The 140091-nt window shown below is 47.6% G+C and overlaps 1 protein-coding gene across 1 annotated transcript; it reads left to right on the forward strand.

Moving 5' to 3' along the window:
• Window positions 1-680: 680 nt before the first annotated feature.
• On the forward strand, window positions 681-101234 carry LOC121268977 (parathyroid hormone/parathyroid hormone-related peptide receptor-like). Its single transcript, XM_041173279.1, has 16 exons — window positions 681-793; window positions 7818-7917; window positions 8760-8785; window positions 9941-9986; window positions 14711-14816; window positions 20499-20609; window positions 25912-26033; window positions 29475-29569; window positions 30563-30746; window positions 33421-33574; window positions 46500-46560; window positions 48252-48318; window positions 50870-50964; window positions 78353-78494; window positions 97956-97997; window positions 100866-101234. Exons 1-16 carry the CDS (start codon window positions 681-683, stop codon window positions 101232-101234), a joined length of 1833 nt encoding a protein of 610 aa, XP_041029213.1.
• Window positions 101235-140091: the final 38857 nt, after the last annotated feature.

Consider the following 140091-nt stretch of genomic DNA (forward strand, 5'->3'; position numbering starts at 1 on the left):
ATTGCTAAATTTTCTGATGATGCAATGATCAGGAGGAAAGTAACTTGTGAAGAGGACGTAAAGGCAGAATTTTACACTCCCCGCCTCCCCCCTCCCACACCCCGGTCCTGGCCGCTTTGTTTACAGGGTGTGAGCGTAACAATTGCCGGATAGCCGTCCCGACTGGTTCCTGCCTGCCCCAACCTCTCCACAATTTTATGTTGGACTGGGCGAGGCCTGCCCACTCTTGCCCCAATTGAGGCTCTTAAGTGTTTTCCACCCAGCCTCAATTTCCAGGTTGGCAGGAGGAGTTTAGCAGCAAGGCAGGAGCCTGAAAATTAACCTGGTTCAGACCTCGGCCAGGAAGGTGGGTGGATGCGCCTCCATCAGCAGCCTCTGCTTAACATCGGCCCCCCCACCGATAGGTCTGACGCCTAAATGGGCTCCTCCCACACCCCAGTCCCCCTCTGTCCACCTCCCCCGACCTTGCCTCCCCTCCTCGCCCTGAAAACGCCAAAATTGACCTGATGCTGGACTCCCCGGACTTTGGCTTGCAGTCCCAGTCCTGTCCATTGCAGCTTCTGGCACCAGAGAGCATGCTGGCCAATCTGATTGGCCGGCAACTTTCTTAGGTGGGACTTCCTCCTGAGTGAGGGGCAGAATTCCCGCCTGAAGCCAATTAAAGCTTGCTGGAGTGTTAAATGGCTGCAGGTCGCAGTATCAACGGAGATGTGTTCACTGAAACTTCAGATGGTGGGAAGGGAAACCCTGCCGTCCAAAAAATCCTGGCCAAAGAGTCTGCAACAGGATGTCGGTAGGTTCAGTGAGTGGGGAAAAATTTGATGGATGGAATAATGTGGGAGAATGTGAACTTGTCCACTTTGGCAGGAAGAATGGGTTAGGGAATAGAGATAGTTTAAGTAAGTTATCTTGTATTTGTTGGCATTAGGAATGAGTTTTAGCTTTAATGTTTGTATTTCTGTATCTGTGTGTTAAGAAAAGGTTAAGTTGAGTTTTAGTTACACCTTAAAAGGTGTCTGCATTTCTAATGAGAGTTTACGACTGTAAGAGAAGTTAAACAAACACAAGAGTAAAAAACCTGGGCTGTCAGGGCTCCAGAGAGGCAGGTCCATCCCACAGACACACACAAAAGAAACTAGAAACAGCCGTTTTTGAGTTCAGTTTTGAAGACAGCTGCCGGGCAGAAACAGCCTAGAAGGGGCATTTAGCCAGTCCCAAGCTAAAGAGGAAAGTCCCCAATTCCAGGGGAGTGGAACAGGAGCAAGTCCCAAGAAGACCTTCTAGTCAAAGGAAGGACAGGAACCTGGAAAAGGTCCTGTTAAGTGGAGCTAAAAGTGCGGGGCAGAGAAAGGCTCCAAGCTTCAAGCTGAAAGAGATAAAGGCTTGTGAGAGGCCAGAAGGTCCAAAGAGACAATTGAAGGCCTGTAACTCTTTGCTATGGGCATGTGAAGCAGTGATGTACTGTTGGCAACTGAGTCTGTGAGAGAGCGTGCATGGAAGAAAGCTTGAATGCACATGGTGACCCATGGGAGAGGAACATCAGAAGGAGAGTTCAAAACCCTGGGGGTGAACCCTTGTGGAAGGCATCTGAGAGAAAGCATCAGTTTGGGAGAAGAGTCCAAGACAAGTTCCTGGGAGTAGAGATTGGAAGCACTCATGTGAAAGACAGTTCAGGGAGATTGGTTGACTCAGGGTGTGACAAGCATCTATGAAGAGTTGTGGAGAGATCCATAGAATCTGGCTGAGGTGGCATCTGTCACTTGTTTTCAGAGTGTGGTGTGCCTGACCACAGATTGCCAGTTAGTTTACATGGACTGTACTTACTGTCAACATTAGAGTATAACATAGTTTTTGTAACTTGTGCTATCCTTACAGATCTGTATATATCTGTAAAGGTGTAGTTGTGGGTGAAGGATTATTGTAATATAGTTCATCTTTTCTTGTTTAATAATTGTTTTATGCTTTTGTTAAAAGGTTATTAGCTGACTCTGGTGACTCTGTTCAGTAGCCACTCTCCACATATCTAACCAAACAAATAAAAGTTTGGATCTATCAAGCTGGGTTCCACTCTGGGGTTAGGCTTGCCCAGTAGTAACCTCAGCCGGGATCATATCACAATATACTATTTAAATGGAGAAAGATTTCAGAATTCAGTGGTACCGAGGGATCTGGGTGCCCTGGTACATGAATCACAGAAAGTTAGTATGCAGATACAGCAAGTGATTAGGCAAATAGAATGTTGGCCTTTATTGCAAGGGGAATGGGAAGGGAAAGGGAAGTGTTGCTATGGATGGCATCTGGAGTACTGTATACAGTATTAGTCTCCTTACTTAAGAAAGGTTATAATTGCAACAAAAGTAATTTAGAGAAGGTTCACTCACCTGATTCCTGGCACAAAGGGGGTGTCTTATGAGGGAAGGTTGAGAAGGTTGGGCCTGTACCATTGAAATTTAGAAGAATGAGAGGTGATGTTATTGAGATATCTAAAATCCCGAGGGAACTTGACGGGGTGGATACTGAGAGGATGTTTCCCCTTGTGGGAGAGACTGGAACTAGGGAACACAGTTTCAACATAAGAGTCTACCATTTAAGACTGAGATGAGGAGGAAATTTCTTCTCTCAGGCTGTTGTTAGTCTGTGGAATTCTCTTCACAGAGAGCAGTGGAGAAAGGATCATTGAATATATTGAAGGCCGAGTTAGACAGATTTTTGATCAACAAGGGTGTAAGGGTTATGGGAGGGCGCAGGCTGGCAAGTGGGGTTGAGCCGCAGTCAGATCAGCCATGATCTTATTGAATGACGGAGCAGGCTCGAGGTCAAATGGCCTGCTCCTGCCCTAATTCATGTGTTCTTGTGTACAGAGTGACACTGGGTAACACAGACTGACACTGGTTAATCCAGAGTGACACTGGATAATCCATAGTGACACTGGGTAACAGAGTGACACTGGATAATCTGGAGTGACACTGGGTGATACAGAGTGACACTGGGTAATCCAGAGTGACACTGGGTGATACAGAGTGACACTGTGTGATACAGAGTGATGCTGGGTAATCCAGAGTGACACTGGGTGATACAGAGTGACACTGGGTAATCTAGAGTGACACTGGGTAACACAAGAAAAAGTAAATCACAGCATTGTAATAATGGAGCCCGAACAACAACAATTTCCACGAATGTCACCTTTTTATGTGGCAGATGCTCCAAGATGGTTTCATAGGTGCATTATCAGACAAAATTTGACATTGAAGCATACAGAGATGTACAATGACAGGTGGCTAATAATTTGGTCAAAGAGGAAAGTTTGAACAAATATCTGAAAGGAAAGGAGAGGTTGAGAGTTGAAAATGTTTTGGGAGGGATTCCCAAAGCCTTGGACTCTGTTGGGACAAGGGCTTTGAGGGCGCACAATAGGTTAGAATTGTAGAAATTCAGATATCTCAGAGGGTGTAGGACTGGAGGAAGTTAGAGGTAGGAAGAGGCACGACCAAGGACTGGTTTGAACACAAGGGTGAAAAATTGAAATTTGAGGGCATGTTGGATGAGGAGCTGATGGAGGTCAGCGAGCACGGGTTTCGGGAGAATGTGACCTGCTACAAGCTATGAAATGAGCAGCAGAGCTTTGAATTAGTTTAAGTTTACAGAGGTTGGAAGTCTAAAGGCAGCAAAGGGCTGGATGAAGTTTTCAGCAATTGGTGAGCTGTGTTGAGTGTGAAGAGAGGAGATGTTACAGAGATGGAAGTAGGGAGTCTGACCGATGCAGAGGAAATGGGGTCAGAAGCTTATTCCAGGGTCAAATAGGACACTGAGTTGTGAACAATCTGGTTCAGCCTTAGTGGCTAAAGAGGGGAATGGAATCATTGACTGGGGAAAGATTTTATGGCAGCAACTGGAGACATTGGGTTTGGTATTGCCAAAATTGGAAAAAAATCTGCTTATCTAACACTGGATGTCAGACAAGGAGAGAGACACATTATAGGCAATGGATGGATTAAGAGGGGTGGTTGTAAGGTAGAGCTGGATGTTGACAGTGTGCATGTGGAATTTTAACTATACCCAGTTCCCATTGTATATCTCCTTCACTCCTCGCTGCTATTCTGTCTCCGCTTGATACCTGGACTGCATTGTGGATTTCCCTCATACCAGGTAAAGCATTGTGGATAATGCAGCATGAGGCTGGATCAGGCAAATACATCTTTATACCCAGGTCCCAGTGTATACTTGATATAGACCCACATGTGTACCTTCTGTGTACCTTATGGGCAGAATTTTGCCCTTTCCTGGCAGGCTTAGCCGGGGCAGGTGGGAAGCTGCAATCGGGGCCGGAAGGGGATTTCACGCTGGCGGGTCAATTAACACCAGCGTCAGTGCTCAGTGCTGCCTGTGGGGGTGGGGAAGGAGGGCAAACAGGGTGAGCGTGAACTTTGTGCATGTGCATGAGTGCACACTGGATAATCTCCCTGAGGCAAGGAGATAAAGAGTTATTTAAAAAAAATGGAGAAAATAAAAATGTAATAAAACAGGCCCCATCATGTGCCTCTGTCACATGAGTAGGGACATGTTATTAATTAAGTTTTACATTTTTTGTTTTGCTTTTATTTGCTTTAGGAAACCTCATTCTGCCCGTGGATGAGGTTTCCTAAAAAATGCAAAGGCTGCTTGACCTTTTCGTCTGGCCACCAGCCATCAGGTTGGACAAGCAGTGAAAAATTGAACTGAATTGATAATTTAATGGCCTTAACAAGCCTTTTAATTGTTGGTGGGCGTGCTGCCGATTCCGATGTGCGCCCGCCGACCGAAATATCGCGCGACTGCATATTGATGTAGTGATGCTCGCCCAAGGTCAACGTGTGCCATTTCACGCTTCAGCACACGCCCACCCGCCAAGCTAAAAACTTTGCCCTATATAAACTCACATCCCGTTGTGTACCTGAGATACAACACACCACATTGGGCCCCTCTATATAGGCAAGTCCTTGCCTGGCTCAGTGTTGGTACTCTGGCCTCTGAGCTAAGAGCTAGAAATCCCACTCCTGAGACTTGAGCACTAAGTCTAAGTTCTCCCCTCAGTCAGTGCAGTACTGAGGAAGTGTTACATTGTCAGAGGTGCCATCTTTCAGATGAGGCATTAAACTAAGGCACCATCTGCCCTTTCAGGTGGATGTAAGGCATCCTGTGACATTATTTCGGAGAGGAACAGGGGAATTCTTCTTGGTGTCCTGGTCACCGTTAACCCCTCAACAATCATTGAAACAAATTGTCTGACCGTTACCTCATTACCTGCATGTGGGATCTTGCTCTGTGCAAATTGGCTGTTCTGTTTACTACATTACAACAGCGGTTATATCTCAAAAGTACTTTGCTGGATTTAAAGCGCTTTGGGACATCCTGTGAAGGTGCAGTGAAAATACAATGTTTCCCTTTGTTCTTCTAGTTTCTTTCAAAGTTTCAAAAACCAGACATTCATTCAGAAGAGATTATATGCATGAAGCAGAAACTTGACAGGGTACACTGGCTGCTGAAGGATTTTAAATGGGCAATAGGGTAGGGACCATGGATAAGGTAAAGTGCATAAAATATTCCATGATAGGGTAGGGTGTACATGGGCTTTGGGAGGAGGTGAAATGAGTGAATGCAGCAAAGTTGTCTTTGTTCTAACCCAAACCTTCATACTTTGCAGATGGGGAGTTTAAATATACTGTGAAATATTTGAAATGCCTTCACAGCTCACAATTAAGTCTTGTTTGGAGCTGGCTTTTTATATGGCCATAAAGTTACTGTTGCAGACTGGAATGTGGTTGTGAAGAGTTGCTTCAGCAGTGAGTGTTTTGCTGTTCTTGTGTTCTATATTATGATGGTTCTGCATTCTCCTGTCTGGGGTCTGTTCTGTTCGGTTTGTGGATTTCTCTCACTCCTGTTACTTTTCGAATTAACTATGCAGCTCAGTGTTGGAGATCTTGCGTGATGGTTCAGTGTCCCAATGTGAAATGTTGGATATTTTAACGGACCACACACTGGGTGAGGCAGCTGAAGCCTTTTCACCGGGGTCTGTAACCTGGGCTATCAGGGAAGGCAGGAATTCAGCAGGCTGTGAGTGTGCCGGTGTGACTGAGCACATGTGTACAACTGTGACAGGTGGCACTCCTGCAAGTGTGACCATGTGTTGTTCTGACCATATGACATGAAGCCCGATCACGTGTGAATATTAGTGTGTGTATCAGTGAATGTGTATGAGTGACTGTGGAATTGTGTGTATCGGTGTGTGTGTATCAGTATCTTAGGCCTGAATTTTGTTGATTGGACAGATGGTCCAATATCAGGAGAAAACGCACCCCTCCACGCATGGACGGGCAGTGGGATCTCCCCCTATTCAGGCAGGCAGCTCGCTACCAGCGGCTGGCTAAACAGCAGCATCAGCAGTGCAGTAGGACCAGCCCAGGGACCCTGCGGCTCACAGAAGGGAAGCTTTGAAAAAAATACAGGGCAGAGTGCTGGAGGTGAAACTCTGCCAGGGAAATCGCTCAGACCATGGGGGCTGCCTTCACTGTCCATAACCCAGTCAATGCTTTACAAAACCTTCCTCCCTCCCAGGCTGCCTTGGGAGGCTGCCTCTCATTAGCTGCCACACTCCTTACACGGTGGGGGATTGCCCGATGGCGATGGAGCTGTAAAATGGGCCTAAACTAGGCCTTTAATTGTTGCAGCTCCCCTCCCTGGGGAGGGCAGCCTGTCTGACTCAGTCCTGCGTCAGTAAAGTGCTCAGGTTCAGGGATCCAACCTGACGTAACTCCCCCAATTTCACCCAGCCCATGCCTCCCTCCCCAACCCCTAGGGGCCAGTGTGTGTGTGTGTGTGTGTGTGTATCAATGTGAGTGTGTGTATCAATGTGAGTGTGTGGGTCAATGTGAGTGTGTGTATCAATGTGAGTGTGTGGGTCAATGTGAGTGTGTGTATCAATGTGAGTGTGTGGGTCAATGTGAGTGTGTGTATCAATGTGAGTGTCTGTGTGTGTACCAGTGTGTATGTATATATCAATGTGTATTTGTGTTGTGTGTGGGTGTTGTGTGTGTGCACGCACATATATCAATGTGTGTGTGTATATGTTGCGTGCGTGTGTGTTGTATGTGCATGTGCGTCTGTGTATCAATGTGTGTGTGTTATATGTATGAGGGTGTGTGTGTCAATGTGTGGATGCATATCAGTGTGTGTGTGTGTGTGTGTGAGTCTGTGTGTGTATATATATCACTGTGTGTGTTTCACTGTGTGTGTGCGTATATCAATGTGTGTGTCTGTGTGTGTATATATCACTGTGTGTGTGTATCAATGTGTGTGTGTGTGTGTTGTATGTATGAGTGTGTGTGTGTCAATGTGTGGATGCATATCAGTGTGTTTGTGTGTATATATATATCATTGTGTGTGTATATTAATGTGAGTGTGTCTGCTGTGTGTGTATCAATAAGTGTGTGTGTATCACTATGTGTGTGTATATATATATATATCAATGTGCATATGTGTTATGTGTGCATGCGTGTCTGTATATCAATCTGTGCCTGTGTATGTGTGTGTGTCAATTTGTATATGCATATCAATGTGCGTGTGAGTGTTGTGTGTGTGTATATCAATGTGTGTATGTATATTTCAGTGTGTGTGCATGTGTGTGTGTGTGTGTGTGTGTGTGTGTGTGTCAATGTGTGTGTGTGTGTGTGTGTGTGTGTGTGTATAGATATCAAGGTCGGAGAGCGAATTATCGGCGGCACCCACCACGATTCTGTCTCAGATGAATTCTGATTTCAAATCTCCATATTCACATCCTTCAGTCATACAGCAGACATTGTTGATAAAGGAATCGAGAGGTTCCCCAGTCTGCTGAGCTCTCCTGTTAAATTTGGCACATTCCAACATCATGTTGGATCTCAGGTTGGAGAAAAGGTCGAAAGATTTTAAAACATTGTCATATTTAGCAGATGATTCATCTATGGCTTGCCTGGTGATGATATTGTCTGCAATCAGATCAATGGAATAAAGTAATGAGCCTACAGGTCCTGCCTCTCACTTACTATTTAATCTTGCAGCAGTGTCATGCCTCAGGAAGCTCTTCCTCCAATAGCTGCAACTGAGAGGTTGGTCAGGGTCATAGGTAAGGCACATTGGTGATGGTAATGAAGAATTGTGTTCCATCTTTAAAATATTTTAGTGTGTGGCTGTCCAATTAAAAGTGAAGAGGATTTCAAGATGGCATGGCCGGGATTGATAAAGAGGGATTTTCATGCACTTTGCTGTTTCAGCGTGAATTCAAAATAGTGGTAGTGGTCCGCTGAGGAAGACAAAGCCTCAAAATGGTTACAGATTGGGTTGCTGATGAGGGTCGCCTTAGTCATGACGGCGTGCTGTGGGTGGAGGACTGGACTCTCATTGGCCACGTGGCCAAAGAATTGCAAGGCACCTGAATTGTTTTTCTTCTAAACTCCTCCATGTTCGATCCCTTTGTTTTCATTTCAGGACATTCCGGACTCGGAGTGCCACATAAGCAGGGCGCCAAATTGGAATTCGGGCTCGCAACAAAATGCACAACAGAGTTCCTACTTGATTGACTTTTTAAAAAATGGGTCACAGGACTGGTTTGCCTGGAAATTTAAAAGGATTTTGTCTTTCCCTGCAGGCTGTTAGCTACTGGCTCTGCTTTGTTGAAGCTGATCTTCCATAAGGGTTCAGTGGAAACTTTTGCTTGAGCTTAACTTCTGCCTTTTTAATGCTGCCAGGCTCTTGTGTCTCTGGAGCTTCTCAGGTGAGTTTTCTCAGCATCTTGCTTCTTGAGTGAGATTGTTTCAGGGCAGAATTGTTGCTAGTGCCCTTGACTGCTTGGACACCATGAAACAGTCTTGATGAAGTTACAAAGCAGTTTTCATTAACAGTACTGAACTATGAACATATTTACAGTCGAGGGTAAAGGTATGGAGAGGGCCTCATACTTGGTCCTTACATGTTGCTACCTATCTCTAGACTGGCCTTAGCTCTAGGTCATGTGCCTTCTTACACATTGAATGGCCAGTACTATACTCTGTCCCATGTTAATCCCTTAGGTACCAAATCCTTCTACTACACTCGGAATCTTATATCTTTCACTGGGATCACCTCTCATTCTTCTAAACTCCAATCAGAGTAGGCCCAACCTTCTTCATCTTTCCTAAGACAACTCCTTCATCCCAGGAATCAACCGAATGAACCTTCTCTGAACTTCTTCCAAAGCAAGTATATCACTCTTTAAATAAAGAGACAAAAACTTTACACAGTATTCTAGGTGTGGTCTCACTAAGACCCTGTACAGTTGTAGCAAGGCTTCCCTACTTTTATACTCCATCTCCCTGCAATAAAGACCAACATCATATTGGCCTCCCTTTGCTGTACCTGCAAGCTAGCTTTTTCTGATGCACGTACAAGGACACCTGGAGCCCCCTGTACTGCAGCATTCTGCATTCTGCAGTCTCTTTCCATTTAAGTAATGTGTGTGGAATATCACAGCCCCACGCCTTCCAATTCTTTTATAGGAACCACATTCTCTGGAACCACATTAACATCAGGTACCTCATTAGGCACAGGCAGTTCAGTGTTGTCCACTCCAACAGATACATTGGGCATGTCTGTCCTTGGTTGAGCAACTTCCACAGGTTCAGCAATGGTTACAAGTGGAACATCATTTTGTTGGGGTATCTCCCTTCTTCTTAAATGATCCACATGCTCACAGGTGATCTGGCCCTCCACTTCCATGTGGTATGACAATAGTCTGGTCACAGAGCTGACTTTACCAGGTAACTACTCCGGTTCTCCACCTAAATTCTTTACATATACTGCTTCTCCAACAGTAAATTATCACTCTATACAAACTATACAAATCATGAGTTGCATTTTGGTTCCCTTGACTTTTCTCCAACTTCCCCTTCAGTTGGGAAGTACCAGGCTTAGTCTTGTCCAAAGATGATGCCTCATCAGTAACTCTGCATCCTCTTTCTATGAGCCTTCTTTCTACCACAGAGTTTAGTCTCCGCCTTCTTTTTGACTTCACTGCCGGCCAGACTTCTCTCAGGTGAAATCTCAACTTGTCTTAGTTCAGTAACTGAGCTACCCATGACTTCATTATCTACTCACATCTTGGAAAGTTCTACGACTTTTGCTTTCAAAGCCTCTTTAGTTTCATTTAGTTGATCCTTCAGCTCTTCTGTCTCCTCATTGTGTCTTTGGCTTCCTCCTGGAACCTTGAACATTGCTGCATCTTCTCTGCCAACTGGTTCTTCAGTTTGCTCAGAGAGGTGTTCTTGTGTGCAGGTGCCTCTCTTATTGCTTTAACTTTCCCTTCAACTGGGTGTAACCCTTGGGCACCTACCCGGTGGCTCCAATAAATAACTTAATTTGCTTGAAAATTGCATTTTTCCTTCTTCAGACGCACTCCTGCTTCTAAAAATCATTTCAGGACTTTCTCTAGGTTAGCCAAGAGTTTCTTTTCTGTGAATCCAGTTATCAGTACATCATCCAGGTAGACCACAACCTGAGCTAGTCCCTGTATTAAGCTCTCATCGTCCTCTGAAAAATGGCACAGGTTGTGTATATTGGTATAACCCTTTGTGGGCATTGATGGTTACAAATTCCTGGGAGGTGTCATCCAGCTCCACTTGCTGATATGTGTGACTCATGTCAAGCTTTGTATACATTGGCCAATCTTGGGAATAGGGTACCTGTCCAGTTTGGCAGCTCAGTTGACCGTTAGTTTATAGTCCCCACAGATCCAGACGGTCTGGTCTGGTTTAAGGACAGGGACTATGGGTGCTGCCCACTCTGAGAACTGAACCACTTTTATGCCACCCAGCCTCTCTAGCCGGTTCAGCTCAGCATCAACCTTCTCTCTCAGGGCGTATGGCACCAACTCGCTTTCAAGAAGTGAGGGGTTGCTTCTGGGCCCATGTAAATCTTGGCCTGTAGGCCTTGGATTTTTCCCAGTTCATCCTCTGGTCATCCACCCGTTCACAACTGGAAGATTTTGGGCCAGTTTAATTTAATCTCCTTCAGCCAATCATGACCTAGAAGGCTTGGCCCTTCACCTTTCACCACCATCACTGGTAGCTGTGCTAACTGGTGTCAATGATGAACTGTTACTCTGGTGATATATTTACATGTATTTCTTTGCCTGTGTGCGTTTTCAACCTTACAGATGTTTGTTCCAAATTTAATTGTTGATTACCTTTATTTAAATGCCTGAAAGAGTGTTTTCCCATTACAGTGGTAGAAGCTCCCATATCCACTTCTATTTTTATAGCTTACCATTCACTTGCACTGTGACTATAATTGGCTCTGTTCTCCCAACCTACATGCTGAATAATAGATAAATGTCAGAATTGGTTGTTTCCGGCTCTTCTGCACTACAGACTTCATTGGGCTTCGATTGTTGTTTGCAAGCCTGTTTAAATCTCACTTTGCACTGTCTCATTATGTATCCACTCCGGTGACAAAAATAACATTCTACTTTCGTAAATTGCCAATCGCTGGAAGATTGATTGTATCCATGTTGATGAAAGTTATTTTTCGATTTAGTTGCTAAGCCGTTCCCTCTCATTTTCCAGTTAGTGGGGGCTGTTTCCCGCTTGTGGCAGAGTCCCGGCTATTCAGGCCACTTTTGGCTGAATGTTCCCGCCCAACATAGGAGAACAGCGCTATTTTGCGCCCCTTGAATTGCTTGTGAATCCCTTACAAGACTTTCCATCGCCAGCGCTATTTGTAATGCTTTCTTAAAAGCAAGATTCACTTCAACCAGCAACCTTCGCTGAATAGTGTCTTCCTGCTCGCCACATACTAAACCATCCCTGAGCATGTCATTCAGGGTTTCACCAAAATCACAATGTTCCGTTAGTTGTTTTAATTTTGCCATGTAGGTAGCAATTGATTCTGCCGGGGCTCTATTTTTTTTTTATTCATCCACTGGATGTGGGCTTTGCTGGCTGGGCCAACATTCATTGCCCGTCCTTAGTTGCCCTTCAGAACGTGGTGATGAACTGCCTTCTTGAACCACTGCAGACCATGTGGTGTAGGTACACCCACAGTGCTATTAGTGAGGGAGTCCCAGGATTTTGATCCAGTGACACTGAAAGAACAGTGATATATTTTCAAGTCAGGATGGTGAGTGACTTGCAGGGGAACTTCCAGGTGTGTTCCCATCTTTCTGCTGCCCTTGTCCTTCTAGATGGTAGTGGTTGTGGGCTTGGAAGGTGCTGTCTGAGGAGCCTTGGTGAATACCTGCAGTGCATCTTGTAGATGGTACACACTGCTGCTACTGTGTGTCAGTGGTGGAGGGAGTGAATATTTGTGGATGGGGTGTCAATCAAGCGGGCTGCTTTGTCCTGGATGGTGTCAAGCTTCTTGAGTGTTGGGGGAGCTGCACTCATCCAGGCAAGTGGGGAGTATTCCATCACACTCCTGACTTGTGTCTTGTAGATGGTGGACAGTCTTTGGGGAGTCAGGAGGTGAGTCACTCATCGCAGGATTTCCTCTGACCTGCTCTTGTAGCCACAGTATTTATATGGCTAGTCCAGTTCAGTTTCTGGTCAATGGTAACTCTCAGGATGTTGATAATAGGGGATTCAGTGATGGTAATGCCATTGAACATCAAGGGGCGATGGTTGGATTCACTCTTGTTGGAGATGGTCATTGCTTAACACTTGTGTGGCGCAAATGTTACTTGCCACTTATCAGCCCAAGCTTGGATATTGTCCAGGTCTTGCTGCTTATGGACATGGATGTTTCAGTATCTGAGGAATCATGAATGGTGCTGAACATTGTGCAATCATCAGCGAACATCCCCACTTCTGACCTTATGATGGAAGGAAGGTCATTGATGAAGCAGCTGAAGATGGTTGGGCCGAGGACACTACCCTGAGGAACTCCTGCAGTGATGTCCTGGAGCTGAGATGACTGACCTCCAACAACCACAACCATCTTCCTTTGTGCTAGGTATGACTCCAACCAGCTGAGAGTAAATTGAACCTGAACCTCTGCATTGTGACTGAGGGCTTGGGTTGAAAATGTCCCTGAATGATGTCTACCAGTTCACTGAAAGACTTTGAACCTGAGGCACTGGGAGCCATCAAGCTTTGAATTAAACTGTAGATCTTGGTCCAACAAATACTCAGGAGAATCGCTTTCCTCTTTTCCTTCCCGTGATTTCATTTACTTGAAAAAAGAATGTAAGATGTTCTATAAATTGAGTCATCTGTGGCTGGCTCAAAGGGATCAATTCTGCCAAACTGTTACATTTGAATGAGTACATCTTTTTTTAATGAACTTAGATACTCACAATCGCTGTGCAAGGTACAGCACTGAATCTAATTTATCTTTGTTGCCAGTTTGTTATAGAATTGATCTTCAGACAACTTTTCATGGTGGAAACATTTAACTTTATTTACAAGGCAGCAGCATCAACTACACATCTGCATCTAACTCCATAACTAAAGAAGAACCCCCTGTAGAGGTTCCCTGCGCTGCTAGCACATTGGTTTACACAGATCATGTGATCTCACAACACACAATTATTCTTAAGGTACAATCCTACGTTTCCCAAAACTACAATTACTACAAGGTTAAAGGATCAAAGAGTGGCGTTGGAGATAAAATAATTGATTTATAATTCTGTTTGAACCTTCCCAAAGCATGCCACTTTGCAATAGAGATATTGATTCCAGGTGGAGCTTTAGCTGGAAGACTCCTTTGTTTAATTGATCTGTGTATGTTTGCTGACAGAAGCAAGCTGTTCTATTTGGGGAACAGTCAGAGGTACAGACTGTAGCTCACCAGATTGAGAGAGCCCACAGGTGTTGACGGTTAGTTAGGCCTATTCTTCAGGCAGAGAAAACACTAACGTCCCCACTTGCTGCATGGAATATGGGTGTGGCTCTATCTCAATTGGGATTTCATGAGGAAAAAGCAGCTGGAAGGGTTGCTCAAGTTTGCAGCTACTGGAGGAAATCAATGGTTCTCACAGAGCCTTGTGATGGAAAGCAATCAGCAGAGTTAGCTTGGAAAGCTGTGGGAAGCCAGCACCCCAAGCAAGGAGCTGAGTCATCTACAGCCAAATGGCCTGTGAAAAAAAGGTGGAAAAAAAGCAAATGGAAGGACCCACATAGCACCTTACCTCGGAGGATATCTGGAACAATGGGGAGAACTAAAGTGAATTCCGGAGGGCTGTGGCATACCTTTGGGTTCGGTCCCAGAAAAAGTGAATGAGCCTTCAAGATTTCACAAGATAAGGGAACTCTTGTGGGGGCAAGTAAAAGGTAGAAGTGAGTTCATAACATATGTAACTATAAACTATAGTGTAAAGTTAATAGTGTGTGCTTTCTTTAATTTCAATTTGTACAGACTAAAGTTTCTTTTTGTTTAAAAGTGCGAATCTTGTGGTGTAATTCTGTCAGTTAATTACTGGGTGTTTGGATTTCTTCAAACATTAATGGTCCTCAATAGGATGGTAACACAATATTGAGTGCAGGGGCCCTGTGTGCCCTCTCAGGTAGATGTAAAGGACTCCATAGCACCATTGTAAGAATAACAGGGGAGTTTTCCTAGTGTCCTGGCCAATATTTATCTCTCAGTCAACATTACTACAGCAAAAGGTCAGTGGAACTGTGTGAAATTTGCTTGATTGATGGAGTTTCTTGTTTCTTGTTACTGACAGGTTGATGCTGATGATGTCATCACGAAAGAGGAGCAGATTTATCTGTTGTTTGAAGCAAAGAGAAATTGTGAAAAGAATCTGAAAACAAGACCAACTCAGGTAGCAGGTAAAATACAGATAAAAACTAGTGTTCAAATCGGGGGAAAAACAGTCAAATAGGGTAAAAAGAGAACTAGACCAGATTAACCAGAAAGAAAAACTATCAAATAAAACCATGGACAAACTGTGGTAAATTTTCAGACAGTAGATGAAGGTGATGCAGACTAGATCCATTCCACAAGGGAGGAAGACAGTGAGTTAATTAAATAAGTTAGAGAAGTGAAAATCAGAGTCAAAGAGGAGGATTTTTACCAAGTCTCCTGTTAATAATAAAACAGAATAGCAGAATATGGAAAATACAGAATGGGAAAAGAAGCTGTTTAGAAAGGCTGAGGAAATATGATGAAAGATTGGCAGTGAGCAAAAGAGAGATAGGCCAGAATGTTTCCCTCGTTGGACAGGACAGTGAGCGGCCGCGGAACTGACCACCGACCATGATTTCACGCTGGCTGGCCATTGAACAGCGAGCCAGCATGAAACAAATGCTGCTGGAGTGGGGGCAGGAGGAGCAGGAGCGCTGAGGGTGTGCACCTGCGTGGGGGAGTGCGCACTGGCAGCTCCCTGAAGGTACAGGGCTGCCTCAGGGAGCTGACTGATTTTAAATACAAAAATAAACTTTTAACACACGAGATGAACATGTCCCCCACATGTGACTCAGTAACATGAAAAGGATATTAAAAAATATCTTTTTTTTTTAGTAAGCGCTGGAAGCCTTTTCCGGCCCATGGATGATGTTTTGTTAAAAATGCAAAGGCCGCCTGGCCTATTCACCCGCCCTTCAAGCAAGTAGTTGAGTGGGCAGCAATAATTAATTAATTACTTAAGGGCCTTAATAAGCCTTTTAATTATCGGCAGGCGCCTTGACAACCAAAAGCTGGTTAGAGTGCGCGATGATGTCGGGATGCTCGCCCGACCACATGGTGCAGTATTTCACTCCCACTCGGGATGGGTGTGTGCCCACCCACAGGATGATAAGTTCCGCCCATAGGGAAGAGATTTTGTAAACTCAAGACGTGAGGAGCGAGGAAAGGCAGAGTCGATTAGTGATGCTAAAGGAAATCAGCAGGAAGATGGACAATAATGGTAACATTGAGTGAGGAGGCTACCTCAGTTATCACAGTGAGAATAAAAATGTCTAATCTGTGATGGTGGAGCAGTCAAGAGAATTGGAAATAAGGGTTTTGTACTGAAGACATTGCAGCAATCAGAGAAAAGACCCTGGGTTTACTCACATCCGAAAATGCTGAGAAGTCCAAGGAGAAACTTTGATCGTAATCCTTTAACGATGTGGAAGTTGTATGAGTGTAGGATCTCTGTTCAAAAAAGATAAAGCAGGTAGCTGTAGACCAGTCAACCAGACTTGAATAGTGGCAAACCTTCAAGCAGCCTCAATAGAGAATAAAAGATTCCTGCAGAAAGATATGGATTGATAAAAGATGAGAAACGTAGATTTATGAATGGCAGGTCAGGTCTGACAAATTTAATACAGATGTTTCGAGGGAGATATGATGGATGTTTTGTATAAGCAGAAGACACATGATAAGGCACTGCACCAGAGGCTTGTTGTTATGGTTAAGAAATAGGGCATTAAAGGTAACATTGATTGAAGAGGGAAACCAACGAATTAGGAGTGATGGAGCCTGCTTTGTAACTTTTTTTGTACTTTTGGCCAGCATTTATTGCCCTTGAGAAGATGGTGGTGAGCTGCCTTCTCGAACCGCTGCAGTCCATGCGGTGTAGGTACACCCACAGTGCTGTTAGGGAGGGAGTTCCAGGATTTTGACCCAGCAACAGTGAAGGAACAGCGATACTTGGAGCTGAAGGTTCCAACTATCATCAGCTGCTGCCCTTGTCTTTCTAGATCAGGATTGTCCAACGTACAGCCCACAGGCCAAAGTTGCCCCCCAAAGCCCCTCTATGTGGCCCCTGGACCGAGTTTTCAAAGTGCCTGTTAAACAGGTAAGTTTGAATGGATGTTTCTGCATGGAGCTGCTCCTCCAATCACAGGCTGTTTCGTTCCTGCATTTGCTGCTGATAGGCTCACTAGTGAACCTATCAGCAGCAAATGTGAGAGAGAACGAATCAGTGATTGCAGGAGCAATGAACACCAGTGGCAGTGAGTTCAGGGCCCAGGGAACATGGCCCAGGGAACAGAGGTTTCAAGGAGTGTGGACTAGGGAGTGGAGGTGCTGGGGAGTGTGGACTAGGGAGTGGAGGTGCTGGGGAGTGTGGACTAGGGAGTGGAGGTGCTGGGGAGTGTGGACTAGGGAGTGGAGGTGCTGGGGAGTGTGGACTAGGGCGTGGAGGTGCTGGGGAGTGTGGACTAGGGAGTGGAGGTGCTGGGGATTGTGGACTAGGGAGTGGAGGTGCTGGGGAGTGTGGACTAGGGAGTGGAGGTGCTGGGGAGTGTGGACTAGGGAGTGGAGGTGCTGGGGAGTGTGGACTAGGGAGTGGAGGTGCTGGGGAGTGTGGACTAGGGAGTGGAGGTGCTGGGGAGTGTGGACTAGGGAGTGGAGGTGCTGGGGAGTGTGGACTAGGGAGTGGAGGTGCTGGGGAGTGTGGAATAGGGAGTGGAGGTGCTGGGGAGTGTGGACTAGGGAGTGGAGGTGCTGGGGAGTGTGGACTAGGGAGTGGAGGTGCTGGGGAGTGTGGACTAGGGAGTGGAGGTGCTGGGGAGTGTGGACTAGGGAGTGGAGGTGCTGGGGAGTGTGGACTAGGGAGTGGAGGTGCTGGGGAGTGTGGACTAGGGAGTGGAGGTGCTGGGGAGTGTGGACTAGGGAGTGGAGGTGCTGGGGAGTGTGGACTAGGGAGTGGAGGTGCTGGGGAGTGTGGACTAGGGAGTGGAGGTGCTGGGGAGTGTGGACTAGGGAGTGGAGGTGCTGGGGAGTGTGGACTAGGGAGTGGAGGTGCTGGGGAGTGTGGACTAGGGAGTGGAGGTGCTGGGGAGTGTGGACTAGGGAGTGGAGGTGCTGGGGAGTGTGGACTAGGGAGTGGAGGTGCTGGGGAGTGTGGACTAGGGAGTGGAGGTGCTGGGGAGTGTGGACTAGGGAGTGGAGGTGCTGGGGAGTGTGGACTAGGGAGTGGAGGTGCTGGGGAGTGTGGACTAGGGAGTGGAGGTGCTGGGGAGTGTGGACTAGGGAGTGGAGGTGCTGGGGAGTGTGGACTAGGGAGTGGAGGTGCTGGGGAGTGTGGACTAGGGAGTGGAGGTGCTGGGGAGTGTGGACTAGGGAGTGGAGGTGCTGGGGAGTGTGGACTAGGGAGTGGAGGTGCTGGGGAGTGTGGACTAGGGAGTGGAGGTGCTGGGGAGTGTGGACTAGGGAGTGGAGGTGCTGGGGAGTGTGGACTAGGGAGTGGAGGTGCTGGGGAGTGTGGACTAGGGAGTGGAGGTGCTGGGGAGTGTGGATTAGGGAGTGGAGGTGCTGGGGTGTGTGGACTAGGGAGTGGATGCACCGGAGAGCATGGGTAATGGAGCAGATGTTCCGAGAAGCAGGGCCAAGTGTCTGCTAGAGCGCGATTCAGGCATCCAGAGCGGGACCAGGCAGTGGAGGTGCTGGGGAGTGTGGCTCAGGGAGTAGAAGTGCCAGGGAGTGGGGCCAGGTAGCCTGGATGGGGGCTCAGGCAAGTTCGAAGGGAGCCCAGGTGGGCTGAAGCAGGAGTATTGGCCAATGGTGTCCGAGAAAGTGAGTGACTCAAGACTGTGTGAGGAAGAGAGTGTGAGAGGGGGTGAGAGGGAGTGTGGGGAGGAGTTGAGAGAGAGTGTAGGGATGTTGAGAGAGTGTGGGGGGTTGAGAGAGTGTGGGGGGGTTGAGAGAGTGTGGGGGGGTGTTGAGCGTGAGCTAGAGCAGGGCTGAGAGAGCGTGAGGGGGAGGGGTGTGCAAGAGTGTGGGGGGAGTTGAGAGATAGTGTGAGAGGATTGAGAGTGTGAGTGGGGAGGGTAAGCCATGTGGGGGTTGTGAGAGAGCGGGGGGGTGGTTGAGAGAGAAGTGTGGGAGGGGGCGTTGAGAATGTGAGGGGGAAGGTAAGCACTTGTAGGGGGTGGTGTGATAGAGTGTAGGGGGTGTGAGAGAGTTTGGGGGGGTGAGAGTGTGTGTTGGGTGGTGAGAGAGAGCGTGGGGGATGTGAGACAGGAGAGGGAGAGGGAGTGTGTGAGGGGAGGGTATGTGCAGGTACAGAGTGTCTGTGTAAGTCTATCTCCCTCCCAATATCAGAGTTCTCATTGATCCTCGCCTCTCCACACCAACATGCACTTGCATCCACCCTCACAGTGGGTGAGAGGGAGAAAGTGAGCACCCTGAGACTGGGAGTGAGCCAGATACACACAAACACACACACTCTGTCATTGCTCAGTCTTTTTTCTCAGCAAAGTGTTTCTTTTCATACCTCAGTTTTATTTTGAAATTTGAGTTTATTGTTGTGCCAAACTTTATGCCCAGAATTTTCTGCTGGTCAGGTGTGAGTGTGTCTAACCCAAATGAATGTAAAATGACGGGTGATATTTGGCCAATAGGCACACACGGGAATCGGCATCGCGCCTGCCGACAATTAACAGGCCTGTTAATGCCATTAAAGCTCAAACTGAATGAAACTTTTCGCTGTCCATCCAACTCTACAGTCGATGGGCAGGTGAAAGGGCCAAGCGGCCTTTGGATTTTTTAGGAAACCTCATCCACGGGCGGGTGGGGTTTCTAATAGGAATTAAAAATTAAATAAAAATGTTAGCATTTCATTAATAACATGTCCCTGCTCATGTGACAGAGTCACGTGAAGGTACATATTTTTTAACAATTTAATATTATTTATTTTTAATTCTTAAAATCTTCATCTCCCTGAAGCAGCTCCGAGCCTCAGGGAACTTTTCCTGCGCCCTGACATGCAATGCGCAAAGTCCTCTGCTCGCACTCCCCCCTGCCCCACCATTCCACCTCCCCCCACCCCCACCCCCCTCGCCCACCCCCCCACATCCCCCCGACCCCCCACCCAAACCCCCCAACGCCCAACCCCCCTCACCCACCCCCCACCCAAACCACCCCACTCCCAACATCCCACCCCCTCCACCCCCCTCCCCCACCCCCCCACACCACCCCCCCCCACATCCCCCCCACCCCCCATTCAAACCCCCCCACTCCCACCCCCTCCACCCCCCCCACCCCCCCCACATCCCCCCCACCCAAACCACCCCCACTCCCAACCCCCCACCCCCTCCACCCCCCTCCCCCACCCCCCTGCACCATCCCCCCCACATCCACCCCCTCCCCCACCCTCCCATCCAGGCTGGACAGCTGATCAGATGGACTGCTTTTTACAGAGTAATGTTGATATTGGGGAGGTGTTTCAGGAGGGAAAGTCCAGGGGAGGGAGGGCCTGTGAGTTGATGAGGTGGCTCACAAGGGAGAGTCTGTGAATTGGGGTGTTGGAAGTGCAGCTATTAAGACAGTGTACAGGAATATGGGCTGGTGCACGGAGCCTCGGGCTGTTGAGTGCTTGTGCTATAAGATTGGTCAATTTAGAGATGATCTCTTGAGAGGCAGCTCTAAGATTCCCAGCATTCGTCGCAGGCTCCAGTGCTCCCTCCACGACTGGCTGAGGCTTCCCCTACCCCTCTGGTTGATTTCACTTTGAGCTTGATCATTGATTAGTCTGTGACTAGCTGATATGTTATATATTGTTTGGTGCTTTTGTGTTTGTGCAGGTGTCAGTTGCAGACCGGAGTGGGATGGTATTGTGTGCTGGCCTGTGGGGAGCCCCAATAAAAGCATCTCAGTCCCCTGTCCGGAATACGTTTATGATTTTAACCACAGAGGTAACCGTTCACGTTTGAGTTGCTTACACTGACTGTAACCATGTTCTCTGTCACACTGACTGTGAGCAAAGGGATGGGGTCGCACAGGAGGGCAGAATTGGAGAAGTGTGTAGCTTGATGAGTTTTGCAGGGCTGGAGGAGATTACAGAGAGAGGGAGGGGCAAGTTCTTGAAATGATTTAAACATGATGAAAATTTTAAATTGAGGCATTAAGCTTTGGGAGCGAGGGTTGGGTAGCGAGTGCAGGGGTGATAGCTGAATGGGGCTTGGTTCAGGATAGGATTTGAAAACAATGTTTTGGATGAGCTGAAGTTTCTGGAGGGTGGAGGACTCTCTTGATGGACTCTCTAAGGGAAATGTGGAATGAGACAGTGATCATTGATGTTCCGGCAAACTCCATGGCAGCATTCATTGGCTCAGATGGCAAGACTACAAAGAGGGTGACGAATGAATTCCAGTGGGCGAGCGAGGAGAGGAAGATGAGGCAGTTAGAGTGCTGTCTGTGAGTGACAATGACAAGTACCTCAATGGACTCTTTGGAGAATACCAAAGAGACAGAGAGGGAGGCTGTGAACTTATTCAAGGACAAACCAAACCTAGAATAAGAACATAAGAACCAGGAGCAGGAGTAGGCCACTCGGCCCCTCGAGCCTGCTCCATCACTCAGTAAGATCCTGGATGATCTGATTGTGGCCTTAACTCCACTTTCCTGCCTCTCTCATAACCTTAACTCCCTCGTTAATCAAAAATCTATCTAACTCAGTCTTGAATAAATTCAATGACTCAGCTTCCACTGTTCTCGCTAGAAGAGAATTCCAAAGGCTACCAACCCACCAAGAGAAAAAAAGCTCTCCTCATCTAAGACTTAATTGGGGTATCACCTATTTTAAACTGTGTCCCCAGTTCTAGATTCCCCACAAGGGGAAGCATCCTCTCAGCCTTTACACTGCCCACTCCAAATCTTATATGTTTCAATAAGATCACCTCTCATCCTTCTAAACCCTAATGAATACAGGCCCAACCTGCTCAACCTTTCCTCATTAGACAACCCATTCACCCCAGGAATCAGCCTAGTGAACCTTCTCGCAACTGTTTCCAATGTAAGTATATCCCTCCTTAAGTCAGGAGACCAGAACTGCACACAAGACTAAAGGTGTGGTCTCATCAATGCCCTATTCAGTTGTACAATCCTGTTAAACATTAAACATTTAATAAGAAATCTGAGCACCTCATTTTAACCAATAGAAATTCACCACAAGATTTCACACTTTTTAAATGAAAACAGACTTTATAGTCCACAGAAGAATTAAACAAAACAAACAGTTTTAACGCTACAAGTTATAAATATGTTATGCAGTCAGATTTACTCATTATTTCCCCCGAGCCTTTTCCTTATAAGACACATCAATCTTAAAGTATTTACTTCAGTAGGGATGACTCTTAATTCTCTTCAGTTCCAACTTTTCTCAGAGATAAGACTTTTATTTATCAGTTCTTGACTGTAGATACTACAATCCTTTGTGCTGGTTGCCTTCTCAATACTCCCAAGCTAATCTGTTGCGATAAGACTCAGAACCACTAGATTTTTCCACTAGTTTCAAACAGTACAATCTTCTAGCTTCTGCTCTCTCACAAAGTTCAAACTGCAATTAAGCCTCACCCACATTCCATGTGGTGAATGATGAAGTTAGCTTTTTCTCTGCTTACAGTGCAGGTATAACTAATTGTCATTCACTTTGGCTATCTTCTCTCAGTGAGCTGCAAACTGCACACCCTATGTCCAGGTGCAACTAAACAACGCTCCCAGCAAACAGCCCAATAAATTGAAACCAGAGAATCTCCCTAAGCTCCACTGATTTCCATGACTACTTGACATGCTCTGGGATGTCCTCGAACAGACCTTTGGGTTAAGTACAAAAACAAAATACCTGGAAAAACTCAGCAGGCCTAACAGCATCTGCGGAGAGGGATACAGTTGACGTTTCAAGTCCGTATGACTCTTCATCAGAACTAAGACATATAGAAATGAGATGAAATATAAGCTGGTAGAAGGGGGTGGGACAGGTAGAGCTTGATAGGGGGCCAGTGATAGATAGAGGCCAGGAAGAGACTGCCAAAGATGTCATAGACGAAAGGACAAAGGGGTGTTGACGGTGGTGATATTATCTAAAGGATGTGCAAATGGGGATGTTAAGGGAAGCAAGCAGGACAAGCTAATGGCAGATGGCCCTAGTGGGAGTGGGGTGAGGGGAAGGGATCAAAATGGGTTAAAAGGTGGAGATGAAACAATAGATCGAAATAAATTTAAAAATAGGAGGGAAAAGAAAAAGAAAAAAAATAGCTGTAAAAAAATTATAAATTATTGGAAAAAGGGGGATCATAAAGGGGGTGGGGATAGAGGAGAGAGTTCATGATCTAAAATTGCTGAACTCAATATTCAGTCTGGAAGGCTGTAAAGTGCCTAGTCGGAAGATGAGGTGCTGTTCCTCCAGTTTGCGTTGAGCTTCACTGCCCACCTGTCCATCCTTGGCCTGCTGCAATGTTCCAGTGAAGCTCAACCCAAACTGGAGGAACAGCACCTCATCTTCCAACTAGGCATTTTACAGCCTTGTGGAGTTAACACTGAGTTCAACAACTTCAGATCATGAACTCTCTCCTCCATCCTTACCCCCTTTCCGATCCCCCTTTTTCCAATAATTTATAATTTTTTTACAACTATATTTTTTTCTTTTCCCTCCTATTTTTAAATTTATTTCGATCTATTGTTTCATCTCCACCTTTTAACCCATTTCGATCCCTTCCCTTCACCCCACTCCCACTAGGGCCATCTGCCACTAGCTTGTCCTGCTTGCTTCCCTTAACATCCCCATTTGCACATCCTTTAGATAATATCACCACCGTCAACACCCCTTTGTCCTTTTGTCTATGACACCTTCGGTAGTCTCTTCTTGGCCTCCACCTATCACTGGCCCCCTATCAAGGTCTCCTGTCCCACCCCCTCCTACTAGCTTATATTTCATCTCATTTCTATATGTCTTAGTTCTGATGAAGGGTCACACAGACTCGAAACGTCAACTGTGTCCCTCTCCGCAGATACTGTCAGGCCTGCTGAGTTTTTCCAGGTATTTTGTTTTTGTTCTAGATTCCCAACATCCGCAGTATTTTGCTTTTACCTTTAGGTTAAGTACCCTTATTTAAAATTTATTCTTTGATCTGAAGAAAGAAATAGATTTTACAACCTTTCAGAGTTTACTGAATGCTTCTAAAACTAATTTAACTCTAGCGCTCAAAACAAAAACATCTCCCTAGACAACCGTTATTGCAAGGATTGAAGATATCATGTCTCCAGTTCTTTAGCTAAGTAAGCCCGTCTGCTGTTTTATGATCTTAGCTTTCTATCTGTTAAACTCTTAAGTCAATGCAGCATCAATCTTTTAATTATAATAAACACCAAACTTGTTTAAATTGCATTCACCCCAGGGTTGCTTACCAGTTTCTTAGCTTGATGTGCCCATTTATCTATATTTAACCTTTTAACCTACAACCTAAAAGTTACATTCTAATACACATGAACCATGAACAAGATATTCACAACACAAGTCTTCCCTACTTTTATACTCCATCCCCCTTGCAATAAAGGCCAACCTTCCATTTGCCTTCCTAATTATTTGCTGTACCTCCATGCTAACTTCTTGTGATTCCTATATGGAGTACACCCAGATTCCTCTGTACTGCAGCATTCTGCAGTCTCTCTCTATTTAAATAATATTCTACTTTTCTATTCTTCCTGCCAAGATGGACAACCTCACATTTTCCCACATTATATTCCAACCGCCAGTTTTTTGCTCACTCACATAACCTGTCTATATCCTTTTGCGGACTCTTTGTGTCCTCTTCATAACTTGGTTTCCTACCTATCTTTGTATTATCAGCAAATTTGGTTACAATATAGTCAATCCCTTCATCCAAGTCATTAATATAAATTGTAAACAATTGAAGCCCCAGCTCTGACCCCTGTGGCAATCCACTGGTTATAGTTTGCTGTCGTGAAGATTTATCCTCATTCTCTGTTTCCTGTTAGTTAGCCAATCCTCTATTCATGCTAATACATCACCCCCAACACTATGAGCTCTTACCTTGTGCAGTAAACTTTTATGTGGAACTTACCAAATGCATTTTGGAAATCCAAATACACTACATCTGCTGGTTCCCCTTTATACACCCTACTTGTTACATCCTCAAAGAACTGCAATAAATTTGACAACCATGATTTCCCTTTCATAAAACCGTGCTGACTCTGCCTGATTGTATTATGATTCTCTAAATGTCCTGCTACAACTTCCTTAATAATGGATTCCAGCATTTTCCCAATGACAGATGTTAGACTAACTGGCCTATAGTTTCCTGCTTTCTGTCTTCCTCCTTCCTTGAATAGAAGTGTTACATTTAATGTTTTCCAATCCACTGTGAGCTTTCCAGAATCTAGGAAATTTTGGAAGATTATCACCATCTATCTCTGCAGCCACTTCTTTTAAGACCTTAGAAAGCAGGCCATCAGATCCAGGGGACGTGTCAGCCTTCAGTCCTATTAGTTTTCCTATTATTTTTTCTCTAGTGATAGTGATTGTTTCAAATTCCTCTCTCCCTTTTGCCTCTTGATTTTCTACCATTGTTGGGATACCTTTTGCCCCTTCTACTGTGAAGACAGATACAAATACTTGTTCAAAGTCTGCCATTTCCTTATTTCCCATTAATAATTCCCCAGTCTCAGCCTCTAAGGCAGCAGGAGATCAGGATGGCAGGGGAATAATGATGGGTTGAGATGGGGATTGGCAAGGCTAAGAGGAAGAATTAAAAGGAGGTATGACTGCATGGTAGAAAGGGAAGGAAAAAGGAGAGAAAGCTCCATGGAGTCAAGAGAGGAGGGTGAAAAAGGGAGAAAGAATTAATGGGCTTGGGCTCAGAATAACACCTACAAAGCACCCGAGGGCACACAAAGAGAATTTTGGTGCCACGGGCATGGCAGAGATTAGAAATGCAGTAAGCTGGTTGTAGATAGAGGTTGAGGAGGAGCATAATGGTCCAGAGGTAAAGCCTGATGCCCTGTGATGGGATGAAGTCAATGTGTGGACAGTGTGGAGTCAGCTTAGAGCATCCACGAGCCAGTGGCCAACACTGGAGCCAGTTGTGGGGAGGCAGTGGATCCACGAGCTGTTTGAGGAGTCAGTATCAATGGGTGCTGCTGCAAGTTCTCCAGTGGAATCCTGCTCAATAAATTTAAATGTTGCCTTCCTTCTGACAGGACACGCCTATCGGAAATGCAATGTACACGGGGACTGGGAGTTGGTCCCCAGCATTAACAAAACCTGGGCAAACTACACCGAATGCACCAAGTTCCTGATGCCTGACCACTGGCACCAAAAGGTAGACAGCAGATAAACAACCGAGTTACTAATTTAACCAAGAGTTACCAATTATTCAAGGGTTTACCAACTAACAAAGACTTATTATCTGAATTACAAACTCAAGAAATGGCCCTGGGTACAGCAAAGGCTATGGGCTCTGATAACATCCTAATCTGGACTCCAGAACTAGACATACCCTTAGTCAAGCAGTTCCAGTGCAGCTACAAAACTGACAAGATAGAAAATTGTCTATGTGCATCCTGTCTGCCAAAAGCAGGGCAAAATCAATCTAGCAATGTAACAAAATCAATTCTACTCGAATCATCAGCAAAGTGATGGAAGATGTCATTGACATCACTATCAAGCAGCACTTACACACCAATAACCTGCTCACTAATGCTCAGTTTGGGTTCCGCCAGGGCCACTCAGCTCCTGACCTCATTCCAGCCTTGGTCCAAAGATGGACAAAAGAGCTGAACTCCAGAAGTGAGTTGAGAGCGACTGTCCTTGAAATCAAGGCAGCATTTGATCAAGAGTGGCATTAAGGAGCCCCAGTAAGTTGAAGTCAATGGAAATCAGGGGGAAAACTCCCCATTGCTGAAGTTATATCCAGCACAAAGGATGATAGCTGTGGTTGTTAGAGGTCAATCATCTCTGTCCCAGGACATCACTGCAGGAGTTCCTCAGGGTAGTGTCATAGAATTAAACATCTTCAGCTGCTTCATCAATAAACTTCCCTCCAACACAAGGTCAGAAGTGGGTGTTCACTGGTGATTGCACAGTTGTCAATTCCATTTACAATTCTTCAAATAATGCTACAAGAGCAGGTCATGGGCTGGGAATTCCATGGCAGGTGACTTACCTCCTGACTCCCCACAGCCTATCCACCATCTACAAGGCACAAGTCAGGAGTGGGGTGGAATACTCTCCATCTATCTGGAAGAGTGCAGCTCCAATAACATTCAAGGAGCTTGATACCATCCAGGACAAAGCAGCCCCATCCACCACCTTAAATATTCACTCCCTCCACCACATACATACAGTGTGTACCATCTACAAGAGGCACTGCAACAACTCACCAAGGCTCCTTCAACAGCACCTTCCGAACCCATGACTTCTACCATCTAAAAGGACAAGGGAAGCAGAGTGGCAACACCACCACCTGGAATTTCCCCTCCAAGTCACTCACCATCCCGACTTGGAAATATATCACTGTTCCTCCACTGTCGCTGGGTCAAAATCTTGGAATTCCCTCCCTAACAGCTCTGTGGGTGTACCTACACCACATGGGCTGCAGTGGTTCAAGAAAGCAACTCACCACCACCTTCTCAAGGGCAATTAAAGATGGGCCAGTGGTACCAACATCCCATGAATGAATCATATAACTAAATTTACAAACTCAAAAAGCATTTACTAACATTACCAAGAGTTACTAGCTAAACTGGATTTATTAACTAATCCAGGAATAACTAACCAACCCAAGTTTTACTAACTTAATTATTCAAAAGTTATTTATGAAACCAATGTTTATAAACTAAACCAGGAATTGCTAACTAAGTGAACATATACTAATTAAGCCAATATTTACTCATTAGTTTTTCCCCTTTGATGAAGGGCCTGGTTTCTATTTTCTCTTCATGGTGTGGGTCCTCAAGTGCAGAGTCAGATCCCATTGCTCCTGTATTAGAGCCGGGACTGGATTTTCAATTGCCTGTTGATATGGTAATAATTGTAGGTGCAATTTGAAAATGGTGTTCCTGGAGGGTAGCACTGGATCCCGCTGCCTCTGGAATGCAATGTGCTTTTCAGAGGGAGTGCAGGAGGGGTGATTCTGAAAGCTGCATAACTTCAGTGAAGTGCTTGTTGAGCTCACTGATGGCTCATTAACAGGCCTCAGAGGGGCAGTTTTGAATTTTCAGTTGGGAAGCATGGGGGACACAGTGTGTGTGGGACATGTCAGGGCGCAGCTGGTGAACACGATGGGAAGCCAACACGGCTAATGGACAGACTGGTCAACTTATTTAGAAGAGAAAGAATAAAGCTTGGCCACACAACCAGAGGCACAGAGCTGCCATTGCTGGTACTGAGAGGCTTGTATTTGTCAACAGTGAGAGGTAGGAGTCCTGAGAGGGGCATTAGGCTGTTGGCATCACTTGGACAGGAGAGTTGGCAGAGGAAACCCTGGTGAACAGGTGAGTGACAGGTGAGGGAGTTAAATGGGAGGGGTTAGGAGGAGGCCAAAAGGGCACAGAGAGGGCCTGTAAGGAGAAGATAGCACTCCCCATGACATTGAGTATCCTACCCAAGAGTTAGCTACCTGCAAAGGACAGATTGCCAGTACCATAAGGGGCTGTGTCTCTCCAGGCAGATGGTCTCGGGCATTTGCACTCTGGTCCATGATGACCCTGCCCTTCATGGCTTCCAGTCTCACCATCACCAATGGTCTGCTGTGATTGCACCTGTGCAATACCAATCCTCACCTCTTCCACTGGTGTCAGGTCACGAAGGTCAGACACACCATCACCGATCTGAGCTATCTCGTGCCGGCTGCGTACTCACTATTCCTGCAGGGTGAGGAGAGAATGATGTAGGATTAGCCTGCCCTCCCTTGCCTATTCCAGCATGACATTGGCTCTATTGAACTCCTCAGTGATGCACCCTGGTTCAATTATGCTCCATATTTGAAGGTGGCTGATATCTCAGCAATGTGGCTAAACACTCACTCTGCCAATGTTACGGAGCACAACAGGCACTCAGTCTGCTCAGCTTGTGTGCCTGCTGCTGTGTACAGAGTTAGAGGCCCTGTCACTCGGATGTCACTTACCACTCATCTTCCCAGATCTTAATAGGTCAATGAACCTCTTCTGACACTGGACTCATTATCTGTGTGACACCTCTACTGCTGATCTCTGTGCTGATCCCCATCCAGTCCCTTCAGGTCTCTCAAGGTGTCTTTCTTCTGCCGGATGCCAGGAGTTGAAATTCTAGCCTCATGGTGGCTGCCTCCATCAACAACTCAAGCGAGACAGCTGGGAACTTTGGAGCTACCCATGAATGCCTGGAGGTGCCAACACCAACCCAATCAGCACCCTCCTGCAACACGTTCTCATTGAATGGCAAGACCAGCAATGGCTGTCGCTTGCCTTTTCAAAGGACCCATAGGCAAGCTGCTCCCAAACTCAGCAACCCCCCCACCCCTCTCCCCAGTCAATTAGGCCCTTTACATTTGAAAATCATGTTATGTCGCTGATGCTTACACAAAGCAGGGTTGGGACCTGGAAATTATCCGGCCAGCGGGTTCCCAATCACTGGTCCTTGAGCCTGACATTGTGTGGGAGTGTGGTCTTTGGCACAGAGTTAGTGGTTAATGCTGAGTTGGAATGTTGAAACTGCAGCACCTTCAGGAACACTCTCAGACGGAGAATGCTGATAGCCGGTTTGTCTGATTATTTCCCCACAGGAAGTGTTTGACCGTCTACACCTGATATACACTGTCGGGTACTCCATTTCGCTGATCTCTCTCTTAGGCGCTGTCTCTATACTCATCTACTTCAAGTAAGAAAATTGTCATTATCTAACACCAGTGACTGCACTTCAGAAGTAAGTCTTAGGTGGAGAAATTTAATGGGACTTTGTCCACTAAATGGAAAACTGAACCTCCAATTTGGGCCTGGTAGGGGGTGAGGACAAGCACCCTGCCTGCCATTTTAGCTGAAGTACAATAAAGCGACATCAATGTCCTCTAGCTGAAACTGGTGTTGGGCCATGTGCAGCGGTAAATAAGGTTTCTAATGACTGACTGATAGCGCCCCTGCAGAGTTGGGCTATTTGGAAGCCAACCAGGAGGCTGGCACCAAAAAGTGGAATCTAAAAACTATTTATCTGGCTGTCAAATCCTGCTCCTCGTGGCTTTGCATTAAAACCATTGGCCACTGCCAAACACCTCTCAGCCCCCGTCATGATCTCCACCTGAGATCCCCGCCCAATCACCACCTCATACCCCACCACATCCCACCCACCCAATGACCAACCACAGCATCCCAATCGCCACCCAATGATCCCAGTACAGGAGTTTCAGTGTATTTGCAGTTTCAGTGTATTTGCGGTTTCAGTGTATTTGCAGTTTCAGTGTATTTGGAGTTTCACTATAGCGCAAGTTCCTTGCACAGACACGATGGGCCAAATGGCCTCCTCCTGCACTGTAGCAATTCTGTGATTCTCAGTATATCAGAAGTACCTGGGATCTGACAACATCCGCCTGGTTTCCACCAGGTGGGGAAGTTAATATGGAGGCCCAAGAGATATTTGTTCTCAGGTAGTTATTATTGGATGTTGTAGTTATATTTTATTCCTTGAGATGAATTGTGTTTAATTGTACACAGGTGGCAGACATTTACCGGTGATTGTGCCCTTTAAATAGATAGACACTGAAACTGTGGTGTTGGGTTAGGAGATGCATGCTTGTATTGTGTAACTCTGCAACTAAATATTAAAATCTTTAAAGATTGGACTGAGTTTGATTATGTGGTGCTTCTGTCCTCCACACAGGCGCCTGCATTGTACCAGGAATTACATTCATATGCACCTCTTCACTTCCTTTGTGTGCCGAGCTATCAGTATCTTTGTCAAGGACGCTGTGGTCTATTCAGACACTGGGATGGATGGGCTGGAGTTCAGAGTTGACGATTTAATGGGTGATGTAACAGCTCTCCCTAAGGACAAGCACCAATTTGTAAGTGCAGCCACACACGCAGTCAGAAATTCTTCATGTTGAGTAATAAATAAATCTCTTACTTGTTGGAATTAGTGTGTCACCACGTAAAGTCTTGTTCCATCAAGGAGTCATAGCACTCTCAGTCGATTAGGTTACTCAGGATGATTGAGGGACTCAATTGTGGACCAATTAACACTGGGCCTCAATTCAGACTAACATCCTGAGTAAAATGGCATAGGATTAAGAGAATGAGTGAAGTGTCATTGACTGGCAGAGGTATGGACAGGTATCCCATGCTCCTATGTTGCTGGTGCAAAAATCCAACTCCAGTGACTTCATGTTGGCAACTTGGGCACACCGTCAGTAATTTTAATGATCAGAAGACCATGAGCAGCTGAGGCCTAAATCGCTGACATGAACTGTCCCCGTGTCCCCACGACTGTTGGCAACAGTCACATTAATATCCCCCACCCCCAGAGGATGGTTTGTGTAGTTGTGTTAGAGGCCTGGATGCTAATTCAGGGGACACTGACTATTTGCTAATGATGCAAAGGTATCGTGGAATGCAAGCTGTGAGGAGGATACAAAGTCAGCAAAGGGATATAGACAGGTTAACTGAGCGGACAAACATTTGGCAGATGGAGTATAATGTGGGAAAATATGAGGTTGTCACTTTGGCAGAAAAAATGAAAAACAGAATATTATTCAAATAGAGAGCGGCTGCAGAATGCTGCAGTACAAAGGAATCTGGATGCCCTTGTCGATGGATCAGAAAAACTCAGCATGCAGCTACAGCAAGTAAGGTAAATGGAATTTTGGCCTTTCTTGCAAGGGGGAAGTCTTGCTGCAACTGTATAGGATATTGTGGGACTACACCTACTGTGTTCAGTTTGGGCTGCCTTATTTAAAGAGGGATACACTTGCATTGGAAGCAGTTCAGAGAAGGTTCACTGGGCTGATTCCTGGGATGAAGAGTTTGTCTTATAAGGAAAAGTTAAACTCATTGGAGTTTAGGAGAATGAGAGATGACCTTATTGAAACAAATGAGATTTTGAGGGGGTTTGACATGTAGATGCTGAGAGGATATTTCCCCTCATAGAGGAATCAAGAACAAGAGGTCAGTGTCAAAATAAGGGATCTCCCATTTAGGACAGAGACGAGAAGGGATCTCTTCTCTCAGATAATTGTTCATTTATAGAAATCTTTCCCTCAGCAAGCAGTGCAGGCTAAATGATCAGATTTTGATCTACAAGAGAGTCAAGGGTTATGGGGAACAAGCAGGAAAGTGGAATAAGGCCACAATCAGATCAGCCTTGATCTTATTGAATGGCAGAGAGGGCCTGTGAGGTAACAGAAAGGCTTGATGAGGGTGATGCAGTGCCCATGACTTCCAAAAGGCACTTGTGGTGCCACAAACCAGGCTTGTCAGCAAAGCTGAAGCTTTTGGAATAAAAAGGACAGTGGCAGCATGGATTTGAGGATGGCTGAGTGACAGGAAACAAGAGGGATGGATTTTACGGGCCCTGTGGTTCCCCCCACTCCTACTAAAATGTTGGGGTGGGGGGTGGAGGGTGGCCCGCCAGTGAGCTGTACTGCTGCCCCACAGCACTTTAACACTGGGCGCAGTGCTAATTGCTTTAAGGTGAAACTCCCATCCCTTTCTTGGGAGGAAGTCCTGCCTTCGAAAACTGCTGGCCAATCAGATGAGCGGCAGCTTTGTAGTCCCAGCAGTGCCACCCAGACCAGTGGCCACTTCTGGGACTGCAAGCAGTCCCCAGTGCTGATTTGCTCAGACTGACAGTGAAGTTTAGAGTTGGGACCTTGGCGAGGGGGGTGAGGGGCCTGTACAGAAGGCCAGGAGGGAGGGCTAAAGGAGGGATGGCATTGGGTAGGGGTACCTCCAATTAGCCCAGGGGCTTGGAAAGGAACTTCCCCTCCCCTTGCCCAACATCATTCAACACAGCTAAAGATGCCAGGCTTATACCACCTGACATAGACCACCCCACCACGCCTAAAATGCCACTGGTGGTGGCTATTAAATGGCCAGTGATTTAGACACCGGTGTATAGAGTTCAGCATCTCCCCCACCATGGGGCGAATTGAGAGTTTTCTCAACTCTCAAACGGTCAGCCTTCTGGGGAGGGCAAAGAAAATATTTAAAAGACACTTTTGTGTCAAAATTGGTCCTCAGGTTTTATCACCATGTGCCAGGGTAGGGATGGGGGTGGTGGTAATGAATGAAGTTGGGCTGGTACAGTATGTCCCCTCCTCACAGCTCCACGTTCAGGTAAGAATATTTCAAGAGCTTGTTGGTGAAAGGTGGTCCCACGGTCTAGTTTTGGTGTTTGTAGTTGATGATGACTCACTCAGGGTAAAGTAATATTACAGCTGGAGGGAGCAAAAAGGTTTCAGGTCTCATTTCTCCATCCAAGGGATTAATTCTGTTTCAGACCTGGCACAAGACAACAAGTAGGTTTTTTTCTGTCCTTTTCTCGATACAGCAGGTGACGCAATTCTTGCTGAGAATGTGCACATACTTCCCACCTGCCATACTGGGGGCTTAGTTGGCCAGTTAGTGCCTGAAAAGTGTATACCGCGTGTAGCTGAGTTTCTCAGCCACTGACACACACATAGCACATCTGTATTGTACTCATTACCTTTTCAGTCTGGTAACCACATTGTACATTTGCAGGCCGGCTGTAAGGTGGCAGTGACAATATTCCTGTACTTTCTGGCTACTAATCACTACTGGATCCTAGTGGAGGGCCTTTACCTGCACAGTCTGATCTTCATGGCTTTCTTATCGGACAAGAAATATCTCTGGGCGTTAACTCTGATTGGCTGGGGTAAGAATGATGCACATCCTACCCTATGTACTTGTTACTTGGTTGTGTGTGTACCTCTGATTGGTTTCTCATCACTCAGCTCAATAATTCATCAAGTAGCTGCATAATCTCAGGGAGACCCCCACTGGCACAGTCCCCTGATGTGCTCCATCCCAAACCATATGATTCAAGCACATGAGAACATATAAAATATGAGCAGGAGTAGGCCCTTGATGGGGCCCCATTCAGCCCCTTGAGTGCGCTCCAACTTTCAACATCATGGCTGACCTGATTGTGGCCTTAACTCCAGACTCTCCTGTCTGCCCTCCATAACCCTCGGCTGCCTTATAGATGGAACCTCTGTCCAACTCACCCTTAAATATATTCACTGACCCATCCTCCACAGCTCTCTGGGATGGAGAGTTCCAAAGATTACCAGAAAGTGCTGGAAAAACTCAGCAGGTCTAACAGCATCTGTAGAGAGAGAACAGAGTTACCGTTTCGAGTCCGTATGACCCTTCTTCAGAGCTGAAGAGAGGTAGAAATGTGGTGGATTTTATACTGTTGAGTGGTGGGAGGCAGTGAAGCAGGTGGAGCAAGATAGAAGGTCAGGGATAGGTGGGAGCTCAGGAGAGATTGACAAAGATGTCATGGACACATTACAAAGGGAGTGTTAATGGTAGTGTTAAAGACTAAAGAAGGTGCTGATAGTGGCATAAAGGTAAGATAGCAGAATGTGTTAATAGCAGAACAAGGGTCAGCGCTCTGTGAAAGAACAACATAAGAACAAATTACAAAATGGCCGGGGGCGGGGGGCGGGGGGGGGATTGGGAATTTTTTTTTAAAGATCAAAATGGAGGAGGGGGTTCGTGGTCTGAAGTTGTTGAACTCAACGCTAAGTCTGGAAGGCTGTAAAGTGCCTAATCGGAAGATGTGCTATTCCTCCAGTTTGCGTTGAGCTTCACTGGAACAATGCAGCAGACCAAGGACAGACATGTGGGCATGAGAGCAGGGCGGAGTGTTGAAATGGCAAGCGACAGGGAGGTCTGGGTAATGTTTGCGGACAGACCGAAGGTGTTCTGCAGAGTGGTCACCCAGTCTGCGTTTGGTCTCTCCAATGTAGAGGAAACCGCATTGGGAGCAGTGAATGCAGTAGACTAAATTGAGGGAAGTGCAAGTGAAATGTTGCTTCACTTGAAAGGAGTGTTTGGATGGTGAAGAGGGATGAGGTAAAGGGGCAGGTGTTGCACCTTCTGCGATTGCCTGGGAAGGTGCTTTTGGAAGGGAATGAGGAGTTGGGGGTGATGGTGGAGTGGACCAGTGCATCCCGGGGGGAACAGTCCCTATGGAATGCTGAGAGGGGGGAGTGAGGGGAAGGTGTGTAAGATTAAGGTTGGAAGGGCAGCTCAGTTAATTAGTTTAATTTCTGTTTAAATGCCCTAAACAGGCCTTTGACAGTTTGGTGGGCGCGCAGCTGACTCCGGTGCATTCCCGCCGAATTCAAAATCTGAATGAGGCGCAGTGACATCAGGACACACACCCCACCTCACTGGGTGTCATTTTACACATCAGTGAATGGCACTCCCAGCCCCCACCCCCAACCGCTCGAAGATTCTGGCCATGAAATTTTTTGCCTAGAGCATCCATTACTATGATGTCATTAATTAATCCTGTCTCATTACACATTACCACGACTAAATCAGCCTGTTCCCTGGTTAGTTCCAGAACACACTGTTCAAAGCAATTGTCCCAAATACACTCAATGAACTCATCCTTAAGGCTGCCTTTGGCAATTTGATTTGTCCATTCTAAATAAAGATTAAAATCTCCCACGATTATTACCGTAGCTTCCTTGAAAGCCCCCGTTATTTCTTGGTTTACACTCTGGGCAGAGTCATCCCAGATTTGCACTAATTGTGGTAGTGGGCAGGGAAAACGTTTTACCCGTTGGCCACAATGGTGACTTCTCACACCCTATCCCCCCCGAACCTGCCGCATTAATTATGTATTCCCAGGAAACACACAGTTTCATTCACCCGCCAGGCTATCACCTCGCCGGGCACCACACCGGGCACCACATTTACCCACCACACCATCACCCCGCTGCTTCACCACACCGGGCACCACATTCACCCACCACGCCATCACCCCGCTGCTTCACCACACCGGGCACCACATTCACCCACCACGCCATCACCCCGCTGCTTCAGCACACCGGGCACCACATTCACCCAACACGCCATCACCCCGCTGCTTCACCACACCGGGCACCACATTCACCCACCACGCCATCACCCCGCTGCTTCACCACACCAGGCACCACATTCACCCACCACGCCATCACCCCGCTGCTTCAGCACACCGGGCACCACATTTACAGTGCAGACGCACGCACACCTCTCAGTGTTTCCAGCCCAGGACAGCTGCACAGACGACAGGATGGCCCCGAAAGGCAAAAAGACTGCAGCACCCCCCCCCACCCAGATTTAGTGACACGTGCCTTGAGCGCCTTTTGAATGCTGTGGAGGCCCTGCCATGATGTCCTCCACCCCCGCTCTAGCTGCAGCAGGGGCAGCTACATCACCAATCCAGCATGGGCGGCAGTGGCAGCAGTGGTCAGCGCCAACGCCCTGCAAAAGAGGACAGTCACCCAGTGCTGAAAGAGGATGAATGGTCTCATCCGTTCCACCAGGGTAACTCACTCTCAACTCCCACACTTACAAACCCATCACACACCCACAGGGATCTCACACCTCAAGGGACAACACCACTAACTCTCACACACACCCTCACATCTCCATCAGGCTCATATCCTCTGGAGATCGTGTCCTCATCCTGTCCATGGCTCCGCTCACCACACAAACATACCACCCAGTGCCATGTGTCCTGCTCACACTCTCTCCATCTGTTTCCACACAGGAGAAGCTGGCTCACATCAGCAGGGAGAGGTCTCAGACCGGGGGTGGAGCGGTCCACATTAGGCCCCTCACTCACTTTGAGGAGGTGCCATCACGCTGACTGTTGAGGACGTGGACTGTGCCTGCAGCAACAGTGAGGTTGGCGGAGAACACCCTCCTGAGGATCCTGCACCAGATCATCCCTCTCTCAACACAACTGTGAATGCTCTCTCTCCTGCTTTTGACTCTGCTGCCAGGCACTAATTATCTCTGGTTCACAGGGAGCTCTGCCAAGTGACCGACACCCTCAGCCAGCCAGTCCCTCAGCTCCATCCAGGTCCTCACCTCCAGCCAAGAGGACACCTCCTCCATTGAAGAGCTGGAAATAAGCAGCCTGGAAGACCCATCACAGCGCTTACCCACACCCTGCACCAGCGCAGAGACACACACCTCGGTGGGACCTAGATCTAGAGCAGGCTCGGGTTCACAATCTGGTGGTCACCACATGGACACGTGTCCGCAGCTGGAGGAGGCAGGTTCAGCCAAGCTCCCTGACACTCAGAGGACTGCTGGGGAAGAGGCATCTGTGAGGTCCCAGTCAGATGATGAACCTCTGCACTTGGCCTTCCAACTCAACGTGGAGAGTCAGCAGGAGGCAGGGGAACATCACACAGAGCTGTTGGAAACCCTCGGCAGAGTGTCATACAAGTCAGAGGAGTGTGTCTGCCTGCTCTCTGATGAAGTTGTGCCCACATGTGTGCATATGGAGGTCTCCATGGTGAAGGGGACAGAGGCCATGGAGACCCTGGTCCAATAGAATGCGGAGATGCATGCAGACCCGTACTCCATCGCAGGAGTCATGGGTGAGTTCCTGCAGTGGCAACAGGAGAGGGAAGTGAGGCACCTCGGTGTCCCTCCAAGTGTTCCTTCCCCACAAGGAGTCAGGCTGGGGCCCTCAGGCACCCATAGGGAGGAGGAGCATCAGCTGGACACCCCTAGGTCACCCACTCAGGAATCTCAGAGGCTGTCCTCTCTCTCCAAGTCCCCTTTGCCCATGAACCCCTCAACCTCGTCCTCTGTCACTGCAGAGGGAACAGCTGGCCAATGAGTGATTCTGGAGGGAGAAGCGTGCGTGTGACAAGGCCTTTCAGAGGTTCTTGCAAGCTCTCTCCCACACTCACAGACCCTTCCGTATCACACCCACCTCAATGTCCCCAGCATTTTCAATGCTGCCTGCTGGAGTATCTTTCAGTTGTCCATCTGAGCCAAACTGCATCTCCTCCCACCCACTGATCACACTCCCAGCAGCACCTGATCTCACCCACCACGACTGTCGTTTCTCTTTCAATTTAGACAACATGGTGGTGATTCAGTTATTCATTCACTCCCCCATCCTTTCCCCTCTCTCAGTCACCCATTTCCTTTCCCCCATCATTGTTGACCCCCCACTCTCCCTTCTCCCCCCACAGGCATCACCTTCCCCTCCCTTCATGACCTACCCTTTGGGAATGTCCAGGTGAATGTGCACGTTCCCTTCCTTCCCAAAGATCCCACCCCCATCCACACTCACTGCCCCGGCTTCCCATGTTTGCCATCATGTCCCCACCACCCACAACCACCATCCCTTCGCCCGCTACTGTCAACCCATCACCCTCCCACCCTACCGCCTCACTCTGCCCTCGGTCATTCTCACCATTCCCTCCTACCACCTGCACCCTCAGTTTGCTCCCCAGGAAACAGTCATGGACTCATCAGAGTCCTCCCTCGCACATTCACCTGGACAGCCCCACACCTCCGGACCCCTTCCTCCCTCAGAAACCTTTCCCCTCCAGGCTCACCCACCTTAGTCCTCCCCCCACAACCATCGGACTCCCCCACCCCCCTGGCTTAGTCCTTCCCCCTTCCTGACTCCTTCAGGCGCCCTTACTTCTTCTGACACCCTTATTCCTTCCCCCCCACCCCTGACTCCTTCCTCCACCCTTACTTTCAACCTTCTCCACACCCCTTCCTCCTCCCAGACTCCCTCCCCTCTCCACGCTCCTTCCTCCCTCTGGACTACCTCCCCTCTCTGCACTTCTTCCTCCCTCTGAACCCCTTCCCCGCTGCAAACTCCTTCCCCCCCCTCTTATACCTACCTCTCCAGTTGTGACCTTTGCCCCCATTACCCACTCCTCTCCCCTTACTCCTTTCCTTCTCCCAAACTCCCCCCGACACCTTTGTTCCTCCCTCCCAACCTCACCACCCCAACACCTCTTCATCCCCCAGTCGATCCTAGGCCTTCCTCTTCAACGATCCCCAGTGCATCTTCCTCTCCCAAACACAGCTGAACCTTCCCCTCCACACCACACCGCCCCCCCCACCATCACCCATTGTGAGCAGACCCTCAATGGTGACTTTCCAACTTCTGTGAGCTGCTTCCCAGCAGAGCCATGTCCATCAGAATCCACCCAGCAGAGCCATGTCCATCAGAATCCACCCAGCAGAGCCATGTCCATGAGAATCCACCCAGCAGAGCCATGTCCATCAGAATCCACCCAGCAGAGCCATGTCCATCAGAATCCACCCAGCAGAGCCATGTCCATGGGAATCCACCCAGCAGAGCCATGTCCATCAGAATCCACCCAGCAGACCATGGACATTCCTCCAGTGTGCTGTTGCTGGGCTCCAGCATCTTCTGCTCCTTTGATGTCCACGATGTGAGGAAGGCCCTGACAGTAAGTGGGTAAACCCCCTTTCCTGCACATCACAGTTGCCAAGGCATGTTCTGCAGCAGCGTGCAATCACACCAACAAGGGAGGAAGATCCAGCGGTGGGGGAAATGATTCAGACGGGCCGGCCTTATAACGATATGCAGATTTATTACAATGGCGTTCCCGGCATCCAACAGCGGGAAATGCAGCCCACCGTCAATGGGCCGAGTGGACCATCGCAAGCTGGTTTCACGATGTTGTGAAGCTGGTTCCTGGCCTTCTTGCCATATTGTCCACTCATGTCGCTGAGCGCATCTAACACCAACAGGCACAGAAAATTGCACCCTCTCTCCTACAATGTAGCTACTGTTAGGAGCCCTATAAATTACTCCCACCAGTGACTGCTTTCCTTTGCTATTTCTAATCTCCACCCAAACTGATTCTACATCTTGAACCTCTAAACCAAGATCATTTCTCATTACTGTACTGATCTCATATTTTATTAACAAATCTGCCCCACCTCCTTTTCCTTTACCTTTCTTCCTGTCCTTTTGAATTATTAAATATCCTGGAATATTCAGGTCCCAGCTTTGGTCACTTTGCAACCACATTTCTTTAACGGTTAATAAATCATACCCATTTGTGCTCCATTTGGTTACAAATGCTTCATGCATTCAGATAAAAAGCCTTTAATGCTGTCTTTCTTTTACCACTTTCTCTACCAGATTAAAATAAATGAAAATAAAAAAGCTTGCATAGGAAAAAGAGGAGCAGGAAAAGGAAAAGAAAAGATTGCAAAGACTGAAAAGTGAAAAATTAAATTTCAACTTCTGACAGAGAAATTAGCAATTGAGGAATGAGAGAAGGAAAGAGATAGAGAGCTTCAGGGAGAGAAAGAAGACTGACAGTATGAATTGTCTAAAGTGAAGCTTAGAATGAAGGAGGAAAGGGGAGATAGTGATTCAGATGATGACTTTGATTCCTTTGATATGTTTGATTTAATTAAAAATCTTCGGTCAGTGCCTAAATTTAAGGAGGCTGGAGTTGAAAGATATTTCACCTCATTGAAAATATAGCTATGAAATTAAATTGTCCAAGAGATGCTTGGGCTATTAAATTCCAGAGTGTTCTGTCAAGTACGTCAATGGATGTGTATGCTAGCTTATCACAGGAGCAATCTGCAGACTGTGAGGCTGTTAAAAGGGCAATACTAAATGTTTATGAGCTTGTCCCTGAAGCTTATCAGTTGACATTTAGGACTGTAATACACAGATCCAATTAAATGTTTGTAGAGTTTGCAAGAGAGAAAAGAAGGTTTAGGGCATTGAAATTGGACAAGATTTTTGAAAACATAAGAGAAATTATGATTATGAAAGAATTTAGAAATAGTATTTCAGTCACCATCAGAATGTATTTAGATGAAAGACAAAGTAAAGATCAGGGAAGCTCCTGTTTTAGTTGATATTTATGATACTCCACACAGACAGTGGAGTGTGGGGAAAGGGTCATATCGAAATCAGCAAGGAAATTGGAGGTATAGAGAACCTAGTGATAGTAAAAGTGATAGTAACAAGGAACAATAACAGCTGAAGGATCCCAGCCTGTTAAAGATGGAAAGATGGAAGGCAGAGATGAAGGGAGAAGGGGAGTATTTTAGCATTGTAACAAAGCTGGGCACACAAGGTCAAATTGTTGGATTAACTGGGAGAATGATTGCAGTGATAGGAACTCAGAACAGTTCTGTAAGTAAAAGTGCTATGGGCTCTGACACCCAAGTGCCAGCCAGAGCAGTAGCCTTTGTACAAGTGACAAAGGAAGAGTCAGTATTAGCTAGAGAGGTGGGAATGTGTTCACAACCCACTCAAGGAAGTTCTGAAGGGCAAGTTACAGATGAGTTTAAAGATTTTATATACAAAGGGAAAGTATATCCATGTTTTCCAGGAAGAGCAGGAAAAACTGTTAAGCTCTTAAGAGATACAGGGGCTAGACAGTCATTAATGTTATGGGATAGTGCCATCTGCTGTCCAAAAGGGGTGTTGCAGGAGAAGGTGTTAGTTAGTGGAACTCATGGAGGGTTTAGGTCTATTTCGTTATCTATAATATATTTAAAGAGTGATTTAAAAACAGGAGAGGTGATAGTTGGAGTGGTGGAGAAATTTCCTATTGTAGGGGGTAAATTTATTCTAGGGATCGCAAATATTGTCAACGCCTACTGTAGCTGAGGAACCTGTTGAGCTGCACTCAACAGAGGTTTTACAGAAAGAGCATCCTGGATTGTTTCCAGATTGTGTGGTCACAGGCACACAAACTCAAACAAGAAGAGGAATAATCCAAAAGACAGGGGAGGATGCAGAACCTTGGCTGGGCCAATCTTTGCAAAGATTACTCAGGAAAAAAATGTTAGAGAGCATGAGGTTGAGGTGTTTAGTGGAGTTAGAGCAGCAAGACCCAAACTAAAGCAGTTATACCTGACTGTTTATTCAGAAACAGAAGAAGAATACATTCCAGACTGTTTTTACCTTAAAGACAATGTGTTAATGAGGAGGTGGAGACCACCTCATGTCCCAGAAGATGAAAATGAGTGATAGTGCACCATGTAGTGATACAATCTGGGTACCGGAGTGACATTGTCAGAGTGGCTTTTGAAATTCCAATTGCTGGCTGTTTGGGAATTAGGAAAACTCAAGCTAAGTTACAAAAATATTCTATTGTCCTGGACTACGTAAAGATGTAGTTAAATCCTGTCAAAATTGCCATACATGTCAAGTGATAGGAAAACCTCAAGCAGTAATTAAACCTGCACCTTGAATTCCAATTCCAGCATTTGAGGAATCTTTTAACAGGGTCCTGATTGATGTCTAGGACCACTCCCTAAGATTAAAAATGCAAATCAGTACTTACTGACAATCACGGATTTCCAGAAGCAATACCTTAAAGGAAAATTTTAAGGAAAATTTAAGGAAAAAAGGTGATTGTAGAGGAGTTAACCAAATCCTTTATAAAGTATGGATTGCCAAAAGAAATACAGTCAGATCAGGGATCAAATTTCATGGCACAGCTGTTTAAAGGGACAATGAACAGACTAAAAATAAAGCAATTTAATTCATTAGCCTATCACCCTGAATCACAAGGTGTTGTAGGAAGGTAGCATCAAACTTTAAAGACTATGATTAGAGCATAAAGTCAAGACTACCCATATGATTGGGATCGAGAGGTTCCATTCTTGTTGTTTACCATTAGGGCATCCCTAATGAGTTAACATGGTTTAGTCTTTTCAAGTTAATTTATGGTCATGAAGTAAAGGGACCACTCAAACTGATTCAGGAGAAATTAATGAGCCAAAGCTCTGAAACAACTCTCCTGGATTAAGTGACATAATTCAGAGGAAGATTGAGTAAGACATGTGAGCTAGCTAGGGAACATTTAAAGATATCACAGCAAGTGATGAAGGCAAAAAGGCAAAGGCTTGTATTTTGTGGCTGGGGAAAAAGTGTTAGTATTGTTGCCAATGTCAGGCGAACTATTAAAGGTGAGTTTTAATGGACCTTACCAGATCAAAAAGAGACTGAATGAGCTAAACTATGTGGTAAATAGCCTAGATAGAATAAAGAGTCAGCGAGTCTGAAATGTAAACATGCTAAAAAGGTACTTTGACAGAGAGGATAAACAGAAGGAGATACTGGTAGTGGTAGGTAAGGAGAAGGAAACAGAAACTAAAGACTCTGAAATTGACCTTCCTCTGATTATGTTGGACAATGAGGAAGTACTTAAGAATCTAAATGTGACATTAAGTTACCTTCCAGGAAACTGTCAGTGATTTACAAGTTCTGTTGCAGTCACACGATTTGTAGAAATATACCAGGGAAAACAAAATTGGCTTTATATGATATTAATGTAGGGAATTCAGTTTCAATAAGGTGACACCCATATAGATTAAATCCAGTAAAATTGACTCAAGTGCAAAAAGAAATTGAATTTATACTTCAAAATGACATCATAGAGCCCCATCACAGTAACTGAAGTTCACCATTGCAATGGTGCTGAAACCGGTTGGATAACAAAGACTTTGTATTAACTACTGCAAAGTAAATGCAGTAACAATGGCGGATTCATATCCTATTCCACGATTGGAGTTTTGTATCAAGACTTACTGTGAGGATATTGGCATGTACCCTTATTGGAAAGGGCAAAAGAGATATCAGCTTTTGTGATGCCAGATGGTTTATATATCAATGCAAAGTAATGCCCTTTGGTATGAGAAATGTACCAGCAACATTTCAGAGATTAACAATGTGATTACAGGATTGAGCAATTTGTGTCTTTATATTGATGACTTAGTGGTATTCAGTCAAAATTGGGAGGAATATCTACGACATTTAAGGAACCGTTTGACCGACTACAGGAAGCCAATTTGGTTGGAAATTTAGCTAAAAGTGAAATTGCAAAAGCAGAAGTGACATATTTAGGCCACACTATTGGAAATGGCCAAGTGGCCCCACAAGATGCAAAACTAAAAGCTATCGTAGATTTCCCAGTGCCTACAACGAAACCGGAAGTTTTGAGATTTCTGGGCATGAGTGAGTCCTATCAGAAATTCGTGCCCAATTTCAGCAGGTGTAGTTACTCCACTGACTGGATTAATGAAAAAGAACAGGAGATTCCGATGGACACAGGAGTGTCAGACTGTGTTCGACAGCTTGAAAGCTGCACTAACCATTGCACCTGTTCTGGCAGCATCCGGTTATTCAAAGCAGTTTAAAATGGCTGTTGGTGCCAGTGATGTGGGTGCTGGTGCTATACTGCTACAGGAGGATGAACTGGGACTTGAGAAGCCAGTGGGGTATTTCTCACAGAAATTGAATGTGCATCGTGAGAAATATTCAACTATAGAAAAAGAGACAGTTGTGTATATTGACCAGATCCTTTGAAGTTTCTAGAAAAGTTTCAAGATAAAAACACCAGACTGTTCCAGTAGAGTTTATTATTGCAACCATTCAATTTAAAAATTATAGATGTGGCTGGATGAGAGAATTTAATTGCAGATGCATTGTCAAGAGCTTAAATTCAAAAGGACTTGGATGTTGGAAAATTGAGAATGGACTGGATGAACTCTATTTTCACGAAAGAGCTGTATATATTTTCATGGTTGGCACGTGTACACCATAGTGTAATAGTGTTTTTATATTGATAAGTATAGTAAGTGATACAAAATAGGTTGAGAAAATGAAAACATCTTTTTGAAATATGACGTTTCATTTTTTTCCATTGTGGGGGGTATAAGCTGGATGCGCTATTTTAAAATATTTTTGGGAATATGGTGGCATCCTCTAAAGAAGGCTGTGTGTATGTGTGTGTGTGTGTGTGCGTGTGTGTGTGCATCCATGATTAATTAATCTGTGGGAAGGTTAGTAAAGGGGAACTGAGAGATGAAAGGTAAAGGTGCTAAATGCATGTATTTGTAATGAGAGGCTATGGTGAAGTTGCAATTACAAGTAAATAGGTTGGGTTTTAAAATTTGCATTAGGTGAATTTGTTTGACCTGAAAATGGAGGCAAAAGGAAAACATGAAAGATTTTTATATTTGGAAAAATTGAGCTAAAAGAGGTGTTTGAGAACAATGGAATCCAAGATGAAAGGGAAAAAAAGATATTTAAGGAAAGATATGTAGTTGTATTGGGTGGCTATGTGGGGGAGATGTCCTGAGACCAGATTCGTGCTGGGAGAAGGTGTACAAGTTGTGAATTTGAAGCAGCGTCAAGTTTTCCCAGCCAGAGAAGTCTGTGTTTTCAGGAAGCAGTCTGTTTCTGAACCTTTTTAGGTTTCCACAGCAGAGTAGAAGAGAGTGAGAAGTCATGCAGTATACCTTTTACTAAAGCAACAGCAGCTTTGCCCTGGGTAATATTACTGGATTTTTATGGTTAAAAATCTATAAGGAGCTGTTGCCAAGTCGTTTACTTGTATGATCTGATCAAGTGGGTTTTTTGGGGGGATGTTTTGTAAAACTGTTTTAACTGTGTAACTTTAATCTTGTGTGCTTAAGTTTTTTTCTTGTTAATAAATCTTTTAATTTCACATGTTACTGTGATCAATAGTTCTTTCCCTCATTTTCAAAATACAAAACAAAAAAATTATGATCAGTAAGGCACGTTTCCCCCTGGGATTTGGCTTGTTCAGTGATATGGATCAGTTGCAGTGGTAACAGTCTCCATAGTTAAGGAAGGATATACTTGCACGGGAGACGGTACTGCGAAGGTTCACTCGATTGGTCCCTAGGATGAAGGGGTCGTCCTATGCTGAGAAACTGAGTAAATTGGGTCTATATTCTCTGGAGTTCAGGGGAAAGAGAAATGACCTTTTGAAACATACAAAGTTCTGAAGGGGCTTGGCAGGGTAAATGCTGAGAGGTTGTTTCCCCTGGTTGGGGAATCTAAAACATGGGAGGCACAGTCTCAGGACAAGGAGCCAATCATTTAGGACTGAGATGTGGAGAAATTACTTCACTCAAAGATTTGTGAATTTTTGGAATTCTGTGCCCCAGAGGGTTGTGGATGCTCCATTGTTGAACACACTTAAGACTGGGACAGACAGATCTTTGGCCTTTTGGAGAATTAAGGGATATGGGGAGCAGGTAGGAAAGTGGAGTTGAAGCCCAAGATCAGCTATGGTGGTATTGACTGATGGAGCAGGCTCGATGGGCTTAGTCGTCTAGTCCTACTCCTGTCTCTTATATCTCTTGTGCTCTTAATTGTGGTTTCACCTGAACACATATAAAGAGACACTCACAAACTATAGTGCGGTTGAGTTAGGAGGTGTATGCTTGCAACATTTCAGTCTGTAAATAAATGTTAGACTGAGTAAAGATAGGCTCCAGTATCATCCTTCACCATCTGGCTTTCTAGAATATAACAATAACAGTGCCTCGATTTTTAAAAAATCCCATCCTTGTTTTCAAATCCTTCCATGTCTTCGTCCCTTCAGATTTCTACAATCTCTTCCAGCTCTAAAATCCTCTAATACATCTGACCTCTTTCAATTCTGACCCCTTGAGCATCCTCAATTTTAATTGTTCCACTATTAATGGCCGTGCCTTTAGCTGATTGAGCCTCAAACTGTGGAATTCCCTCCCTAAACGTCCCTTTTCTTCTTTAAGACATTCATTAAAACATGCTCCAGTATCATTTCCTTATGTGCCAAGACTTGTTTGGTAACATTCCTTGTCATGTTTTACTACATCAAAGGTGCTATATAAATATATTATTATTGTTGTTGTTGTTGCTAGCTGCTGTGTGTACAGAGTGAGTAAGTATAAAACCCTGGTGTCTTTGAGATCTCAGATATCTGTTTCTGAATTTTCTCTAGGAGTTCCAGCTGTGGTGGTGTCTGTGTGGGGAAGTGCCAGAGCATCGCTAGCTGATACACAGTATGTACTCTCTTGTACTCTTTTCCAACAACAGTGGTGTTGTGTGAGCTCCCTGAATACCTGGGACTGCCTCAACACCCGAGGAACATAAAAACTTTAAAAGCTGGGTGGCCAACTTTGGTTCAGTCCAAAGCTGGATGGGACTGGGGCATTTGGAGACTTGAGCACATAATCCAGACTGACACTGAAGTATTTGGATGTGCATTTGCGAAGCCATGGCATACAAGGCTATGGGCTTGGAAAATGGGATTAGAATAGTTAGGTACTTGTTTGACCGGCGCAGACTTGATGGGCCGAAGGGCCTTTTTCTGTGCTGTAGACCTCCATGACTCTATGGGCGGGATCTTCCCCCTGTCGGGGGGGATGTGCAGGAGCGGGTGCAAGTGGGCAGGCTCCCATTGGCGCCCCCTGTCGGGGGTGCTCCACCATTTTACATGAGCAGGCCTTAATTAGCCCGCCCAGTGCTATGCGCTCCCTGTGTGGGCAAGGGGAGGATTCCCTGAGCTGGGACTGTGCTCTTTCACACACTCACACAGATCTCCCTGAGGCTGAGTCAGGGAAATTGGCTCAGGTTTGAAACATTAAATAAAGATGAGAAAAAGAAACACAGACATGTTCCCTCATGTGATACTGTCACATGAGCTGGGACATGTCAATTCCTTTTATTTAGAGATTTCATACAAATTTTAATAACCTCCTGAAACCTTATCCCGCCCGTGGATGAGGTTTCATGCTTTTCCAAAGCCCACCTGGGCTCTCAGCCTGCCCACCAACCTTAATCACTTTAATTACTGTTTTAATGGCCTTAATAGGCCTTTGACAGTTCAGTGGGAATGTGGCCGATTCGGCTGCGCACCCACCGAACTGCAAATCTAAATGACACGCGGTGACGTCGGGACACACGCCCAAGGTCACCCCGCATCAATTAACACGTCATCGAGCAGGCCCCACACCCCCCGCTCGCCAACTGGAAGACGCAGCCCTGTGACTTCAGGGCAGTACTAAGGGAGTGCTGCGTCGTTGGATGAGATGCCTGTCCTCTCAGGAGAAGGTAAAAGATTCTCTCGCACTATTCAAAGATGACCAGTGGATTTCTCCCTGGTGTCTTGGCCAATATTTATCCCATAGTCAGCTTCAATAAAATTATCTGGTCAGGTGTCACATTGCTGTTTGTGGGAGCTTGCTATGTGCAAATTGGCTGCCACATTTCCTGCATTACAACAGTGAAACACTTCAGAGGTATTTCATGGGCTGTACTTCATTTTGAAATATCCTGAGGTTTGGAAAGCTCAGTAAAAGTGCAAGTTTTTTATTCATCAGGTGAATAGAGAGGAGACACACGAACACATGGAAGGCTGTAATCTGTCCAGTCTTAATTACCCTCAAAATATATCACAACCAGAGATATGGTCACCGTAGCAAGAAACGCAATCATGTCCATACAGTAAGATGAGCTTTATATCTCAAGTCAGGTTAAATGAGCAATGATAAATTTCCCTTTTGGATTTAGTCTGGTTACTTTACCTGATTGGTCAGATTGCTACCAACTCAGAGAGATTAACAGATCAGAGTCACAGGCAGTCCTGGAACAATGAAACTGAGCCTGGTTTGAGACCTCACAGAGTCTGCTCAGCTGCCTGTGAAAACTCTGTGTCTAAATCAAAAACCTCTCTGTCTTTTCTCCCTTTCAGCTGTTGGGACCTAAGTGCTGGAAACTTGAAGTGGATTTACCAGGTTCCCATTCTCAGTGCCATTGTGGTAAGTGAGGGGCTGCCTCTGTTGCAATGGGATTCTGGTTAAGGAGGATAGGCAGCAAAGGTGAGCTGATACACAGTTCAGTAGCTGGCCTGGCAGAATGGACCAAAACCAATCATCAATCACCTTAAATCTGGCAGGAAAACAAAAAGACTCTTCTCTTTAGAAAGCTCCTGTAGACATCAAGACCCTGTTTTTATCAACGGTTTATCACCTGCCTCCCCTCCTACCCTGAAGGTGCTGAGCCCAACTGGGACAAGGATCCACAGGGGCTGATTCCTGGTGGGATAGGGATCCACAGGGGCTGATTCCTGGTGGGATAGGGATCCACAGAGGCTGATACCTGGTGGGATAGGGATCCACAGGTGCTGATTCCTGGTGGGATAGGGATCCAGAGATGCTGATTCCTAGAGGGATAGGGATCCACAGGGGCAGATTCCTGGTGGGATAGGGATCCACAGGTGCTGATTCCTGGTGGGATAGGGATTCACAGGTGCTGATTCCTGGTGGGATAGGGATTCACAGGTGCTGATTCCTGGTGGGATAGGGATCCACAGGTGCTGATTCCTGGTGGGATAGGGATCCAGAGATACTGATTCCTAGAGGGATAGGGATCCACAGGGGCAGATTCCTGGTGGGATAGGGATCCACAGGTGCTGATTCCTGGTGGGATAGGGATCCAGAGATGCTGATTCCTAGAGGGATAGCGATCCACAGGGGCAGATTCCTGGTGGGATAGGGATCCACAGGTGCTGATTCCTGGTGGGATAGGGATCCAGAGATGCAGATTCCTAGAGGGGTAGGGATCCACAGGGGCAGATTCCTGGTGGGATAGGGATCCACAGGGGCAGATTCCTGGTGTGATAGGGATCCACAGGGGCAGATTCCTGGTGGGATAGGGATCCACAGGTGCTGATTCCTGGTGGGATAAGGATCCACAGGGGCTGATACCTGGTGGGATAGGGATCCACAGGGGCTGATTCCTGGTGGGATAAGGATCCACAGGGGTTGATACCTGGTGGGATAGGGATCCACAGGGGCTGATTCCTGGTGGGATAGGGATCCACAGAGGCAGATTCCTGGTGGGATAGGGATCCAGAGATGCTGATTCCTAGAGGGATAGGGATCCACAGGGGCAGATTCCTGGTGGGATAGGGATCCACAGGTGCTGATTCCTGGTGGGATAGGGATCCAGAGATGCTGATTCCTAGAGGGATAGGGATCCAAAGGGGCAGATTCCTGGTGGGATAGGGATCCACAGGTGCTGATTCCTGGTGGGATAGGGATCCACAGGTGCTGATTCCTGGTGGGATAGGGATCCAGAGATGCAGATTCCTAGAGGGATAGGGATCCACAGGGGCAGATTCCTGGTGGGATAGGGATCCACAGGTGCTGATTCCTGGTGGGATAGGGATCCACAGGTGCTGATTCCTGGTGGGATAGGGATCCAGAGATGATGATTCTTAGAGGGATAGGGATCCACATGTGCTGATTCCTGGTGGGATAGGGATCCCCAGGTGCTGATACCTGGTGGGATAGGGATCCACAGAGGCAGATTCCTGGTGGGATAGGGATCCAGAGATGCTGATTCCTAGAGGGATAGGGATCCATAGGGGCAGATTCCTGGTGGGATAGGAATCCACAGGTGCTGATTCCTGGTGGGATAGGGATCCAGAGATGCTGATTCCTAGAGGGATAGGGATCCACAGGGGCAGATTCCTGGTGGGATAGGGATCCACAGGTGCTGATTCCTGGTGGGATAGGGATCCACAGGTGCTGATTCCTGGTGGGATAGGGATCCAGAGATGCAGATTCCTAGAGGGATAGGGATCCACAGGGGCAGATTCCTGGTGGGATAGAGATCCACAGGGGCAGAGTCCTGGTGGGGTAGGGATCCTCGGGTGCTGATACCTGGTGGGATAGGGATCCACAGGTTCTGATTCCTGGTGGGATAGGGATCCAGAGATGCTGATTCCTAGAGGGATAGGGATCCACAGGGGCAGATTCCTGGTGGGATAGGGATCCACAGGTGCTGATTCCTGGTGGGATAGGGATCCAGAAATGCTGATTCTTAGAGGGATAGGGATCCACATGTGCTGATTCCTGGTGGGATAGGGATCCACAGGTGCTGATACCTGGTGGGATAGGGATCCACAGGGACAGATTCCTGGTGGGATAGTGATCCACAGGGGCTGATTCCTGGTGGGATAGGGATCCAAAGGGGCTGATTCCTGGTGGGATAAGGATCCACAGGTGCTGATACCTGGTGGGCTAGGGATCCACAGGGGCTGATTCCTGGTGGGATAGGGATTTTCATGTTTTGATTCCTGGTGGGATAGAGATCCACAGTTGCTGATTCCTGGAGATATAGGGATCCACAAGCACTGGTTTCTGATGGGATAGGGATCCACTTATCAAAGACATGGCTCACATTTTGAAGAAACTGAATCACACCAGCCCATCGATAGGAGAAATGTTTCAGGACTGATCTCCAACCAGGGCAGGAAATGAAACTCAGAGATGTGACGTGGGTAATTTTGTTCTTTTTTTTCAGCTTAATTTCTTCCTTTTCATAAACATTGTCCGGGTTTTAGCATCAAAATTGTGGGAGACAAATGCAGGAAAACTGGACCCACGACAACAATACAGGTGAGACGTATCGACCAAGACCATCGACTGTGATCTGTACATCGCTGGGTTCAAAAAGAGATAGGTGTAGAAGTAGTGGATGTAACTGTTATGATTTTCCAAAATTCCTTAGATCCTAGAACTGTCCCAGTATGTTGGAAGTTAGCAAATGTAGCACCTCTATTCAGAAAAAGAGAGAGAGAGAGAGAGCAAACAGGGAACTCCAGGTCATTTAGCCTGAAGTCAATCATCAGGGAGATGCTGGAACCTATTGTTAAGGGAGACTTAACAATGCACCTAGAAACTAATAGTACAAACAGATAAATTCAGAATAATTTTACGAAAGAGAAATCATGTTTGACAAATTTATTAGAGTTTTTTGAGGAAGTAGCCAGCAACATGGACCAAGGGGAACATGTAGATGTGCTATATTTAGGTTTCCAGAAGGCATTTGACAAGGTGTCACATCAAAGGTTACTAAGCAAAATAAGAGCTCATGGTGTAGGGGGTAACATTTAGCATGGATAGAGGATTGGTTAGCCTTCAGTAAATAGAATAGGCATAAATACATCATTTTCAGGTTGGCAAGATGTGACTATTGGAGTGCCAGTGGGTTCACTGCTGAGGCCTCAAATAATCACAATTTATATCAATGACCATAAGACCATAAGACATTAGAGCAGAAGTAAGCCATGTGGCCCATCAAGTCTGCTCCACCAGTGAGATCATGGTTGATCTGATAATTCTCAACTCCACTTTCCTGCCTTTTCCCCATTGATTTCCCTTGATTTCCTTACTGATTAAAAACCTGTCTACCTCACCTTGAATATACTTAATGACCCAGCCTCTACAGCCCTCTGCGGTAAAGAATTCCACAGATTCACTACCCCCGAGAGAAGAAATTCCTCATCACGATCTTAAATGGGTGACCCCTTACTCTGAGATTATGTTTTCTGGCCTTTGACTCTCTCACAAGGGGAAACAAACTCTCAGCATCTACCCTGTCAAGCCCCCTAAAAATCTTATATGTATCAATAAGGTCGCCTCTCATTCTTCTAAACTCCACTGAGTACAGGCCCAACCTACTCAACCCCTCCTCATAAAAAAAATCCCTCCATACCCGGGATCAACCTAGTGAACCTTCTCTGGACTGCCTCCAATGCCAATATATCTTTCCTTAGATATGGGGACCAAAACTGTTCACAGTATTCTTGATGTGGTCTAATTGTATAGTTTCAGCAAGACTTCCCTATTTTTATACTCCATTCCCTTTGAAATAAAGGCCAACATTCCATTTTCTTTCCTATTATCTGCTGAACTTGTATATTAGCTTTTTGAGATTCATGTACAAGGACCCCCAAATCCCTCTGTGCTGCAGCTTTCTGCAGTCTTTCTCCATTTAAATAATATTCAGCTCCTCTATTCCTCCTGCCAAAGTGCATAACCTCACATTTTCCCACATTATATTCCATCTGCCAAGTTTTTGCCCACTCTCTTAGTAGACGCTTTGGGTCATTCTCACCTCTTGCCTTCCCATCTATTTTTGTGTCATCTGCAAACTTGGTGACAGTACATCCACTTCCCTCATCTAATCATGATTATATATTGTAAGTAATTGTGGCCCCAGCACTAATCCCTGTGGCACTCCACTAGTTACAGGTTGCCATCCTGAAAATATCCCCCTTATCCCAGCTCTCTGTCTTCTATTAGTTAGACAATCCTCTATCAGTGCTAACATACTACACCCAGCACCATGGGCTCTTATCTTATTAGGTAGCCTTATGTGTGATACCTTATCAAACACTTTTTGGAAATCCAAATCTATTACGTCTACTTGTTCCCCATTATCTATCCTGCTTGTTACCTCCTCAAAGAATTCCAATAAATTTGTCAGGCATGATTTCCTCTTCATGAAACCATGCTGACTGGGCTTGATTATATTTGCATTTCTAAATGCTCTGCTATTACATCCTGTCTTATAGACTCTAACATTTTCCTGATGTCAGATGTTAAGCTAATTGGCCGATAGTTACCTGCTTTTTGTCTCTCTCCCTTTTTGAATAAGGGTGATACGTTGGCAGTTTTCCAGTCTTCTGGGACTTTTCCAGAATCTAAGAATTCTTGGAAGATTACTACCAGTGCATCCACTATCTCTGTAGCTACTTTCTTTAATATCCTAGAATGCAACCCATCAGGTCCAGGGGACTTATCAGCCTTTAGCACCATTAGTTTCCCTAGTACTTTTTCTTTAGCCATAGCTATTACATTTATTTCCTTCCCCCTTCCTCCTTTTGCCCATTGATTATTTAGTATGTTATTAGTATCTTCTACCGTGAAGACTAATGCAAAGTATTTATTCAACTCCTCTGCCATTTCCTGGTTCCCCATTATTATTTCCCCAGCCTCCTTCTCTAAGGGGCCTATGCTCACTTTAATCTCTCTCTTCCTTTTTATATATTTAAAGAAGCTCTTACTGTCTGTTTTTATATTACTTGCTAGTTTACCCTCAAAGTTTATTTTCTCCCTTTTTATTTTCTTTGGTCATCTTTTGTTGGCTTTTAAAACTTTCCCAATCCTCTGGCTTACCATTAATTTTTGCCACATTGTATGTTTTTCTTTCAATTTAGTATTATCCTTAACTCCCTTGGTTAACCATGGTTAGTTTATCACTTTCCTAGAATCCTTCCTCACTTGGATATATCTTTGTTGTGAGTCATGAACTATTTTCTTAAATGTCTGTTATTGTTCATCAATCGTCTTTTCTGCTAAACTCCTTTCCCAGTCCACTCCAGCCAACTCTGCCCCTATTCCTTTGTAATTACCCTTATTTAAGTTTAGCACAGTTGTTTCTGACCCAAGTTCCTCACTCTCAAACTGAATGCTAAATTCTACCATGTTATGGTCACTGTTTCTGAGATCATTTATTAAACCTGCCTCATTACACATTGCCAGATCCAAAATAGCCTGGTCCCTGGTTGGATCCACAACATATTATGCTTGGAAACTGTTCCAAATACACGCTATGAATTCTTGCTAGTTGATACCTCTACTAATTTGATTTTCCCAATCTACATGAAGATTAAAGTCACCCATGATTAATGTACTGCCTTTTTAATATGCCTTCATTATCTCTTGATTTATTTTCTGTCCTATGGCATAGCTACTGTTCGGGGACCTATGGACTACTCCCACCAGTGTGTTCTTCCCCTTGTTATTTCTTGCCTCCACCCATATGGATTCTATATCTTCCTATCCAAGACTTATTCCATCTCATACTAACAAGACTACCCCATCACACTTTCCTCTATGCCTGAACTTTTGAAAAGTCAGATACCCCTGAATATTTAGTTCCCAGCTTTGATCTCCTTGTGACCATGTCTTCATAATGGCTATAAGATCATACCCATTAACCTCTATTTGTGCCATTAATTTTGCCTTTTTACCATTTTTTCTCCCTCTGATCCTATTTGCTGCTGTTTATTTATGTTTGTAAACTCTGTCCCTTCCTATCATTACCTAAATAGCTGCCCTGCAAGGCTGCCATACCCTTTTGCTTTGTAAGCCTATGTATCCCCTTTCCAGAACCTTCCCCCCCCATTTAGCTTAAATCCCTCTCTACAGCCCTAGTTATTTGATTCGCCAGGACACTGGTCCCAGCATGGTTCGAATGAAGCCCATCCCAGCAGAACAGCTCCCTTCTACCCCAGTATTGGTGCCAGTGCCCCATGAACTGAAAGCCATTCCTCCCACACCAATCTTGAGCCACACATTTAACTCCTTGACTTTATTTACCCTATGCCAATTTGCCTGTGGCTCAGGTAGTAATCCCAACATTATTACCTTGGAGGTTCTGCTTTTTAATTTAGCTGCTAACTGTTCAAATTCTTTCAGCAGAACCTCCTTTCTAGTCCTATCAATGTTGTTGGTACCAACGTGGACAACGACAACTGGATCTCTCCCCTCCCACTCCAAGTTCCTCTCCAGCCCTGAGGAGATGTCCTTAACCCTGGCACCGGGCAGACAACACAGCCTTCGGGGCTCATCTCACGGCTGCAGAGAACAGTATCTACTCCCCTAATTATACTGTCCCCTGCCACTACTACGCTCCCATTTCCTCCCCCCACTTGAATGGCTCCCTGTACCACGGTGCCATGGTTAGTTCATTAGTCCTCCTTGCAGTCCCCGCTTGTCCACACAGCTTGCAAGAACCTGATTACGGTTGTACAGTTGCAGGAGCTGAGGACCTTGACTTCGATGAAGGCTTCAAAGGTGTGGTAGTTAAATTTACTGATGACACAAAGATTGGTAGGAAAGTAAGTTATGAAAAAGTCACAAGAGCCTGCAAAGTAATATGGATAGGTTAAGGGAGTGGGCAAAAATTTGGCAGATGGAGTATAATGTGGGAAAATGTGAACCTGTTCACTGTGTCAGGAAGAATAGAAAAGCAGCTTGTTATTTAAATGGAGAGAGATTACAGAACTGAGGTACAGAGGGATCTGGGTGTCCTGGTGCATGAATCACAAAAAGTTTATATGCAGGTACAGCAAGTGGTTAGGAAAGCAAGTGGAATGTTGGCGTTTGTTGCAAGAGGAATGGAATATAAAAGCAGGAATATAAAAGCATTCTTTTATGTGCTTTAAAAATACTCAATGACCCTGCCTCTTCCGCTTTCTTGGGAAGAGAGTTCCAAAGACTCACGACTCTCTCAGAGAAAACGTTTCCCCTCATCTCTTATTTTAAACTGTGCCCCCCGAGTTCTAGTTTCTCCCACAAGGGGAAGCTACAGTTTTGCTACAGTTTTGTAGTGTTGGTGAGACCACACCTGGACTACTGTGTACAGTTTTGGTCTCCTTATTTACGAAAGGATATAAATGCATTAGAAGCAGTTCAAAGAAGGTTCACTGGACTGATAGCTAGGATGGTGGGGTGAGGTTTGGTGATGGTTTATCTTATGAGGAAAGGTTGGACAAGTTGGGCCTGTGTCCATTGGAATTTAAAAGAATGAGAGGTCACCTTATTGAAACACATAGGGCAGAATTTTCTGGTGTGTGGGGTTCAGGCCCCGCACTTCAGCATGTAAAATGACGCACGGTGAAGTCGGGTGAGCGTCCCTATGTCACCGCGTGGTGAAGTCGGGCGAGCGTCCCTGTGTCACCGCGCGGTGAAGTCGGGCGAGCGTCCCTATGTCACCGCGCCCCATCGTGATATTTCAGTGGGCAGATGCACCATGATGTCCGATGCACACCCGCCATTAATTAACGGGCCATTTAAGGCCCTTGACTCACCAATCGATGGTGATTTTTCGGGGCCTGTGCGATCTTCGGGTCAGCGCACGGGCGCATCGGGCAGGCAGGTAGGAGACATTTGTATAAACCTCATCCACGGGTGGGATAAGCGGGGTCACTGGGGTCGTGAGTGTGCACAGTCAAGTATTTATTTTTCAAAGTTATTGAAACTCGCCTGTGTGATCTGCAGTACTTTAAAACACATCCCAGCTGCTTTCTCTGGACTCAACCTTCAGGTCAGCACTCTGCAGTGAGGAATCTTTTCTGGGCCTGCAGGTTTCAGGAAGCCTCCCCTTAGCCTGGGAATGGGAGCTGAACTCTCCACTGGAGGCAGCTCCTCTGAGGAGGAAGGGAGGGATAAAATAAGGAGGAGGCCAGGAGTGGACAATCAGCCTCCAGGGGAGCCACCTTTGGGAGGCCAGGCGCAGGCACAAGGGGTGCAGGGCCAAGAGGTTGTCCAAGGTGGAAGGGGCTGCAGAAGATGCCACTATCCTGCTGCCAGGGTTTACAGGCGGCGAAGCAGCTACCTCAATATGTCTGAGGTGCAGTGCCGAAGGAGGCTCCAACTCTCAAGGGAGACAGTCACCTCTAAATGGCAGATGATTGGCCCTGAGATCTCCCCTAACTGTGTGGGTGGACACCCCATGCCAGCGGCTCTGAAGCTCACAGTTGCCCTCAACTTCTATGCCTCTGGCTCCTTCCAGGGCTCAGTGGGTGATCTTTGTGGTGTCTCCCAATCAACTGTCCACACTTGTGTCAAACAGGTTTCAGACGCTCTGTTCAGATGGGCATTGACCTTCATCCACTTCCGCTGGGACCAGGCAAACCAGACACAGTGAGCCAGAGACTTCACGGCCATTGCTGGCTACCCCCGTGTCCAAGGTGCTATAGACTGTACACATGTGGCCATCAAGGTGCCAGCAGGTGAGCCCGGTGCCTTCGTCAACAGGAAGGGCTTCCACTCCATGAATGTGCAGATAGTGTGTGATCACAGGATGCAGATTCTGCAAGTCTGTGCAAGATACCCAGGCAGCTCCCATGATGCCTACATCCTCAGACAGTCCCAGGTGCTGGGGCTCTTCAGTGCTCCAGCCCGGCTGGATGGTTGGCTGCTGGGTGACAAGGGCTATCCCCTCAGAAGGTGGCTCATGACTCCTCTCCACCATCCAAGAACAGAAGCTGAGCAGCGGTACAATAGGAGCCAGGGTACCACAAGGGCGGCGGTGGAGAGAACATTTGGTCTTCTCAAGATGCGCTTCCGATGCCTGGACCGCTTGGGGCACATTCCAGTACCCCCGAGATCGTGTCTCGGTGATAGTGGGAGCATGCTGCTTATGCTGGAAAGGGGGGACACAGTGGACGATGAAGATGTAGACACAGTGGCTGCGGCTGCACATGATGAATCTGAGGATGAGCACACAGAGGGAAATGCTGAGGGGGTAGACGCTGACCCAGGCATATTCCAGGGAGGCAGGGACACTCGAGAGGCTTTAATCCAATGACCTTCAGCTAGAACATCACAGATGGACCTCCAGGGCAAGCCTGGGCTGCAGGCTCCGCACTCAATACCTAAGTGCAAAATTTGCCTGGTTAGGAACAGTCACTAAGGACCTTGTTAATAAAGCTGAATGTCCAACAAAACACTCATTACAGTTTTGGAAACCATCCACATGCAAAAGAATCGAGGCACCCTCAGCCATGGTGACATGTCTGAATTTAATATGTCAAGCAAGGAAACTTAGGCAAAAAAAAAGACAAAAGTGTTAGAAATCAAAACAAATCATAATGACCTCATCTTGGGCCAACACAAAAGCCCCATGGTGTGCCTAAGGTGCCTCATGTTTACGTTTCCAGGTGCTATGTCTTGGTGCTGTCCCCTCGCTGGGAGTGGTATCTGAGACAGCCTGCTGACCCTGCTGTCCTGTTGGCCTCGATGACCTTGGCGATTGTCCTCTGGCCTGTGGAGCCTGTGCTGGCCCCGCCTGGGAGGGAGCAGCCAATTTCACAGCTGGCACCTCCCCAGTCGTCGCAGCCTCACTGGATGGTACGGTCACTGGGAGAGGGGCTGAGGAGCTGCTGCCCTCATCCGGAGCGCCCTGAGAGGTGCCCGCAGAGATGCCAGGCAGCTGCTGCACAGTGTGATGTCGCTTCGGACCTCCCTGCTCACCGTGGATAGATGGGCACCGAGCTGGGAATGTTAATGCCCAAACCATCTCCCACACTGGCACTGACCAGCTGAAGTCAATATCAATGTGAGGGCTTGCTGGTCCGAGCGCATCCCCAGGAGCCTCTCCATGAGAGTCGCCACTCTCTCCATGGAGGATGCCTGGCGCTCGGCTATGAGGCTCATTGCTTCAGCGATTGTCCGCGTAGACCCCTCCACCACGGACACCAAGCCAAGCATAGCCTGATGTGTCTCCCCCAGATGCTCCCACACACCTGGCCACATTTCCTGTAGCTGCTGCATCACAGATGACTCCAGAGGCACATCATCAGGCACCAACTGAGCATGTTCCTGGTCCCCTGCAGTCCTCCAGCTGCTGGCACCATGGGCACACTCTGTCCCTGCCAGCTCCTCCAGTGAGTGTGAAGTGCCCTCATCACTGTGCCCTGGGACACTAGCCAAAGTTTTTGTAATTCCCACTGAGGTGCTAGTATCTGTGCTGGTGCCTGCCTGGCAGAGATGGTGTGACGCTGGTGAGACTTCAGGGCCCTCAGGTGTGAGAGGGGACCTCTGCTGCTCCTCCTCCCGGCTCTGCTCTGATGATGCTGAAAGGAAGAACAAGGAGAGTGGATCAGTTAACGTGGAGACAATGTCAATGTGCATCCCAGTCCCCCGGATCATTATGTGCTCATCCTTCCATAACCAATGGTCAACCCATGTTGCAAACTTCAATCATTGAACGTTCAGCTGTACCATGGCTGTTGGGAGAACAATGGTGCCCTCACTGCTGGGCATAAATACCTGGCCATGGCATCCCAGCCTCACCGACACTGCTGGACCTGGACACATGGCACCTCTCCAGGGCTTCCTGCTCGAAGCGGCTAAGAGTGGCGATCTGCGCCTGGGCACCGCCAGTCCTCACCCACTCTGCCACGTTATGAGCATTCTTCTCCTGAAAATGAGAAATGAGCATTGATTAATGCTACCTGTGCCTGGACTCTCTTCACGCACGGCCCACCCCAATCAGAGTGGGACATTGCAGGGCTCCGGTACCTCCTCACCCTGCTGCTTCCGAACACTCACACAAAGATGCCAGGCATGTCCCCCAAACCTCCCCCCCCAACCTCTTGACCACATGCTGCCGACATCACATTAGGCACCGCACAGTCTAACCTTCCATAGTACGTGGAACGCAGAGGGCAGCAGATGGTTCATTGCCACGTCACCTTGAAGCTCCCCTCCCAGCATCTCAGCACCCTGACTTGGACATGTCCTGGAGTTCCAGCTCTGTGCCCATGTGCAGCTCCTCCAGGTTGCCCCTATACCAGTCATGTGGATCTCAGTGTACCACATGCTGCGCGGGCAGAACCCATCTCTTCACCACCCTCTCAGGGTGATCTCGGCATGGGCAATATCTGCTGGCCCACCCAGCGAAGGACACATGCTGTCAATGATTCGATGCAGTAACTGCACTCAGAGTGGGGGGTTAGTGTTTGCCAGGGGGGAAAGTCTACCCACTGGGTTCACTGACCAATGCCAACATGGTGCTCGCCCTTCCCGAGCACAAGGGGTTGTTGAAGCGCTTGTGACACTGGATCCAGTTGCTCTGCACCACATTGCTGCCACCCACCCACACCCGCCATGCACCGGAGACGTGAAGTACACTGGGTGGGCCTTAATTGGCCCACCCACATAAAATGGCGGTGCGGACCTGATCGCGAGCGGCTATCAGGTCCGCGTCCACCCACACCTGCTCCCACTCTGCCGCCCTCGCCAACCAGAATATTCTGCCCATAAGACCCTGAGCAGACTTGACAAGGTGGTGCTAAAAGGAGAAATTAGAACTAGGGGGGGTCACAGTTTAAAGTAAGACATGAGGAGAAGGGTTTTCTCTCAGAGACTCATGAGTCTTTGGAATTCTCTTCCCAAGAAAGGGCTGGAGGCGGGTCATTGAATATTTTAAAGGCAGAGATAGATAGAGATTTGACTGACAAGGGGGTCAAAAGATATGGGAGGTAGGTGGGAATGTGGAGGTGAAGCCACAATCAGATCTGCCATGATCTTATTGAATAGCGAATGTCGGAATGTCCTACGCCCGCTACTAATTCATATCTTGTATGTTTATACATACCTCCTAACCCAACAAACACGGTTTTAGTCTGCCTCCATTTATGGGGAGCTCATGTGAATACCCAGTTAATGCCCACTATCTACACAAAATTAAACACAATTAATATACAATTAACAGACTTCCTTGTCTTTCTTTAATTAAAATTAGAGTTAATATGCACAGCTAAAAGTTCAAAACAAATTAAATAAATAATCTCTGTATTCTGAACAAAACATTATAAGATTCCCCTTTTTCTAGGACCCCTAACAATTTCTTCCTATATAAAACAATTTTATAAAACAATCTGATAGTTTCTTCACAATTGCTCTGTCTCTTGTTTAGATACAACATCATCATGATTAACATCAGCATGTTTAACCTACATTGGAGCAACACTCACTAAACAAGACTCTTGTTTTAAACAAAACCAAAAATAGCTGGAAAAGCTCAGCAGGTCTGACAGCATCTGCGGAGAGGAACACTTTTAATGTTTCGAGTCCGTATGACCCTTCATCGGAACTGTTGTTTTAAAGTTAGTTCAGACTTACTCTGCTTAATATCTTAAAATCTCCATCAGGCTGACTCCCAATTTTAAATCCTACCCCAATCTTATTAATAACACGCTTCTCAAATCCTGCGGTACCACCCCATAATCCTGCGGTACCACCCCATAAGAAATCATCGACATGCATTGTGCAGATGCCGACAGTGTTTCTTTATGATACCAATAAAACATTGCAGGATCTGCTTTTAATCGAACACAATGTATTTTCAGCAAAACAGATGCCATGGATAATTACCACACCTTGGAAGCATCATTCAGGCCAGAGATGCATTTTGCTTAATTTCCATAATTGTCCTCCTGCACTTGCTGCTTCTTTGATTGGTTTTAGAAATGCAGCTTTTATGTCCAGAAATCCGTACTCCAATGAATATGTGGACAAAAGAGCTAAAAAGGTTTTCAAAATTACCTTTCCAGCTGTGGGAGCATCCACTCTAACATCTGGATCACCCAGTCACTCTTCAAAACTCCCAGCAATGTGCTTCACTTTAGGCTTATATATGCCTCATTTGCAAGGACTTTTTCAATACAAATCCACGTGAGTGGCAAAGCTGGTTGCCCCTTACCTGGTACCTCGGAATAAATTCCAAACCCTCTCCAGCTTTCTAAGCCCTTTTACCTTGCCTCTCTTTTTAGTTTATCCCCAAGTTATCCCCACAGAAACTTTACAATCATGAGAACTTCTGCTTCTAATTCTGTTCAGAGACTGTCCTGTAGATCTCCCTTCATTGTGCAATCTGTTTAAGCTTACTCCCCACTCCTTCAGTTCATTCTGCCCATCCATGGACATCACTTCCTGCTCATCATCCTGAACATTTATCAATATTTAAACTTGTCAGTAGCTTTTCCTCCCACCTCTGCCAATCCTCCAATCACTGGACTGCTCTGGAATACATGTCACCTGAGTACCCGCATTTGACCTTTGGGTGTGAATTCTCTGTTCTGTGTGTCAGGATCACTCACATTATCAATACCCAGCCCTTGAGCTACTGTATTCTGCTCCTCAGGATCTGCATCATAAAACACGTGGGCATCTGAGATACACAGCATCTTGTTTACTTCTATCAGCTGTTCAGAGTATGAGATTCTATCATTAATTCCAATTAATTATAATGGACTTTAACAGTTTGATTACCATGTTTGATAAGTACTGTCTTACCATCATGACCTGCCAAGGCCTTTCCATTCACTATGATCTCCTCTTTTATAATTCACCAAACTTCCTGAATTAAATTCTGTCTCAGATTGTCTCAGTGCTCTTGGCGTTTTCTCCGTGACCTCAGCCTGTCTCCATGCGTGTAAAACATTCAAATGTGCAGAAGAAATTGAACTAATTGTAGTAACTTCTAGAGCAGTAGGACTAACACACAGAATAGAAGGCAATTTGGGATTTCACCCACAGACTAATTGATAGGGACTATATTCTTCAACCATTTGGAGTGAACTCTTTGCATCAACCACCCATCCCAGGGCAGTTGTCAACTTGCAGTTTAGCTGATCGATTAAGATTTTACACAGCATTTTATCGATCACCACATGATTCCTTTCACAGAGTCTATTGCTGAAAGGCCTTTCATGGCCATGATATTCATGTTCCCTCACATATCTCTGCACATATCATTAGCATATTCCCTTCACTATCTGTCAGAAACTGGGAGCAGTTGAATGGGCAGCAAGCAGGTGTATCCACATAACAGGGACCAGTGAGGGGAGGCACAGTTGTTGAGGTCAATTTTGTGGAAATGTTTGAAAGGAAGAGAGGGAGCAGGGGTAGGAGTTTAGGGAGGAGAAGACCACAGTCAAATGGTGTAAAACTGGGAGCCGGGGGTTTGGGTTGGGGCTGAGGAAGCTACAGGGGACAGATGGGGTTGAGGGGTGGGGGGCTGTGGGTGGGGGTGTGTTGAGATGGGGGGAGGGCACATCCAGATGAGTAGAGGGTGCAAGCTATGATGTAGGAAGAGTTAGGGTTAGGGTTAGGTTATTGGTTACAGAAATGGAGCAGAGTGATAGCATTTGAAAACCAGGATGAAGATTTTAACATCAATACAGTAAGGCCATGATGAGGACCGTGGATTGTCCAATGACAGGCCAGGGCCGGAATCTTTGACAGCATTGCTGTTGCTGGCCACGGCTAAAGTGTGAGTGCAGAATTCAACCCATTCCACACACTGTGATCTGCAATATTTCCCATATGTACACACAGTCTCACACACATACTCCTGCACCCACACACACACCATGGTCACAATTTTCTGCTTGTCGGGCAGGCTGTGCAGCAGCGGGTGTAGGTGGGTGTAGGTGGGTGTAGGTGGGTGGAGGTGGGTGCGGGTGGATGCGGGTGGGTGTGGGTGGGTGTAGGTGGGTGGAGGTGGATGCGGGTGGGTGGAGGTGGATGCGGGTGGGTGGAGGTGGATGCGGGTGGGTGGAGGTGGGTGGAGGTGGGTGTGGGTGGGTGTGGGTGGATGCGGGTGGGTGCGGGTGGGTGTAGGTGGGTGGAGGTGGATGCGGGTGGGTGGAGGTGGATGCGGGTGGGTGGAGGTGGGTGGAGGTGGGTGTGGGTGGGTGGGGGTGGGTGTGGGTGGGTGGAGGTGGGTGTGGGTGCGTGTGGGTGGGTGTGGGTGGGTGGAGGTGGGTGTGGGTGCGTGTGGGTGGGTGTAGGTGGGTGCGGGTGGATGCGGGTGGGTGTAGGTGGGTGCGGGTGGGTGTAGGTGGGTGTAGGTGGGTGGAGGTGGATGCGGGTGGGTGGAGGTGGATGCGGGTGGGTGGAGGTGGGTGCGGGTGGGTGTGGGTGGGTGTAGGTGGGTGTAGGTGGGTGTAGGTGGGTGTAGGTGGGTGTGGGTGGATGCGGGTGGGTGCGGGTGGGTGTGGGTGGGTGCGGGTGGGTGTGGGTGGATGCGGGTGGGTGTAGGTGGGTGCGGGTGGGTGTGGGTGGGTGTGGGTGGGTGTGGGTGGGTGTGGGTGGATGCGGGTGGGTGTGGGTGGGTGTGGGTGGGTGCGGGTGGGTGTGGGTGGGTGCGGGTGGGTGTAGGTGGGTGCGGGTGGGTGTGGGTGGGTGTGGGTGGGTGCGGGTGGATGCGGGTGGGTGTAGGTGGGTGCGGGTGGGTGTGGGTGGGTGTAGGTGGGTGCGGGTGGATGCGGGTGGGTGTAGGTGGGTGCGGGTGGGTGTGGGTGGGTGTGGGTGGGTGCGGGTGGGTGCGGGTGGGTGGAAGTGGGTGCGGGTGGGTGTGGGTGGGTGCGGGTGGATGCAGGCAGGCGGGGGACCCCACTGTCACCCACGATCGGGTCCGCGCTGCCATTTGACGTGGGCGGCTCCTGAGGACAGTGGGAGTGGGCGGGGGGTGCGGAGCGACTGCTATAACTGCCGGGTCCAATGGTGAGCCAGCCGCCTGTTTTAAAAGGCTCGACCACGGCCAGCAGAAGGGTTCCCCAGAGCGCTGCTGGTGAGCAGGCCAGGCATGGGAGGTGGGGCAAGGGGGGGCCACTGTGCCCCTTGTTTCTCAGACGATTGCCTTGCTGCCCTCCTCGAGGAGGTGGCTGAACGGTGGGAGGTCCTCGTACCCCAGGATGGGAGGAGGAGGCCCCCCCACATGACCAAACGTGCCTGGGAGGAGGTGGTGGAGGTGGTGAGCTCCCACAACGTGGTGCAGAGCAACTGGATCCAGTGTCGCAAGCGCTTCAACAACCCCTTGTGCTCAGGAGTGGCGAGCACCATGTTGGCATTGGTCAGTGAACCTAGCAGGTAGGCTTTCCCCCACCCCCCACTGCTCCCCCCCCCCAACTCTGAGTGCAGTTACTGCATCAAATCATTGACGGCATGTGTCCTTCGCTGGGTGGGCCAGCAGATATTACCCATGCTGAGGTCATCCTGAGAGGGTGGTGAAGAGATGGGTTCTGCCCGCGCAGCATGTGGTACACTGAGACCCACATGACTGTTTTGGGGTCAACCTGGAGGAGCTGTACCTGGGCACAGAGCTGGAACTCCAGGACATGTCCAAGTCAGGGTGATGAGATGCTGGGAGGGGAGCTTCAAGGTGGTGTTGGCACCAGTCGACCTGCTGCCCTCTGCGCTCTACGTGCTTGCGCCTCCTTGCTATGGAAGGTTAAGGCAGCATTTGGCCAATGGGATTGGGGGCTGGGGGGGAGGAGTGGGGGACAGGCCTGGAATCTTTGTGTGAGTGTTCGGCAGCTGCAGAGTGAGGAGGGTCTGGAGCCCTGCAATGTCCCACTCTGGTTGGGGTGGGCCGTGAGTGAAGAGATTCCAGGTACAAGTAGCTTTTCAGGAGAAGAATATTCATAATGCCGCCGAGCGGGTGAGGACTGGCGGAGGGCCGGCCCAGTTGGCCATCATCACCAGGTTCGAGCAGGAGGCCCTCGATCTGGAGAGATGCCATGCGCCCAGGTCCCAGGTGTCGGTGAGGCTGGGGTGCCACGGGCAGGTGTGTTTGCCCAGCACTGAGGTCACCATTGTTCTCCCAGCAGCCATGACACTGCTGAATGTTCAGTGATTGAAGTTTGCAACATGGGTTGACCATTGCTTATGGAAAGATAAGCACATAATGATCCAGGGGACAGGGATACACATTGACATTGTCACCACTTTAACTAATCAAATATCCTTGTTATTTCTTTCAGCATCATCGGAGCAGGACCGGGAGGAGGAGGCACAGGGGCCCCCTCCCTCACCTGAGGGCCCTGAAGTCTTGGACCTGCCAGCGTCACACCATCTCTGCCTGGCAGGCACCAGCACAGATACTCAGATACTGGCACCTCGGTGGGAATTAGAATTAGTCCAGCAGGGTGTGTGGGAGGATCTGGGTGAGATACATGAGGCTCTGCTTGGCTTGGTCTCCATGGTGGAGGAGCCCATACGGACACTTGGATAGGTATATGAAATGATGAGGGGCATAGATAGGGTAGACAGGAAGGAACTTTTCCCCTTGGTGGAGGGATCAATAACCAGCGGGCATAGATTCAAGGTAAGGGGCAGGAGGTTTAGAGGGGATGTGAGGAAGAATTTTTTCACCCAGAGGGTGGTGGGAATCTGGAACTCACTGCCTGAAAGGGTGATAGAGACAGAAACCCTCATAACATTTAAGAAGTATTTGGATGTGATGCCATGACATACAAGACTGTAGGCCTAGTACTGGAAAATTGGATTAGATTAGTTAGGTACATGTTTGACTGGGACAGACTTGATGGGCCAAAGAGCCTTTTTCTGTGCTGTAGACCTCTATGACTCGCCAATGCAGTGAGCCTCATGGCCGAGCGCCATGCTTCCTCCATGGAGAGAGTGGTGACTCTCATGGAGAGGCTCCTCCAAGAGAACAATCAGGGCTTTCTGGGGATGTGCTTGGACCAGCAAACCCTCACATAGGCATTGACCTCAGCTGGTCAGTGCCAGGGTGGGAGATGATCTGGATACCAAGTTTCCCAGCTCAGTGCCCATCCATCTACGATGAACAGGGAGGTACGAAGCAACCTCACGTCGGCACAGCAGCTGCCTGTCGTCTCTGCGGGCTCCTCTCAGGGCGCTCCGGATGTGGGCAGCAGCTCCTCTGCCCCTCTCCCAGTGACCGTGGCATCCGATGAGGCTGCGGTGACTGGGGAGGTGCCAGCTGTGAAACTGGCTGCTCCCTCCCAGGCGGGGCCAGCACAGGGTCCATGGGCCAGAGGACGTCTGCCAAGGTCATCAAGGCCAACAGGTCAGCACAGTGAGCAGCTGGCTCAGGTGCCAGTGCCAGTGAGGGGGAGTGCCTAGATGTAACACCTGGAAACGTAAATTGAAAGCACCTTAGGCACACCACGGGCTTCTCGCTGGTGCTTTTGTGTTGCCTGTAATGAGGTCATGATTAGTTTAACACCTTTGTCGTTTTGTTTCCTTAAGATCATTTTGTTATATCATTAAATTTAGACATGTGACCGTGGCTGAGGGTGACTCTTTTCCTCTGCAGGTGGACGGTTACCCATGATGTTATGAGTTTGTTGTGTCACATTGAGCTTTATTGACTTGGCCCTTAGTTAATGTCCCAGTCCAGGCAGATGTAGCACTCGGGTATCGAATATGGAGCCTACAGCACAGGCTTTTGTTGGAGATCCATCTGAGGTGTTCTAGCTGAAGGTTCATTGGATTAAAGCCTCCAAGGTGTCCCTCCCTCCCTGGAGTATCCGCAGGTCAGCGTCTACCTCCTCAGCATTTCTCTGTGCGTGCTCATCCTCGGACTCATTGCTGGACTCATTGTGTGCAGCCGCAGACACTGCGTCTACATCTTCATCATCCACAGCATCGCCCCTTTCCAGTGCAAGATTGTGGAGAGCGCAGGATGCAACCACTATCACTGAGACACGATCTGGGGGGTACTGGAGTGCACCCCCTGAGTGGTCCAGGCATCAGAAGCGCATCTTGAGAAGACCGATGGTTCTCTCCACCACATCCCTTGTGGAGCCGTGGCTCCTATTATACAGATGCTCAGCTTCTGTTATTGGATGGTGGAGAGGTGTCATGAGCCTCCTTCTGAGGTGATAGTCCTTGTCATCCATCCATCCATCCGGGCTGGAGCACTGAAGAGCCCCGGCACCTGGGACTGTCTGAGGATGTAGGTGTTGTGGGAGCTGCCTGGGTACCTTGCACAGACTTGCAGAATCAGCATCCTGTGATCACACACTATCTGCATGTTCATGGAGTGGAAGCCCTTCCTGTTGACGAAGGCACCGGGCTCACCTGCTGGCGCCTTGATGGCCACATGTGCACCCTGGACACGGGGGAAGCCAGCAATGGCCACGAAGCCTCTGGCTCGCTGTGTCTGACTTGCCTGGTCCCAGTGGAAGTGGATGAAGGTCAATGTCTGTCTGAACAGAGTGTCTGTAACCTACTTGACACAAGTGTGGACAGCTGATTGGGAGACACCACAAAGATCACCCACCGAGCCCTGGAAGGAGCCAGATGGATAGAAGGAGGGCAACTGAGAGCTTCAGAGCCCCTGGCATGGAGTGTCCACCCACACAGGGGAGATCTCAGGGCCAATCGTCTGACAGATAAAGTTGACTGTCTCCCTTGACAGACAGAGCCTCCTTCGGCACTGCACCTCAGACATATTGAGGTAGCTGCTTCACCGCCTGTAAACCCTGGCAGCAGGATAGTGGCATCTTCTGCAGCCCCTTCCACCTTGGACAACCTCTTGGCCCTGCGCCCCTTGTGCCTGTGTCTCTCCTCCCAAAGGTGGCTGAATGTAGACTCCTGGCCTCCTCCCCCTTGTAGCCCTCCCTTCCTCCTCAGAGGTGATGCCTCCATTGGAGAGCTCAACTCCCATTCCCAGGCTAAGGGAAGGCTTCCTGAAATCTACAGGCCCCCAAAAGGGATCTTCCCTGCAGAGTGCTGACCTACTCCTGTCCAAGCAGCTGGTGTGAGTTTTGCAGTATTTCTGTTCACACAGGCAAGTCTCAGTAACTTTCAAAAATAAATATCTGACTGAGCACATTCGCAACCCCACTGACCCCTCTTATCCCGCCTATGGATGAAGTTTATACAAATGTCTCCTACCCGCCTGCCTGTTGTGTCTGTGAGAATTCCTGAAGATCGTACGGGCCCCAAAAAATCAGCATTAATTGTTGCCTCAAGAGCCTTAAGTGGCCCGTTAATTAATGGTGGATGTGTATCAGAGATCATTGCGATGCCTGCACAATGAAATATCGTGAAGGTGCGCGGTGATGTCAGGACGCTCACCCAATGTCACCGTGCATCATCTTACGCATCAGTATGTGGGCCCACACTCACACACCAACAGGAAGATTCTGCCCTCGGAAACACACACACACACTCACACACACGCTCTCACACACACACTGACACACACTCACACTCTCATATCCCTACACACTCACACACACTGACACATTCTCACACACACTCACACACACTGACACACTCTCACACACTGACAGACCCTCACACACACTCTCACACACTGACACACTCTCACACACACTCACACACTCTCACACACACTCACACACTGACACACTCTCACACACACACACTGACACACTCTCAAACACTGACACACTCTCACACACACACACACTGACACACTTTCACACACTGACACACTCACATACACTGACACACTCTCACACACACTGACACATTCTCATATCCCCACACACTCACATACACACTCACACTCTCATATCCCCACACACTCACACACACACTGACACACTCTCATATCCCGACACGCTCACACATACTGACACACTCTCATATCCCCACACAGTCACACACACACTCACACACACACTGACACACTCTCATAACCCCACACACTCACACACACACTGACACACTCTCATATCCCCACACACACACACACACACTGACACACTCTCATAACCCCACACACTCACACACACTGACACACTCTCATATCCCCACATACTCAAACACATACTGACACACTCTCATATCCCCACACACTCACACACACACTGACACACTCGCATATCCTGACACACTCACACACACACAAATACACACACTGACACACTCTCATATCCCCACACACACACACACACTGACACACTCTCATATCCCCACAGACTCACAAACACACTGACACACTCTCATATCCCCCTACACACACACACTGACACTCTCATATCCCCACACACTCACACACACGCTGACACACTCTCATATCACCACACACACACACACTGACACACTCTCATATCCCCACACACTCACACACTCTCATATCCCCACACATACACACACTGACACACTCTCATATCCCCACACACACTCACACACACACTGACACACTCTCATATCCCCACACGCTCACACACACTGACACACTCTCATATCCCCACACACTCACACACACACTGACACACTCTCATAACCCCACACACTCACACACACACTGACACACTCTCATAACACCACACACTCACACACACACTGACACACTCTCATATCCCCACACTCACACACACACTGACACACTCGCATATCCCGACACACTCACACACACACATATACACACACTCACGCACTCTCATATCCCCACACACTCACACACACACTGACACACTCTCATATCCCCACACACTCACACACACACTGACACACTCTCATAACTCCACACACTCACACACACACTGACACACTCGCATATCACCACACACACACACACACTGACACACTCGTATCCCGACACACTCACACACACACAAATACACACACTCACACACTCTCATATCCCCACACACTCACACACACACTGACACACTCTCATATCCCCACACACTCACACACACACTGACAAACTCTCATATCCCCCCACACACACACACTGACACTCTCATATCCCCACACACTCACACACACACTGACACACTCTCATATCACCACACACACACGCACACACTGACACACTCTCATATCCCCACACACTCACACACTCTCATATCCCCACACACTCACACACACTGACACACTCTCATATCCCCACACACACTCACACACACACTGACACACTCTCATATCCCCACACACTCATACACACTGACATACTCTCATAACCTCACACACTCACACACACACTGACACACTCTCATATCCCCACACACTCACACACACACTGACACACTCTCATATCCTCACACACTCACACACACTGACACACTCTCATATCCCCACACTCACACACACACTGACACACTCGCATATCCCAACACACTCACACACACACAAATACACACACTGACACACTCTCATATCCCCACACACTCACACACACACTGACACACTCTCATATCCAAACAGACACACACACACTGACACACTCTCATATACCCCTACACACACACACTGACACTCTCATATCCCCACACACTCACACACACACTGACACACTCTCATATCACCACACACACACACACACACTGACACACTCTCATATCCCCACACACTCACACACTCTCATATCCCCACAGACTCACACACACACTGACACTCTCATATCCCCACACACTCACACACACACTGACACACTCTTATATCACCACACACACACACACTGACACACTCTCATATCCCCACACACTCACACACTCTCATATCCCCACACACTCACACATACTGACACACTCTCATATCCCCACACACTCACACACACTGACACACTCTCATATCCCCACACACCCACACACACACTGACACACTCTCATATCCCCACACGCTCACACATACTGACACACTCTCATATCCCCACACAGTCACACATATACTCACACACACACTGACACACCCTCATATCCCCACACACTCACACACACTGACACACTCTCATAACCCCACACACTCACACACACACTGACACACTCTCATATACCAACACTCACACACACACTGACACACTCGCATATCCCGACACACTCACACACACAAATACACACACTGACACACTCTCATATCCCCACACACTCACACACACACTGACACACTCTCATATCCCCACAGACACACACACACTGACACACTCTCATATCCCCCTACACACACACACTGACACTCTCATATCCCCACACACTCACACACACACTGACACACTCTCATATCACCACACACACACACACACACTGACACACTCTCATATCCCCACACACTCACACACTCTCATATCCCCACAGACTCACACACACACTGACACTCTCATATCCCCACACACTCACACACACACTGACACACTCTCATATCACCACACAGACACACACTGACACACTCTCATATCCCCACACACTCACACACTCTCATATCCCCACACACTCACACATACTGACACACTCTCATATCCCCACACACTCACACACACTGACACACTCTCATATCCCCACACACCCACACACACACTGACACACTCTCATATCCCCACACGCTCACACATACTGACACACTCTCATATCCCCACACAGTCACACATATACTCACACACACACTGACACACCCTCATATCCCCACACACTCACACACACTGACACACTCTCATAACCCCACACACTCACACACACACTGACACACTCTCATATACCAACACTCACACACACACTGACACACTCGCATATCCCGACACACTCACACACACACAAATACACACACTCAAACACTCTCATATCCCCACACACTCACACACACACTGACACACTCTCATATCCCCACACACTCACACACACACTGACACACTCTCATATCCCCCCACACACACACACTGACACTCTCATATCCCCACACACACACACACACTGACACACTCTCATATCACCACACACACACACACACACACACTGACACACTCTCATATCCCCACACACTCACACACTCTCATATCCCCACACACTCACACACACTGACACACTCTCATATCCCCACACACACACTGACACACTCTCATATCCCCACACACTCACACACACACTGACACACTCTCATATCCCCACACACTCACACACACACTGACACACTCTCATATCCCCACACACTCACACACACTGACACACTCTCATAACCCCACACGCTCACACACACTGACACACTCGCATATCCCAACACACTCACACACACACAAATACACACACTGACACACTCTCATATCACCACACACACACACACTGACACACTCTCATATCCCCACACACTCACACACTCTCATATCCCCACATACTCACACACACTGACACACTCTCATATCCCCACACACACTCACACACACACTGACACACTCTCATATCCCCACACACTCACACACACTGACACACTCTCATATGCCCACACACCCACACACACACTGACACACTCTCATATCCCCACACGCTCACACATACTGACACACTCTCATATCCCCACACAAACACACATATACTCACACACACACTGACACACCCTCATATCCCCACACACTCACACACAGACACACTCTCATAACCCCACACACTCACACACACTCTGACACACTCTCATATACCAACACTCACACACACACTGACACACTCGCATATCCCGACACACTCACACACACACAAATACACACACTCAAACACTCTCATATCCCCACATACTCACACACACACTGACACACTCTCATATCCCCACACACTCACACACACACTGACACACTCTCATATCCCCCCACACGCACACACTGACACTCTCATATCCCCACACACTCACACACACACTGACACACTCTCATATCACCACACACACACACACACACTGACACGCTCTCATATCCCCACACACACACACACACTGACACACTCTCATATCCCCACACACTCACACACACACTGACACACTCTCATATCCCCACACACTCACACACACACTCACACATACACTGACACACTCTCATATCCCCACACACTCACACACACTGACACACTCTCATAACCCCACACACTCACACACACACTGACACACTCTCATATCCCCACACACTCACACACACACTGACACACTCTCATATCCCCACACACTCACACACACTGACACACTCTCATATCCCCACACTCACACACACACTGACACACTCGCATATCCCGACACACTCACACACACAAATACACACACTGACACACTCTCATATCCCCACACACTCACACACATACTGACACACTCTCATATCCCCACAGACTCACACACACACTGACACTCTCATATCCCCACACACTCACACACACAATGACACACTCTCATATCACCACACACACACACACACTGACACACTCTCATATCCCCACACACTCACACACTCTCATATCCCCACACACTCACACACACTGACACACTCTCATATCCCCACACACACTCACACACACACTGACACACTCTCATATCCCCACACACTCACACACACACTGACACACTCTCATATCCCCACATGCTCACACATACTGACACACTCTCATATCCCCACACAGTCACACATACACTCACACACACACTGACACACCATCATATCCCCACACACACACACACACTGACACACTCTCATATCCCCACACACTCACACACTCTCATATCCCCACACACACTCACACACACACTGACACACTCTCATATCCCCACACACTCACACACACTGACACACTCTCATATCCCCACACACTCACACACACACTGACACACTCTCATATCCCCACATGCTCACACATACTGACACACTCTCATATCCCCACACAGTCACACATACACTCACACACACACTGACACACCCTCATATCCCCACACACTCACACACACTGACACACTCTCATAACCCCACACACTCACACACACACTGACACACTCTCATAACCCCACACACTCACACACACACTGACACACTCTCATATCCCCACACTCACACACACACTGACACACTCGCATATCCCGACACACTCACACACACACAAATACACACACTCACACACTCTCATATCCCCACACACTCACACACACACTGACACATTCTCATATCCCCACACACTCACACACACACTGACACACTCTCATATCCCCCCACACACACACACTGACACTCTCATATCCCCACACACTCACACACACACACACACACTGACACACTCTCATATCCCCACACACTCACACACTCTCATATCCCCACACACTCACACACACTGACACACTCTCATATCCCCACACACACTCACACACACACTGACACACTCTCATATCCCCACACACTCACACACACACTGACATACTCTCATATCCCCACACACTCACACACACACTGACACACTCTCATATCCCCACACGCTCACACATACTGACACACTCTCATATCCCCACACAGTCACACACACACTCACACACACACTGACACACTCTCATATCCCCACACACTCACACACACTGACACACTCTCATAACCCCACACACTCACACACACACTGACACACTCTCATATCCCCACACACTCACACACACACTGACACACTCTCATAACCCCACACGCTCACACACACTGACACACTCTCATATCCCCACATACTCACACACACACTGACACACTCTCATATCCCCACACACTCACACACACTGACACAATCTCATATCCCCACACACTCACACACACACTCACACACGCTGACACACTCTCATATCCCCACACACTCACACGCACTGACACACTCTCATATCTCCATACACACTCACACACACACTGACACACTCTCATATCCCCACACACTCACACACACACACTCACACACACTGACACACTCTCATATCCCCACACACTCACACGCACTGACACACTCTCATATCCCCACACACACACACACACTGACACACTCTCATATCCCCACACACACACACACTTCTACAAACTCAAACACACCCGTACACACTCTCGTAGCCCTGCATACTCATATACACTCCTACACACTCACACACACCTCTCCAAACTCATATACACTCATACATGCCCCTACACACTCCTTTACACACTCACATACAACCCTACAAACTCAGAAACCCCTACACACTAACACACACCCTGACACACTTGCACACCACTACACTCTCATGGGCACCCCTACACATTTATAGACATCAGTACACACTCATATGCACTCTTACACACTCACATATCCCTACACACTCACACGCATTCCTACACAAGCACACACTGCACACTCTCATATGCCTACACTCACACAATCATCCCTAAACACTCACACACACCCCAACACACTCACACACACCCCAACACACTCACACACACCCCAACACACTCACACACACCCCTACCTACTCAATCACCCCAAAACACTCACACACACCCCTACACACTCACACACATCTCACCCATACACACACCTCTACACACAAACACACACACACTCTTATACGCTCACATACACCACTACACACTCAAGCACACCCCTACACAATCACACAGCCATACACACTCACACTCCTACATACTCACACACAGCCGTACACACACTCCTACACACTCACATGGCCCTAAACACTCACCTACCCCTACATACTCACACACATTCCTACACATACACATACCCCTAGGCACTAACGCAGACACCAATTTGCTTGCACATCCCTATAGGGTCATGGACACCCCTACACAGTCGCATATGCCTACACACTCACACACACTGCTACACACACATACTCCTACACATTCACATTCACTCCTACACACTCACACACTCTCCTCCAAACTCACACCTATATACTCATATACTCCTACGCACTCACATACACTCCTACACGCTCTCACATACCCCTACATATTCACACATCACAACCTACACACACGCCCCTATAAACACACACACTCCTACACACTCTCCTAACCCTGCACACTCACATCCCCTGCAGCTCACTCACACACAATCCTACACACTCCAGCATCCCTTCACACTCCCCTACAAACTCACACACACCACTACACACTCACACACTCCACTACACACTCATATACACACACCTTCACATTCTCATATGCCTACACACTCAGACACACCTCTGCAATCTCACACACCACTACACACACACATTCACATACCCCTACAAGCTCATATACCCCTACACACTCACTTACACCCCTACACACTCACACACACCCTCACACATTCACACATCGCAACACATTCACACAGTCCCCTATTAACACACGCACCCCTACACATTCTCACACATTCCTACACACACACACACCCCTACACACACAAACCACTACACTCTCTCATATGTCTACACACTCATACACACCCCTACATACTCACACACACCACTACACTCCCACATGCCCCTACATGCTCACACACACCCCTACACACTCACACGCACCCGTACACTCATACCCATCCTACACACTCACACGCACACCCCTTCACACTCATGCACACCCCTAGACATTCACACACACTTTGACAGAATCAGACACACCCCTCCACATTCACACACACCTACACACTCATATATGCCCTTACACATTCACCTACCCCTACAAACTCACACACACCCCTACACATTCTCACACCCCCTACACACTCACACACATCCCTATACACCCACACACACCCCTACACACACACCACTACACTCTTTCATATGTCTACACACTCATACACACCTCTACATACTCACACACACCCTTACACTCCCACATACCCCTACAAACTCACCTACCCCTACAAACTTACACACACCCCTATAGATTCACACATCCCTACACACTCATACACCCCTACAAAATCACACACCCTACACACACACACACCCTACACCACTCACACACACCCCTACACACTCACACACACAACACTCCACACTCACACGCACACCCCTCCACAGTCACACATACCTACACACTCACAGGCCCCCTACACACTCACCTACCCCTACAAGCTCACACACATGTTCCTGCATACTCTTACACACCCTACATATTCACACATCCCTACACACTCACACATCAGGTACTCACTCTCAGACATCCCTACACACCCACATATACCTCTTCACACTCACACACACCTATACATTCACACACCTCTACTCACTCACTGATCCCTACACACTGACACACACCCCTACATGCTCACATATCCCTGCATGCCCACACATCCCCCCAAACTCATTTCCTTAGACAATCACACACACACACCCCTACACAGACACAGACACTGCTATATACTCACACACCCCTACACACATATCCCTGCACACTGACACACACCCCTCTGGACTCTGGACACTGGGCTTTGCGCCCTGGGCTCTGTGTACCGTGCCCTGTGGACTATGCTCTCGGTTCTGGGCATTGAACTCTGGGCTCTGGACACTGCACTGTGCAGTGGGCTCTGGATTTTGAACTCTGGGCCCAATGCTCTGTGCTCTGGACTCTGTGCTCTGTGCTCTGGGCTCTGGACACTGTGCGCTATGCACTGGATGCTGGATTCTGTGCTCTGTGCTCTGGACTCTGTGCTCTGGATGCTGGGCTCTGTGCTCTGTGCTCTGGACTCTGTGGTCTGGATGCTGGGTTCTGTGCTCTGGGCTCTGTGCACTGTGCCCTGGAGTCAATGCTCTGGGCTCTGGACATTGAACTCTGGGCTCTGGACACAATGCTTTGTGCTCTGGGCTCTGACCTCTGAGCTCTGGCAGTGATGATGAAAGCTGAAGCTTCTACTTGGAGCGTGACTCACTCTGTCTTTATGCTGTTTGCTATGTCTTTCAATCTGTTTTGTTTCTCTTAAAGAAAACTGCTGAAGTCCACACTTGTACTCATGCCGCTCTTTGGGGTCCATTATGTGATTTTCATGGCAATGCCATATTCTGATGTGTCGGGGATCCTTTGGCAGATCCAAATGCATTATGAGATGCTCTTCAACTCCTCTCAGGTAGGACTCTGAATTTTTGATTCGGGGCACTGAATATTTGCTCTAGATCTGGGATCCAAACTCTGAACTTCAGATTCTGGGCTCTAGGGTTTGCGTACTGAGCACTGGATTCTGGGCACTGGACTCTGGGCACTGGACTCTTGGCACTGGCTCTGAGCACTGGACTCTGATCACTGGATTCTGGGCACTGGACTCTGGGCACTGGATTCTGGGCACTGGACTCTGGGCACTGGATTCTGGGCACTGGACTCTGGGCACTGGGCTCTGGGCACTGGGCTCTGATCACTGGACTCTGAGCACTGGACTCTGAGCACTGGAATTTGACTACTGGACTCTTTACACTGGATTCTGAGCTTCAAACTCTGAGCTTCAGGCTCTGGGCTGTACACTCCGGGAATTCAGATCAGTTTTCTCAGTTCTAGGCTTCGGGATCTAGACTCTTACTCTGACTTTGGCCACCTAATCAATCTCAGGTTCAAAATCACAAGGGCTCTGGACAGAGTGGATAGGAAGAAACTGTTCCCATTGGTGGAAGGATCTAGAACTAGAAGACACAGATTTAAGTTAATAGCAAAAACAGCAATGGGGACATGAGGCAAAACTTCTTTACCCAGCGAGAGGTTAGGATCTGGAATGCACTGCCTGAGAGTGTGGTGGAGACTCGTTCAGTCATGACTTTCAAAAGGGAATTGAATCATTGCCTGCAAAGAAAAAATGTGCAGGCTTTCAGGGAAAAGAGGCGCGAGTGGCACCGAGTGCACTGCTCTTCTAGAGAGCCAGTATAGAAATGAGGGGCTGGATAATCTACTGTCTGTAACCGTTTTGTAATTCCATACTCCTATTCTATTTAACAGATGAGATGTGGACAGGCTCCATGAGCCTGTGTTTTTGAAATTACTCATTTACAGGATGTGGGCATCACTGACCAGGCCAGCATTTATTACCCATCCCTAATTGCCCCTTCAGAAGGTGGTGGTGAGCTGCCTTCTTGAACCGCTGCAGTCCATGTGGTGTAGGTACACACACAGTGCTGTTAGGAAGGGAGCTCCAGGATTTTGACCCAGTGACAGTGAAGGAACGGCGATATATTTCCAAGTCAGGATGGTGAGTGACTTGGAGGGGATCTTCCAGTTGGTGGTGTTCCCATCTATCTGCTGCCCTTGTCCTTCTCGATGATGGTGGTTGTTGGTTTGAAAGGTGCTGTCTAAGGGGCCTTGGTGAATTCCTGCAGTGCATCTTGTGGATGGTACACACTGCTGCTACTGTGCATCGGTGGTGGAGGGAGTAAATGTTTGTGGATGTGATGCCAATCAAGCGGGGCTGCTTTGTCCTGGATGGTGTTGAGCTTCTTAGTGTTGTGGGAGCTGCACTCATCCAGGCAAGTGGATATTATTCCATCACACTCCTGACTTGTGCCTTGTAGATGGAGGACAAGCTCTAGGGAGTCAGGAGGTGAGTTACTCATCACTAGCCTCTGACCTGCTCTTGTAGCCATAGTATTTATATGGCTAGTCCAGTTCAGTTTCTGGTCAATGGTAACACCCAGGGTGTTGATAGTGGGGGATTCAGTGATGGTAATGCCATGGAATGTCAAGGGGTGATGGTTAGGTTCTCTCTTATTGGAGGTGGTCATTGCCTGGCACTTTTGTGGCATGATTGTTACTTGCCACTACAAGCCTGGATATTGTCCAGGTCTTGCTGCATTTGGACATGGACTGCTTCAGTATCTTAGGAGTCGTGAATGGTGCTGAACATTGTGCAACCATCAGCGAACAACCCACTTCTGACCTTATGATGGAAGGGAGGCCATTGATGAAGCAGCTGAAGATGGTTGGGCTGAGGACACTACCCTGAGGAACTCCTGCAGTGATGTCCTGGAGCTGAGATGACTGACCTCCAACAACCACACCATCTTCCTTTGTACTAGGTATGACTCCAACCAGTGGAGAGTTTTCCCCCGATTCCCATTGATTCCAGTTTTGTTAGGTCTCCTTGATGCCACACTTGGTCAAATGCTGCGTTGTGTCAAGGCAGTCACTCTCACCTCACCTCGTGAGTTCAGCTCTTTTGTCCATGTTTGAACCAAGGCTGTAATGAGGTCAGAAGCTGATGACCCTGCTGGAACCCAAACTGGGCATCAGTGAGCAAGTTGTTGCTAAGCAAATGCCGCTTGATAGCACTGTTGATGACCCCTTCCATCATTTTACTGAAGATCGAGAGTAGACGGATGGGGCTGTAACTGGCTGGGTTGGATTTGTCCTGCTTTTTGTGTACAGGACATACCTGGGCAATTTTCCACATAGCCGGGTAGATGCCAGTGTTGTAGCTAGAGGCGCAGCAAGTTCTGGAGCACAGTCTTCAGCACAGTTGCTGGAATATTGTCAGGGCCCAGAGCTTTTGCAGTATTTACTGCCTTCAGCCATTTCTTGATATCACGTGGAGTGAATCGAAGTGACTGAAAACTGGCATCTGTAATGCTGGGGACCTCTGGAGGAGGCCGAGATGGATCATTCACTTGGTACTTCTGGCTGAAGGTTGTAACAAATGCTTCAGCCTTATCTTTTGCGCTGATGTGCTGGGCTCCCCTATCATTGAGGATGGGGATATTTGTGGAACCTCCTTCTCCAGTTAGTTTAAAGCAAAGTACTGTGAAAGCTGGAAATTTGAAATAAAAACAGAAAATTCTGGAAAAGCTCAGCAAGTCTGGCAGCATCTATGGAGAGAGATACAGAGCTAACATTTTGAGTCCGTATGACTCTTCAAATGATTTGGAGGAAAATGTAACTGGGCTAATTAGTAAGTTTGCAGACGACACTAAGGTTGGAGGAGTTGCAGATGGTGAAGAGGATTGTCAAAGGATACAACGGGATATAGATCGGTTGGAGACTTGGGCGGAGAAATGGCAGATGGAATTTAATCCGGACAAATTCGAGGTAATGCATTTTGGAAGGTCTAATACAGGCAGGAATTATACAATAAATGGCAGAACCCTTAAGTGCATTGACGGGCAGAGGGATCTGGGTGTACAGGTCCACAGGTCACTGAAAGTGGCAGCGCAGGTGGATAAGGTAGTCAGGAAGGCATATGGCATGCTTGCCTTCAACGGCAGGGGTATTGAGTATAAAAACTGGGAAGTCATGCAGCAGCTGTATAGAACCTTGGTTAGGCCACACTTGGAATATTGTGTGCAATTCTGGTCACCACATTACCAGAAGGATATGGAGGCGTTGGATAGGGTGCAGAGGAGGTTCACCAGGATGCTGCCTGGTCTGGAGGTTATTAGCTATGAGGAGAGGTTGGAGAAACTCGGATTGTTCTCACTAGAGCGACAGAGATTGAGGGGCGACTTGATAGAAGTTTCCAAAATTATGAGTGGCATGGACAGAGTAGATAGTCAGAAGCTTTTTCCCAGGGTGGAAGAGTCAATTACTAGGGGACATAGATTTAAGGTGAGAGGAGAAAACTATAGAGGAGATGTGCGGGGCAAGTTTTTTACGCAGAGGGTAGTGGGTGTCTGGAATTCGCTGCCAGAGGAGGTGGTGGAAGCAGGTACGATAGTGGTGTTTAAGAGGCAGCTTGACAAATACATGAATAGGATGGGAATAGAGGGATACAGACCCCGGAAGTGCAAAATGTTTTAGTTGACGGGCAATATGATCAGCGCAGGCTTGGAGGGCTGAAGGGCCTGTTCCTGTGCTGTACTGTACTTTTCTTTGTTCTTTGTTCTTTGTTCTTCAGAGCTCCTCCAGTGAGTTGTTTAATTATCCACCACCATTCACGACTGGATGTGGCAGGACTGCAGAGTTTAGATCTAATCCATTGGTTGTGGAATCGCTTAGCTCTGTCTATCACTTGCTGCTTATGCTGGACGCAAGTAGTCCTGTGTTATAGCTTCATCAGGTTGACCCCTCATTTTTAGGTATGCCTGGTGCTGCTCCTGACATGGTCTTCTGCACTCTTCATTGAACCAGGGTTGATCCCCTGGTTTGATGGTAATGGTAGAGTGGGGGATATGCCAGGCCATGAGGTTACAGATTGTGTCTGAGTACAATTCTGCTGCTGCTGATGGCCCACAGTGCCTCATGGATGCCCAGTCTTGCGTTGCTAGATCTGTTTGAAATCTATCCCATTTAGCATGATGGTAGTGCCATACAACACGACTATATAGCACTGTGCTGCCACCTCTAGTCGATGGGACAAGGCATACTCAGGAACTGTAATGGTGGTGCCTGGGACATTATCTGTAAAGTATGATTCTATGAGTATGACTGTGTCAGGCTGTTGCTCTCCCAATTTTTGCACTAGGCCCCCAGGTGTTAGTTTGGAGGACTTTACAGGATCGACAGGACAAATTGTTCTATTGTTTCTGGTGCCTCGTGGTCCGTCTGACTTGCTTGGCCATTTCAGAGGGCAGTTAAAAGCGAACCACATTGCTGTGGGTCTGGAGCCACATGTAGGCCAGACCAAAAGGATAGCAGATTTCCTTCCTTAAACTGCGTAGTGTGCTTCTTGAGTGTTGTGGGAGCTGCACTCATCCAGGCAAGTGGAGAATATCCCATCACACTCCTGACTGTGCCTTGTAGATGATTGACAGGCTTTGGGGAGTCAGGGGATGAGTTACTCACTGCAGGATTCCTAGCCTTTGACTGGCTCTTGTAGCCACAGTATTTATATGGCTAGTCCAGTTCAGTTTCTGGTCACTTGTAACCCCCAGGATGTTGATGGCGGTGGACTTGATGAAGGTAATGTCTTGCAACATCAAGGGAGATTATAAGACTCCTTCTTCTTGGAGATGGTCATACCCTGACACCTGTGTGGCACAAATGTTACTTGCCACTTATCAGCCCAAGCCTGAATATTGTCCAGGTCTTGCTGCATTTGGACATGAACTGCTTCAGTATCTGAGGAGTAATAGTACTGAACACTATGCAATCATCAGCGAACATCCCCACTTCTGACCCCGTGATAGACGGTTGCTCATTGATGAAGTAGCTTAAGATGGTTGGGCTACACAAAAAGTAGAAGCAGAAGTAGGCCATTTGGCCCTTTGAGCCTGCCTTGCCATTCAATAAGACCATGGTTGATCTGATTGTGGCCTCAACTCCACTTTCCTGTTTGCTTCCCATAATCCTTGGCTTCCTTGTTGATTAAAAATCCAACTCAGTCTTGATTCAATGACCCAGCCTCCACCTCTCTCTGGAAGAGAATGACACAGACTAACGACCCTCTGAGAGAAAAAAATTCTCTTCATCTCCGTCTTAAATGTTTCTAGACTCCCCTATAAAGGGAAATGTTTCTCAGCATCTACCCTGTCAAACGCCCTCAGGATCTTATATGTTTCAATAAGGTCACCTGTCATTCTTCTGAACTCCAATGGATATAGGCCCAATCTGCTCAGCCTCCCCTCATAAACTAACACTTTTGCCCCAGGAATCAGTTGAGTGCACTTTCTCTGAGCTGCTTCTAATGCAGTTATATCCAGTGATTAAAACTATACATAGTACTCCAGATGTGGCCTTTTTTTTATTCATTCACGGGCTGTGGGCTTCACTGGCTGGACCAGCATTTTTTGGTCATCCCTAGTGGCCCTTGAGAAGGTGGTGGTGAGCTGCTTTTTTGAACTGCTGCAGTCCATGTAGTGTAGGTACACCCACGGTGCTGTTAGGGAGGGAGTTCCAGGATTTTGACGCAGGGACAGTGAAGGAACGGTGATATATTTCCAAGTCAAGATAATGAGTGACTTCCAGGTGGTGGTGTTCCCATCTATCTGCTGCCCTTGTCCTCCTAGATGGTAGTGGTCATGGTTTTGGAAGGTACTGTATAAGGAGCCTTGTGAATTCCTGCAGTGCATCTTATACATGGTACACACTGCTGCCACTGTGCATTGGTGGTGGAGGGAATGAATGATTGTGGATGGGATGCCAATCAAGCGGGGCTGCTTTGTCCTGGATGGTGTTGAGCTTCTTGAGTGTTGTGGGAGCTACACTCATCCAGGCCACAAGCTAAGGCCCAGCAGTAGCCACACTTAACTACTTTTATTCTCGATTCCTTTTGCAATAAATGCCTCTAGGACACTACCTTGAGTAACTCATGCAGCCTCATCTTGGGCCTGAGGTGGTTGACCCCCAACAATCACAACCAACCATTTTCCTTTGTGTTAGGATTATTTCCAACCAGTGGAGAGTTCCCCACCACCCCGCTCCCCCCACCCCCCCCCCCACCCCCGCCACAGATTCCCATTGATTTCAATTTTGGTTGAGTTCCTTGATTTCATACCTGATGAAGCTGATCAAGGGCAGATGCTCTCACTTCACCTCTGGTTGGAACTCTGGAATTCAGCTCTTTTGTCCAGGTTTGGGCCGAGTGTGTAATGAGTTTGGAGCCAAGTTCCCTGTCAGAATCCAAACTGAGCATCAGTCAGCTGGTTATTGGAGAGAAATTACCACTTTACAGCACTGTCGGCAATACTTTCCATCACTTTGCTGATGATCAAGAGTAGATTGATGGCATCATAATTGATCAGATTGGATTTTTGTAGACAGGACACACCTGGGCAATTTTCCAAATTTTTGGATAGATGCCAGTTTGTAGCTGTCCTTGAACAGATTGGTGTAGCTAGCTCTGGAACAGATTGGTATAGCTAGTTCTGGAACAGATCGATGTTACTAGTTCTGGAACAGATTGGTGTAGCTAGTTCTGGAACAGATTGGTGTAGCTAGTTCTGGAACAGAATAGTGTAGCTAGTTCTGGAACAGATTGGTGTAGCTAGTTCTGGAACAGATTGGTGTAGCTAGTTCTGGAACAAATTAGTGTAGCTAGTTCTGGAACAGATTGGTGTAGCTAATTCTGGAACAGATTGGTGTAGCTAGTCCTGGAACAGATTGGTGTAGCTAGTCTTGGAACAGATTGGTGTAGCTAGTCCTGGAACAGATTGGTGTAGCTAGTTCTGGAACAGATCGATGTTACTAGTTCTGGAACAGATTGGTGTAGCTAGTTCTGGAACAGATTGGTGTAGCTAGTTCCGGAACAGATTGATGTAGCTAGTTCTGGAACAGATTAGTGTAGCTAATTCTGGAACAGATTGGTGTAGCTAGTTCTGGAACAGATTGGTGTAGCTAGTTCTGGAACAGATTGGTGTAGCTAGTTCTGGAACAGATTGGTGTAGCTAGTTCTGGAACAGATTGGTGTAGCTAGTTCTGGAACGGATTGGTGTAGCTAGTTCTGGAACGGATTGATGTAGCTAGTTCTGGAACAGATTGGTGTAGCTAGTTCTGGAACACAAGTAGAAAACAAAGATGTTGTCAGGGAGAATAGCCTTTGCTGTGTCCAGTGCCTGCAGCCATTTCTTGATATCACGTGGAGTGAATCGAATTGTCTGAAGACCGGCATCTGTGATGCTGGGACCTCTGGAGGAGGCCGAGATGGATCATTAATCTCAGCACTTCTGGCTGAAGATGGTTGCGCACATTTCAGCCTTGTTTTTTGCACTGATCACGGAATCAATGGGCAGAATTTCTAGGTGGGAATGCGGGCACGCACCTGACCCGATCGGACGCAAAATCGTGTGAGATATTTTGGTGAGCGGGCATGTGCAAATGTCAGGCGTGCACCCGCTAACAATTAAGAAGACAATTAAAGTTGTCAAAGTTCCAAATGTCCCCGATGTTTCATGGTCTGTCCAGCCTTACGGTTGGCGTTAGGTGAATCTGCCAGGCAGACCCTGCATCTTTGATGAAACCTCATTCAAGAGGAGGATGAGGTTTCTGTTATTAAATTTAAAAAAAATAAAAATCTATGGACAGAAATTTTAAAGTGTATATGTTCAGGTACCTGATTGTGAGGCTTGGACAGTTTTTTTTGTGATTTTGACATCTTTATTTCATTTTTTTTTTGAAGTCTTCGGCCCCTGAGGCAGCTCTCTGCTTTCGGGGAGCTGTCACTGCGCGCTTGCCCATGCCAGCGCTGACTTCAGCACCCACCCTCCTCCCGCCCCCATCCCGGCAGCGCCAAGCATGTCAGTGCACCCCTCACGCTGGCCGGCCGTTAATTGACCAGCCAGCGTGAAACCGTGGTCGGGGGCCGATTGCGGGTGGCAGTCCATTCCCCGGCAGCTCGCGAGCCCGCCGATCGTACCCACCCGCCAACATAAAAATCCTGCCCATAGAATTATTACAGTGGGGCAGGAGGCCATTCAACCCATCGTGTCTCTTTGGAGCCGTTCTCCCATCTTTTCCCCGTAACCCTGCACAACATCCCTTTTCAGTTAACTGTCCAATTCCCTTTTGAATGCCCCACTTGAACCCAGCTCCACCACCCTCTCCCCAGTGCGATCCAGATATTAACCACTCGCTGCGTGAAAAAGATTTTATCATGTCGCAATTGCTTCTTCTTTCTGTAGTTACTGAAGGTAAAGCCTCTCCTTCTGTCTATTGGGGTCATGTGATTGTTCTTGGAGGCTCCAACCAATCAGCCCTAAGTGCTGATAATGGGGGGCAGGTTCCAGGCTTCTTGTCAAGGACCTGGTTCAAGCATGTAGCATCTGAAAAGCTCCCTGTAATAAAGTTAATTGTTTCTTGTTGAAATCTGCTCCATCACATCATTACATTTGGCGATGAGGGTAAAATATCTCTGATGCTGCACCTCACCTTGTTAACGTGAATACATCAAACCTAAGATAAAGAAAAGACTACTCACCGGTTATACTACTCTTCATCAGAATTGATCCTTATGATGTAACCATTGGAAGACTGGAGCCAGTGTGTCAAGCGCCTCGAGTTTGATTCATAGCGGATGTAATTACCATGGAGGAGAAGCAGAAAGCCATCCTTTTGAGTGTACAAAATAAAACTATAAATCCTGGAAATCTGAAAGCAAAAAAACGCAGAAAATATAAAGCAGGTAGTAAACACACAATCTCATCCCAGCCTGAAGGCTAATTCTATAACAAAAACAAAAATACCTGGAAAAACTCAGCAGGTCTGGCAGCATCTGCGGAGAGGAACACAGTTAACATTTCGAGTCCGTATGACCCTTCAACAGAACTAAGTAAAAATAGAAAAGAGGTGAAATATAAGCTGGTTTAAGTGGGGCTGGGACAAGTAGAGCTGGATAGAGGGCCAGTGATAGGTGGAGATAACCAAAAGATGTCACAGACAAAAGGACAAAGAGGTGTTGAAGGTGGTGATATTATCTAAGGAATGTGCTAATTAAGGGTAGAAAGCAGGACAAGCAAGGTACAGATAGCCCTAGTGGGGGTGGGGTGGGGTGGGGGGAAGGGATCGAAATAGGCTAAAAGGTAGAGATAAAACAATGGATGGAAATACATTTAAAAATAATGGAAATAGGTGGGAAAAGAAAAATCTATATAAATGATTGGAAAAAGGGGGATCGGAAAGGGGGTGGGGATGGAGGAGAGAGTTCACGATCTAAAATTGTCGAACACAATATTCAGTCCAGAAGGCTGTAAAGTGCCTAGTCGGAAGATGAGGTGCCGTTCCTCCAGTTTGCGCTGGGCTTCACTGGAACAATGCAGCAGGTCAAGGACGGACACGTGGGCAAGAGAGCAGGGTGGAGTGTTGAAATGGCAAGCGACAAGGAGGTCTGGGTCATGACTGCAGACAGACCGAAGGTGTTCTGCAAAGCGGTCACCCAGTCTGTGTTTGGTCTCTCCAATGTAGAGGAAACCACATTGGGAGCAGTGAATGCAGTAGACTAAACTGAGGGAAGTGCAAGTGAAATGCTGCTTCACCTGAAAGGAGTGCCCAATTCTATGTCCTTTAATGAATTAGAGGACCTCATGAAAGCACATTTTCAGCCATAATAATGCAGCAGTTTCAATTTGATTCCGGAGTAAGGGCCCCGGAAGAGTCCATTGCAACTATCTAGTGAAGCTGAAGCAGTTGACAGAGCACTGCAACTTCAGGGACATGTTACATGAGATGCTGCAGGAGCGATTAGTTTGTGGAACTCAGGACAATGCCATTCAGCACCGTTTACTCACAGAAGTGGATATCAATTTGAAGTGTACCCCAGGAATCTCCCTCGCCAGGGAAAGCGCTGCCAGAGACTCGTAGGCTTTACAATACGTACAATATGGTGCCATTCTCCATGCTGGATGGGAACTTACTGCCAGGTGTGGTGTGAAAACCAGAGGCACAGCATCGAAGTGAGATGCAACGTCCACTGTTAGAAACACAAAAACCCTTAGTGGTAACATTTCAGCAGCAGCCCCAGGGTTAATTTGTTGTAGATCTCGGGGTGACCACGTATCGGACACCTGCAGGTTCAAGGAGGCAGAATGCCATTACTGCCATAAGAAAGTAGTTAGGCAATGCAGAGTGAAGTCGAAACAGCCCATAAAGCAGCAAACCAACGTACTAAATTGAAAAATACAGCAGAACCTGAAGCTGCCAATACTGACATCTATTTCCTGTACCATATCACCGCTGTTAAAACCGATCCTGTCACTGTCACAATCCAAGTTAATGGGAAGCCACTAACTAACTCCAGTGGTGGGAAAGTACCAACTTAAATACCTAAATGAAGGTACCCAGGCACTAAATCTGGAGCACACAATGGCTCAATTGAGGACAAACACTGCAGAATCCATACAGGTAAAGGGCATTGCCACAGTACCAGCGTCTTATAGGCAACCGATCAGCCCAGCTTCCAGGGATAATAGTGACAGGAGAAGGACCCAGTCTTCTGGGCCAAGACCAGTTACAGTAAATAACTGGTCTGAAATATTTCACCTGAGAACAGGAGGAGTTCCTGAATTGCTAAGGAAATACATCAGGGTATTTTGGGACGAATTAGGGAAGCTAAAAGTCTTTCAAGCAAAAACATATGTGGATTCTCAGGTGACACCACATTTCTTTAAGGCCAGAATTGTGTCTTATGTGTTGAAGGGGAAGGTGGATGCAGAACTGTGTCAGTTAGAAAAACTGGGCATCATCCAACCTGCCCAGTTCTCAACATGGGCAACACCCAGAGTGGTTAAGCCTGATCAAACCATACGCATTTGGGGGACTATAAATTGATGGTGAACTAGATAAGTACCCTATCCCAAGGGCAGAAGACTGATATGCAAAGCTAGCTGGAGGCAAATCAAAACAAAACTGGACCTGAGCTATGCTTAGCAACAATTAGAACTTGATAGTGCATCTAGGGGATATGTAACTATCAACACGCACAAGGGTCAATTTAGTCATCTACCCTTTTGAATATCATCTGCATGCACAATCTCCCAAAAGCCAATGGAGAGTCTTTTGCAAAGACTTCCCCGAGTGATAGTATACCTGGGTGATGTTCTGATCACAGGGTCAACTGAAGCCAAACACTTGGCCAACTTGGAGGAGGTGCTAAGTAGGTTATGGAAGCCGGTATACATTTAAAGAAGGATAAATACACATTTCAAGTGTCAGATGTTACTCACCTGGGTCACAGGGTGGACGCCGTGAGTTTGCATCCAGTAGAAGAGAAAGTTAGAGCAATCAAAGAGGCACCCTCTCTGTCCAGTGTAACCGAACTCAAGTCTTTTTTGGACATGAGCAACTATTATAGCTACTTCTTGCCAAACTTATCAGCTGTGTTGGCACCATTACACTTGTTGTTAAAAAAGAATCATCGTTGGTCGTGGGATTTGCAACAGGAAGAAGCATTTTTGAAAGTTAAGAAACTGTTGCATTCATCATATTCGCTAGCACATTACGGCCCATCAAAAGAGTTGGTATTAACATGTGATGCCTCTCTTTATGGTATAGGAGCCATGTTATCACATAGAATAGAAAATGGATCAGAAAGGCCCATTAACTATGTCTCGAGAACCCTCTCCACAGCTGAGAAAGTTTGTTCCCAGCTAGAAAAGGAAGGTTTATTGGTGATATTCGGAGTGAAGAAATTCCGGCTGTACCTACATGGATGACATTTCACCATTGTGTCAGACCAGAAACCATCAATGGGTTTATTCAATGAGGATAAGGCCATTCCACCAATAGCATCAATAAGAATACAATGCAGGTCTTTGATATTATCTGCACATGAGTATACCCTTATGCACCGTCCTGCTGTACATATTGCAAATGTGCTCATGCTCAGTCATCTATATACAAGGTTAAGCCTGGTGTTTCCAAACCAGAGGGGAAGCTAGAGAAGAATCAGAGTAATCAAAAATTAAATCATGATATTCACAGCAAAGTTCACAGATTCACTGTAGGTGATGTCGCTTTCATGCAGAATTTTGGAAGTGGACCTTATTGGGTTCCTGGTATAATTGTCTCAGAAACTGACCCTTGTCCTTCCAGGTGGAAGTGGAAGACCGAATTGTTCGAAAACATGTGGATCATTTTAGGAATAGAGAGACAACAACCAGCTGTTCCCCCTGTGATTAACATTGAACTATTAACCCCAGAGGTGACAGATCGACCTAGACTAGACTTGCCCGATGTCTCTGTAGAATTACCTATCCCTGAACTCCACTTTATAATGATGTATCTGGTGCTGCAGTTCCTGATCATGTCGATCAGGTGGAGGAACCTCAAGTAGTAGAGCTACGCCACTCTAACCAAATAAGGAAAGCACCTTAGAGACTTAATCTTTAATCACCTGAAGTTGTATATATGTATATGTTGTTGAATATTCAAATGTTCTCTGCAAATCAAAACTGTAAAAAAAAAACTAACAGGGAAGGAAATGTAGTATCTATAGCCTATCCTACTGTCTATCAGGGGTCATGTGATCTTGTTCTTGGAGGCTCCGACCAATAAGCCCTAAGTGCGGGTAATCCAGGGGGCAGGGCTTCTTGCTAAGGACCTGGTTCAAGCATGTAGCATCTCAAAAGCTCTCTTGTAATAAAGTTAACTCTTTCTTTTTGAAACCTGTCCAGTATGTCAAGTCATTACACTTTCTCAATCCTTTCATGAGTGGGAACAGTTTCTCCCGATCTACTCTGTCCAGACCCCTCAGGATTTTGAATGCCTCAATCAAATCTCATCTCAGCCTACTCTTCTCCAAGGAAAACAATCCCAACTTCTCCAATCTATCTACATAACTGAAGCTTTTCATCCCTGGAACCATTTTTATGAATATTTTCTTCACTCTCTCCAATGTCTTCGCATCCTTCCTAAAGTGTGGCACCCAGAATGGGATGTAATACTCCAGCTGAAGCCAAACTAGTGTCCTAAAGAAGTTCAATATAACCTCCTTGCTCTTGTACTCTATGCCACTGTTAATAAAGCCTAGGATACTGTGTGCTTTAATATTTATGCACATATACATCCAGGTCCCTCCACTCCTGCATCCTTTTAGAATTGTCCCCTTTATTTTATATTATCTCTCCATGTTCTTCTTACCAGAATGAATCACTTCACATTTCTCCACATTAAACTTCATCTGCCACCTATCTGCCCACTCCACCAACTTGGCTATGTCCTTTTAAAGTTCTACCCTGTCCTTCTCACAGTTTACAATGCTTCCAAATTTCATATCATCTGCAAATTTTAAACTGTGCCTTGTCCACAGAGGTCTAAGTCATTGACATGTATCAGGAAAAGCAGGAGACCTAACACTGACCCCTGGGGAAGTCCACAATAAACATTTCCCCAGCCCAAAAAACATCCATTAACCTCGAGTCTGTTTCCTGTCACTCAGCCAATTTCACATCCATGTTCCTACTGTCCCTTTTATTCCATGGGCTATAACTTTGCTCTCAAATCTATTGTGCAGCACTATATCAAATACCTGTATCAAATCAGACTCAGCTTCTACCTCATTACAGCCTTGGTTCAAACATGGACAAAAGAGCTGAACTCCTGAGGTGAAGTGAGAGTGACTGCCCTTGACATCAAGACAGTGTTTGACCGAGTGTGGCATCAAGGAGCCCTAGCAAAACAGGGTCAATAGGAATTGGGGGAAATTCTCCCCTGGTTGGAGTCATACCTAGCACAAAGGAAGATGGTTGTGGTTTTTGGAGGTCAGTCATCTCAGCTCCAGGGCATCACTGCAGGAGTTCCTCAGGGTAGTGTCCTCGGCCCAACCATCTTCAGCTGCTTCATCAATGACCTTCCTTCCATCATAAGGTCAGAAGTGGGGATGTTCGCTGAAGATTGCACAATGTTCAGCTCCATTCGCGACTCTTCAGATACTGAAGCAGTCCATGTCCAAATGCAGCAAGTGCTGGACAATATCCAGGTTTGGGCTGATAAGTGACAAGTAACATTTGTGCCACACAAGCACCAGGCAATGACCATCTTCAACAAGAGAGAGTCTAACCATTGCCCCTTGACATCTAATAGCATTACCATCACTGAATCCCCCACTATCAACATCCTCGGGGTTACCATTGACCAGAAACTGAACTTAAGTAGAAACATAAATACCGTGGCTCCAAGGGCAGGTCAGAGGCTCAGAATCTTGTGGCAAATAACTCACCTCCTGACTCCTGACAGAGCACAAGTCAGGAGTGTGATGGAATACTGTCCACTTGCCTGGATGAGTGCAGCTCCCACAACACTCAAGAAGCTCAACACCATCCATGACAAAGCTGCCGCTTGATTGGCACCCCATCCACAAACATTCACTCCCTCCACCACCGATGCACAGTAGCAGCAGTGTGTGTACCATCTACAAGATGCACTGCAGGAACTCACCAAGGCTCCTTAGACAGCACCTTTCAAACCCACCACCACTACCACCTAGAAGGACAAGTGCAGCAGATAGATGGGAACACCACCACCTGGAAATTCCCCTTCAACTCACTTACCATCCTGACTTAGAAATATATCAATATTGCTTAAGAACAATCTGAGAGTCACCATTATTTATTTAATGACTTGAATTTAAACCCCCCCCCCCAACTGCCATGATGGGATTTGAATCCATGGCCCCAGGTTATTAGCCCAGGCCTCTGGATCGCTCATCCGGTTACATTAGCATATTACCATTCTGAAGAAGAATCAAACAGACTAGAAACGTTAACTCTGTTTCTCACGCCACAGATGCTGTCAGATCTGCTGAGATTTTCCAGCATTTTCTGTTTCTATTACATGACCACTTTGCTACCCATGAGACAGTGGGAAAGAATTCAAGCTCCATGCCTGGGAGCTGCTTTATTGCTTGTGGCCATATGAAGATGTTCCTGTATTCAGTAATGTCATGGGGGGAGGGCAGCGTTGACCAGGTCCGGGTGGGGGTGGGGTGGTGACACGGTGGGATGGGGGAGGTGCTGGTTGAGCTGTGATTCTCAGTATCACATCATAATGATAAGAGTCCTAACAAAAGCACCATGAAGGAGCTGAAACCCACCAGAGCCGAGTCCATCACTTCCATTTCTACTTTTTTCTCCCCCTTTGTATTGGGCACTTCCCACAGGAAGACAGGGTCTGTCTGGTCTGGGCAGGTCTTCAGAATCTCATGGGGAGAATTTCCCCCCTGTTGGGGCGGGGAGGGGTTGGGCGTGTAGCCGGTTGCCGCCGGCGGTCAGTTGCGTGCCGCCATTTTACGTGGGCGGGCTAATTAACGCCCACCCAGCGTGACGCTCACCCGGAAACACTGAGCGCTCCCTGTGTGGGTGGGGGGCGGAGGGGGGGTGGTGTGGCCTGAGTCAGGGCCTGCGCTCTGTCACACACAGAAATCTCCCTGAGCCACAGAGCAGCCTCAAGGAGATTATTTGATTGTGAAGAATTAAAATAAAGAAAATAAAATTATTCAGACATATCCCCTCGTGTGACGGTGTCACATGAGCTGGGACATGTCAAAGAACCCTAATAAAAAATTTTATTCAATTTTTAAGCCCTTCATGAAGCCTCTTCCCGTCCGTGGATGAGGTTCCATGAAAAATGCGAAGGCCGCCTGGGCTCTTCACCTGTCCAGCAACCTTAAGATTGGACGGGCAGCCCTGACAACCAGCTTAATTAGATTATTAACGGCCTTAATAGGCCTTTGAAGGTTTGGCAGGCACGCAGCTGACTCCAGTGCGAACCCGTTGAACTGAAGATCAGAATGACACACACCCGACATCACCGGCCATCGTTTTACACTTGGCGAGCGGGGCCCAGCCCCACACACTGAGCAGGAGATTCAGGCCATGGTCTCCTGGCCAAACAATCCTTCCACCTCCCCACGAGAAGGCAGGGGAGAGTCAAGGGATAGTCACAGATAAACAAAGGGAAAGACACAATAAGGGTACAATTTTGAAATTTGCAGATAAGAATCAATTTAGAAGTGGAGTGGACAATTTGGAAAATAATTATCGACTTTAAGAAGCCGTAAGCAGGTTGGTGGAGTGGAGTTGGAGTCGGTAGAGTGGGTGGAGTGAGTGAAGTTGGTGGAGTTGGAGTTGGTGGAGTGAGTGGAGTTGGTGGAGTGGATGGAGTGGGTGGAGTGGGTGGAGTGGGTGGAGTGGGTGGAGTGGGTGAAGTGGGTAGAGTTGGAGTGGGTGGAGTGGGTGGAGTTGGTGGAGTTGGTGGAGTTGGTGGAGTTTGTGGAGTGGGTGGAGTGGGTGGAGTGGGTGGAGTGGGTGGAGTTGGTGGAGTTGGTGGAGTGGGTGGAGTTGGTGGAGTGGGTGGAGTTGGTGGAGTGGGTGGAGTTGGTGGAGTTGGTGGAGTGGGTGGAGTGGGTGGAGTTGGTGGAGTTGGTGGAGTTGGAGTTGGTGGAGTGGGTGGAGTGGATGGAATGGATCGAGTGGGTGGAGTTGGTGGAGTGGATGGAGTGGGTGGAGTGGGTGGAGTGGGTGGTGTAGGTGGAGTGGATGGAGTGGGTGGAGTGGGTGGAGTGGGTGGAGTGGGTGGTGTAGGTGGAGTGGATGGAGTGGGTGGAGTGGGTGGAGTGGGTGGAGTTGATGGAGTTGGTGGAGTGGGCGGAGTGGGTGGAGTTGGTGGAGTGGGTGGAGTGGATGGAGTGGGTGGAGTGGGTGGAGTTTGTGGAGTGGGTGAAGTGGGTAGAGTTGAAGTGGGTGGAGTGGGTGGAGTGGGTGGAGTTGGTGGAGTTGGTGGAGTTGGTGGAGTGGGTGGAGTTGGTGGAGTGGGTGGAGTGGGTGGAGTGGGTGGAGTGGGTGGAGTGGGTGGAGTTGGTGGAGTGGGTGGAGTTGGTGGAGTGGGTGGAGTTGGTGGAGTGGGTGGAGTGGGTGGAGTTGGTGGAGTTGGTGGAGTGGGTGGAGTTGGAGTTGGTGGAGTGGGTGGAGTGGATGGAATGGATCGAGTGGGTGGAGTTGGTGGAGTGGATGGAGTGGGTGGAGTGGGTGGAGTGGGTGGTGTAGGTGGAGTGGATGGAGTGGGTGGAGTGGGTGGAGTGGGTGGAGTGGGTGGTGTAGGTGGAGTGGATGGAGTGGGTGGAGTGGGTGGAGTGGGTGGAGTTGGTGGAGTTGGCGGAGTGGGTGGAGTTGGTGGAGTGGGTGGAGTGGATGGAGTGGGTGGAGTGGGTGGAGTTTGTGGAGTGGGTGAAGTGGGTAGAGTTGGAGTGGGTGGAGTGGGTGGAGTGGGTGGAATGGATCGAGTGGGTTGAGTTGGTGGAGTGGATGGAGTGGGTGAAGTGGGTAGAGTTGGAGTGGGTGGAGTGGGTGGAGTTGGTGGAGTTTGTGGAGCGGATGGAGTGGATGGAGTGGGTGGAGTTTGTGGAGTGGGTGGAGTGGGTGGAGTGAGTGGAGTTGGTGGAGTGGGTGGAGTTGGAGTGGGTGGAGTGGGTGGAGTTTGTGGAGTGGGTGAAGTGGGTAGAGTTGGAGTGGGTGGAGTGGGTGGAGAGGGTGGAATGGATCGAGTGGGTTGAGTTGGTGGAGTGGATGGAGTGGGTGAAGTGGGTAGAGTTGGAGTGGGTGGAGTGGGTGGAGTTGGTGGAGTTTGTGGAGTGGATGGAGTGGGTGGAGTTTGTGGAGTGGGTGGAGTGGGTGGAGTGGGTGGAATGGATGGAGTTGGTGGAGTTGGAGTTGGTGGAGTCGGTGTTGGTGGAGTTGGTGGAGTTGGTAGAGGTTGTGGAGTGTGTGGAGTTGGAGTTGGTGGAGTGGGTGGAGTGGGTGATGTGGGTGGAGTGGGTGGAGTTGGTGGCCTGGGTGCTGTGGGAGGAGTTGGTGTTGGTGGAGTGGGTGGAGTAGGTGGAGTGGGTGGAGTGGGTGGAGTTGGTGTTGTTGGTGGAGTGGGTGGAGTGGGTGGAGTTGGTGGAGTGGGTGCTGTGGGTGGAGTTGGTGTTGGTGCAGTGGGTGGAGTGGGAGGAGTTGGTGGAGTTGGTGTTGGTGGAGTAGGTGGAGTAGGTGGAGTGGGTGGAGTGGGTGGAGTTGGTGTTGTTGGCATCGGTGGAGTGGGTGGAGTGGGAGGAGTTGGTGGAGTTGGTGTTGGTGGAGTAGGTGGAGTGGGTGGAGTGGGTGGAGTGGGAGGAGTTGGTGGAGTTGGTGTTGGTGGAGTAGGTGGAGTAGGTGGAGTGGGTGGAGTGGGTGGAGTTGGTGTTGTTGGCATCGGTGGAGTGGGTGGAGTGGGAGGAGTTGGTGGAGTTGGTGTTGGTGGAGTAGGTGGAGTGGGTGGAGTGGGTGGAGTGGGAGGAGTTGGTGGAGTTGGTGTTGGTGGAGTAGGTGGAGTGGGTGGAGTGGGTGGAGTTGGTGTTGTTGGCATCGGTGGAGTGGGTGGAGTGGGTGGACACATGGCAGAACAACACAGAAATGTGTGAGGTGATATATTTTGGTTGGAAGGGTGAGTAAAAACATTACAAGCTAAATGGAGCACAGAGAGAGATACCCATAATCAAATCTTTAAAAGTGGCAGGACTGGTTAACAAGGCTGTAAATAAAGCACATGGGGTCCTCAGCTTTATAAATCGAGGTAAGCACAGAAGCCAGGAAGCTAAAACACTTGTTCAGCCCCAACTGGAGTATTGTGTCCAGTCTTGGGCACCACACTTTAGAAAAGACATGAAGCTTTTGGAGAGTCTGCAGATGAGATTTACTAGAATGGTTCCAGGATTGAACAATTACACATACAGAGAGGAACTGGAGAAACTGGGCTTGTCCTCCTTAGGAGAGAGAAGACTAAAAAGTGATTTGATCGAGGTGTTCAAAAAATCCTGAGGGGTTTGGATAGAGTAAATAGAGAGAACCTGTTTCCAGTGGCTAAAGGATCTCCTGAGGCACAGCTTTAAGATGCTTGGCAAAAGAACCAAAGGCAACATGCTCTTATATTCTAACGACTTAAGGAAAAATTATACTATACAAAGAGTGTTTAAAATTTGGAATGCACTGTATGATGGGGTAGTGGATACAAATTCAATGGCAAGTCTCAGAATGGAATTGGAGGAATACAGCAAGGAGGAAAATTGCAGGAATATAAGAAAAGAATCAATGGGGGAGGGTTGGGGAGAGGGTGGGACTAATTGGGTTACTCTTTGAAAGAGCCCCCACAGACTCAGTGGGCTGACTGACTGTGTCTGCTATTCTCTGGTTCTATTCTATGGTACTGTTTCTAATTTGTTTTGTTTTTTCTATTCCAGGGCTTTTTTGTTGCTTTTATTTACTGTTTCTGCAATGGAGAGGTGAGTCACACCCGCTGCTCATAAAAAATCCTGCAAATCAGAAATCAAAACCCAAATATACTGGAACGTGCACCAACACCTCCATTTTTTTAAGACTCTTTAAAACCTACCACCTTGACCAAAACTTTTGGTCATCTGTCATAATCGTCCTTATGTAGCTTCTTATCAAATGTTGCCTTCCTCTGAAGCACCTTGGAAACCTTTCCTGTATTAGATGCTGTAGAAATGTACATTTTACATGTTTATATTTCACTGCTGGTCCTTTGACTGGTCCACTCCTGAAACATTCACCTGACCTTTCTACAAATATTAACAGACCTGTTGTGTGTTTCCAGCATTTGCCATAAGTGTGGTAACTCAGACATTGAGTTGGAACCTATCTGTAACAGCTTTGTAACAATCAGCAATAGGTAACACGTCCCGCTTCATCTGTCTTTACGAACTGTGGGTTGATATCAATGAGAAGTTACTCAGAGACACTGCCTGTGGCTGGTGAGGTTTGGCTGCAGAGGCCGATCGCTCAGCTGCTGGAATTTGCTGGAATAGTGGCCGGGATTTTCCGAGATGTTTGATGGCGTGAGCGGACAATATGATGGGAAACCAGTTTGCGATTGTCCACACAGCCCGTCAATGGTGGGCCATGTTCCCTGCTATTGGACATCAGGAACCTCATTGTAATACAGCAGCATTTCATTATAAGGCCAGCCCGCTGGACTCATCCCCCCCACTGGATCATCCACCAACGTCAGTGTGAAAACACCCCGATGTGTTTCACAACAACAAGCTGGTGAGCTACACTTCACTCGGGACTTTGAGGTCTGTTTGCCGACCTTGCTTCAGGCAGCACTTGTGGTCTCAGCGCCAGGCTTCACAGGCAGCACCACATCACTGTTAGAGGGGCTCACGGGCAGGTCTCTCCCTCCCAGACCAGCTGTCAGGCAGGGGGTGGTCTTTCAATGGCTGCAGGGCTAGGGCTTCCTCAGGGGAGGGGGAGAAGTGGCCTCAAACAAGGGAAGAGGCTGCAGGGTGAGGGCTGTACTGGGGAAGGGGGGTATCCCAGGGTGAGTGTGGGGGCACTTGTTGATCTGTGCAAGTGGCCTCAAGATGGTGAGGGTGAGGAGGCAGTCTCCAGAGGAGATGAGGCCAGATGGAGATGTGAGGGTGTGTGTGAGAGAGAGTGAGCGGTGATGTTCCTTGGGCTGGCAGTGAGTGAGATGCCAGTGAATGTGTGATGGATGTGTGAGTTTAGGGAGATGAGATGGTTGCCTTACCCTGCATTGGATGGCCAAGCTCCTTCTGTGCAGTGTTGGCACTGATCACTCATGAAGATGGCATCCGTGACCCGTGTTACTCTCCGCAGATGCTGCCAGACCTGCTGAGTTTTTCCAGGTATTTTTATTTTTATTTTTGTTTTGGATTTCCAATCAGATCCATGTGGCTGTGCCTGAGCTGTCTCAGCCGCAGAAGAATGGTCACTTTTTACAGGGTTTCCCGAATGTCCAGCTGCCTCCCTCCCCCTGTCCACATGTGCTTGTGCACTAACATCAACCACAGAGCGGCTCTTGACCCACCCCCCCACCACGAAGTCACCTCAGCATTGAAGTCCAACAGGTGACCCATGAGTGCTGTGCAGCGTTTCTGTGCATTCCGTCTGTCCGAGTTCCCCCCAAAGAGCAGGTCACCGAGGAGAATGCCCTGTGTGTGCTGTTGTGAAACAGGTCGGTGTGTTTTCCTGCTGACATGGGCAAACAATCCAGCTGTGGGGAGACGATTCCAGCAGGCTGGTCTTATAATGAGATGCAGATGTGTTACAGTGAGGTTCCCGATGTCTGATGGAGGGACACACCATCGACAGGCTGAATGGACCATCGCAAACTGATTTCACAACGTTGCGAAGCAGGTCTCTGGCCTTCTCGCCAAATTGACCGTTCACACCACTGAACACACCCACTGCCCCCAGGCACAGAAAACTCCCCCCAGTGTCTGGGACAGGGTGTCTGGGACAGTGTGTCTGGGATGGCGTGTCTGGGATAGTGTGTCTGGGATAGTGTGTCTGGGATAGTGTGTCTGGGGCAGTTCCTGGGATGGCATGTCTGGGACGGTATGTCTGGGACAGTGTATCTGGGACAGTGAGTCTGGGATAGTGTGTCTAGGATAGTGTGTCTGGACAGTTCCTGGGACACTGACTGGGTCAGTGTGTCAGGGTCAATGTGTCTGGGACAGTGACTGGGTCAATGTCTCTGGGAGAGTGTGTCTGGGACAGTAACTGGGACCCGTGTGTCTGGGACAGTGTCTGGGACCGTGTGCCTGGAAAGTTCCTGGACGATATGTCTGGGATACTGACTGAGATGGTGTGTCTGTGACAGTGCCTGAGATGGTGTGTCTGGGACAGTGTGCTGGGACGATGTGTCTGGACCAGTGACTGGGACGATGTGTCTGGAACAGTGTCTGGGACGGTCTGCCTGGGATGGTGTGCCTAGGACAGTGTGTCTGGGATGGTGTGTCTGGTGTCTGGAACAGTACCTGGTACGGTGTGTCTGGGACAGTGTCTGGGACGGTGTGTCTGGGACGGTGTGTCTGGGACAGTGTCTGGGACGGTGTGTCTGGGACGGTGTGTCTGGGATGGTGTGCCTGGAAAAGTGACTGGGACTAGGCTCAAACCCATGACCTTCTAGCTTGGAGTCAAGTGTTTGCTGCAAACAGATCAAAGTTATCACCCTGTGCAGAGCTGCAAGAGTCTCAGCAGCCTCAATGACATCTTCATCTAAATTACCCCATTATAGTGATGTCATGCCCCCATCACTCCATTATAACTGCCTGCTTTTATTCTATGCTCTGTAACCGTGTGCTTTATCCTGTGCTCACTAGGTCCAGTCAGAGATAAAGAAGTCCTGGTTCAGGAGGAATCTAACTCTGAACTTTAATCAGAAGCTGCGACCTGGCAGCAGCTGTCCCTATGGAACAGTGACCTCTCACACCACCAATAGCATCAGCATGACCATGGCCACCAGAGGAGCATCCACACTGCACACTAACACCAAGCACTCTGTACTGCCACTGCACTCCTTCTCCAACCTTCCTGTCTACATCACAAGCACATTCCAGTCAGACAACTCCCTGCCCTCTCCAACCCTGGAGAGCATCAAGAAGAAGATAGAGAGCAAGGACCATTTTGCAAATCAGGAGCAGCAGAAACCCAAAGCCCCTCTGCACAACCAATGGGAAACTGTGCTATAAAAAAGATAAATGTATTTATTGTAGCTTGAAACTTTCCTTTACTGAATAAAAAAAGACATTGCATGTTGAGCTAAACAGTGGTGGCAAATAATGTTTAAGGGTTAAATTACCATTAAGGAGGGTTCAACAAGGGTCCACATCCTGGGATTGTGTGTTTCATAAACTCCTCTGGCTTACCTCTGTGCTGTGTACAGGTTGGGTGTGTATGAGAGTCGGTAACAATTCACTGAAGGGCAGGATTGCATTCAGGGGAAAAGGGCATTTTGTAAATATAGTGTCAACATCAAGAAATATCACCAGCTGCCCTGGTGCTAACCCAGGGGTCCGGCAGGTCATCTTAATTTGCTTTCTGTTTAGAAGCTCTGTACATGATTACTGACCTATTGTGGGAAAGCCAGAGACAGTAACACATGTGTACAACCCTATACTCCTGATACTGCTCAATGATGTGACATGCCTTTTTTAACATGTCAAACATTTTGATGCCAACTCTGGCAGCCTGATTTCACAGCCAGGTACCAACCTGTGAAACCATGATTCTGCTGATGGAGGAGGTACTTTTCAAATGTGTACTTCCTCAACAGAGAGCGGACAATGAAATGACCCAGTTAAATAAACCCCAGCTGCCCACAGTCCCATGAGCAATAATAATTCTGCAAATGAATAAACATATTCTCCAAGCTGATAATAATTACACAGACACAGCTCTCACCCATTGCCCAGTGAAGACATGTCTTAACTTTAAACACAGACTGTATATCTGTGGAAGCTTTGGGTTAAAATGGAACTTCCAAGGTCGCTAGGATGGCTGCCAAAGGGACAGGTGACCATTGCAGCATCCACACAAAATACCTCAAGTTTCAGAATGTTTCTAATTGGTCATCCTTGGTGGGAGACTTCCCTTGAATGGACTTGCCTAGACAGCACCCTTTTGTGGAATTCACATGTGCCATAGTTTGAAGTTTACTCCAAACACAGAATCAATAGACCTCTAGACTTCTTGTCTCAAAGATCATTGCCTGAGAAGCGAGAGCTAAAGAGACCAGTTATCCACAAAATAAATGTGAAAGACCACCATCTATCTCATATTGTGTACTGATGTCTTTAGATTCCCAAACTATTCCAGTTAAATAATACCAATATTGGCCATGTGATTGAAAGCAGCTGGTGATAACAAGTTTTGAGCTAAAGGCCCAGAATAAATCTGGGCAATCTGCAGAAAAGAGGAGACAGTAACTTCAGGAAAGGCAGTGTCATATTTGCCTTTTAAGAACCATCAGTCATCAGCTAGTCTGAGAATCAGACTCTGAAACTAGTCATCCAGCAGCCAAAATACTTAATCTGTTCCAGTATTAAGGTTTATCTGAGAACCAACCTCCTAGACATTCGACTACGAGAAACCTCACAACCTGCTATGAAACCTTCATTTTACAAGACCCTCACTTCAACTTTAAATCATCAAATCCATTCAAGAAACCATAGGCCTGCCATTTTGGAGAGCAGAAATCGTAAATCAGAGACTGAATTAACTGTAATCTGTAAAAGAACACTATCTTTATCTGCATTTAAACTTTGTGTGTGTGTGTGTGAATGAGTATAAGAGGCCAAGTGTATGGCATTGCATTAATTTGGGGTTAGTTTGTGAGGATAAATAACCTTCCTTATTTTAAACTCATGAAAGCTTGCTGCTGCATTATTTAATTGGATTACACACTCTGAGGGCAAGAAAAGGCACCTCTCTTTCCATTCACAACATACTCATCACAGGCAGTTAGGGAGCAGGTACATTCTGTCCATGACACCCTGCTAATGTTGACTTTGAGTGAAGGCACAGTAAGAAATTCACTTGTTTTTCAACTGCTCATTTACATACATGGATTGGTCTAATGTTTGAAGAATGGTCACTTCATTGAGGTAGCAGAGGGAAATCAGCGCCTGAGTGATTACCATCAGGAGAGACGGGCTGAGAGAAAAAATTTGTAAAACCAGATTTCAGATCATTTTGCAGAAGCCTGGGACCTGGGGTCTGGGACCTGGGGTCTGGGACACCGCTGAACATCTCCAGCCAGTTACTGCGCTTCAAGATTACGGTTAAACATTTTAACAATTACAGATTCTTGGCTAGGTCAACAGGAAAATTATCAGAACAAGCAGAAATAATACAGCAGCAAGCTTTCATGAGTTTAAAATAAGGAAGGATATTTATCCTCACAAACTAACCCCAAATTAATGCAATGCCATACACTTGGCCTCTTGTACGCATTCACACACACACACACACACAAAGTTTAAATGCAGATAAAGATAGTGTTCTTTTAGATGGAGGGTGAGCAACTGCCACATTTGGCTGGTCAAGTAACTCTGTGTTCTTCTGTTCTTCATCAACTCAAAATCCCAAAATGGATCCCACACCACTTTAAAAACAGTCCTCAGCAAATTAAGAAAAGCAGCTAAAAGGAAATGATCTCAGGCATGTGGCAGGCTGGCCCCTAAACAACATACAGCAGAAGGGCAGAAAGTGCAAGAATTTCATTTCCCTGAGCTGATCGCAGTCAGAAGCACTGATCACAACAGAAGCTCTCGCTACCTCCAGAGATTCCTGCAATAATGTGCTTGTGTGTGGAAATTAGGTAAAAAATGCATTTGGAATAGACTCAAAAGCACAATTATCCAGTCAATACTTCCACAATGTTTGGTGTGGCTTTAGATGATGACTAATGCCTATTAAAATTTACCCCAGTGAGAGTCAGTGTCTATGGAACGGTACCCCAGTCAGAGTCATTGTGTATGGAACTGTACCCCAGTCAGAGTCATTGTGTATGGAACTGTACCCCAGTCAGAGTCATTGTGTATGGAACTGTACCCCAGTGAGAGTCAGTGTGTGTGGGACTGTACCCCAGTGAGAGTCATTGTGTGTGGTACTGTAACCCAGTGAGAGTCAGTGTGTGTGGGACTATACACATTGAGAGACAGTGCGTGTGGGACTGTATGCCAGTCAGAGTCAGTGTGTGTGGAACTGTAGCCCAGTGAGTGTCAGTGTATGTGGAACTGTACCCCAGTGAGAGTCAGTGCGTGTGGCACTGTACCCCAGTGAGAGTCAGTGTGTGTGGAACTGTATCGCAGTGACAGTCAGTTTGTGTGGGACTGTACCCCAGTGAGAGTCATTGTGTGTGGGACTGTACCCCAGTGAGAGTCAGTGTGTGTGGGACTGTACCCCAGTGAGAGTCATTGTGTGTGGTACTGTAACCCAGTGAGAGTCAGTGTGTGTGGGACTATACACATTGAGAGACAGTGCGTGTGGGACTGTATGCCAGTCAGAGTCAGTGTGTGTGGAACTGTAGCCCAGTGAGTGTCAGTGTATGTGGAACTGTACCCCAGTGAGAGTCAGTGCGTGTGGCACTGTACCCCAGTGAGAGTCAGTGTGTGTGGAACTGTATCGCAGTGACAGTCAGTTTGTGTGGGACTGTACCCCAGTGAGAGTCATTGTGTGTGGGACTGTACCCCAGTGAGAGTCAGTGTGTGTGGAACTGTATCGCAGTGACAGTCAGTTTGTGTGGGACTGTACCCCAGTGAGAGTCATTGTGTGTGGGACTGTACCCCATTGAGAGACAGTGCGTGTGGGACTGTAGCCCAGTGAGTGTCAGTGTGTGTGGGACTGTACCCCAGTGAGAGTCAGTGTGTGTGGGACTGTACCCCAGTGAGTGTCAGTGTGTGTGGGACTGTACCCCAGTGAGAGTCAGTGCGTGTGGGACTGTACCCCAGTGAGAGTCATTGTGTGTGGTACTGTAACCCAGTCAGAGTCAGTGTGTGTGTGGAACTGTACCCCAGTCAGAGTCAGTGTGTGTGGAACTGTATCCCAGTGAGAGTCAGTGTGTGTGGAATTGTATCCCAGTGAGAGTCAGTGTGTGTGGAACTGTACACCTGTGAGAGTCAGTGTGTGTGGAACTGTATCCCAGTGAGAGTAAGTCTGTGTGGGACTGAAAACCAGTGAGAGACAGTGTGTGTGGGACTGTACCCCACTGAGAGTCAGTGTGTGTGGGAGTGTACCCTAGTGAGAGTCAGTATGTGTGGAACAGTACACCAATGAGAGTCAGTGTGTGTGTAACTGTACACCAATGAGAGTCAGTGTGTGTGTAACTGTACCCCAGTGAGAGTCAGTGTGTGTGGGACCCATAACACAGTGAGATTCAGTGTGTGTGGGACCCATACAGCAGTGAGAGTCAGGGTATGTGGGTCCCATAACACAGTGAGAGTCAGTTTGTGTGGAACTGTACCCCAGTGAGAGTCAGTGTGTGTGGAACTGTATCCCAGTCAGAGTCAGTGTGCATGGAACAGTACCACAGTGAGAGTCAGTCTGTGTGGAACAGTACCCCAGTCAGAGTCAGTGTGTGTGAGACCCGTACCCCAGTGAGAGACAGTGTGTGTGGGACTGTAGCCCAGAGAGAGGCATTGTGTATCAGACCCGTACCCCAGTGAGAGTCAGCGTGAGCGGGACTGTACCCCAGTGAGAGTCAGTGTGTGTGGAACTGTAGCCCAGTGAGAGTCATTGTGTGTGGGACTGTACGCCAGAGAGAGTCAGTATGTGTGGAACTGTATCCCAGTGAGAGTCAGTGTGTGTGGGACTGTAACCCAGTGAGAGTCATTGTGTGTGGGAATGTACCCCAGACAGAGTCAGTGTGTGTTGAACTGTATCCCAGTGAGAGTCAGTGTGTGTGGGACTGTAACCCAGTGAGAGTCATTGTGTGTGGGACTGTAACCCAGTGAGAGTCAGTGTGTTTGGAACTGTATCCCTGTGAGAGTTAGTGTGTGTGGAACTGTACAACTGTGAGAGTCATGGTGTGTGGAATTGTATCCCAGTGAGAGTCAGTCTGTGAGGGAATGTATCCAAGTGAGAGTCAGTCTGTGTGAGACTGTACACCAGTGAGAGTCAGTCTGTGTGGGACAGTACCCCAGTGAGAGTTATTGTGTGTGGGACTGTACCTCAGTGAGAGTCAGTGTGTTTGAGACCCGTACCCTAGTGAGAGTCAGTGTGTGTGGAACTGTATCCCAGTGAGAGTCAGTGTGTGTGGAACTGTACTCCAGTGAGAGTCTTTGTGTGTAGGACTGTACCCCAGTGAGAGTCAGTGTGTGTGGAACTGTATCCCAGTGAGAGTCAGTGTGTGTGGAATTGTATCCCAGTCAGAGTCAGTGTGTGTGGAACTGTACACCTGTGAGAGTCAGTGTGTGTGGAACTGTATCCCAGTGAGAGTCAGTGTGTGTGGGACTGTAACCCAGTGAGAGTCATTGTGTGTGGGAATGTACCCCAGACAGAGTCAGTGCGTGTTGAACTGTATCCCAGTGAGAGTCAGTGTGTGTGGGACAGTAACCCAGTGAGAGTCAGTTTGTGTGGGACTGTACCCCAGTGAGAGTCAGTGTGTTTGGAACTGTATCCCAGTGAGAGTCAGTGTGTGTGGAAATGTACACCTGTGAGAGTCATGGTGTGTGGAACTGTATACAAGTGAGTCAGTCTGTGTGGGACTGAATCCAAGTGAGAGTCAGTCTGTGTGGGACTGTAACCCAGTGAGAGTTATTGTGTGTTTGACTGTACCTCAGTGAGAGTCAGTGTGTGTGGGACCCGTACCCTAGTGAGAGTCAGTGTGTGTGGAACTGTATCCCAGTGAGAGTCAGTGTGTGTGGAACTGTACTCCAGTGAGAGTCTTTGTGTGTAGGACTGTACCCCAGTGAGAGTCAGTGTGTGTGGAACTGTATCCCAGTGAGAGTCAGTGTGTGTGGAACTGTATCCCAGTCAGAGTCAGTGTGGGTGGAACTGTACACCTGTGAGAGTCAGTGTGTGTGGAACTGTATCCCAGTGAGAGTAAGTCTGTGTGAGACTGAAAACCAGTGAGAGACAGTGTGTGTGGGACTGTACCCCACTGAGAGTCCGTGTGTGTGGGAGTGTACCACAGTCAGAGTCAGTGTGTGTGTGACCCGTACCCTAGTGAGAGTCAGTACGTGTGGAACTGTACTCCAGTGAGAGTCAGTGTGTGTGGAACTGTACACCAATGAGAGTTAGTGTGTGTGTAACTGTACCCCAGTGAGAGTCAGTGTGTGTGGGACCCATACCACAGTGAGATTCAGTGTGTGTGGGACCCATACACCAGTGAGAGTCAGGGTGTGTGGGTCCCATAACCCAGTGAGAGTCAGTTTGTGTGGAACTGTACCCCAGTGAGAGTCAGTGTGTGTGGAACTGTACCCCAGTCAGAGTCAGTGTGCATGGAAGAGTACTCCAGTGAGAGTCAGTATGTGTGGAACTGTACCCCAGTCAGAGTCAGTGTGTGTGGGACCCGTACCCCAGTGAGAGTCAGCGTGTGCGGGACTGTACCCCAGTGAGAGTCATTGTGTGTGGGACTGTACCCCAGAGAGAGTCAGTGTGTGTGGAACTGTATCCCAGTGAGAGTCAGTGTGTGTGGGACTGTAGCCCAATGAGAGTTATTGTGTGTGGGAATTTACCCCAGTGAGAGTCAGTGTGTTTGGAACTGTATCCCTGTGAGAGTCAGTGTGTGTGGAATTGTACACCTGTGAGAGTCATGGTGTGTGGAATTGTATCCCAGTGAGAGTCAGTCTGTGTGGGAATGTATCCAAGTGAGAGTCAGTCTGTGTGAGACTGTACACCAGTGAGAGTCAGTGTGTTTGGAACTGTATCCCAGTGAGCGTCTGTGTGTGTGGAACTGTATCCCAGTGAGAGTCAGTGTGTGTGGAACTGTAGCCCAATGAGAGTTATTGTGTGTGGGAATTTACCCCAGTGAGAGTCAGTGTGTTTGGAACTGTATCCCTGTGAGAGTCAGTGTGTGTGGAATTGTACACTTGTGAGAGTCATGGTGTGTGGAATTGTATCCCAGTGAGAGTCAGTCTGTGTGGGAATGTATCCAAGTGAGAGTCAGTCTGTGTGAGACTGTACACCAGTGAGAGTCAGTCTGTGTGGGACTGTACCCCAATGAGAGTTATTGTGTGTGGGACTGTACCTCAGTGAGAGTCAGTGTGTGTGGGACCCGTACCCTAGTGAGAGTCAGTGTGTGTGGAACTGTATTCCAGTGAGAGTCAGTGTGTGTGGAACTGTACTCCAGGGAGAGTCTTTGTGTGTAGGACTGTACGCCAGTGAGAGTCAGTGTGTGTGGAACTGTATCCCAGTGAGAGTCAGTGTGTGTGGAATTGTATCCCAGTCAGAGTCAGTGTGTGTGGAACTGGACACCTGTGAGAGTCAGTGTCTGTGGAACTGTATCCCAGTGAGAGTAAGTCTGTGTGGGACTGAAAACCAGTGAGAGACAGTGTGTGTGGGACTGTACCCCACTGAGAGTCAGTGTGTGTGGGAGTGTACCCCAGTCAGAGTCAGTGCGTGTGGGACCCGTACCCCAGTGACAGTCAGTATGTGCGGAACTGTACTCCAGTGAGAGTCAGTGTGTGTGGAACTGTACACCAATGAGAGTCAGTGTGTGTGTAACTGTACCACAGTGAGAGTCAGTGTGTGTGGGACCCATACCACAGTGAGAGTCAGTGTGTGTGGGACCCATACCACAGTGAGAGTCAGGGTGGGTGGAACCGTACCCAAGTGAGAGTCAGTTTGTGTGGAAATGTACCCCAGTGAGAGTCAGTGTTTGTAGAACTGTACCCCATTCAGAGTCAGTGTGTGTGGAACTGTATCCCAATGAGATTCAGTGTGTGTGGAACTGTACCCCAGTGAGAGTCACTGTGTGTGGGAACCATACCCCAGTAAGAGTCAGTGTGTGTGTGACTGTAGCCCAGCGCGAGTCGTTTTGTGTCGGACCCGTACCCCAGTGAGAGTCAGCATGTGTGGGACTGTACCCCAGTGAGAGTCACTGTGTGTGGGACAGTACCCCAGTAAGAGTCAGTGTGTGTGGAACTGTACTCCAGGGAGAGTCTTTGTGTGTAGGACTGTACCCCAGTGAGAGTCAGTGTGTGTGGAACTGTATCCCAGTGAGAGTCAGTGTGTGTGGAATTGTATCCCAGTGAGAGTCAGTGTGTGTGGAACTGGACACCTGTGAGAGTCAGTGTGTGTGGAACTGTATCCCAGTGAGAGTAAGTCTGTGTGGGACTGAAAACCAGTGAGAGACAGTGTGTGTGGGACTGTACCCCACTGAGAGTCAGTGTGTGTGGGAGTGTACCCCAGTCAGAGTCAGTGCGTGTGGGACCCGTACCCCAGTGACAGTCAGTATGTGCGGAACTGTACTCCAGTGAGAGTCAGTGTGTGTGGAACTGTACACCAATGAGAGTCAGTGTGTGTGTAACTGTACCACAGTGAGAGTCAGTGTGTGTGGGACCCATACCACAGTGAGAGTCAGTGTGTGTGGGACCCATACCACAGTGAGAGTCAGGGTGGGTGGAACCGTACCCAAGTGAGAGTCAGTTTGTGTGGAAATGTACCCCAGTGAGAGTCAGTGTTTGTAGAACTGTACCCCATTCAGAGTCAGTGTGTGTGGAACTGTATCCCAATGAGATTCAGTGTGTGTGGAACTGTACCCCAGTGAGAGTCACTGTGTGTGGGAACCATACCCCAGTGAGAGTCAGTGTGTGTGTGACTGTAGCCCAGCGCGAGTCGTTTTGTGTCGGACCCGTACCCCAGTGAGAGTGAGCGTGTGTGGGACTGTACCCCAGTGAGAGTCACTGTGTGTGGGACAGTACCCCAGTAAGAGTCAGTGTGTGTGGGACTGTAACGCAGTGAGAGTCAGTGTGTGTGGAAATGTAGCACAGTGAGAGTCAGTGTGGGTGGGACTGTACTCCAGTGAGAGTCAGTGTGTGTGGATATGTACCCCAATGAGAGTATGTGTGTGTGGAACTGTACCCAAGTGAGAGTCAGTGTGTGTGGAACTGTAGCCCAGTGTAAGTCAGTGTGGGTGGGACCGTACTCCAGTGAGAGTCAGAGTGTGTGGAAATGTACCCCAATGAGAGTCAGTGTTTGTGGAACTGTACCCCAGTCAGAGTCAGTGTGTGTGGAAATGTACCCCAGTCAGAGTCAGTTTGTGTGGAACTGTAGCCCAGTGAGAATCAGTTTGTGTGGAACTGCAGCCCAGTGAAATACAGTGTGTGTGGAAATGTACCACAGTGAGAGTCATTGTTTGTGTAACTGTACCCAAGTGAGAGTCTGCGTGTGTAGAAATGTATCCCAGTGAGAGTCAATCTGTGTATAACTGTACCCCATTGAAAGTCAGTTTGATTGGAACTGTAACCAGTGAGGGTCAGTGTGTGTGGAACTGTATCCCAGTGAGAGTCAGTATGTGTGAGACTGTACACCATTGAGAGTCAGTGTGTGTGGAACTGTATTCCAGTGAGAGTCAATTTGTGTGGAACTGTACCCCAGTGTTAGTCAGTATGTGTGGGACTGTACCGCAGTAAGAGACATTGTGTGTGGAACTGTACCCCAGTGAGAATAAGTGTGTGTGGAATTGTACCCCAGTGAGAGTCAGTGTCTGTGGACCTATACCCAGGGGAGAGTCAGTGTGTGTGTGACTGTACCCCAGTGAGAGTCAGTGTGTGTAGAACTGTAGCCCAGTGAGAGTCAGTGTGTGTAGGACTGTACCCCAGTCAGAGTCTGTGTCTGAGGGACTGTACCCCAGTGAAAGTCAGTGTGTGTGGGACTGTACCCAAGTGAGAGTCAGTGTCTGTGGAACTGTACCCGAGTGAGAGTCAGTGGGTGTGGAACTGTACCCCAGTGAGAGTCAGTGTGTGGGTGGAACTGTACCCCAGTGAGAGTCAGTGTGTGTGGAACTGTACCTCAGTCAGAGTCAGTGTGTGTGGAACTGTACCCCAGTGAGAGACAGTGTGTGAGGAACTGTAACAAGTCAAGGTCAGTGTGTGTGGAACTGTTCCCCAGTGAGAGTCAGTTTGTGTGGAACTGTTCCCCAGTCAGAGTCAGTGTGTGTGTGGAACTGTACCCCAGTCAGTGTCAGTGTGTGTGTGGAACTGTACCCCAGTCAGAGTCAGTGTGTGTGGAATAGTACCCCAGTCAGAGTCAGTGTGTGTGGAAATGTACCCCAGTCAGAGTCAGTGTGTGTGGAACTGTAGCCCAGTGAGAGTCAGTATGCGTGGGACTGTACCGCAGTCAGAGTCAGTGTGCGTGGAAATGTACCCCAGTGAGAGTCAGTGTGTGTGGAACTGTACCCCAATGAGAGTAAGTGTGTTTGGAACTGTACACCAGTGAGAGTCAGTGTGTGTGGAACTGTAGCCCAGTGAGAGTCAGTGTAGGCGGGACTGTACTCCAGTGAGAGTCAGAGTGTGTGGAAATGTACCCCAATGAGAGTCAGAGTGTGTGGAACTGTACCCCAGTGAGCGTCAGTGTGTGTGGAACTGTAGCCCAGTGAAAGTCATTGTGTGTGGGACTGTACCCTAGTCAGAGTCAGTGTGTGTGGAACTGTACCCCAGTGAGAATGATTGTGTGTGGGACTGTAACACAGTGAGAGTCATTGTGTGTGGGACTGTGCGGTAGTGAGAGTCAGTGTGTGTGGAAAGGTATACCAGTGAAAGTCAGTGTGTGTGGGACTAGAACCAGGGAGAGTTATTGTGTGAGGGACTGCACCTTTGTGAGAGACAGCGTGTGTGCAACTATATCCCGGTGAGAATCAATGTGTGTGGAGCTGTATTCCAGAGAGAGTCAGTTTGAGTGGAATTGTACCCCAATAAGAGTCAGTGTGTGTGGAACTGTACCCCAGTGAGAGACAGTATGTATGGGACTGTACCCCAATGTGAGTAATTGTTTGTGGATCTGTACCCCAGTGAGAGTCAGTGTGTTTGGGACTGCACAACAGTGAGAGCCGTTGTGTGTGGAGCTGTATTCCAGTGAGAGTCAGTGTGTGTGGAACTGTGCCCGAGTGAGAGTCAGAGTGTGTGGGACTGTACTACAGTGAGAACCAGTGTGTGTGGAACTGTAGCCCAGTGAGAATCAGTTTGTGTGGAACTGTAGCCCAGTGAAATTCAGTGTGTGTTCAAATGTACCACAGTGAGGGTCATTGTTTGTGTAACTGTACCCAAGTGAGAGTCTGCGTGTGTAGAAATGTATCCCAGTGAGAGTCAATCTGTGTATAACTGTACCCCATTGAAAGTCAGTATGATTGGAACTGTAACCAGTGAGGGTCAGTGTGTGTGGAACTGTATTCCAGTGAGAGTCAGTTTGTGTGGAACAGTACCACAGTGTTAGTCAGTATGTGTAGGACTGTACCGCAGTAAGAGACAATGTGTGTGGAACTGTACCCCAGTGAGAATAAGTGTGTGTGGAATTGTACCCCAGTGAGAGTCAATGTCTGTGGAAGTGTACTCAGGGGAGAGTCAGTGTGTGTGTGACTGTACCCCAGTGAGAGACAGTGTGTGTAGAACTGTAGCCCAGTGAGAGTCAGTGTGTGTAGGACTGTACCTCAGTCAGAGTCTGTGTGTGTGGGACTGTACCCCAGTGAGAGTCAGTGTGTGGGGGATTGTACCGCTTTGAGAGTCAGTGTGTGTGGGACTGTAGACCAGTGAGAGTCAGTATGTGTAAGACTGTACCCCAGTAAGAGTCAGTGTGTGTGTGACTGTACCCCAGTGAGAGTCAGTGCCTGTGGAACTGTACCCCAGTGAGAATCAGTGTGTGTGGAACTGTACCCCAGTGAGAGTCAGTGGGTGTGGAACTGTACCCCAGTGAGAGTCAGTGTGTGTGTGGAACTGTACCCCAGTGAGAGTCAGTGTGTGTGGAACTGTATCCCAGTGAGAGTAAGTCTGTGTGGGACTGAAAACCAGTGAGAGACAGTGTGTGTGGGACTGTACCCCACTGAGAGTCAGTGTGTGTGGGAGTGTACCCCAGTCAGAGTCAGTGCGTGTGGGACCCGTACCCCAGTGACAGTCAGTATGTGCGGAACTGTACTCCAGTGAGAGTCAGTGTGTGTGGAACTGTACACCAATGAGAGTCAGTGTGTGTGTAACTGTACCACAGTGAGAGTCAGTGTGTGTGGGACCCATACCACAGTGAGAGTCAGTGTGTGTGGGACCCATACCACAGTGAGAGTCAGGGTGGGTGGAACCGTACCCAAGTGAGAGTCAGTTTGTGTGGAAATGTACCCCAGTGAGAGTCAGTGTTTGTAGAACTGTACCCCATTCAGAGTCAGTGTGTGTGGAACTGTATCCCAATGAGATTCAGTGTGTGTGGAACTGTACCCCAGTGAGAGTCACTGTGTGTGGGAACCATACCCCAGTGAGAGTCAGTGTGTGTGTGACTGTAGCCCAGCGCGAGTCGTTTTGTGTCGGACCCGTACCCCAGTGAGAGTGAGCGTGTGTGGGACTGTACCCCAGTGAGAGTCACTGTGTGTGGGACAGTACCCCAGTGAGAGTCAGTGTGTGTGGAAATGTAGCACAGTGAGAGTCAGTGTGGGTGGGACTGTACTCCAGTGAGAGTCAGTGTGTGTGGATATGTACCCCAATGAGAGTATGTGTGTGTGGAACTGTACCCAAGTGAGAGTCAGTGTGTGTGGAACTGTAGCCCAGTGTAAGTCAGTGTGGGTGGGACCGTACTCCAGTGAGAGTCAGAGTGTGTGGAAATGTACCCCAATGAGAGTCAGTGTTTGTGGAACTGTACCCCAGTCAGAGTCAGTGTGTGTGGAAATGTACCCCAGTCAGAGTCAGTTTGTGTGGAACTGTAGCCCAGTGAGAATCAGTTTGTGTGGAACTGCAGCCCAGTGAAATACAGTGTGTGTGGAAATGTACCACAGTGAGAGTCATTGTTTGTGTAACTGTACCCAAGTGAGAGTCTGCGTGTGTAGAAATGTATCCCAGTGAGAGTCAATCTGTGTATAACTGTACCCCATTGAAAGTCAGTATGATTGGAACTGTAACCAGTGAGGGTCAGTGTGTGTGGAACTGTATCCCAGTGAGAGTCAGTATGTGTGAGACTGTACACCATTGAGAGTCAGTGTGTGTGGAACTGTATTCCAGTGAGAGTCAATTTGTGTGGAACTGTACCCCAGTGTTAGTCAGTATGTGTGGGACTGTACCGCAGTAAGAGACAATGTGTGTGGAACTGTACCCCAGTGAGAATAAGTGTGTGTGGAATTGTACCCCAGTGAGAGTCAGTGTCTGTGGACTTATACCCAGGGGAGAGTCAGTGTGTGTGTGACTGTACCCCAGTGAGAGTCAGTGTGTGTAGAACTGTAGCCCAGTGAGAGTCAGTGTGTGTAGGACTGTACCCCAGTCAGAGTCTGTGTCTGAGGGACTGTACCCCAGTGAAAGTCAGTGTGTGTGGGACTGTACCCAAGTGAGAGTCAGTGTCTGTGGAACTGTACCCGAGTGAGAGTCAGTGGGTGTGGAACTGTACCCCAGTGAGAGTCAGTGTGTGGGTGGAACTGTACCCCAGTGAGAGTCAGTGTGTGTGGAACTGTACCTCAGTCAGAGTCAGTGTGTGTGGAACTGTACCCCAGTGAGAGACAGTGTGTGAGGAACTGTAACAAGTCAAGGTCAGTGTGTGTGAAACTGTTCCCCAGTGAGAGTCAGTTTGTGTGGAACTGTTCCCCAGTCAGAGTCAGTGTGTGTGTGGAACTGTACCCCAGTCAGTGTCAGTGTGTGTGTGGAACTGTACCCCAGTCAGAGTCAGTGTGTGTGGAATAGTACCCCAGTCAGAGTCAGTGTGTGTGGAAATGTACCCCAGTCAGAGTCAGTGTGTGTGGAACTGTACCCCAGTGAGAGTCAGTGTGTGTGGAACTGTATCCCAGTCAGAGTCAGTGTGCATGGAACAGTACCACAGTGAGAGTCAGTCTGTGTGGAACAGTACCCCAGTCAGAGTCAGTGTGTGTGAGACCCGTACCCCAGTGAGAGACAGTGTGTGTGGGACTGTAGCCCAGAGAGAGGCATTGTGTGTCGGACCCGTACCCCAGTGAGAGTCAGCGTGAGCGGGACTGTACCCCAGTGAGAGTCAGTGTGTGTGGAACTGTAGCCCAGTGAGAGTCATTGTGTGTGGGACTGTACGCCAGAGAGAGTCAGTATGTGTGGAACTGTATCCCAGTGAGAGTCAGTGTGTGTGGGACTGTAACCCAGTGAGAGTCATTGTGTGTGGGAATGTACCCCAGACAGAGTCAGTGTGTGTTGAACTGTATCCCAGTGAGAGTCAGTGTGTGTGGGACTGTAACCCAGTGAGAGTCATTGTGTGTGGGACTGTAACCCAGTGAGAGTCAGTGTGTTTGGAACTGTATCCCTGTGAGAGTTAGTGTGTGTGGAACTGTACAACTGTGAGAGTCATGGTGTGTGGAATTGTATCCCAGTGAGAGTCAGTCTGTGAGGGAATGTATCCAAGTGAGAGTCAGTCTGTGTGAGACTGTACACCAGTGAGAGTCAGTCTGTGTGGGACAGTACCCCAGTGAGAGTTATTGTGTGTGGGACTGTACCTCAGTGAGAGTCAGTGTGTTTGAGACCCGTACCCTAGTGAGAGTCAGTGTGTGTGGAACTGTATCCCAGTGAGAGTCAGTGTGTGTGGAACTGTACTCCAGTGAGAGTCTTTGTGTGTAGGACTGTACCCCAGTGAGAGTCAGTGTGTGTGGAACTGTATCCCAGTGAGAGTCAGTGTGTGTGGAATTGTATCCCAGTCAGAGTCAGTGTGTGTGGAACTGTACACCTGTGAGAGTCAGTGTGTGTGGAACTGTATCCCAGTGAGAGTCAGTGTGTGTGGGACTGTAACCCAGTGAGAGTCATTGTGTGTGGGAATGTACCCCAGACAGAGTCAGTGCGTGTTGAACTGTAGCCCAGTGAGAGTCAGTGTGTGTGGGACAGTAACCCAGTGAGAGTCAGTTTGTGTGGGACTGTACCCCAGTGAGAGTCAGTGTGTTTGGAACTGTATCCCAGTGAGAGTCAGTGTGTGTGGAAATGTACACCTGTGAGAGTCATGGTGTGTGGAACTGTATACAAGTGAGTCAGTCTGTGTGGGACTGAATCCAAGTGAGAGTCAGTCTGTGTGGGACTGTAACCCAGTGAGAGTTATTGTGTGTTTGACTGTACCTCAGTGAGAGTCAGTGTGTGTGGGACCCGTACCCTAGTGAGAGTCAGTGTGTGTGGAACTGTATCCCAGTGAGAGTCAGTGTGTGTGGAACTGTACTCCAGTGAGAGTCTTTGTGTGTAGGACTGTACCCCAGTGAGAGTCAGTGTGTGTGGAACTGTATCCCAGTGAGAGTCAGTGTGTGTGGAACTGTATCCCAGTCAGAGTCAGTGTGGGTGGAACTGCACACCTGTGAGAGTCAGTGTGTGTGGAACTGTATCCCAGTGAGAGTAAGTCTGTGTGAGACTGAAAACCAGTGAGAGACAGTGTGTGTGGGACTGTACCCCACTGAGAGTCCGTGTGTGTGGGAGTGTACCACAGTCAGAGTCAGTGTGTGTGTGACCCGTACCCTAGTGAGAGTCAGTACGTGTGGAACTGTACTCCAGTGAGAGTCAATTTGTGTGGAACTGTACCCCAGTGTTAGTCAGTATGTGTGGGACTGTACCGCAGTAAGAGACATTGTGTGTGGAACTGTACCCCAGTGAGAATAAGTGTGTGTGGAATTGTACCCCAGTGAGAGTCAGTGTCTGTGGACCTATACCCAGGGGAGAGTCAGTGTGTGTGTGACTGTACCCCAGTGAGAGTCAGTGTGTGTAGAACTGTAGCCCAGTGAGAGTCAGTGTGTGTAGGACTGTACCCCAGTCAGAGTCTGTGTCTGAGGGACTGTACCCCAGTGAAAGTCAGTGTGTGTGGGACTGTACCCAAGTGAGAGTCAGTGTCTGTGGAACTGTACCCGAGTGAGAGTCAGTGGGTGTGGAACTGTACCCCAGTGAGAGTCAGTGTGTGGGTGGAACTGTACCCCAGTGAGAGTCAGTGTGTGTGGAACTGTACCTCAGTCAGAGTCAGTGTGTGTGGAACTGTACCCCAGTGAGAGACAGTGTGTGAGGAACTGTAACAAGTCAAGGTCAGTGTGTGTGGAACTGTTCCCCAGTGAGAGTCAGTTTGTGTGGAACTGTTCCCCAGTCAGAGTCAGTGTGTGTGTGGAACTGTACCCCAGTCAGTGTCAGTGTGTGTGGAAATGTACCCCAGTCAGAGTCAGTGTGTGTGGAACTGTAGCCCAGTGAGAGTCAGTATGCGTGGGACTGTACCGCAGTCAGAGTCAGTGTGCGTGGAAATGTACCCCAGTGAGAGTCAGTGTGTGTGGAACTGTACCCCAATGAGAGTAAGTGTGTTTGGAACTGTACACCAGTGAGAGTCAGTGTGTGTGGAACTGTAGCCCAGTGAGAGTCAGTGTAGGCGGGACTGTACTCCAGTGAGAGTCAGAGTGTGTGGAAATGTACCCCAATGAGAGTCAGAGTGTGTGGAACTGTACCCCAGTGAGCGTCAGTGTGTGTGGAACTGTAGCCCAGTGAAAGTCATTGTGTGTGGGACTGTACCCTAGTCAGAGTCAGTGTGTGTGGAACTGTACCCCAGTGAGAATGATTGTGTGTGGGACTGTAACACAGTGAGAGTCATTGTGTGTGGGACTGTGCGGTAGTGAGAGTCAGTGTGTGTGGAAAGGTATACCAGTGAAAGTCAGTGTGTGTGGGACTAGAACCAGGGAGAGTTATTGTGTGAGGGACTGCACCTTTGTGAGAGACAGCGTGTGTGCAACTATATCCCGGTGAGAATCAATGTGTGTGGAGCTGTATTCCAGAGAGAGTCAGTTTGAGTGGAATTGTACCCCAATAAGAGTCAGTGTGTGTGGAACTGTACCCCAGTGAGAGACAGTATGTATGGGACTGTACCCCAATGTGAGTAATTGTTTGTGGATCTGTACCCCAGTGAGAGTCAGTGTGTTTGGGACTGCACAACAGTGAGAGCCGTTGTGTGTGGAGCTGTATTCCAGTGAGAGTCAGTGTGTGTGGAACTGTGCCCGAGTGAGAGTCAGAGTGTGTGGGACTGTACTACAGTGAGAACCAGTGTGTGTGGAACTGTAGCCCAGTGAGAATCAGTTTGTGTGGAACTGTAGCTCAGTGAAATTCAGTGTGTGTTCAAATGTACCACAGTGAGGGTCATTGTTTGTGTAACTGTACCCAAGTGAGAGTCTGCGTGTGTAGAAATGTATCCCAGTGAGAGTCAATCTGTGTATAACTGTACCCCATTGAAAGTCAGTATGATTGGAACTGTAACCAGTGAGGGTCAGTGTGTGTGGAACTGTATTCCAGTGAGAGTCAGTTTGTGTGGAACAGTACCACAGTGTTAGTCAGTATGTGTAGGACTGTACCGCAGTAAGAGACAATGTGTGTGGAACTGTACCCCAGTGAGAATAAGTGTGTGTGGAATTGTACCCCAGTGAGAGTCAATGTCTGTGGAAGTGTACTCAGGGGAGAGTCAGTGTGTGTGTGACTGTACCCCAGTGAGAGACAGTGTGTGTAGAACTGTAGCCCAGTGAGAGTCAGTGTGTGTAGGACTGTACCTCAGTCAGAGTCTGTGTGTGTGGGACTGTACCCCAGTGAGAGTCAGTGTGTGGGGGATTGTACCGCTTTGAGAGTCAGTGTGTGTGGGACTGTAGACCAGTGAGAGTCAGTATGTGTAAGACTGTACCCCAGTAAGAGTCAGTGTGTGTGTGACTGTACCCCAGTGAGAGTCAGTGCCTGTGGAACTGTACCCCAGTGAGAATCAGTGTGTGTGGAACTGTACCCCAGTGAGAGTCAGTGGGTGTGGAACTGTACCCCAGTGAGAGTCAGTGTGTGTGTGGAACTGTACCCCAGTGAGAGTCAGTGTGTGTGGAACTGTATCCCAGTGAGAGTAAGTCTGTGTGGGACTGAAAACCAGTGAGAGACAGTGTGTGTGGGACTGTACCCCACTGAGAGTCAGTGTGTGTGGGAGTGTACCCCAGTCAGAGTCAGTGCGTGTGGGACCCGTACCCCAGTGACAGTCAGTATGTGCGGAACTGTACTCCAGTGAGAGTCAGTGTGTGTGGAACTGTACACCAATGAGAGTCAGTGTGTGTGTAACTGTACCACAGTGAGAGTCAGTGTGTGTGGGACCCATACCACAGTGAGAGTCAGTGTGTGTGGGACCCATACCACAGTGAGAGTCAGGGTGGGTGGAACCGTACCCAAGTGAGAGTCAGTTTGTGTGGAAATGTACCCCAGTGAGAGTCAGTGTTTGTAGAACTGTACCCCATTCAGAGTCAGTGTGTGTGGAACTGTATCCCAATGAGATTCAGTGTGTGTGGAACTGTACCCCAGTGAGAGTCACTGTGTGTGGGAACCATACCCCAGTGAGAGTCAGTGTGTGTGTGACTGTAGCCCAGCGCGAGTCGTTTTGTGTCGGACCCGTACCCCAGTGAGAGTGAGCGTGTGTGGGACTGTACCCCAGTGAGAGTCACTGTGTGTGGGACAGTACCCCAGTAAGAGTCAGTGTGTGTGGGACTATAACGCAGTGAGAGTCAGTGTGTGTGGAAATGTAGCACAGTGAGAGTCAGTGTGGGTGGGACTGTACTCCAGTGAGAGTCAGTGTGTGTGGATATGTACCCCAATGAGAGTATGTGTGTGTGGAACTGTACCCAAGTGAGAGTCAGTGTGTGTGGAACTGTAGCCCAGTGTAAGTCAGTGTGGGTGGGACCGTACTCCAGTGAGAGTCAGAGTGTGTGGAAATGTACCCCAATGAGAGTCAGTGTTTGTGGAACTGTACCCCAGTCAGAGTCAGTGTGTGTGGAAATGTACCCCAGTCAGAGTCAGTTTGTGTGGAACTGTAGCCCAGTGAGAATCAGTTTGTGTGGAACTGCAGCCCAGTGAAATACAGTGTGTGTGGAAATGTACCACAGTGAGAGTCATTGTTTGTGTAACTGTACCCAAGTGAGAGTCTGCGTGTGTAGAAATGTATCCCAGTGAGAGTCAATCTGTGTATAACTGTACCCCATTGAAAGTCAGTATGATTGGAACTGTAACCAGTGAGGGTCAGTGTGTGTGGAACTGTATCCCAGTGAGAGTCAGTATGTGTGAGACTGTACACCATTGAGAGTCAGTGTGTGTGGAACTGTATTCCAGTGAGAGTCAATTTGTGTGGAACTGTACCCCAGTGTTAGTCAGTATGTGTGGGACTGTACCGCAGTAAGAGACAATGTGTGTGGAACTGTACCCCAGTGAGAATAAGTGTGTGTGGAATTGTACCCCAGTGAGAGTCAGTGTCTGTGGACTTATACCCAGGGGAGAGTCAGTGTGTGTGTGACTGTACCCCAGTGAGAGTCAGTGTGTGTAGAACTGTAGCCCAGTGAGAGTCAGTGTGTGTAGGACTGTACCCCAGTCAGAGTCTGTGTCTGAGGGACTGTACCCCAGTGAAAGTCAGTGTGTGTGGGACTGTACCCAAGTGAGAGTCAGTGTCTGTGGAACTGTACCCGAGTGAGAGTCAGTGGGTGTGGAACTGTACCCCAGTGAGAGTCAGTGTGTGGGTGGAACTGTACCCCAGTGAGAGTCAGTGTGTGTGGAACTGTACCTCAGTCAGAGTCAGTGTGTGTGGAACTGTACCCCAGTGAGAGACAGTGTGTGAGGAACTGTAACAAGTCAAGGTCAGTGTGTGTGAAACTGTTCCCCAGTGAGAGTCAGTTTGTGTGGAACTGTTCCCCAGTCAGAGTCAGTGTGTGTGTGGAACTGTATCCCAGTCAGTGTCAGTGTGTGTGTGGAACTGTACCCCAGTCAGAGTCAGTGTGTGTGGAATAGTACCCCAGTCAGAGTCAGTGTGTGTGGAAATGTACCCCAGTCAGAGTCAGTGTGTGTGGAACTGTACCCCAGTGAGAGTCAGTGTGTGTGGAACTGTACCGCAGTCAGAGTCAGTGTGCGTGGAAATGTACCCCAGTGAGAGTCAGTGTGTGTGGAACTGTACCCCAATGAGAGTAAGTGTGTTTGGAACTGTACACCAGTGAGAGTCAGTGTGTGTGGAACTGTAGCCCAGTGAGAGTCAGTGTAGGCGGGACTGTACTCCAGTGAGAGTCAGAGTGTGTGGAAATGTACCCCAATGAGAGTCAGAGTGTGTGGAACTGTACCCCAGTGAGCGTCAGTGTGTGTGGAACTGTAGCCCAGTGAAAGTCATTGTGTGTGGGACTGTACCCTAGTCAGAGTCAGTGTGTGTGGAACTGTACCCCAGTGAGAATGATTGTGTGTGGGACTGTAACACAGTGAGAGTCATTGTGTGTGGGACTGTGCGGTAGTGAGAGTCAGTGTGTGTGGAAAGGTATATCAGTGAAAGTCAGTGTGTGTGGGACTAGAACCAGGGAGAGTTATTGTGTGAGGGACTGCACCTTTGTGAGAGACAGCGTGTGTGCAACTATATCCCGGTGAGAATCAATGTGTGTGGAGCTGTATTCCAGAGAGAGTCAGTTTGTGTGGAATTGTACCCCAATAAGAGTCAGTGTGTGTGGAACTGTACCCCAGTGAGAGACAGTATGTATGGGACTGTACCCCAATGTGAGTAATTGTTTGTGGATCTGTACCCCAGTGAGAGTCAGTGTGTTTGGGACTGCACAACAGTGAGAGCCGTTGTGTGTGGAGCTGTATTCCAGTGAGAGTCAGTGTGTGTGGAACTGTGCCCGAGTGAGAGTCAGAGTGTGTGGGACTGTACTACAGTGAGAACCAGTGTGTGTGGAACTGTAGCCCAGTGAGAATCAGTTTGTGTGGAACTGTAGCTCAGTGAAATTCAGTGTGTGTTCAAATGTACCACAGTGAGGGTCATTGTTTGTGTAACTGTACCCAAGTGAGAGTCTGCGTGTGTAGAAATGTATCCCAGTGAGAGTCAATCTGTGTATAACTGTACCCCATTGAAAGTCAGTATGATTGGAACTGTAACCAGTGAGGGTCAGTGTGTGTGGAACTGTATTCCAGTGAGAGTCAGTTTGTGTGGAACAGTACCACAGTGTTAGTCAGTATGTGTAGGACTGTACCGCAGTAAGAGACAATGTGTGTGGAACTGTACCCCAGTGAGAATAAGTGTGTGTGGAATTGTACCCCAGTGAGAGTCAATGTCTGTGGAAGTGTACTCAGGGGAGAGTCAGTGTGTGTGTGACTGTACCCCAGTGAGAGACAGTGTGTGTAGAACTGTAGCCCAGTGAGAGTCAGTGTGTGTAGGACTGTACCTCAGTCAGAGTCTGTGTGTGTGGGACTGTACCCCAGTGAGAGTCAGTGTGTGGGGGATTGTACCGCTTTGAGAGTCAGTGTGTGTGGGACTGTAGACCAGTGAGAGTCAGTATGTGTAAGACTGTACCCCAGTAAGAGTCAGTGTGTGTGTGACTGTACCCCAGTGAGAGTCAGTGCCTGTGGAACTGTACCCCAGTGAGAATCAGTGTGTGTGGAACTGTACCCCAGTGAGAGTCAGTGGGTGTGGAACTGTACCCCAGTGAGAGTCAGTGTGTGTGTGGAACTGTACCCCAGTGAGAGTCAGTTTGTGTGGAACTGTACCTCAGTCAGAGTCAGTGTGTGTGGAACTGTACCCCAGTGAGAGACAGTGTGTGTGGAACTGTAACCCAGTCAAGGTCAGTGTGTGTGGAAATGTTCCCCAGTGAGAGTCAGTTTGTGTGGAACTGTTCCCCAGTCAGAGTCAGTGTGTGTGTGGAACTGTACCCCAGTCAGTGTCAGTGTGTGTGTGGAACTGTACCCCAATGAGAGTCAGTGTTTGTGGAACAGTACCCCAGTCAGAGTCAGTTTGTGTGGAACTGTAGCCCAGTGAGAATCAGTTTGTGTGGAACTGTAGCCCAGTGAAATACAGTGTGTGTGGAAATGTACCACAGTGAGAGTCATTGTTTGTGTAACTGTACCCAAGTGAGAGTCTGCGTGTGTAGAAATGTATCCCAGTGAGAGTCAATCTGTGTATAACTGTACCCCATTGAAAGTCAGTATGATTGGAACTGTAACCAGTGAGGGTCAGTGTGTGTGGAACTGTATCCCAGTGAGAGTCAGTATGTGTGAGACTGTACACCATTGAGAGTCAGTGTGTGTGGAATTGTATTCCAGTGAGAGTCAATTTGTGTGGAACTGTACCCCAGTGTTAGTCAGTAAGTGTGGGACTGTACCGCAGTAAGAGACAATGTGTGTGGAACTGTACCCCAGTGAGAATAAGTGTGTGTGGAATTGTACCCCAGTGAGAGTCAGTGTCTGTGGACCTATACCCAAGTGAGAGTCAGTGTCTGTGGAACTGTACCCCAGTGAGAGTCAGTGTGTGGGTGGAACTGTACCCCAGTGAGAGTCAGTGTGTGTGGAACTGTACCTCAGTCAGAGTCAGTGTGTGTGGAACTGTACCCCAGTGAGAGACAGTGTGTGTGGAACTGTACCTCAGTCAGAGTCAGTGTGTGTGGAACTGTACCCCAGTGCGAGACAGTGTGTGAGGAACTGTAACAAGTCAAGGTCAGTGTGTGTGGAACTGTTCCCCAGTGAGAGTCAGTTTGTGTGGAACTGTTCCCCAGTCAGAGTCAGTGTGTGTGTGGAACTGTACCCCAGTCAGTGTCAGTGTGTGTGTGGAACTGTACCCCAGTCAGAGTCAGTGTGTGTGGAATAGTACCCCAGTCAGAGTCAGTGTGTGTGGAAATGTACCCCAGTCAGAGTCAGTGTGTGTGGAACTGTAGCCCAGTGAGAGTCAGTATGCATGGGACTGTACCGCAGTCAGAGTCAGTGTGCGTGGAAATGTACCCCAGTGAGAGTCAGTGTGTGTGGAACTGTACCCCAATGAGAGTAAGTGTGTTTGGAACTGTACCCCTGTGAGAGTCAGTGTGTGTGGAACTGTAGCCCAGTGAGAGTCAGTGTAGGCGGGACTGTACTCCAGTGAGAGTCAGAGTGTGTGGAAATGTACCCCAATGAGAGTCCGAGTGTGTGGAACTGTACCCCAGTGAGCGTCAGTGTGTGTGGAACTGTAGCCCAGTGAAAGTCATTGTGTGTGGAACTGTACCCTAGTCAGAGTCAGTGTGTGTGGAACTGTACCCCAGTGAGAATGATTGTGTGTGGGACTGTAACACAGTGAGAGTCATTGTGTGTGGGACTGTGCGGTAGTGAGAGTCAGTGTGTGTGGAAAGGTATACCAGTGAAAGTCAGTGTGTTTGGGACTAGAACCAGGGAGAGTTATTGTGTGAGGGACTGCACCTTTGTGAGAGACAGCGTGTGTGCAACTATATCCCGGTGAGAATCAATGTGTGTGGAGCTGTATTCCAGAGAGAGTCAGTTTGTGTGGAATTGTACCCCAATAAGAGTCAGTGTGTGTGGAACTGTACCCCAGTGAGAGACAGTATGTATGGGACTGTACCCCAATGTGAGTAATTGTTTGTGGATCTGTACCCCAGTGAGAGTCAGTGGGTTTGGGACTGCACAACAGTGAGAGCCGTTGTGTGTGGAGCTGTATTCCAGTGAGAGTCAGTGTGTGTGGAACTGTGCCCGAGTGAGAGTCAGAGTGTGTGGGACTGTACTACAGTGAGAACCAGTGTGTGTGGAACTGTAGCCCAGTGAGAATCAGTTTGTGTGGAACTGTAGCCCAGTGAAATTCAGTGTGTGTTCAAATGTACCACAGTGAGAGTCATTGTTTGTGTAACTGTACCCAAGTGAGAGTCTGCGTGTGTAGAAATGTATCCCAGTGAGAGTCAATCTGTGTATAACTGTACCCCATTGAAAGTCAGTATGATTGGAACTGTAACCAGTGAGGGTCAGTGTGTGTGGAACTGTATTCCAGTGAGAGTCAGTTTGTGTGGAACTGTACCACAGTGTTAGTCAGTATGTGTAGGACTGTACCGCAGTAAGAGACAATGTGTGTGGAACTGTACCACAGTGAGAATATATGTGTGTGGAATTGTACCCCAGTGAGAGTCAGTGTCTGTGGAAGTGTACTCAGGGGAGAGTCAGTGTGTGTGTGACTGTAACCCAGTGAGAGACAGTGTGTATAGAACTGTAGCCCAGTGAGAGTCAGTGTGTGTAGGACTGTACCTCAGTCAGAGTCTGTGTGTGTGGGACTGTACCCCAGTGAGAGTCAGTGTGCGGGGGATTGTACCGCTTTGAGAGTCAGTGTGTGTGGGACTGTAGACCAGTGAGAGTCAGTATGTGTAAGACTGTACCCCAGTAAGAGTCAGTGTGTGTGGGACTGTACCCCAGTGAGAGTCAGTGCCTGTGGAACTGTACCCCAGTGAGAATCAGTGTGTGTGGAACTGTACCCCAGTGAGAGTCAGTGGGTGTGGAACTGTACCCCAGTGAGAGTCAGTGTGTGTGTGGAACTGTACCCCAGTGAGAGTCAGTGTGTGTGGAACTGTACCTCAGTCAGAGTCAGTGTGTGTGGAACTGTACCCCAGTGAGAGACAGTGTGTGTGGAACTGTAACCCAGTCAAGGTCAGTGTGTGTGGAAATGTTCCCCAGTGAGAGTCAGTTTGTGTGGAACTGTTCCCCAGTCAGAGTCAGTGTGTGTGTGGAACTGTACCCCAGTCAGTGTCAGTGTGTGTGTGGAACTGTACCCCAATGAGAGTCAGTGTTTGTGGAACAGTACCCCAGTCAGAGTCAGTGTGTGTGGAAATGTACCCCAGTCAGAGTCAGTGCGTGTGGAACTGTAGCCCAGTGAGAATCAGTTTGTGTGGAACTGTAGCCCAGTGAAATACAGTGTGTGTGGAAATGTACCACAGTGAGAGTCATTGTTTGTGTAACTATACCCAAGTGAGAGTCTGCGTGTGTAGAAATGTATCCCAGTGAGAGTCAATCTGTGTATAACTGTACCCCATTGAAAGTCAGTATGATTGGAACTGTAACCAGTGAGGGTCAGTGTGTGTGGAACTGTATCCCAGTGAGAGTCAGTATGTGTGAGACTGTACACCATTGAGAGTCAGTGTGTGTGGAACCGTATTCCAGTGAGAGTCAATTTGTGTGGAACTGTACCCCAGTGTTAGTCAGTATGTGTGGGACTGTACCGCAGTGAGAATAAGTGTGTGTGGAATTGTACCCCAGTGAGAGTCAGTGTGTGTAGAACTGTAGCCCAGTGAGTGTCAGTGTGTGTAGGACTGTACCCCAGTCAGAGTCTGTGTCTGTGGGACTGTACCCCAGTGAAAGTCAGCGTGTGTGGGACTGTACCCAAGTGAGAGTCAGTGTCTGTGGAACTGTACCCCAGTGAGAGTCAGTGTGTGGGTGGAACTGTACCCCAGTGAGAGTCAGTGTGTGTGGAACTGTACCTCAGTCAGAGTCAGTGTGTGTGGAACTGTACCCCAGTGAGAGACAGTGTGTGAGGAACTGTAACAAGTCAAGGTCAGTGTGTGTGGAACTGTTCCCCAGTGAGAGTCAGTTTGTGTGGAACTGTTCCCCAGTCAGAGTCAGTGTGTGTGTGGAACTGTACCCCAGTCAGTGTCAGTGTGTGTGTGGAACTGTACCCCAGTCAGAGTCAGTGTGTGTGGAATAGTACCCCAGTCAGAGTCAGTGTGTGTGGAAATGTACCCCAGTCAGAGTCAGTGTGTGTGGAACTGTAGCCCAGTGAGAGTCAGTATGCGTGGGACTGTACCGCAGTCAGAGTCAGTGTGCGTGGAAATGTACCCCAGTGAGAGTCAGTGTGTGTGGAACTGTACCCCAATGAGAGTAAGTGTGTTTGGAACTGTACCCCAGTGAGAGTCAGTGTGTGTGGAACTGTGGCCCAGTGAGAGTCAGTGTAGGCGGGACTGCACTCCAGTGAGAGTCAGAGTGTGTGGAAATGTACCCCAATGAGAGTCAGAGTGTGTGGAACTGTACCCCAGTGAGCGTCAGTGTGTGTGGGACTGTAGCCCAGTCAGAGTCAGTGTGTGTGGAACTGTACCCCAGTGAGAGTCAGTGTGTGTGGGACTGTAACACAGTGAGAGTCACTGTGTGTGGGACTGTGCGGTGAGAATCAGTGTGTGTGGAGCTGTATTCCAGAGAGAGTCAGTTTGTGTGGAATTGTACCCCAATAAGAGTCAGTGTGTGTGGAACTGTACCCCAGTGAGAGACAGTATGTATGGGACTGTACCCCAATGTGAGTAATTGTTTGTGGATCTGTACCCCAGTGAGAGTCAGTGTGTTTGGGACTGCACAACAGTGAGAGCCGTTGTGTGTGGAGCTGTATTCCAGTGAGAGTCATTGTGTATGTGACTGTACCCCAGTCATAGTCAGTGTGTGTGAGGAACTGTACCCCAGTCAGTGTCAGTGTGTGTCTGGAACTGTACCCCAGTCAGACTCAGTGTGTGTGGAACTGTAGCCCATTGAGAGTCAGTGTCTGTGGAACTCTACCCCAGTGAGCGTCAGTTTGTGTGGAACTGTAGCCCAGTGAGAGTCAGTGTGTGTGGAACTGTATCCCATTGAGAGTCAGTGTCTGTGGGACCCGTACCCCAGTGAGAGTCGGTGTGTGTGCGACCCGTACCCCAGTGAGAGTCAGCATGTGTGGGACCCGTACCCCAGTGAGAGTCGGTGTGTGTGCGACCCGTACCCCAGTGAGAGTCGGTGTGTGTGCGACCTGTACCCCAGTGAGAGTCAGCGTGCAGAGATTTATGTCCTGTGACTGTCCACGTGCCGGACCCAATAACGTGAGATGGCGCCAGGCGAGCGTCCCAATGTTATCGCACACTCGTATGATATTTTGATCGATGGGCGCCTGCACAAGTCGGAAGCACACATGCCAACAATGAAGGTGCAATGAACCCCGATAGAGGAGCAGTTTCCTGTGATTTTGTTGCACATCCCACGTTACAGTTGGCGGACAGGCGAATCAGACAGGCAGCTCTTACATTTTTCCTCAAACCTCATCCAAGAGCAGGATGAAATTTCCATTCTGAAATGAAATGACAATAAATATCTGGGGACAGCGTTTTTATGAGGATTGCTTTCAGGTGCTTGATTATGATGCATGGACATTTTTTGCAGCTGTTTAAGCTTCATTTCAGTTTGGCAGATCTGCGGCTCCCTGAGTCAGCTGCCTGCCTTCAAGGATCTCTCTCACTGTCACCCCGCCGCTCGCCCTCGTCTTGCCCTGTCCCCGGCAGCGCTGAGTTTTTCACCACGCGCTTCACCATGGCTGACCGCTAACTGACCAGCCAGCATGAAATCACATTCGGGGGCCGGTCATGGTCAGTGTCTGTTTCCCTGCCCCTCCTGGACCCACCGATCACTGTGCCCCTTGACCGAAACATTCAGACCAGTTTGGAACTGTCCCCCCATCAATATCAGTGTCACCTATAATAAAAATATCGCCGGTGTTAATTTGTGGCATGAGAACCCACGGGCTTCAAGCATCACAGACCAGAACTGTGACGTGTGAAAGCTGTGAAATTTAACCCAATGATGCAGATTTCACCCAGCTCCAGCCTCTCAGTATCACAGGTCATTCACTGGAGGGAGGGTACTCCACATCAGACAGGAGAAGTACAAACGTTCTCATCCAGCTAGGTGCCCCAAACACACCCAGTCAGAGCCTTCCCCTCACTCCGATCAGGTTAAGAAGTGCAAGCTGGGGAGATAGTGTCATAATGACTATGCTATTGGACCAGTAACACAGAGACCCAGGCTAATGAGCTGGGCTCCCATGGCAGCTTGAAAATTTATAATTAATTCATTTTATGGGGGAAGCCAGTGGTAGATCAGTAAATGCTTTGGGGGCACATACAGCTTCAAATCCTACCACAGCGGCTGGTGGAACTTAACGTGATGAGGTGGCAGAGAGGTTAATGTGATGGACAGTTAACCCCTTGTGCATCATACATCTGGGTTTGAATCTGATCCCCGTCGGGACTTTCCATTGTTTTCAGTATAAGAGCAGGGAGGTTGTGCTGGAACTACATAAAACATTAGTTAGGCCACAAGTTGAGTACTGAGTGCAGTTCCAGTCACCTCTTTGCATTAGGGAGGGTACAGAGGAGATTTATGAGGATGCTGCCAGGACTAGAAAGTTGCAGCTATGAGGAAAGATTGGATAGACTGGGGTTGTTCTCCTTGAAACACAGGAGGCTGAGGAGAGATTTGATTGAGATGTGCAAAATTATGAGGGGCCTGGATAATGTGGATAGGAAGAGCTTATTTACTTTAGCAGAAGGGTCAGTGACTAGGTGGCACAGATTTAAAAGGATTAGTAGAATGGTTAGAGGGGAGATGATGAAAGTTTTTTTTTAACCCTGAGCGTTGTGGGGGTCTGGAACTCACTGCTTGAAAAGGGAAGTAGAGGCAGAAACCCTCAGCTCATTGGAAAGGTGTCTGGATATGCACCTCAAGTGCTGTAACCTGCAGGACAGAGGACCAAATGCTGGAAAGTGGGATTAGGCTGGGTGGCTCGATTTTTGGCCGGCACAGATACGATGGGCAGAGTGGCATCTTTCTGTGCTGCAAACTTTCTATGATTCCATGATAGCAATCTCCCCAAGTGGGCCCTGTTACTCCAGTTCAATTTGCAGAATCTTTACAGGGCAGCAAGGTAGGAGAATGTAAACTTCAAACACTGATGCATCATCAGAGCAGAGTAATTCCCAAGGTTAAGGAGTCTTGTTATAAATACAGAGAAGGTGCACAGAGCAGCTAACAAGCTGATAGATTAGAATAGAGGGCAAAGACCTCAATCCTGAAACTCAATATTTCATTTCCCTGAAATGAAACCAAGTCTTCAGCAAATAGAATTGTAATGTCACCTGTTGCCATACCAACCATCAGAACCTGCCGATAGTTAGTCGGACCCACGTTTATTTACTGTCTGACCAGCACCCCCATCACACACAGGAGATCAGCTGGTGAAGTATTACAGCAATGTATTCGTAGTAATGATGACTTGTAGTCAGGGACCAGGAGACCAGCAAATGATATTCCCAGGGATGTTGGCTATGTTTGTAGCGCTGACTGATAGGTGGGGAGATGTCAGGTCACACTCCACAAGCAGAGAGCAGGATGGGGAAATGAAGAGAAACCAGTTGGGAGATGGATGATTATTCCATGCATTGTGTAACCAGATCATAAACCTGTCTTGAAAGAGGGAAGGCCCCTCCTGGATGAGATCTGTCTATTGTGCAGAATGTGTGCAGTCTGTACTAGGCATTTCACTGAGAGGGACAGGCGGAAAGTACAGGATCACTCGCTCTACACCTGACACAAAAGTGAAATACTGCAGCTGCTGGAAATATGTAGCCAGTCTGGCAACATCTCTGGAGAGAGAAATAGAATTAAGGTTTCAAGTTAACAACCTTTCATTGAAACTGGAAAAATTTAGAAATTTATCAGGTTTTAAGCAAGTGCATAGATAGGGAAGGACTGAATCAGGGAAAGGACAATGAAGGGGCAATTAATGAAACCATTGGAAACACATGCACAATCTCTGTTGTTTTCAAATCTATTCTGAGCTTTACTAAGGAGATACTTGTTTGCAATAAGAAACATGACTAACTTTTTCTGTCTTACAAGCCAACCATCTCCAGCACTTAGGGACAAATGGAAATCAGCATTGACAGATTCTATTGCATTGAACTATTCCCTTTTTTATTCATTCTTGGGATATAAGCGTTGTTGGAAAAGCCAGCATTTATTGCTCATCAATATGCCCTTGAGAAGGTGGTGACCATGTTCTTGAACTGCTCGTCCAGTGACAATACCATTATGCCATCGCCTCCCCCATGGTGGATTGTGATGCAGAGTTTGGGGGAGACAAGGGGAGAGAGACAATTGGAGGGGTGTATTTTGGGGAGTGAAGTGGGAGGGGGGGAGGCTATGAGCAAACAGTAACAGCAGGATTCTTACCTTGGCAACCCTGATGAGGTCTTTGAACATTTTGCAGCCAGGCGCTGCTAGCAGAGCTCCTGTCATTAACATCTTCAATTACCTCTTCCCATCGGTGATGACTGTATTGCTGGAGGAGCTTCTTGCCCCATGACAGAGGGTAAAGTGTTCCGTTCTCCTGCCTACTGTCTGGAGCACAACCTCCACTGGCAGCTTCAAAGAACTTGGGTCTTGCAGCCTTTTCTCTCTTTCCAATCATTTCCTGGTGTCTACAGTCAGAGTGCACCTCCCTATGAAGAGCTAATGGCTACCTTGAAGCAATGCCAGAGGTGCCTGATTTCCAAATCTGCAAACAGATAGGTAGCCAACGAATAGCACTGACTACACACCTGGGACAAGGTAAGCAGTGTCTGCGATGCATCCCCACCCACCACAGCTGGTGAAGCTCTGTCGATTTCTTTACGTTAAGAACCTGAGGGAATTATTACTGTCAATGAAGTCACCACAGTGGCATTTTACCATCACCCACATCAGACATTCCATCATCTCTTTTGATGTTCTTAATTTTGGAGCAGTTTCTTTGTGCTGTGATCCAAGTTCCATGAGGAACTGGATTCAGTCTGCCCCCCATTTCAGGTGGAATCCTGACATCAATTCAAGGTCAATTCAAATGTCTGAGTGAAAATAGATCATTGCCTCCTGCCCAGTCCAAGTCCCAGGCTAAATATGTTGAAATACTTCTGGAAAGGTGATCCAAATTGCACCTATCCTAGCATTATTACAATAGTACATTCAGTTCAAAACTAACAATTTCATTCTGCACTAATTTTTTAATTAAATTTCTATTCCATTGACATTGAACCACAAATTCGTAATTCAACTGCAGATAAAAGCATAAGAAATAAACCATCCATTTGTAAAAATTTTAAATGCTATGAGCATGATGGTTAAAGATCTGCTTTCATGCCCTACCACTGAAACATGTGCTGTGTTGTGTTGACTGGTGACTAATCACCGTTAAACTGCATCTTTTGATATTCTCCATCACATTTTTTTTCTGCTCCCCAGCTGATATCTGAAGTCCAAATGTGGGCCTGAGGCAAACTGAGTTTGATTACAGTCATGACCTACGCAGATGCAAGGCAACCTGCTCCATTGCCAGTCTCATAATGCTTGATTTCATCAATAATTAAACTCTGAATTTTAAACAAGACAAGAACAGGAACAAAAACAACCCCAGTAAACACTAAAAATGGAAAGAGAGGACAATCAGGTTATGTTGGGTGCCCATCATTTACATCTGTATTCCAGAATATTGATTTTATGTCATGTCACCAGCACTTTTTACAGGTTTAGCATATCCTCTTGACTATGCACTCTATCACTGCAAAATTGGGCTAATGCCCTACCCTGGCAGTTACCATTATGCATTTCCCCTATGCCATATTCGAGGCATCACAATGAACTAAATGGTGGCTGCTTGGTGACAAGGGCACATGGCTTATGATGCCCCACCACTACCCAACAACATGTGGACAGCACTCACTCCATGAGAGCCCAGCAATGACCAGGAACATCATGGAGAACCATCCTGGTTCTCAAACAATGGTTCTGTCGTTAGCTCTGTTCAGGGGGTGGGGTGGGAAGTGGGATGGGGGTCCTACAATACTCACCAGAGTGGCTTATTCAAATTCTTATTGCTCCCAATTCATGGTAGTCAGTTGTATTCTACACAATCTGGCTATCTTGAGGGGAGTAAGGAGATGCACGGAGTTGAGACTACATCTGAGTGAGACAGGCTGAATGTGAAGTTGGGAATTTGGTTCAAGTGTCAATTTGGTGCAGAGGGGGTAAGAGGTACTCCGTTTTTGACCCTTTTCCAGCCTCCAGTAGCTGTAGAAGGCATGAGTTGCTTCACAAAAATAGAGGTTAATCTAGAAACAGTTTGAAAAGTTGAGAGTTTGAAAAGTTAGCAGGTGAGTCTGTTGGTTCAGAGCATGTTAAGCTGATGTAACAGCAAAGAAGGTGCGATTGGTGAGTATTTTCTCTTATCTAAGCTACAGAATTTCAATCAGGGTAAGTATAAGTAACACAGGGCAGAATTTTGCCCTCGTCAGGCAGGCTCAGTGGGTGAGAGTGGGAGCGGCTGAGATCTGCTGCCTGTGATTTCACGTTGATGGGCCAATTAAGGCCTGTGCAGCATGAACACTGGCTGCAGAATATTCGGGAAGGGACAGGGGCCTGTCAGCTGCTGGTTCTGAAACGGTGCAGCCCCACGTCAGAGTTGTAGCAGCCTGAAATGATGATGTAACTGATTAATTTTCATCTGCATATCATGACTACAATTATGCCTGTTATGCTGTGAGAATGTACATTATGCAGGGTGGCTTGAGTTGAATTGGCCACAACTGAATTTGCTATCTTATCTTTATTGAAACACAAGCGTTAAGTGAGTGGAAAATAGTAATGGCTGATTTACCTGCGCCAACAAACACAACTAGGAATTAGTATGAAATATCTTGAGTCCTGTATGTGCCGCATTTTTAAGACAGGATATAGACAATAAAATGACCAAAATACCTGCAATTGCAAGAGGTCAGGTATGGGGGTCTGTTCTTATTGTAAGCATTCCAATGATGGAAACACCTCTGATTATCAAAACACTGACACAATTGATCTCATTAAAGAAACCATGAAACTTCCTTCTGATCTCATAGGTCATCATTGTGGAGGGGGGTGTGTGGACCAAAGAAGAACAAAGAACAAAGAAAAGTACAGCACAGGAACAGGCCCTTCGGCCCTCCAAGCCTGCACCGACCATATTGCCTGTCAAACTAAAACATTTTGCACTTCTGGGGTCCGTATCCCTTTATTCCCATTCTATTCATGTATTTGTCAAGCTGTCTCTTAAACATCACTATTGTACCTGCTTCCACCACCTCCTCCGGCAGCGAATTCCAGACACTCACTACCCTCTGCGTAAAAAACTTGCCCCGCACATCTCCTCTAAAGTTTTCTCCTCTCACCTTAAATCTATGTCCCCTAGTAATTGACTTTTCCACCCTGGGAAAAAGCTTCTGACTATCTACTCTGTCCATGCCACTCATAATTTTGTAAACTTCTATCAAGTCGCCCCTCAATCTCGGTCGCTCTAGTGAGAACAATCCGAGTTTCTCCAACCTCTCCTCATAGCTAATAACCTCCAGACCAGGCAGCATCCTGGTAAACCTCCTCTGCACCGCCTCCAACACCTCCATATCCTTCTGGTAATGTGGTGACCAGAATTGCACGCAATATTCCAAGTGTGGCCTAACCAAGGTTCTATACAGCTGCAGCATGACTTCCCAGCTTTTATACTCAATACCCCTGCCGATGAAGGCAAGCATGTCATATGCCTTCCTGACTACCTTATCCACCTGTGTTGCTACTTTCAGTGACCTGTGGACCTGTACACCCAGATCCCTCTGCCCCCCGATGCACTTAAGGGTTCTGCCATTTACTGTATAATTCCTACCTGTTTTAGACTTTCCAAAATGCATTACCTCGCATTTGTCTGGATTAAACTCCATCTGCCATTTCTCCGCCCAAGTCTCCAACCGATCTATATCCCATTGTATCCTTTGACAATCCTCTTCACTATCTGCAACTCCTTCAACCTTAGTGTCGTCTGCAAACTTACTAATTAGCCCAGTTACTTTTTCCTCCAAATCATTTACGTATACTACAAACAGCAAAGGTCCCAGCACTGATCCCTGCGGAACTCCACTAGTCACAGCTCTCCATTCAGAAAAGCACCCTTCCACTGCTACCCTCTGTCTTCTATGACCAAGCCAATTCTGTATCCATCTTGCCAGCTCTCCTCTGATCCCGTGCGACTTTACCTTCTGTACCAGTCTGCCATGAGGGACCTTGTCAAAGGCCTTACTGAAATCCATGTAGATAACATCCACTGCCCTTCCATCATCGATCATCTTTGTCACTTCCTCGAAAAACTCGATCAAGTTAGTGAGACACAACCTCCCCTTCACAAAACCATGCTGCCTCTCACTAACACGCCCATTTGCTTCCAAATGGTAGTAAATCCTGTCACGAAGAATCTTCTCCAATAATTTCCCTACCACTGACGTAAGGCTCACCGGCCTGTAATTTCCTGGATTATCCCTGCTACCCTTCTTAAACAATGGAACAACATTGGCCATTCTCCAGTCCTCTGGGACCTCACCCATAGCCAGTGAGGATACAAAGATTTCTGTCAAGGCCCCAGCAATCTCCACCCTTGTCTCCCTCAGTACTCTGAGGTAGATCCCATCTGGCCCTGGGGACTTATCCACCTTAATATTCTTCAAGACGCCTAACACCTCCTTTGTTTTGATCTTGAAACAATGTGAAGATACACCTGGGTGATGCATATCAAACATATGGAATGCTATGACTCTGTGGGGATCTTGTAACAATCAAACATGGCATTTAGAAACAGTTGATAGGAACTCTGTCCATGAGGGGTGACATCGCCTTTGACCACTCACAGAGCTGACCATGCAAGGAATAACCAATTTCTGATCACCACAGATGCTGAATGCATGTACAGAGAAATGTACAGAGGTGTATAAGAAAAGCATACCTTCCTTTGTTTCTCACTGTACAGCCAGATGTTGGCTAACTTTGTAATCCACTCTGTAATCACTCTGTAATCCACCCTGTGGTCACTCTGTAATCTACTCTGTAATCCGCTCTGTAATCACTTTGTAATCCTCTATGTAATCCACTCTGTAATGCACCCTGTAATCATTATGTAATCCATCCTGTATTCCACTCTGTAATTCATCCTATAATTACTCTGTGATCCCCTCTGTAATCACCCAGTAATCATGTTGCAATCATTCAGTAATCCACCCTGTTCTACTAATCTACTCTGTAATCCACTCTGTAATCCACTATGTAATCCACTATGCAATACACTCTGTAATACACTCTGTAATCACTCTGTAATCCACTCTATATTCCACTCCATAACCCACACTGCAATCATTCTCTAATACACTCTGTAATCCACTCTACAATCACTCTGTAATCCATCCTGTAAGCCAGTCCATAATCACTCTGCAATCCACACAGTAATCACTCTGAAATCCACTCTGTAATTCACTTTCTAACCACTCCGTAATCACTATGTAATACACTCTGTAATCCACTCTACAATCACTCCGTAATCCAACCTGTAATCTACTCTGTAACTCACCCTGTAAACACTCTCTAATCCATTCTGTAATCCACTTTATTACTCCGTAATAAACTCTGTAATCCATCCTGTAATAACTCTGTAAACACTGTTAGCACTCTGTAGTCCACCCAATATTCACTGTGTGATCCGCCCAGTAATCACTCTGGAATCCATTCTGTAATCACTCTATAATAACTCTGTAATCCTCTTTAATCACTCTGCAATACACCCTGTAATCAGTCTGTAAACAGCCTGTAACCCACTCTGTAATCACTCAGTAATCCACTGAGCAATCACTGGGCAGTCCAATGTGTAGTCCACCCTGCAACCACTCTGTATTCACTGTCTAATCACTCTGTAATACACATTGTACTCACTCGGTTATCCAGTCTGTAATCACTCTGTAACCACCCTGTAATCACTTTGTGATCCACTCTGTAATCCACCCTGTAATCACTCTGTAACCCACTCCATAACTGACTCTGTAAGCACTTTGTAAACACTTTCAATCAACCCTGTAATCACTTTGTAATACATGCTGTAATCATTCTGTTATCATTCTGTAAACAGTCTGTAATCTGCCCTGCAATCACTCTGCACTCCGCCCTGTAATCCATCCAGCGATCATTTTGTGATCCATGCAGCAATCAATACGTAGTCCAATTTATAATCCACCCTCTATCCACTTTGTAATCATTCTCTGATCACTGTAATCCACACTGTAATCACTGTCATCCACTCTGCAATCCACCCTGTTATCTATCCTGTAATCACTCTGTAATCTTCTCTATAACCACTCTGTAAACCGCTCTGTAAACCGCTCTGTAACCCACTCTGTAATCACTCTACAACCCACTCTGTAATTCACCCTGTAATAATTCTGTAATCATTCTGGAATCCACCCTGCAATCTACTCTCTATTCCACTCTGTAATGCACCCTGTAATCCACTCTGCAATTCACTCTGTAATCACATTGTCATCCACTCTGTAAACCACTCTGTAATCACTCTGCATTCCTCCCTGTAGTCACACTGTAATCCACCCTGCAATTACTGTGTCATGCACTCTGTAATCCACCCTGTAATCACTCTGTACTCTGTCCTGTAATCCACACTGTGATCATTTTGTAATCCATGCAGCAATCAATACGTAGTCCAATCTGTAACCCATCCTGTATCCACTCTGTAATCACTCTCTAATCACGCTGTAATCCACACTGTAACCCACCCTGTAATCACTCTGTAATCCACTATTTAACCATTTTGTAATCACTCTGCAATCCACTCTGTAATCCACCTTGTAATCACTCTGCAATCATTCTGGAATCCACTCTGCAATCTACTCTCTAATCCACTCTGTAATGCACCCTGTAATCACTCTGTAGTCAACTCTGCAATCCACTCTGTGATCACACTCATCCATTCTGTAATCACTCTGCATTCTGCCCTGTAGTCACACTGTAATCCACCCTGCAATCACTCTGTAATTCACTCTGTAATCCACCCTGTAATCACTCTGTAATCACCTTGCAATCCATCACGTAATCTACTCAGCAAGTATTCTGTAATCCACCCTGAACTCAACTCTCTAATCCATTCTGTAATCCACCCTTTAATCCACTCTGTAGTCCACTTTCCTAACATTCTGTATATCCAACCTCTAATCACTCTGTAATCAACTCTGTAATCCACCCTGTAATCACTCTGTAATCTACCCTGTAATACACTCTGTAATCCACACTGTAATCCACTTTATAATAAATCTGGAACCATCTTTGTAATACACTTACTAATCACCGTGTAACCCACTCTGTAATGTGCCCGGTAACTTACTTTGTAATTACCCTATAATTATTCTGTAATCCAACCTGTAATCACTGTAATCTGCTCTATAACCCACTCTGTAATACACCCTGTAATCACTCTATAATCCACTCTGCAATTCACTCTTCAGTCACTCTGTAATGCACTCTGTAATCCACTCTGCAATCACTATAACCCACCCTTTAATCACTCTATAATCCACTTTGTAATCTGCCCTCCAATCACTCTGTAATCCACCCTTTAATCACCCTGTAATTCACTCTGTAATCAACTCTGTAATCACTATGTAATCCACTCTGCAATCACTTTGTAAACATGTTATAATCCAGCCTGTAACTGCTCTGTAACCTACCATGTAATCCACCTTCTAATCGCTGTGTAATCACTTTGGAATCCACCCTGTAATCACTCTGCTATCCACTCCATAATCAACCTGTAATCCACTCTAATCACTCTGAAATCTACTCTAATCCATTCTGCAATCCACCCTGTAATCACTACGTAATCCATTTGGTAAACTTCTCTGTAAATCACCCTCTAATTACTATGTGATCCACTCTGTAATACACTCCCTGGTCACTCTGTAATCCACCCTGCAATCACCCTGTAAGGCACCCTGTAATCAGCTCTGTAATCACTTTGTAATCCATTCTGCAATCACTTTGTAACCCTCCCTGTAAACCACCCTGTATTAAACGCTGTCAGGTCCTCAATCCCCCTTATAAAAACAAAAAACTGCAGATGCTGGAAATCCAAAACAAAAACAGAATTACCTGGAAAAACTCAGCAGGTCTTGCAGCATCAGCGGAGAAGAAAAGAGTTGATGAAGGGTCATGAGGACTCAAAACGTCAACTCTTTTCTTCTCCGCCGATGCTGCAAGACCTGCTGAGTTTTTCCAGGTAATTCTGTTTTTGTCCTCAATCCCCTTATTCTCCCATAAGACGTAGTAGCAGAAGTAGGCCATTCGGCCCTTCGAGTTCGCTTCACCAATCAATGAGATCATGGCTGATCTGATAATCCTCAACTCTACTTGCCTGCCTTTTCCCCATAACCCTTGATTCCCTTCCTGATTAAAAATCTGGCTATCTCAGCCTTGAATATATTTAATGACCCAGCCTCTACAGCCCTCTGCAGTAAAGAATTCCACAGATTGACTACCCTCTGAGAGAAGAAATTCCTCCTCATCTCTGTCTTAAATGGGTGACCCCTTACTCTGAGATTATGCCCTCTGGTCCTAGACTCTCCCAGAAGGGGAAACAACCTTTCAGCATCAACCCTGTTCAAGCCTCCTAAGAATCTTATATGTTTCAATAAGGTCGTCTCTCATTCTTCTAAACTCCAATGAGTACAGGCCCAACCTACTCAACCTCTCCTCATAAGAAAATCCCTCCATACCCGGGATCAACCTAGTGAATCTTTTCTGGACTGCCTCCAATGCCAGTACAATCACTCTGTAATCCACTGTGTAATTAATTCTGTAATCCACTTTGTAATCACTCTGTAATTCATTCTGCAATCCACCCTGCAATCACTCCATAATCCACTCTATAATCCAGTACATAATCCATGTAATCACTATGTAATCCACTTTGTAATCCACCCTGTATTTACTTTGTAATCATTCTTATAATCTGCCCTGAAATCTACTCTGCAAACCACCCTTTGATCACTCTGTATTTCACCCTATAATAACTCTGTAATCCACTCTGTAGTCAATCTGTAATCCACTCTGTAACCCATCTGGCAAATACTCTGTAACCCACTCTGTAATCCACTCTGTAATCCACTCTGTAATCCACGTGATCCCCATAACAATATGAAAGGTTTAACTTATAATTACTGCATTTCTCCCCTTTAATTTTTGTTTTACCCTTCTTATTTACAACAATATCTTAACCCAAATCATAAACAAATATATACAAAAAAATTAAAATACTGTGGATGCTGGAAATCTAAAACAAAAACAAAAATTGCTGGAAAAACTCAGCAGGCCTGACAGCATCTGTGGAGAGAAAGACAGAGTTAACTTTTCGAGTCCAGATGACTCTTCTCCAGAGCAAATATATACAGATCATGCAATTATAGATTTCGTCTTTGAGGTGATTTTCTGATTCGGGTAGAGTGATGCAACTCTACAACTTGAAATTCTTCCATGTGATTAA

The sequence above is a fragment of the Carcharodon carcharias genome, chromosome 23 (assembly GCF_017639515.1).
Source record: "Carcharodon carcharias isolate sCarCar2 chromosome 23, sCarCar2.pri, whole genome shotgun sequence".
Lineage (NCBI taxonomy): Eukaryota > Metazoa > Chordata > Chondrichthyes > Lamniformes > Lamnidae > Carcharodon > Carcharodon carcharias.

Coding starts and splice junctions, on each gene's coding strand:
- LOC121268977 (XM_041173279.1), top strand. CDS start 681: ATGGCTGCAGGTCGCAGTATCAACGGAGATGTGTTCACTGAAACTTCA. Junction 30,747..33,420: donor CTAAGGACAAGCACCAATTT/GTAAGTGCAGCC, acceptor GTACATTTGCAG/GCCGGCTGTAAGGTGGCAGT. Junction 48,319..50,869: donor CCATTCTCAGTGCCATTGTG/GTAAGTGAGGGG, acceptor CTTTTTTTTCAG/CTTAATTTCTTCCTTTTCAT.